The following is a 144,179-nucleotide window of genomic DNA, read 5'->3' on the forward strand; positions in this document are numbered from 1 at the left end:
CCCCCATGGCTGAGTCTGGCAGGGCCACGGGTTCAAAGACGTGCAAGCACCAGAATGTAGGTCAGCCATCGGTGCTGAGTTACCGATTAGAAACAGCTGTGTGTTTGTGGGCCATTCTCTCTGTCTGCTGAGGCCAGCAGCCATCACAGTTATAACTTCACTGTTCAAATGCCCCCCTGCTCTGAAACTCCTGCACTTCGTTCCACCTTCCACCCCTAAAAAATGATGAATAAGGGGATTGCAGCACTTTGGTTTTGGTCAGCTCTTATGAACCTGTGATTTCAATGCAAAGAAATGCTGTGAATCCTGCTCAACCCAGTCTCGCCTTGTACGTCTCTGAAACCCACAAATACGTTGAATCTGAGCATTTCTGAAACACTGCCACTCATTCTCAGTCCCTGTCCCAATGTTGTTAATTCAAACAAAAACTAATTGGTTATGTTTAGGTTTAAAACTACATGGTGAGGGTTTTGAAAAAGACTGTGTTTATCTGGAAAAAACAACATCTCCTGTACATCAGTTGTGGACACGGTTTAATTAAAGATTTGAAAAAAAAAACTTAGATTGTGACAATTTAGATACAAAAGTTAATGTAACTACAACAAACTTTTAAATGGTTGTTAAACACTCTTGATTTAATTCTGATGCGCTTATCTGACCTATTTTAGTAAACAAGCGAGAATCTGAGCTATAATTCCTCCACTTGGGTTTCAAATAAATTCAGACACAATCATGCAGGTTTTCCACAACCTCCTTTAGCTCAGACTCCAGCCCATACAAAGGATAGCTATCTAAAGCTCAAACTGGGACACTTTTGTATTTTGACAATATATACTGATTCTGAATTTTTTCTATTTTCATGTACGCTTTACACAGCGTCGCAACTTTATTTGAATTACAGTTGTCACTTAAAATTGACTTGAACACAGACCCCCGACTTTTTCCCTGCGCTGACTGTTTTACTACATCACCAGTCCAACAAAAAAAGGCTAAAAAAGTGCAGAAACATTTCATTTTAACGTATCTGTGGGTTGCAGCAATCAACAATGCCAAGATGTTTTTCTGTCCTGCTCGTCACTGCTGTCCTATGATACTGATCTCTGTGCATGCAGAAAAACAAAAAAGCGTTAGCATGTTTTTGTCTTTCCCAACATGCATGTTTCCTCTCTTGTTGCTGTTTCAGTTCCCTCATAAAAAACACCCCTGGAGGTTCATTGCCCTTCTTTTTCTCTGAGCCCTTAAAAACAGCCGGGCATATCTGTGGTTCTGCCTATTGTTTTCTGATGAAAACATTGCTCAACTGCAGAATGTGTTTCCCTCCTGCTGCACTGGACAATAGCTGATGTGTAACATGAATTAACCAGCGAGTGCCTAAACTGAGTCAAAGCTGTGGTGGTCCCGAAGGTGACACAAATACTAGCATGTCTGGATTAGCCCTCCTTGCCCTTTCAGCCTTGCCCCTCATTGCTACGGCTGTTTTTTACATACATATATACACACGCAGCACCTGGGGGTAATTACCTGTCACGGCCTATGGGGATGCCACCTGTCAGGGGCCCCAGCGTGCGCATGGAGTAAAGAAAGATGGCTTATTTTTGTAGCAAGGAGTGCCTGGCATATAAATCTTCACATTACACAAACACTCAGAGAGACCCCTCCCCAAAGGCAGAGAAAAAAACCACACAAGCAAGAAAACACACCACTTCAGTTGTGTGTGAGGAAAGAAGTGAAGCAGTGGAAGAGTACAGCAGGAAGAGAGCTGTGATGACTCCTCACAGTCCGGACCCTTTAACACCCCTCCCTACACTGCCAGCACAGCAGCGGATATGAGCCAAACCCTGTACCTTGCAGCTGTGGACCTAAAATGCCAGATGGGCAAAATAATGCACACAGACACCCAAACACACTCATCCACGTATAGCACACTCCCAGTGTAAGTGTGCGTGCAAGCAGACAAAGAGCATAAACAAAGGTTCACATGCAACCAGTCACAAAAACAAATGTCACACTGTATGTATGACCCTGGCAAGATGGTAGTAATTAAAGCGGAGTGTTGTCTCTGACATTTGTCCCTGCCGCGCCCTTTGACCACTTTTGAGTTAGCTGATGAAAAGCTTAAGCTAGACATTTCAGAAAAGCAGGTATTCCCTCGCATGTGCAACTAATTATTGGTGGGGCACGTGTGCATGTATGTTTTTCAAAAGCATATGGATGCTAACAGTTGCTAGCTAAGACACTTGCTAGCTAAGAGTTATACTCCAATCAATCTTTCTTAAAGACTATGAGCTACATGTTTTGTGAATGTATAAATTAGTGTTTTTGTGTTTGTGTTCACTGCTTCGCTTTGACTTGTTGTGAGGTTTTATATCTGTAGTTTCAAATGTAGTATATTTAGACATGAATTGGGCAAGAACATAGGAAGTGTAAGTTTAAAAGTGGATTATGCTGCAGAAGTTGTTCAAGACGTTTGACATGTTACTTGGATGGAAGGATCGATATCAAATTGTCTGGTAATGTCTGTATAAATGCTGGAGCCACGAGGCCATCACTGTATGTCGACTATAGCATGAAACACCCCATAAAACCAAATATTGTCATCTTTTGTTTTTTCTACAGATTTAACTATAGCGAGTGTTAGCTATAGATGTGTTGCTAGGCCTAGTACTTATGAACTTTAGACCGAGCCACACAAGATTCCAGTGTTAATGCTAATACAGGCTAATCTGCTGGCACCAGCTCAATATTTAATTCAAGGCCTTAAAAACTTTCTTTTCTTAAAGACTAAAAGTAGTTGACAAAGCCTCCATGACATCACCCATGACTTTGTAGACTACAGTTTTAGTTTTGCACAATATTTGGACAACTAGGGGGAGCAGAAGTTATCAGCTAAATGGTAAATGGAGTGCACTTATAGCGCTTTTATCCAAAGCGATTTACACTACCCACTACGCTCATACCGATGGCCGAGGCTACTAGGGCACACTGGTGTCACCATTGGGAATTCATTCCCACACCGATGAACGCAGCACTGGGAGCGATTTGGGGTTCAGTATCTTGCTCAAGGATACATGTAGGCTGCCATGGTCGGGGATCGAACCACCAACCTTCCGATCAATGTACGAACGCTCTACCAACTGAGCCACAGCCGCCCCATTAGCACTAGCTCTAGATAGCAAACTTAGTTAGCAAGGTGCATTTTTAATTCAAAATGAATAGCTGACTCTGTCTTTTAGTAGGTAACTGAACACTGAACAAAACATTTTAGGCAACCAAAATGTTACAATCAACTTTGATGAACTGAAAGCACACTGTGAAAGGGTCACATTTCTAAGACAAAAACACAGTGCGCCTTGGTAGCGGCAATCACAAGCTAGCCCCACCCGAAAAAAACAACCTGTTTATTGTCTGTTTATCTCTAAATGGGACAAAATGAACATCATGCAATATTGAAGTAGACTTGAAGCTAGCAACTGAGATCTTAAACACATTAGGGAAATGTTTACAGAGATAATTAATCAAGTGAAAGGAGGGTAATTTTCTCATAGACTTCGGGTCTGCAGGTTTGAAGCACTTCCATATTTGACACAGACATGAGAGATTCTCAACTTACTCTCAGCAAGCAAGCTAATTTTTAGAAATGTCAGTCCATGTTCTTTTACATTGTTAATCCAGTAAGCATTGGAATAATCAACATCCAAGTCCGCTTTGACTGTTCTCAGAAAGACTACAAAACTCTAAAGCCACCTTTCAGGCCTTTCAAGCCAACAGTGGGTGATGACTCCAAAGACAGATTTTGGGTGGGGTAACACTTCAACTGAATGCATGGAAATGCACAGTAAACAAGTCACAAAGGTTAAAAGCAATGGCACACTGGGGATTTGTATATCCAGACATCCTGACAAGGATTCTCAGTGGGATATCAAACTCGGGTCCAAAACCAGACAGGTCTTTTGGTTTTGTGCCTTGTTTCATTTTGAGACCGCTTTAATTTTCTGATATTCATGATACACATCCATTGGTGGGTGGTCTGTCACCACCCTTCTCCACTGCCCACCCACAAGAGAAGATAGGCCTGTTTGCATATTTATAGGGAGGATGTTTGTTGTTAGAGACCCGCTGTTTGAGTGTATGAATTAGCTTAAGTTCGCCAGTTGCCATGGTCACGGATATGGTTGTTTTATTTGAGCCCATTCAACCTCACATACACACATCCCTGCACCCCCCGCCCGCCACCACCCCCACCCCCCTTCCTTGACTTCCAGTGGCTGTATGGCTTTTTTTTTTAACGTGACGGGACTCACTAGTTAACCAACATAAACATTAAAATATAAAAGCTGAGTGAAGCAAAATCTGAAAATGACAGAATGTTTTTGTTAGCATCTGGTTTTCTTTGACAAATTTACCATGATTCTGGACTACATATCTGAAGGCAGCAGCCCTGTGCCCTCATGCTTTAACACCACGTGAGCTCTGGGTCCCATGGAGGACATATGCCACAACAACATGGTCCTTGTCATGCGACATCGAGGGGAAGGACCGAGAGACAGTCGTTCCACCACAGCACCCATGCCAACAAGGCAGAGGAACTGAGGAACCCAGGAACCTGGAGAGAGTCCAGGTGACTAGTGCCAGACGCAGAAAACATTTCCAGGTGCTTCTACATAAGCTACAAAAAATAGGTTGGACCACAAGACTGAAACGGAATAGGATAGACAAATAATTTGCCACCCTTCAGCTTCTTGCTGTGTGAACAGATGTCAGCTCTCCGGGTTGAACCACACCGATAGAGAAAGCAGGACAGATAAGGGGACACAGATGGGAGAATGCATTAAAGAAAGAGCAAGAAACAGTCTTTTAGCTGGGCTTTATGCACACATATAGACCCAGAACACACTGAGGCCAGGATGACAGGTCGGTGAAATTACCAACAGAGCTCCAAACATGCCGAATTAGCCATATGCATGCAATTATCAGAGCAAAAAATATGGTGCAAGAATAAGTGTTAGTCTCCAAAATCATGATATCAAAACAAAAGAATAGTGGGAAATGACAGCCAATAACATTACGGATGTATACAAATACTGCTTATACTCTTGGTTACCTAAAATGTTATTAAAATAATACAATATTTAGTAACTTCTGAGACTATGTTATCAAGTATTAACTTTATATTTTCTATCCTTGTATGCAGAGGCAAGCTGAAATAAAATTAGCCCCCCTTGGTGCCCCCTCTACCAGTCATAAGGTGACAGGTAGTTGCTTTATTAGTATCATGGGAGGATTACTGAACAGGCCTACCCGGTACAGACCCGGATCCTGGACTTGAACCACTGCATGAAGTGATGTTCCTCATCGCAAAGTGACCACAAACAGACACAAAACTACTACAAAGATATGAAAAACAACAACAAAGAAGCACAGTGACCAAAAAGAGATGCAAAACAACTATAAAGAGACATAAAGTGACCAAAAACAGACACAAAAGTATTACAAATAGATACAAAACAACAACAAAGAGGCAAAAAAATTGACCACAAAGAGGTGCAAGACATGTTCAAGGAGATGCAAATTGATCAGATGCAAAGCATCTAAAAAGCGATGCAAAACAACTACAGAGAGATGCAAAGCAATCACAAAGAGATGCAAAACAAATACAAATAGATGCAAAATGGCCTCCAAAAAGACACAAAATACACAAAGACAAACAAAATGACAACAAAAACATGCAAAGTAACCAGAAAGAGACACAAAATGGCTACAAAAAGATCCAAAATAACCACAAAGAGTCAGTCTGGGCCTCTTGCTTCTACAGTAAGGGGTGGTGAGCCTTTTTCATGTACTGTCTGTGTTCATTTGGATTATTGATAATATGTAGTTTAACCCTAACCCTGGTCCCCCCACTTAAAAGGTTTGTAAATCCAGCCATTACAAACAACCAAACTGTGGCACAAGAATATCTTCATCATAAGCTCGTCACAGATGCTGAGATAAGCACGGCTGTGGTAGATATGACTCAGACAACAGACACCATGTTGAAGCTGGCCTGTAAAAGCTGACAGGGTGAACATACTAAAGAAAAAAAGGCCTTCTGAAGCAACCAGACAAGTCCTCCCAAAACATTTCTAAATGCTGCTGCAAAACATAAACATTAAGATGAAGCACAATGATTGTGGAAGGAAAATGTCTAGACTGGATACAAGGATGTGTGTATGTGTGTGTGTGTGGGAGGAGTGCCCTATACATCTGAAATATTTGGCTGAAAGAAAGAAATGGAAGCCCACAGACTGAGGTTTGAAGCCTGGCAACATCAAAGGTTTCAGGCCAGGGTTGAGATGACTCTCAGGCTTAGATGTTTCATTATGTGACGCAAGCAGCCAGCTATACCATGAGAGCGCCCTGCCTTAAATCATAATAACATGATGCAAGAGTTCTGCAAATGTACAAGACTCTCTTTGTGTTTGAAGCATTTGTTCTCTGATGCAGAAAAACTTAAGAATTTTCACAATTGTCTTTGTACAATTACATTTTAACACTGTTTAACACTGCAAGGCAGATAGGTAAACACTGGATCATGCAATCACATGTTTGGGTTACGTTTGTCCATGCATGCGCAGTAGGTGCACAGACTCCACTCCTGTTGTGTACATGCCCCACCTCGCCCTTTAGGGACATTTCCAGACAGTTAATTCTTTGGCATTTCTCTTGAAGCTACGTCACCCTATGACACACAGGATGCTCCTGAAAATGCACGGGGGGAGGGATGGATGGTAGGACCTGTAATTTCTCAGATTGACTCAGTGTCTAATACGCAACCCATGTGGTGGATTGCATCAATCTAGAGCTGAATGGAAAACATAGTGAGGTGCAGGTGTGAAGTCACACAGGCAGGAGCATAATTAATCCAGCGAACGTGAGATGTTGCTAGCGGCCAATCAGAGCGTGCTCACGCTAATGCGACGTGACCTTTGTTCAGTATGGGCATGAACATTTCTGATGTTAGCCTTGTAATAGGCTTTGACTACATCAGCTCAGGGTGTTAGCATCTATTTCAACGCCCACAAGACCTCAATAACTGTATGGCTTGATTTGTATTTTTTTGAAAAAGCTTTTAACCCTTCAACAATGATCTGATCCTGGGTTTGCTTACAGCAAATGCAAAATGTGTCTTTTCTGCAGTTACACAGAGGCAAAGTGGCATTAAAAAGCCTAATCCTGATTATATGTGGAACCAAAATTGTATAGGCTGCTAGGAGGCCCATAGACCATTTTCTAATTAATAATAAAAATAAATAGATTCACAATGGGATTTTTTTTGTATTTTGAATGTAAATAAAGACCCAGACTGCATAAAAGCATCACAATAGAGCTTGTTTGTCAAAGAAAGTGACAGGGAGATTCCTAGAAAGAGGTCCAGGCTAAGCCCTGAATATCCTCTGATCCTAGAAACGCCCCTGCATACACCAGACCAGCGAGGGGCTGCTGAAACTGGATTATGCACCTTTTAATGTTTATTCATTTTATCTAGTATATATTTGTAATGTTTGTTTATTTACTGGCCCGTGGCATCCTGTCGTTTTCCAAAAGTGGTCACCATGTAGAGTAAGTTGAGTATCCCTGGCTGAAAGGACGAAGTGGAGGCTGTTTGCATATAGAAGGTTTGTACGTGAACAAACAATGTCAACAGGATAAACAACTCCATAATCCCTCCTCCCTTGTCTCTCATTAGCTTTCTTGAATAACAATAACGCTGGAGCCACATCGGCACAGCTGTGATTTTCCACATGCATGAATCCAACAGCGTCAGGGGTTAAGTTTATCTTACAATATGCACATTAAAGGCATGCAATTCCTTTCTTGTGACGGTGATTAGACTTTGACCTTAAGAGACGTTTAAAGAGGAGTCCACAAATAAATGACGCAAACTGTCTTGGCTCATCTGTCCTGGCTCTGGGGCTCCAGACTATTTATTGTTGTCTTTTAAGATTAAAAGACTTCAGAGTAACCAGACTATTTACTGTTGAAGGTTTCATGAGCCTTAAGCATGACTGTAAATGCAGTGAGACTGACAGAGACAGAGTCTCATGTAAAAAAAAAAAAAAAAAAAAAAAAAGAACCGCCCTCCAGCCACATATTGAAAGCATTTGGGTTATTTCCTGAGAACATCACTTTGATTGGGGGATTATCACATTGAGACTGCCCACTGCGACTCAGGAAGCAGAAAACACATGTTGCTGATATTTTGTTCCTCGGTCAGGCCTAAAAATGGAAATTGACTGAAACAGGAGAATGAAATGTTACACTTTCATTTCAAGAAAAGTATTCTTTTATATGATGGATTGCATGTGGCTGAGTTGCACATTAAAAAATATACTTTGTTAATCCTTTAAAAAAAAAAAAAAGACCATTTATTAATAGTCTCAGTGACTGCATGTGGAAGGCTTCTGCTGATTTGCAGCACAGGCCTCAGTGTGATGTGTATTAAATGTGACTCCAAACATTTTGCCCAATAATAAGCACGTAAACAAGGGAAAAGGGAAATGAGAGCAGCTAAAAAAGACCACAATGAAGAAGCCTGTAGTTTCAGTTGACTCTAAAATAATTCTATTTACAGTCAGCAAATATAATAGTGGAATATGGTGCAGAGTGGTATGCTTGCCTAAAACTAAAAACTATCATGCAGAACTTAACTAAAAATGCTCAACATTAAAATCATTATCAAGATCTACTCAGTTGATATTATCATCTAAATGTTCAATAATGATCCATAATGCTGCCATTTACTGCACAGACTTGGTCATTTCCAGCATAGACGTCGTCACCGAAGCCAGCTGGTTACCGGTGGGATGAACATGTTTGGCTAAGATGAAGTGATAGATGGAAGAAAACAAAGAAAGAGAGGAAAGAGTAGTCATTTGGCTGACAGGCCAGAGGCAATGAGCAATGCAAGGCCTGAGCCACTATGATCAGAGAGCATGTAGATGATAAGTCTATAAATAGAAACATGCAGCGGGAGGGACAAAGGCTATTTCCTTTCATATGATGTAAAAGGATGGTTGGATTTCAGTACCGTAACGAGCACTAAAGCATGACTTGTTATCATCATTGTGGCTCAATGACATAAAGCACACAAGCATTATGACTACTTTGACCAAATTATATTTAAATGACATATCACAAGGCTAGGTTGCTAAACATGTAGCACCAGTCAACTGTAAGAAATACTTTATGCATGCTGTAAACACTGCATGGATAGCACAACCATGATAATAGATACCGTGCAACTGATATTAAATTCAGGCAATGATCAGGCCTCTTTATGCCTGTGAAAAAACAAACCCCTGCATTTTTCACAAAAGAAAAGATCTTGTCAGGTTTTTTCTGAGTTTGCATACATACATACATTCACACGTCTATGTGACAGTTTCCATTTTAAAATATAGGGGAGAGCGAGGAGTATTGTAACAGAGCAGCAGTGATGTTTTAAATATCGAACACTCCCATTTCTTTTTTGAGCTCTTATAAATGGCATTTCTCTGTGAGCAGCATTATGGGTTTCATGACCCAAAAACTGATTTTCAAAGGGAGAAAAAACAACTTTTTTGTCAACATTATAGTTTTTGCTTGGCGTTCATTGTCTTGAAGATACAATTGTTTGATTTACATAACCCAAAGCATCAGTTTCTCTAGTTTATAATGCTAACTTCAAACCCACACACTAAAAAGCTATTGGTAATGTTGATAATTGTAACAGAAAATAAAATTGTCACTCTTTGCTATTTATCCAGTTTGTGCTACAAATCAACCCAGTAGTGGTGTGAGTTTGTATTTCACATTAACTCACACAACTCTTCACACTTTTATTTGCAGTAGACAAATATGAGAACTCTGTATCAAAGTTTGAGAGATCTACCACGAACAACCACTGAGTAAGGCGTAAACAAAAAGTGTTGGTCTCCCCTATTATAAATGTGATACTGAAATCCAAAACGTTCAAGTAGATTTGCATGAATTTGACAAAACCAGATGTTCTTTTGCAAGTCTTTTATAATCTGAATAAACAGAAGGTTTAGTTTTTCCCTTCATGTCTGCTTAATCAGCATTCATTAACCACACTAACCTCTTTTTAAATAGATGCCTGGCTAAAGTTATCGCTGTAACTGAGATGATTGTTAAACCATGTCAGTGAAAAATGACAGCAGCAAAAAAGCCATATCTCTAGTCCACTTCACTGAGAGATGAAACAGGACTTCTGAAACTATGCAGGGTGAATAAGTGCCAAAACCACAGAACATGCAAAAGACGATGAGTGTTTGCTTACATAAAAGGGTCAAGGTTTCTCACGGGGCGTATGCTCAAATGCACTGAATTCAAGTGAGGTCAGACGAATGCTCGCACAACAAAACCTGAAGAGAAGAACAACCCATGTGACTCCATAAACCTGAAACAAACTACAGATGTACAAAGTTCAGTGGCAGAGTGAATCAACGTCACTGCATATGTGGGCATATGATAAGAAGTGTGCAAGTTGTATAACGTCTCTTTAATGACCCCAGATATAGTTATGAGGTGTAACGAAAATGCTGCACCAGGCTTGACCGGAGAAAATGCAGTATAATAGTTGCACTGTGACTTGGTTACACTCTCACTATGACTGTACACCGGCTGCACTGTTTCAAAAAAGGATGTACTGAGGCTAATTTGGTCTCTTGTTTACTGCGAGGAACGTACATGCAGGCAGCACGGCAAACGGTATTCTCCTGTGAAAAGCTATCAAACCTCCTCATAAATAAATCATTGCATGAGTGACACAAAAAAGCAAAAAATATCTCCCCTATTCTGATCTGTGCGGTGCATTAAAACTGCACAGAAAGGAAACTCTTTAATGATCTCACTGGCAAGCAGCCTTGCCTCATAAGTAGGTATATTACGGGACAAACAAAAGATAGCTAACACAACACAGAAACCATCTGCACCATGGCAACAATGAATATGTGAATTACAAAAAAATAAACAGGTGTTACCACTCCATTCAGATAAAATTAAGTCATGCAAAACGAAGGCAGGCCAGATACAGGAAATAAAAGCTCTTGATACACAGAAATTCATACACAGTTTCATGTGCAGCTGAACGTGGTTTCTGCATGGCTTCAGCTGTGAGGAACAAATATAATCACATTTTCTGTAAATCATCCACAATCATCTGCTTCCTGAAAGTCTTGCACAATTATTTACCATTTTAACATTTACACTTGTGTGCCCCTGGCTGAAACAAGTGCAGTATAAAACAACCGCCCTGCAAATAATTACTTCATTATTAATATTTATAATGTTCTGTTTTAAAAGGTATTGATTCAACTTTGTGGTCATTTTGGCTGCAATTAGTAGTGCTGATGAATTGTGTTGGTGTTAAGAGTGAGAGGTGTTTTATTGTATTTTGTCCTGCCAAATTATATCTGTGAGGACAGACAAAATATTAAGAACACCTCTGAGTAAAAAGCATTAATTTAAGGTGGATGCAAATAAACTGGCAACTGCACAACAGAAGAGTGGACTTTAATCAGGCTCAGGTCACAAATTTGAACTTTAGATTTGACTTGACAAAATCAAAAAAGACTTGGACTTTAACACCAGTCACTTGTGACTTCACTTGACTTGAGCCTTCTGACTTGAAAATAAATGCTATGAAAGTGCAACGTCAGCACTATTCTGGGGGAGGGGGATTGAGTTCAGTTACACTTGTTTTAACAGATCAATACAAATTTAAAAATCATTTATGGTAAATTAAATATTAGTACTCTGTTTTTAAAATGGCATAATATTTGTAAGAGAGTGCATTATGACTTGTTTAGGACTCGAAACTCAATGGGATTTGAGACTCACTTCTGTCTTGAAAAACAACGACTTGGTCCCACCTCTGCTGTACAACATTAAGTCTTTTCCCAATGTTTTTTGCATGCAAACAGACTACGATGAAGTACATTTTTAGCATAGCATAGCAAATATATTTCCACTTGTGTTTCTGTGGCTGCTAGTGGCAGTCACGCACAGCTTTTACACATTTTCGGATTGTTTTTAATTAGCACATTTGCTTCACATAAGCTGACGGCGACAGGCTTAACCAGCAATTTGTGTCGTCTGAAATCTTGCAAACTATGATAAACTGTCTGCACTACAGGCCCCGTGAGGATCCTGCATGACACTTGTTACCAAGAAACTACTACAAAAACAATGCTTGCGGCTCTGGTCCTCAAGGGCCTTTTCCTCATCATTCACACTAAAAGTTACTTCCTTCATCATTCGTGATTTCTTCAGACTGTACGATCTGAGGCACAAACATCTGGCTGCAAGCAACATAAACTGCAACCCACTTTTATACTCTGCAGGAACTCCTGCTGAGACGTTCATAACTCTTCCTTTACTCCTGCAAAGTGACACTTTGCTCATGCCCACAATTCAGCTGCGAGAATACACACACAGCTGAGGTTTTCTGTGTGAAAACGAAACAATGTTAGGCTTTATTCTGTCGGGATCTTCCCTCTGAAATGAAGCACTACTGGATCTGAAGTCAGTTATAAATCTGATTACATTAGATCATTGATTCTGACGAATCAAACCGTGACTTTGCCTGTAACACCAATGACTTGTGACCTCACTGGGAGTGTCTTTCACCCTACCAAAGCCCATAAACTAAGAAAAAAAAAAAAATTTGTCATTAGTTGTCATTTAATTAACATTGGATACTGAATCAGCAGAAGGGAAGCGTCTTTTTTGGCACTGCAGACACGTAAACAGTCAACAGATAATTACTTTCGGATGTAAAGACTAAACAAAAAACAGATGACAACATGCAAAAATAACTAGCTCAAACATTAAACTGGTATCACAATTGTGTCTGGAATAACAACTTACTTTTTTCTCTCCTTTTAAACCAATTATCTCACATTTTCTTTCTTGATTATTTTTTAGTTTGGAAAACATCAGAAAATACTGAAAAAGGCCAACACAATTTTTCCACAGCCAAAGTTATTTATGGTTATAAATGTTTTTGCTGCAATAACAGTATATTTTGACATTTTTACTTGAAAAAATAATATTTTTTATATAACAGTCCCTTACTAAAATTGTGCTGGATTAATTTGTTGCCAGTCTACCAATTAATTAACCAATTGTTTCAGTGTAACTGTGTCACAGCAACATACCAAGATTTATCTGTAAGTAATAGGCCTAAAAAGTTTCAAAAGCTTTTATTACTTGTGCAAAGTCTGTTTAAAGTCTGAACATGGCTTTACAATTGGTGCATTGTGCATAATTATGGCTTGTTTAGGACTCAAAATACAAAGTTTAGGACTTGGACTTCAATTGAAACTTTATTATCAAACTTAAGATGCATTTGTGACTTGCAGACAACATTTCCCAGCGCCTGTGGTTGCATTGACAGAGAGAGTTCTCATTAATAGCCTACATGTATGCAGCCACCTGTATACAAGCTCAATGAGGTGGATAATATTTAGTTTTTTTTTCCAAGGAAAATGCATGTTTAACTTTACATTTTTGTGTGTTTTTCCCTCAAAAAACATGCATGACTTCAGGCTGCATTTTCAGATTCGCAAACCAATTGAGTTTCTGCAGGCTCATACAGGACTTTCATAATGACATGGACAGGAAGTGAACACAACACACAAACATGGTGGGTAACCCTGCCATGTCACACACTCTTGTGGGAAAAAAACTGAAGTGTATAAAAGACTTGTTGACTTGAATGCCAGTTGAATGTTGCTTATTTCACGGTCTATATCCAAAAAGCATACTTTGGAGAAGTTATCAAAATTGGCAACCAAAATAACAGACCAAGTTCAAGTATGACACACGCCCAGAATTCCTCTCAGCCAATCAGAGGCCGCTCCTCTTCGTGTCAAACCAATCAGCTGCGGAGGGGGCGGGCGACTCAGGCTGTTGCTAGGGTATGTCCCTGATGACTTTTGCGCTCTCTAGCCAATCAAATCGCAGCCCAGCGTTCCCAGCCCTCTTATTGGTTAGGATGTAACCGAAGAACCCGCCCATACGCTTTTCTCATTGGACAGCCGCTCGATCACTCACTGCCCTGAGTTTTAGTTTGGTGCTGTTGATACTGTAGTTTGGAGTCACCAAGACTCAGAACTGAATATAGCAGCGCTCGTACATCGCTCTGAAACAGTTTTTTAAACCCCCATTCCAATATTTTATGACTTGTACATTTGTGTAAATAGACATTTTCTATTTTTTATAACGAGACAACAACAAGATGGAACTTAATTCTCTTTTAATGCTACTGGAGGCTGCAGAGTACTTGGACAGAAGAGACAGAGGTATTTCAAGCTAAACAGACAAGTTGACAGGATTTCTATGCTTTTTTTTTGGTGAATGGAGCATTTGGGACTGGAGCTAGCTTCATCTTCTATCATAATGTAAAGTTTTAACGTGCCCTGCCATAGTGCAGGTATGATGTCACTTTACAGACAATGGGACGGTGGGTGCAAACTGCACCTAGCAGCCTATATGCTAGAAAAGAATAGCTCTAGTTTATTATTTAAAGTATGTCATGTATGTTTTAACAGTGTTTGCATTTTATCTAGCACAGCTCGTGTGCTATATATACTATGAATGCAGTATGTTTTTGCATTAGCTCTTTGGAAATGAGTAAACAAGAGTGACATTGAGAATATGAGCCAGTATCATAATGACAGATACACATAAATAGCTATGTAGCATTGGCTGTTTCATAATATAAACCTTGCTAAATGTTATTATTGACACATTTGGAAGCGATTGCATTCATGATCGAGCACGTTTTGTTCCTCTTGAAATGACTTAGCCTGTTAAGCTTTTATCGTGTTTCACCATTTCCCAGAATGAGTCACTGACAGCTTATGTTTTTAAATTATTCTTGCAGACACCACAATAACATTTTGCTTTTTGTTTTTCTCAATAGAGGCAGAACACGGTTATGCGTCTGTTTTACCGTACAGTAGCGACTTTTCCAGAAAGAAAACGAAAGCCTCGCCAATTTCCAGAAAAACTCAGAACAATAGGTAAATATGACTCTTGCTTTTTTTTTATTATGAATTTGTTTGCGCAAGTGGCCAGCTTATTGAAACACACATACACACATAGTGGAGCTGTTTTCATGCACACTGCCATCTCACTCTGCTGCTGGTGCTGCCTGGGCTGGGCTCTCTGTTTTGGTCTCTCCAATAAACACTGCCACGCGTACACTGTCAACTCTGCTGCTCCCACTCTCTCTCTGTTTCACACACACCTAAAAACCCTCCCCATGCTGAGAGAAAACACAGCCGACTTGCACATAACGTTTCGTTTCTGCACCCTGTCTCGCACGGCTATCATGCTTCCACCTGTGCCTATTTCTCATGTGGTTAGTGTGTTTTTGTATGTGTGTGTCTGATGTTAAATGAAAGTCCTTTAGCAAAGGGTCCCGTGCCAGGATCCCCCCAACACACACACACACACACACACACACACACACAGAACAGTTCAGGAAGGTTTTTGTTGTTGTTGCTGCATGAGACACCATATCAATTGCTTTTCATTCTCTCCGTATGAAACTCTCATTAACACGCATTCATCTCGAGTTTGACCTCATTCTTATGCTGTGTGACATAACGCAACTAGTAGCCTGCTAGTACTGCTGCATGGTCATAAAAGTACACAGAATAGCCTTACATGCTGTAAGTAAATACATTTAAGTTTCAGTTTCGGTTCTTTATCGCTTCGTCACTCTTTTCAGACCAGGTGGACAGCTGCTGATTAAAGGTCATTTAAACCTCAGCAGGTTAATATTTAATTCTCATGTTGAAAAATTAAAAGGCCTGTTCAGTAGGAAGTCACAGAACATGGCTGTTATTATAAGAAGCATTATTGATACACTTGAGCCTTATGATATTACTTCTTGTGATACTGTATGAATACTAAACATTGTATAGCTTTTTTAATAATTAATAGTTTATATGCACAGATTGCACAAAAAGTAGTGCTATGGTGTTGGACGTAAAACATGCAAATGTTTTGATAAAAACAAAAAATTCAACATTTTTAAACACATTTTTTATGCATATTTAGTGGTGGATACGTTATACTGAATTAGATTATGAATCGTAATATTTTACCTAGCTTTACAATATATTAAATTGTATCGTATCATCAGATTCTTGCTGACACATAACCTTAGTAATTAGTTTTCCCAATTCATTAAGGAAAAGTTTTGCATAAAAATATATCAAGAAATAGAAAAAAAAATGCCAAAATAACCTCAGATTGCATCTTTAAATCCCTTGTTTTATCCAACTATCAACCCAAAACCCAAAGATATTCAGCTTACTATCACTTATGGTTTAATCGATTCTCAAAAGGGTTCATGATTCATTTCCTATGAATCCTTTCAGCTCAAGCTGCTAACAACATGGTTGACACACCAGGTGGAACTTCACTATGTTGGTCAGAAAGAGGCTTTAAATTGATTGGCTCAATGTGGGGCACACCCTCATCAGGAATCCCTTTCCTCTTCACTTATGACCCTAATTATTTGGGGACTTTTCCCTCCAAGGCTACATGCTAATTTCTTTCTGGGTTATTAGGCCAGGTATGCAGCAGTGGGCTCTGGTCACCACATATCATTTATAGTAAATGTGCTTTTAGAGAATCTCTTCTGAAACATTTGCATGACGTGTCCAGTTCCCAACAGTAGCACATAATGTGGCGAAAAAAACGTTCCTATTGGCTAATATAAGTTTAGGGAAGCAGAGTGAGCCTTGTTTCCTCAATAGTGAGACAGAGTTACATCATAGCACGTAGAGCATGTTAACCTGTCAGTATTGTAGTTACACCTCTTTGTAAGGTGTGTGGTTTTGTTCATTTGAATAGTGATATTTGCCGTCACGAATGAGAAAGCAGTCTCTTCCACATTCCTTTGACGATCTCTGACGGAGTAAAACAATTGTGTATGTGTGTATGTGTGTGTGTGTGTCAGGGTGTGTATGGGGATGTGGCAGGTGGGTGTGGCAGCTAAAACAGACACCTACACACACACACTGAGACAAACACCAGCCCACCAGACTTCAAGCACCAGACCTGTTTTTCCCTCCTTCTTCTTGTGACGGCAATTCCCCAATTCCCTTTATTTTCTCCTGCAGGTTTATTTAGGCACCAACAGGATGCAGGGGGGCAGTGAAGTAAAAACATGTTTCATGTTTGAACTTAAACTGTATTTTCAGTGAAACAGAAGCCATTTGTTGTCTAAAAAGGCACAATGCTTTGCTTTGTAGAACCAAAAAAAAGTGTCGTTATAGCGTTTGATATCATGACCAAATCTGCAAATTAAAGAAGATCACATGTTTTGCAATGGTGCAATAACCAGGGCATGTGAAAAAAAAACAGTTGGGAGTCTATTTCTGCACACAGAAAGACGAAACCCTGGTGGAGTTTCCTTTTTTACTCACAGACTGTTGTTAAATCAAAACGCTACTGAAAAAAAAAAAAAAAAGGAAGACCTGGAATTTTTTCGCTGAGAGTTTCCCTGCCTCACCTCTCTGTCACACTAGATGTGAAATCAAAATATATAAATAGAGCAGATGACTTATTTTGTATCCTTGGATGCCTTCTTGTGAATGTGGGACACATACACAGGGCGCCCTGCATGAGCTTACATCCCATAAAAGGGGTGATATAAGACTAATATGTAGGCCTTTGATCATCAGGGCTCAGTTTACGACATCAGAGCACAGAGTCCTTTGCATGCCACACCATTCTTTTACATAACATGTAAAGGTGTGTGTTATTACAGGTCCGTGTGCATTCCCTTCCTCTGCAAGTTGCCGCCTGATTTCCTGGTCGTGCCCTGTGCTTTGACTGGGACGTTTCCCCTAATTTGTGCAAGTTTGAATAGCACAACAATCTCAATAATGGCATAAAGCTCTTTGTCCGCCTTTTTGATCAGGTTATAAGCAGTAACATCATCCTGCTCTCCTTATGGGAGGATTTTGTGCCACATTATCGCAGTTGCACGGTCAGCTGTAACCCCTTTTTGGTGCAGCAGGCAGTGTCCCTGTGCAGATGCCTCAGCCTCCTCGGCACAGCTGTGGGAACCACTGCCTCATGCGCACAAGGGCTCTCAAACAGCGGAAAATCTGAAAAGGCTTGTTGTCAGTCTGGCCCTTTGTTGATGCTGTTTTTGTTTTTATTGCCGTGGTATCCATGACGGCCTCATGAACAGAGGGCCTGTTTCAGATGGACTGCGGTGGCCTCGCTGCTCCCGGTTGCACATCGCGACGGGGGCTCTCCTCGGAATAGCCCACACGCGCGAGGAATTCTGCAGCGTCTCGGCCTCCAGACGTCTGAGTGTGTTTTTATCCTGTGTCCACGCTGCTTTTCAGCCAGCGTGCAGCGACAACAGCAGTGTGTGCATGCTGTTTGTATGTGTGTGAGAGCAGGCAGGAGGGGCCTCTGCCTCTCTCAGGGTCATTTTTGCCCTCTGCTGCACATTCTGACAGATCATGTCACGCAGACATAGAGATACAGATTTAAAAAACTAGACTCAATTTTTGCACACTTGTCAAGAATGTCTATATTCAGAATGCATGGTCAAGGCTTTACATTGCTTGCAAAAAGGGGAGCTAAGCAATGTACTGCTGTGGATGGGGGATGCTGCAAAATATATTTTAGTCACATTAGTTTAAGTGTATGCTATATTTAGGGTATTTTCACCACTTTACCGTGCAGTCAGACAGCCTTGTTTAAGTTTACACAGGGAGAACTGAAGCTGTTCTATGCTGCCGCCAAAGCCACCAGACTCCACTGACAAAAACAGTAATTTTACATCACAGAATGCAGGAGTTGCTAGTCTACTGCTGCCTCAATAATTTAGTTTGTTTGTGTTATTGTGTGACTTTGGTGAATCCAAACCAACCCACCAAAATGTACATTAAATGTACAAACATACGTGTTCTGCCTGCTTCTTGAAACTGTGGGCTTGCCGGCCGCCATATACAACTACCTCAAAACATCGAAACTACCTCTGCAAGGCCTTTTTTGCAGTATTATACTATTCTGTGTCTTCGTTAAAACTTGGTTCTAAAGCAACTTAAGCATTCAAAAGCCCTAAAGCCACCTGGAGGCAGAAAGAAACGCAAAAGCAGAGAAGAATCAACAGCCTTCTTTGACACATTTCTTTCCTCCTCCGCCTCTCAGATCTGCTGTTACTCTGCATTCTCTTCCATACTTCTTGCTTTCATCTGTCTTACAGTCAGATCAAAACATTTACCAACCAAGCCTTTCACCCCTGGATTATTCATCACATCGCATCATATTCATCATGATTTGAAGTGTAGTGTGTTTGAAGTATTTTGACAGAATTTTAGAACTTGCTGCCCTGACACTCTTCCTTTGTTTTCTGTCCTTTCAGATCGTCGCACAATGAGCTGGAGAAACACAGGTAAGGTGTTATCCGAGGCATTTGGCCTTTTTGCATCTCTCATGTTTGTATGATTTGCATGCACGCCCTTGCCAATCACCCTTGAATTCCTAAAATAAGTGAAGGGGATGCTGGCTGCAGGTAAAGATATTTCCCTCTCAGTCAGAAGCACCAGATCGGATCAGAGGTCATCTTCAAAGAGATTTAATCAATTAATTCCTCGTGTCTGAAAATGGATAATAAGCTGATTTCAAAGGGCAGCTTCACGTTGATTAAATCTGTCTCCATTTCACGGATGAAACTCGTTACCTTGTATGGAAAGGGAATCCTGTCAGTAATGTGATAATCCTGTCCAGACTGATGCCGTGAACGGAGGCAGGGTGAATCTGGCTCTCGGCTGTCATTTCTCCAAATTGAGAGGCCTACAGTCAGCACACACACACACAGTGATCCCACTGTACTACCCCCAGCATGCACCTCACTCCACCCTTTTCTTTTCCTCCCTTTGGGTTACGGCGCTCAGCTCATAATGATGTGATACCCTCGCTCATTAAAGGCACAGATGTCTGTTTTTGCTCTGTTTTGACTTCACCAGGAGGGGAAGTGACTTCACAGAACCAAAGGGGTTTCTTGTCAGGAAGCCCTCTTTGATACAACAAAGCCTTTAAGGAAGAGTGGTTGGTGGAAGAAGCAAAACTTTTTCTTTTTTTTGCATCACTTTTTTTTTTGCATCAAATTCATCAAACTGCCTGCCTGAGAGGATTTAGAAAACAGCTGATGTGACTACCAGCATGTGAGCAGGGGCTGAGATGGGTGTGTCAGGCTGTGTGTGTGTGTGTGTGTGTGTGTCACACACACGCTGAGGGATTGGGGTTTGCCAGTCACATGTCTGGGAGTGAGTAATGGATGTGTGTCGTGCAGCGAGAGACAAGTGCAGACATATTCCTCTCTGACCTGAGACGCAGAGAAGGCCCTGGCTGCTCACACTGCAGGTGTTGAGACACAACAGTTACCTCATGTCCGATGACGGGCGCGGTTCGTTACTAATGAAGTGACGTCCAGGCAAACGGACTATTGCAAATGCCAGTAAAGTGTTCTGTAATCAGTTTACTCACTTCCCTTGCTGTCACTATGGCCACAGGTTTCTAAAAAAAGTTTTTTTTTTGGACATCTTGTGCAGCCTTTTGACTTTAATAGTTAAATATGTCAGTCTTCGTACTTATACTGCAGTGTTTCAGCATGATGTAATAAGCTTAAATACTCTACAAGTCACACTGCATTGCACTTTATGACAAATGATGCATTAGTCTAAATTTAAAAGTACTTTGCTGCTGTTATCATTCTTTCCATCCATGAAAAATCTCCACGTACTTATTTGTAATAATAGGCCCCACAGCAGTGACGAGGTATCATTGTGATCCTTTGCAACATAATGCATCCTGATTCAATCCCTGTCTGGAACTGCAGCCTCAAATTACACAGTCATTACTCCAACATGCAGGTGTTAAAGGTTGAAGCTGTGACTCCAGGCTTTAGCACGGTCACCTACAGTATGTAGTGCATTACACCTGCTGTAGTGCTGATATAATTAATCAGTCAGTCAACAGAAAATGAATCATCTACAATTGTGATGCTCATCTCTTTATCGTCCAACAATGCCAAATAATTGCTGGTTTCAGCTGCTCAAAAGCAAGGATTTCTTGCAGATATCACATATATTGAACATGTTTTGGTTTTGGGCTATCAGCCTAAGAAAACAAGCACTTTTCAAGGCATCACTTTGTGCTCTTAGAATGTAAAATAGCCCCGTTTCTAGTTTTTCTTACACTTTAGAAACCAAACGATTAATTCATAAAAAAACAGGGTTCCAACACCTTTTTAAACATCCAATTAAAGGACTCTCCAGGCCAAATTTCCTCATATTCAAGGACTCAGCCTTAGCCTACGTTCACACATGTGACTGTCGCACTTTTTCAAGGCAGGTGGCATAAGAAACAATGACTCAGCCGCAGGAGACGCTCATGCAGACAGCGCGACATAGTCTGTAAATTAACGTTAAGTAAAAGAAATATCAAAAGAATTTCCATTTCTATTCTTGCACTATATATATATATATATATATATATATATATATATATATAAACTCAAGCACTTTCAATCAGCTTTGAAGTATTTCAGGGACCCATGAGAACTATGAAAAAATAATCAAGAGTCATTAGAAAGCCGTCAGTTCCAACCCAACTTTAATTGGTATGCGACTCAAAGGAGTGAATCTAACACTTCCAGTGTCCCCGGTTGATCTGTCTGCCTGATTCTGATTCATAAGAGAAACAAAAAGTCGTTCAGCTGTCCTGAACAACCAGTTTACTGAGTGTGCGACCAGTTTGGATAATCCACTCCGAGCTTGAGACTTGTTTAATCAGCAGTCCCAGTATCGCTTCCAAAGACTCGACCTCCCTCACGCCCTCAGACACCACTCCAGGGAGGTGCTGCTGTTTGAGCCTTGACTCACTGTCTTTGTTTGGTCATGTGTCGGTGTGTTTGGTTCACGTTGGCGCAGCACAGAGCCATCCTTGTACTGTATGTTCACGTGGCAGGCAAAGTGAGAGATAAATGTTTGAGACACCTGAGGCACTGACTGTGTGTTGTGAATAGATATACAAATGTGCTAAAAAATGGAGGTTATTTGAGGTTCCGTACCCAGCTCTACTTTCAAATAGATTTTAAGCCTGTGTCTAATGTGACCGTGGATGGATTATTGGAGGGGCCTACTGGGCACAGGCCCAGGGGCCGAAAGTGTCACGAAACCCCACTGGCTTTCACTTACAAAATGTCTCTCACACAGACAGCAAAAAGGAGATTCAAAATGAGCACAAAGAAACATAAAATGACTGCAGAGAGCAAAAAAACAACAAAAGATGTAAAACAGCTGTAAAGAGACACAAATGCACCACAAAGAGACTCACACGAACTAGAAAGGGGCAAAACAACCACAAAGAGACACAAAACAACTACAATGCGATGCAAAACAACTACAGATAGACGCAAAATGATCACACGGAGACATGTGACAATTACTAAGAGACAGAAAAACAACAAAAACAGGTGAAACCACTGTAAAGTCCCTGTTTTTTTGATCTTCTGTAGGAGACCAATGGTGCCTTTTGCATGTCTTTGCCCAGGGACCCATTGTCTCATAATCCGACCATTAATGTGACAGCTTCTGAATGTGTTTCTGCTTAATATTGTCTGTGGACATTAGGCTCACTGGCATGCTAGGTGTCTCTCTCACGAAACTGACTGCCGGTTTGGCTGCCGTTCAAGAGGCACCCTGCATATATTTGTGTCCTGCTATCAGAGTGAGACGTCTGGGTGGGTGCCAGCAGCGTCCCACAGGGTCGACCGTCCTGACCCAACCTGCTTATCTGCTGCAGCCCGAGTGCAGCCGTGACAGCTCTGTATAGACCGTCTTGAGGGTGACTCTGCTGCTTTTTGTTTTTTTTTCGCCTCCTGTCTCTCGTCATTGCATTGGCACAGGACGGAGCTGCAGAGCATCAGCTTGACATTTCCGTGAAACCAAACTCTGCTGTGCGGCCGGTCTCCGCTGGCATTGCTTCCTTCCCATTTCTGACTTCAACCGCTCTTGAGCACGCCTGTGACGACTTGTCAGTGCCACAAGTTTCCTTTTCTAGAAACGCCAATTAATTGCGAAACTACAGACGTTCAGTTTTCCCACATATCACCTGATTACAGGAAATCCAGTCACGTAAGGCCGGTATGATGCGGCATGTCTGGTATGTTTGTGCCGCTTCCCTCAATTGAAAAAAGGATTTACAGCTCTATTTTTATCGCTCCACATACAGACACGCCCGTGGCTGTCAGGTGCTCTCGGTTTCATTTCTGAGATCACTACGAATGATTCTCAAAAGCTTGCAGATTGATTTCAACAAACATAACTCACTTACTATGGATATCATACCGCAGATAATGCACAGCAACTGTGTGCCACCTATTGAACTTCACTCTAAATTTACATGCACTTCATGGACACAGGAGCAGGCACTCCGTTTGTCACGGTCTAATCTTCTCTCTAATTAAATTTACTCTCCCAGTGTCTTCTACTTCCAGCTGTGATGGATGACTTATTTGGCTTTGAGGAACTCTTTCCCTCGAGTGAGGCTCCTGTGTGTGTGTGTGAGCATGTGTGTGTCTATAGGCTGGGCAGCACTTCGCTGAGCTGTTTGAGTTATGGCGGCGTGTCGGTGGGAGGGAGAGCTGCCCCGCCACCCTGTTACTTCACCTCCTTGCCTTCTCCTCTTTTGCCTCCTTTTCTTCTCCAGAGACCGCATCTGGTTTTTCTGTTATCGTTTTCCTTTCGCTCTCCTATTTTCGCCCCCCTAAAAGCGCCTGAGTCAGCAGAAACCTGAAGCGGCAGCAAGGAGGAGAAAGGCAGAGCTGCCTCCTCACAGAGGGCCTTTATCACTCTTTACGTCCTCCTGCCAAAACTCATCCGTGCCCTTTTCTCCTCTTCTGCGGTATAAGTCTTCTTTTGTGACAGTGAGTTTATACGTGGAAGACGCCAGGCTTTGATGGGCCTGTTAATCCTGTTAATCTGCATTTTAACGTGGATTGTAAACCACACAGCCACTGTGAATACAGCTGGAGTTAAGGCCACGTTATGTCCACATCCTGTCTTTAAAAACAAATACATTTTCTTTTTAGGCAGCTATGTAAACAAAATGGAATGCTTCTTGATTCCTTCCAGTTTGGGTTCCAGTGTCGCGTTCACATGCTCACATGATCGCACGTGGCTTTTGTACTTAACTTCCTCAAATGTCACACTGTCAGTTACATTCCTTATGTGTGTGTGGTGACCTGGAGGCATTAGGAGTGCATGGGCAGCTAATAACCCAGAGTAATGAGCGATGTACTGTACATGGTCTAACCATTAAGGCACATGTAGACCATGTAGTAATTTGTTGCACCGTGTACTACATTTAACATGAAGTCAGTGACTGTTGGCCTGATGCTAGATTGAATTTGAAGTGTGCTTTTCGCACAAAATCCAATGGAATTTAATTAAACTTATCCTCCTAAAATGGTTCGTATGATGTCTTACACAAAGTAATATAAAGTTTTGCATGTTCAGGAACACAAATTATTGCTGCAGCACGGAACAGAAGTACTTGGTTAGGTTTTGGAAAATATTGCGTTTTTTGCTAAATTATGTATGTAAGTAAGGTGGCACGGGACACAAAATAGTGGTTTCCTCTAACCCATGGGTGGACTTTGTCGCTCTTTATACTACGTCACCTGACTACCTCCTTAGCCGCAGCCCTGCTCACCTGGCTCACAATTATTGATAAGTCTGATGATTATTTTCTTGATTAGCTGTTTTCCTGTAAAGTATCAGAAATAACGAAAAATGTCCGTCAAAATATTCCAGAGCAAGGTAACATTTGGCATTTTTTGTTGAAAATTAACTTGATTATCAAAACAGTTGCCCATTAATATTTCATTACTCATAATATCAGCTTTAATTGTATGCACTTTCTGATATAGATATAATTTGTGGTTAAAATAACAAGATGGGAATGTTTGTATTTGGCTCATCTAGATAATTAAATAACTTAAAAAATCAATTAGTATCATCCTGCAAATTCAGTACATTCACAATGAAATATAATATAAAGTAAGTCCTGCTATGGAGAAATATAGCCAGATATATACCCTGAACCCTAACCCACTTTGTTGGCATTAACAGTATTGAAACATATTTGAGGATTGACACATTTCTATCCTCTCCTGATGTATTTTGCCTGTAAGACAGACTGTTTGTCCAAACTCGTACACGTGGATGTAGCTGTGGGTCAGTCTGGGTTGTAACTGTTGGGAGGCTGGATGTGGACAAAGAATAAAAAACAGGCTGCAGCTGGAGGTCAGCAGCAGAGGTCACATGTGGAATTTCTCCACCCTGAGGTCAGAATGTGCTGAGACGCTCTCTGGCTCCTTAGGTCAAACCCGGCCACAATCGCATATATAATATCTGTGGTCAGATTTTTTTCACACCGACATGGAGAGTATGTGAACGCGACCACTGCAGCCCTACATTTAGGTGAGAACGTCCCTGTTCCCTCTCAGGTGTCGTTGCTGCAGGGTGCACCACATTTCTGTGTCAGTAAACTCGGTTCACAGCCGCAAAGCAGCTGATGCTCATAAAAACGACAGTGTAGGACGCACTTTAACAAGGTGTGTGCACAGCTTTGGGGTTTCAAGGGCAAGGAAAAAAAACCATTAAAGTAAGGAGTGAAACAGAGGAGAGAAGGGAGGAAAGTGAGTTGACTGAACCATTCATGGTTTGGTCCCAGGCAGTTGTCAGCCCGAGGAAGAGGAGGAGGCAGCAAAGACATTCTTGCGCGTTGCCGAAGGGAGGAATGGGAGGCAGCGTAGGATGTGGCTGCTTTGTGTGTGTGGAGCAGGCAGTCTGAAATTCAGGTCAGCAGAGTGAGCATACATACGCTGGAATGTAGAGTTAAGTAACAGAGGCTGTTTAAGGGGGGGGAGTCTGCGGGTGGATGGGGGTCACAAAACCAGCAGGCCGAGTATTACTAGAATGCTCTGCAGCCACATCTGCGTTGGGTGCTGTGAGTTTTTTTGGCAAGCAGAGAGTCACAAGCGAATATTTGCTTGAAAATGCATTGATAGGGTGGATTAGAGCAGCAGGCAGTCTCTCACTCATCAATGTTTTCTTCTGGCCTTTATACTCTTGTTTAGTTGCTTGTTGTTCTGCAACTGCAGCGTTGAACCTTTTTGGCTTTTGACTTCCTAAATGACTCCTTGTCATAGGTTGCATTCAGCCAATTGATTGTTCTTCCTTTGTTTTACTTAAAATGTATATATATATTATACTGTAATTCACAGCAGGTCTAGGTGTTATTAGGCCTTCTGTAAGTTTCTGATGTTACCACTATACTATATATAGGTAGAAAGGGCCACTACAGTGCATTTAGAGTCGTTACTTAGCTTCAAATTGTGCCCACCATGTTGATAAAAAAACAAGAAGTCTAATTTTCAGCTAAAAGGTAGAAATGATGAGAACTGGTTCAGTTTTTTAGGACTGTGAAAAATACAAAATTAAGAACTATGAATGTGAACTAGTGCATTTTAATCTGTGTGAACTGAACTTCGAGCTAGCTCTTGTGAAGTGTGAACGTGCCTAAGAATAAACACATGTACATTCAGACAGAATTAGAAATATTCATTGTTTTTTAAACATAAAAGCAAACATGTTCTAGTAGAGACCCAAAATACAACTATGACCCTGAAAATTAAAATAATATGCCCTCTCTCTCAACTGTGTGTAGTAGTAAAGTGTTTTCTTCTGTTTCTTATCTCACAACTCCTCAGATTTATCTTTGGTGGGCCCAGACCCTCAAGCAGGACCCCACCCCACTTCTCTACAACCTCCTTCCAGAAGTAAACAACTAAACTTTTACAGTAAACATGGAAGCAGGAGTCATCTCTCTTGCCACTAGATTCCTGTGTTGATCACTGACAAGGATTCATTATAAAACCAGAGCTCACTGCGTGTCAGGGGAATGTGTTTGTTGAGCTCGCTGAACTTGTCTCTGCTAGTCCAGCCAACATTTGCAGATGTACTTTTCGATGCACGCAGCGGAAGGCAATTAATGTCCAGGTCTGTCATTTGACATTGTGTTGAAATGATTCAGAGGTGCATGGCGAACTTGTTCTGTAGTCCGACCCCCTCTCTCTGTTTGCTCACACGCTCTCCTTTTTAAATTCTATTTGACATCTGTTTTTCTGTTAACACCAGTGTAAGCTGGCTGTGCTGAGGAAGGGATTTTGTAATGATCCGTGCTCGCACAGGGGATTGTTTCAGGACATGAAAAAAATCAAATGAATCTAATTACTAGGCATTCCCTAGCACGCCCAGTGGAAATTCCAGTTTGTTTTGTGGAAATACTACTACAACGAGAGAACAACAAACTGCCTAATTCTGCAGTTTCCTGTTGTTTAATCACCAGTAAAGCATGCAGAGCTCTTTCTTTACTGTCATTCCATGAGTAGCGAAGGCCCCTCCCTCTGCCTGCACTGTTGTTGTGGTGCGTTCAAGTTTCTGTTTGCTGCTTGCGTGTGAGAGCAGAGTCATGTGAGAGCGAGCTCCATGTTCCTGCCACCAGGAGAATGTGTTTATGGGGGACTTGTATCCGTCTGTCTCGCCTCGCAGTTGTCACTGCACACAGTGGGTGTGGCGTCCTCGACGGCAGAAAACAAATACAGCGCAACCCAGACGACTGACATTTCATACCAGGGTGATGAAAGCTTCTCGTGTCTCCCTGTGTGTCTCTCATCTCGCTGACGTGGGCAGCGTGGCCAACCACTCCGCCGGTTTCACATGAGCCGCCTCATTTTTCTACCCTCTTGTTTTTCAGAGACGGCACTCAGATCTCTGTTAAATGTAAACATGTTCAGGGCAGGGCTGCAGGGTGACAGGGAGACTGATGAAGGGCTGCTGAAAGGAGCAGTGTGTGTGTGTGTATGTGTGCTGTGTTTGTCGGCTGGGACCCTGGGTACTGGGTAGGGTCCCTCACTACCTCCGTCTGGCCTTGCTTCTCTCCAGGAACCTGCCAGCCAGATGTGGAGCCACTCCACTGGCAACCCCAAATTCCACCACCTCAATATGGTCATCCACACTCACGCAACACAGTCAACTCTCACTCCACATGACAGAGCCGCGCTCTAAACAAGGGGGCCAGATGCATACAAGTGTTTGCTTCAGAAAGGTTGTGGGGTATTTTTCTGTAACCTACTTAAAAGTTAAGAAGGCTTTAAAACAAGACCTTTGCTTCAAAATAATTTATTTAACATATGGAGGGTTTTTCGGTTGTCGATGAACAAACAATATATTGATTATTTATTTTATTTAAGATGTTTTTGGGCATTTTGTAGCTTTATTGACAGTAGAGATATTTAGAGTGAAAGGGGGAGACAGAGGGGAAAACATCGAGAAAAGGCACCGAGCCGTGCTCGAACCCGGGCCGCCTGCTTACAGGGGCCTCTGTTCAGTCTATTTTTTGTTGTTTTGGTCATCATTCATAACAATCATAGTAGAACTGGAAGAAAAAACAATAATTGGTAATACTTCCTGATTGCAGAAGAAAACATGTGTTCACTATGTCTATTACAGAAGGTCGGACTGTTGCCATTTTTCCAGATCTCAGAAATTAACCTGATGAGTGCAACGTTATTATTACTGATAAGAAAGATGAATTTGAATGATTCTCTAAGCCTTTAAAAACACAGTTTAGATCCCCTTTTTTGACGATGATGAATGATAAATCCCTACAGATTGATACATGAATTGATTGCATTATTGTTCCCGCTTAAAGGGGCCCAGACGAGGCGGCAAGTCCTTCATGCTGGTGTCTTGTGGGCTCAAGTCAAAACAACACCAGAGGTCTGGTATCGCATTTTCTTTTCTTTACACCCAACAGGGAACAAACTGAGTCAGCTCCGGCGGAGAGAGGAAACATTGCAGTGGTGTTGCCGATGACCTCTGACCTTGGTTTAGCGGCTTTGGCTCCTTGCCAGACAAGCCACTCAGTCCTGTGCGTATGGGTTGAGGAATGCGATGGGCTGCAGCGAGCTCATTAAACAGTGCAGTGAGTGAGGGGTGAAGGCCTGTTGTTTGCACGGGTGTGCCTTCTCAGGCCCTGCAGCTCTTTCTGTACCGATAGATCTCCAATCCCAGATCGCTTGATGGTCCTGGGACGCCGCTGTCACCAGGACTGTGTGTGAAACATTAAAATGTGCGTGTACAAACTGTGAAAACTGAGCACGGTCGCCAGACACGCACAGGCCGCTGTAGATACACTGCTCGCCTTTAAGTTGAGCTGCAAAATAAGATACTTCACGGTCGTTCTCCTTTCAAGGCCCAAAGTGTGAGCATCTGTGAGAAAGGCCCAGTCTGTACTCGGTAACCTTGGAGCGTAAGTCAGCAGTTTAAATAGCTTGTTCCAGTTTCGGCAGTGTGCAGCTTTCTGAGCAAAATTTCCTCTTTTTTTCTCCTCTGCCTTTGCTTTGTTTTGGCACGGAGCCCCTGATGGAGAGGGAAGAGGAGGGGGAGGGAAGGCCAGAGATCAGACACAAATCATCCCGTGGTACTCAACACGTGAGAACGGTCAGGTGGTCATTTCCCTGCAGACATGACTTCAGAGCAAATCAAATTGCAGATTTACTATTAAATCATCAGCTGCAGAGAAGTTGCAGGGTGCTTTGTTTTTGCACTTTTAGCTATTCAAATTTTTAGCAAAGTCAGGAAAAGCTTTGAGAGCTAAAATAATACTGTGACACCATAGAAACGCACAGTATTATTTTTATTTTTAGAAGTTTGCTTTAAAAACAACTACACTTTGAAATGCTTGGATATTAAAAACTCATCCCAGCAGTATTGAGTCCACTGAACATTATAAGCATGACTTGTTGACATGACATGTTTGAACTCACTGATAATGTTACATTGTGACATTAATCAGACACCATCCTATTTTCAAGTCAGACAAATTGGAAAATTTGTTGCTAACTGTCTGCTCTGGACACAACATTCATGCTCATCTGGTGCCACACTTTGTATGGCTGTTTGAGGCAATCTGATAAACATAGCGTGACCGGGGCTCGGCTGAGGAATAACAAACGTGAGTGTGTGAGGGAGGGAGGGTCCAAATCAACTGTGTGCTCTTAAAGAAAAATAGTGAGTGTGTGTCGCGGCAGGGGAACATGTGCTGCATGGAGGGAGTCAGGGACACACTGCCAGGTTAAACCAGGTCCTGTCTTATTGAAATGCATCAGAAACATTAATGTTTTCTCATAGGCGGAGTGACAATAAAGACGAATAAGAGGGAGATGTTTAATGCAGAGCTCATGACGAAGAGTGGATCAGCCCAGACTTGTTGAGACCTTAGTTGACACAAGTAAAAGAGATATTAAAGTGGATCGTTGTCAACAACCGAGGGAACACCAGTTTGACCTCAAATCAAAAGCTACAGTTGATGTTAGGATAAAAGTGGATTTCTCTTTAAATACTTGAACTTTTGTTTTGTTTGTCAGCTTTCACATTTGAAACTGGTGTCATATGTACCCATCAAGGCCTATTGCCCTCAAATGCTCATAAGATTTTCCAGTTTCCGGAGTTGGGAAGTTGAATTTAATTTAATTTCTTCCGATTTGTATTTTTATTGATCAAAGCTTCCGAACAACATGTTTAAAGCTGCTTCTAGTACATCAACGAACAAAGGAACAGATGAGGTGAGCCATAAAATATAATCTGAAAACTAACTTTTTTAGGATTATTCTAACAGCACGAGTTCAGCACTAATGCCCCATCTCGTGTGTGTGTGTGTGTGTGTGTGTGTGTGTGTGTGTGTGTGTCTAGGGCATATCTCGCTGACCGTTAGTCAGACTGACCTCAGATTTCGTATGTGGCTTGCGCATGGCACGAAGGTGTGCATCCTCGATTTTGAAGATTTTTGAATTCATTTTTCAAAATATCATTATTTACGTGTTGCGGCATTGCACATATACTTTGTATATAAACACTATGCAAGAGTATTACACCTCATTGTACATCCCACTTTCACACACAACCTCATTTGGCCAGAATTGAAAAACCTACTTAATCTCCCACTATACGAATACATACTTCCTACGGGCACTGCACTAGTGCATTTAATAACCTTTAACATTGTAACATTGCATATTCTTAAAGTTTAAATTGAATTCAACTGAAAAACAAATAAATTAACGCAAAGAATGAATACAAATATAATATGCACGCACATTAAAATACAATAAACATTTCATCTCAGTTTCATAATTTAAAGTACATTTCAATTAATCATGCAGCCCGATTGCTGACAGACAGAAAGCATAACCTTCTTTGCAAAGGTAATTATTCCATCTATTAAAGGAATAGTTTGACATTATAGATGAGCATTATATGTGAAAATAGACACTAGATTCACAGGGCCGGAATGGCTCAAACCAATCTGCACACATTCACGTGGTGAAAGTGCATCTGTGCAGATTTTTTTTCTCCTCTGCATGCCAGGTAAAATATGTGGTGAGCCTACAGGTGGGGCCTGTGATGAATAAGTCAGTAGAAACGGGTTTTCTTGGAGGGGGGGTGGGTGAGGCAGAAAATTCAGGGAACGCCTTGTTTTTGTTTTTCATTACAAGAGAGGGAGAGAGGGGGGAGTGGGTGCAAGATGGTGGCCCATTGGCTCAAGTTACCCTTTGGATGATGTGTGTGGAGCGCTGCCTAGTGCAGCTGAGCACACTGCACTCAAAGAGCCCTTTTTTAAACCCAAGAGAAAGTCACCCACTAGCTCGGACCCCGCTCCCTTCCAAAAAAACACTCACCCCTACCCCCACCCCCCTCCTCCACCGCCTCTGCTGCAGACCCCCAGCTCCTTCCTGCCTGCTTCCCCCTGGCCAGAGTCCAAGTGCTTCATGTGGCTCGACTGGGGCAGGTTGGAGGTGGACCCCCGCCCCTGTCCTCAGAAGACACTTGTTTTCCAGTGGGATGAGGGTGTGTTGGTGTTGGCAGGGTGGAGCAGTGGGGTGGAGGGGTTCAGCGGAAAGGGGGGAGGCGGAATTGCCCCCTGGGAGAAGAGGAAATAAAAGACGAGAGCACTTTCACACGCCCTTTTTTTTGGGAACGCCTGTATGCACCTGTAGAGAGGTAGACATGGTTTTAAAGGGCACTTTCACTAATCCTTTTTTATATATTTAAATATCCCCTGCATTAAGCAAATCCCGAAAAAAATGCAAGATGCAACTATCATTTAGGACTTTGAATTATTATGCTGAGACTCTCTTGTTGCCCACAGGCCGCCTCTGGCTGACCTCTGAATGAAACAGACGGGGCTAGTAAGAGGGTCTTACGTTATGTGAGAAACACAGCCGACGCCCTTCCTGAAAAAGAAAAAAAAAGACTGTGTGTGTAAAGAGTGTGTTCAGCCCCAGAGAGCTTCATTTCTCTGATTAGGTTTATTGTGGTTGCAGCGATGGCCAGTGGAGACCTTGTATTGTTGGAGTTTGTTTACCGTTCAGACAGAGTTAGCCAAAGGAACGAGAGAAAAGGGGGACGGCTAGCTCAGAACAAAGAAATGGTTCATGGACTAGCTTGACTAATGGAGGATTGAAAGGCCTTTATGAACAAATTTGAATGAACCAAGGACAGACAGGGGAGGTGATTTGCTGATAAAAAAAAACTTTCATAAAGCAGTCCTTCGAAGTAGTATACAATATCTGCACAAAGTCGGTCAGTGGCCACAAAGAGATTAACTCTGTCTTGTCGTCACTATCATTGAGTTAAATGTCCGAAAGCTGCAGCCAGTGAGCTGTTTACTTGTGGATCCAGGGTTGTTGTCCTGCAGGGCTTTGGCAGGGATGCAGGGTTTTCTGGGGCCACAGTTTGTGTCTTGAGTTCAACCCGACAGAGTGACCAGAACAGATGCAGAACTTCTCATGGCTGTCTTTGGTCTAAAAATGATTTTGGGGGGTTTGAAGAGTCTGCCACAGCTTTAGGGAGCAGAAGGGTTCCCATTTGATGGATCAGTGAAAGAAAAGGATTGGGAAAAAATGAAATAAGCAGCTGAAGTTGACAATGTTAATGCACCACTAGTGCAGCATGGTATTACAGTCAGTATCATAGCTGCGAGCATTGGGATTTAAAAATCAGAGAATTTCTGTGGAGGCCCTCCCTGTACCCCGACCACTGTGATTGCCATATGGTACATATATCACTTAAATTATGAAGTTTACATACATCTACAAACCTTATGATATTACATTACGTTTGGTATAAAAACTTTAAATAATGTAAAACCACTCAACACTTTATATACATGCAATTTCCTGCTCACTGGTCAAGTTATTCTATTATTTTTTGCAAGAAATAAATGGGCAAAATTCTCTCTCTGCAATTCACTGAAATAAATGTTAATTAATGGTTAAAAGTGGGATTATTGAGAATAATTATCCAGTTTGTATAATAAAAAATGCACACTAGTAATTAAATAGTACGGTAAAAGATAAAACAAAATTGACAACTATTTATTTCAACACAAAAAAAAATAGATTCAACCTGTTGCCAACCAACACATCACTATCTTCTCTTTCATCTTGTTTTTTAATGACTGGTGTCGTCACAAGATTTTATTTTGAAAGGTCTGGAATATATTGTATAGGAGATATATTTAAACTTGAGGAGAGTAGGAGTGAATGATAAAATACGAGACGAACAACGGAAACATGAGGGTCCGGTACAGCCTACAGCATGCTGCATTGAGGCATTCTGCATGTAGATTAGTAATAGTGAAAGTGTTTTTGTGAATACACAACCAAATTGAAGCCACCAGATTTAGTCACACAGGCACGCCAAACCCTACAGGGTCCCATAAATATAGTGCACTTTTTCTAAAAACAGGAAAGTCTCACAACCGAGAACTTGTTTGGCTCTTTGAATGTGTGTCACATGTGGGTGTACTGTAAAAACAGCACTTGTTGATGAGAAAGATGTAAATGTTGAGAAACTGATTGTATGATACGATACGATGTGAAAAAGTATTTAGTAATACTATATCAGTAAGTGACATTTCCTTTCTCATGCTGGGAGGATATGATTCAGGAATTTCAAAGTGGTTTGCTGGAGCCTCTGCAAGCTTTGAACATGTGGAAGCAGCGACACTCTGCACCCCTCGTCCCTTTGAACATGCAAATGTCTCACGGTCGATCCCAAAGTCACTGAAACCTTATACGATGTAGTAATCAGTCAGTGTTTCCCAGCGGAAGAGAGAAACATGACAGTGGCAGTATGTATAGGAGGAACAGTATTTGTTTCTGCCCTTCAGGGACGTGTGGATAAGCTCCTGTCAGTGTGTTTGTGTAGGTGCCTGCTTACTTTTCTGCTGGTGGATGCGTGCTGACTCACCCCCGTGCTTGTGTGTGTTTGCAGACGTGCCAAACTACGGCTGTACTTGGAGCAGTTGAAGAAGCTGGTGCCTTTGGGTCCAGACAGCACGAGACACACCACACTGAGCCTCCTGAAAAGGGCCAAGATGCACATCAAGGTACTTAAAAAAAAGACATCAAACTTTTTTTTGCATCTGTTTGATAAATTACCCTTTGTCCAACACATGACTGACAAGAATTTTGTTTATTATCAATCAAATATCAAACATCAAACATTGGCTGGCTACATTTGAATTTTAAATTTCTAAAATTTTAGTATACATTTCTTTCTCAGTTTCTCGAGTTGGAGAGTAATTATATGCATATATGCATCAGAAAACAGCATCAAAGAAGAAAAAGGCAACACCTGCACATTTACTCCATGCAACAAGAGTTTAATAAAAAAAAATGTTACTATTAAACTGTTATGGCATGTATTAAATGTGCAGGTGTTGCCTTTTCTTCATCTGTCTGTTTTAATCATTGTAAATAGAATATCTTTTATTTTTCAACTGGCAAAACAGTCAGTTAAAGACGTCACTGTGAGCTCTGGCGAGTTATCAGTGGCATTTCCTACTATTTTCAGACATTTTTAGACTGAACAAACAAGTGATTAATAAAAAAAAAAAATGTTGTTACAGCTGTAGTGTAGAGTAAAATAAGATGAAACTTGGCTCAACAACTCCAGCTTGTCTGAGGTTCCTTAAAAAGTGCAAAATAATTGAATTCATAAAAATGTCTTATCAAGTCTAGGCTTAGTTGCATCAGAAATATCCCCCCTCAAAATTCACTTACTTTAATATGGTTTGGTCTTCGGTCGCGTCTCAGTCCCATGGGTCCTCCCCAGGACACCTGCTCTAATGAAGTAACAAGATGAAGCAAATTGTAATTAAAGTAAAAATTACATCTTTAAATTAGAATTGTATAGTTTTTGAGCTGGACAGGCCTTTTTCTATGTGGCTTGTGCACCGATTTTAAATCTATGTGACTACGCAGAGGTACTCAGAATGCTGAGTATTTAACATTACTATTCATTTTGCATATATGCAGTGGTGGAATGTAACAAAGTATATTTGCTCAAGTGCCTAGGTACAATTTTGAGGTGATGTTACTTTACTTATTTCCATTTTATGTACCTTTATACTTCACTTTATACTTTACTACTTCACTCCATTTTTGAGGCAAATATTGTACTTTTTACTCCACTACATTCACATTTTTCAGGTTGAGATTCAACATAAAACATGATACATTTAAAGTAATTAGACTTTTTTTTTTATTAAACCTAGTAGTTAAGTAGCTAAAATGCTGCTACAAATAAACTAATAATATATTTAGAATATAAATAAAACAATCTGCGTGAGTCCATCCTGCATAACAAGTTACTTTTAATACTTTAAGTAAATTTTGATGCTGACACTTTTGTACTTTTACTTAAGTAAGTTTTGAACGCAGGACTTTTACTTGTAGTGGAGTAATACTGTGTTATTAGTACTTTTACTTAATTAAGAGATCTGATTACTTTTTCCACCACTGCATACATGTCTGTGATAGGCCAATAAAAAAAAAGTGTGCCTGAACCCTGTGAGCACCAAACTCATGCTCCACTGCTTCCTCGTCTTTGAGCTGTTTGGTTTTGCCTTCTTTAAGTGCTACATTGTTTTCTAATCTCTCAATCGTAGCAGTTCAGGGCCTGTCAGAAAAACATGCTCCCGGGACTGAAAGGAAAACAAACGAGTCAACAAAGTGGAATCTACAGGACATTTGGTGGCTGATCTTTAGATACGTGAAGGGAGATAATTGGACTTTCGGTTTGTTTAAGGCCAATTCCTCCTCCATGGTTCATTAACTGCTGCAGCTCACAGAAAGAAAGAAGGATACTTTTAAAAAAGTTTGCAGCAGTGACCGAGAAGGCCTTAAAACACTTGAGTGCCTGCAGATTATTATTAGATTCTGAACGTTTACATGCAGAGGATGAACTGTACATCCAAGTAAAGCTAAGGACACGCTGTACTGATCTTGCTGTTTACAAGCAGCAACACTGTGGTTGGTGGAAAATCCAGACGTAGCGAGTTTTAACCCTTCATTTCCTGTTTATCATGCATGTCCTCTCTGCTCAGACGACCTGCGCTAATTCTCGTCAGTGTTGTGTCTTTCTCGTATCACAGGGGGCCACATGTGTTCGACTCCACTTTGATTCACCACCGAAAACTTTCATATGCAAATACTGGCAAAATAGTATCCCAGGTTGAGTCAAACTTTTAGAGTTTATTTTGACTTTCTAACCTGCAGACCTCACAGAGATTTTTGGCCACTTCCTTACTGCTGTTGTTGAAATAATCTCTTTGGTAACTTTGGCAGCGCATTCACATTTTTGCCTGATAGCATCAGTTACAGCATTTGTATGATATGGCATGAACGCAACTTTCTTGCAAAGATACACTTAAGATTAATTATAAATATATTTTTTTAAAGGGTTAACCTTCAATTGCAACTTTAAAACACTCCTTAAAACCCTCTTGTTATGTTGCAGGTCAAATTGACACATTTCAAAGTTTAAAAATAGTTAAAAGTAGTTTAAAAAAATTTAAAATGTAAAATATAAAAAACAAAGTCATGTAATACCATTGTATTTTATATGTAGGTCTTTCCAATGTAACATGCATTTTTTTTAATGAAAAATTAGTGAATTATCATTATGAATGAATGAATGAATTATCACCATGACCTGTGAAAGGTAAAGAACACTGTTGCACTAAATATTGATTGAAATGGTTACTAATGGAGTTATTAATTAAATATAAACAATGTGAGAAATCAACATAACAGGAGGGTTAAATAAAGTTATTTAGTAGACTTAAAAAGATAATTAATAATAATAAATAATATTTTTTTGTGCTGAGATAAAGTATGAAAATACTGTTAAACAGACATTTTGCACAGTTCGACAAGACACTAAAAAATGTGATGTATATGTTTTTATGTTGCTATCAAATGCGTGTGCAATTTTATTTTATTTTTTTTCTAAGAAGACACATGGTATGTGGTGTCAGCACATTTTTAATGAAATATAAACCATGTTTATTAGGATTTTTTTAGTTTCTTACACTGTAGTATAATTAAACATGCCCTGGGTTATTGCTGTTCGTGAAAAAACGAGCATAACAGGTTAAAGTGAATGTGGTACCATTGTTTCCCTATACTGCATAGCCCCCAAAAGGTCTGAACTAATCTGTTTCTTCACAATAAGTTTCCCTCTTGCAAGGTAACGCAAAAAGTGTTACTTGGAAAAGTAAAAAAAAAAAGGCCAACATTTTTTTTCCCACAGTGACCTTAGGGGGATTACTGTATGAGTGGTGCAACAATAAAAGGAAGAAGAGAATAAAGTAAAAAGCTGAGAGTAAATATAGAGTTGTTTGTGTCTGGTGAACATTATCATTGATTCTTGGCCTTGGTGTGTCTCTGCAGAAGCTGGAGGAGCAGGACCGGAAGGCTTTAAACACCAAGGAGGCGCTGCAGAGAGAGCACCGCTACCTCAAACGCCGCCTGGAGCAGCTTTCTGTGTCCGGATCTGTGGAGCGCATCCGCACCGACAGCATGGGCTCCACAATCTCCACCGACTCTGAGCAAGGTACGCCGGCTTTCAGGAAGTCAACCAGCAACCCTATAACTCACTACAGAAGAATTTACATGCAGTTTAATTTTTAGAGAAAGTTAGGGACCTCCTCTTCCGCCGAAGGTATGGCTCGGACTGAGCTTAGCACACACACTGTATCCTCTGAAGCTGCAGTATATTCTGTTGGCTCAACACAACATAATTAATGCTTTCATCTACATTTAAACTCACTCAGCTGTTTGCATTCCTCACAGTCCGCTGATAAACTCCGAGCCACACTGTGATCCAAGTGAAAAGCCCCTCGTTGATTAGTCCCAGTCTTGTTTGCAGGAGATGCCCTCAGGGTCAAAGTTTAACACCTCGGAGTGCAGATAAATAAATGCAGCGCTCCTCTTTAGCTCATGGATGTGTGCAGGTTGTAGCAGCTTAGCCAATTTGTCACATTTCACGGAAATGTCAAAATGAGTACAAACAGTAATCTGCTGTTCTCTGAGGTCAGGGCCGTTTCCTCTGTCCAGTAGGATTAGAGGTCTCTGAGTTCGACCGTTTCTGTCACTTTCTGAAAAAGACTTTCTGACAATCACGTCCACCTCTGCAGCAGCTCACCAGCTGTGCAGAGGTGAGGAAGTTTGCAGGGTTTGAGCTTTTCTCATGCAACTCTATGATCTGCATTTAGGAGACTGTGTGCCATTCTCTCCATATTTAAACTATTAGTGGCTTTGTGATTCAGCTACACACACTTTTAATGTCACTTGTTTTTTTCAAGCATGACCCTAGTTTAAGAGGCACAATCTCCTGCTCCCCCGTGTCACAGACTCCCCTGAAATGCTCAGTTCGGACTGTTACAGTATGTTTGCTAATCCTGGATGAGGTAAACACACATGCAGTTGTTTATCAATAGATGAGGATTAACTGTGGGAGCACAAAGATCTGCCTGTTTGCCCAGAGTTAATGGCTGCCTAAATCCAGAGTTTAATCCACAGGCGCTGCAGGCTCCCTAATAAATATGCCCACAGTTGGGTGGAAATAAACAGTTTCCCCTCACTTGTTCTGTTTTTAAACGGTGCCAAATATAACCTTGTGTATTTTCTCTTTGCATGCAGAGGTGGACATCGAGGGCATGGAGTTCACTCCCGTCGAGGCGGACAGCGTGGACAGCATCAGCGACGGCGAGGAGGAGGAGGACCACTACAGCCTCCAGAGCAGCTCCAGCGACACCAGCTACACAGCCACACATTCCCACAGACTGCAGCCGCACCACTGTTAGACACCGTGCGGCCATCCACCTCCCAACCAGCTCCCCCGCCCACGCTTCCCTCCCCTCACCTTCCCCAGCCGTTCGCAATCGCCTACCTACATCAGACCGGTCCACAACGGCGGTGCACCCTCAACCTGATCCTCCTGTCCTGGCCCCGGCTCTCCAGGAAGCACATGGGGCTGAAATGCCACTCAAGCCTTCCTGACCACCCGCCCCCCCAACCCTGACCACTGACCCTACCTCACCCTACTGTATCCTGCCTGAACCTGCCCCTCCTCACACGCCCTGCCCTCCCACTGCCCTCACAACCCCCGACCATAAAGAGCAGAGCAGAGTTTGTGGTTTTAATGGGGACTTCTGTGGTGGACAGCTTTGACTTGTTAATCAGGGTCTTGTAAAGTAAGTGTGTGTGTGTGTGTGTGTGTGTGTGTGTGTGTGTGTGTGCGTGCGTGTGCGTGTGTGCGTGCAAGAGTGGAACAAGCGAGAAGGTTTAAGAGAAGTCAAAAATATAAGCTCCATGTCATCTCCATGACGTGATAAAAAAAAGTGCTGCAACAATTAGTTGACTAATCAAATGAGTCGACAGAAAAATAATTGCCAACTATTTTCATAATCGATTAATCATTTAGGTAATTTTTCATGCAAAAATGTCAGAAAATGCAGCTATTAGCCTCTCAAAATTTGGACATTTCCTGCTTTTCTTCTGTTTTACATCATATTAAACTTAATATATTTGGGTTTAAAACGAATGAGAAGCAGGGATTTACTTTTTTTGCCCCAACTATTTTCTGACATTTTATAGACCAAATGATGAATCCATTAATCGAAAAAAGAATTGGCAGTTGTGGTTCTGTAAAATAGGACGTCAACAAACTAATTCAAACCTTCTTTGTGGCCGATTTTTGGCCAGAGACAAACTGAAAAAGTGACCGAGCTGTAGCAGAGAAGAAAGAATGTATATAGCTGTACAGTTACCCTCAAGTCTCCCTCTGGTTGGGTTGCCTAACCACTACTCCACACTACTGACCACTACACTATACCACCCTATGGTGTGGATGGACTACTGTGTCAATAAAAAAAAGGAGTTGCCTCGAAACTCAAACTCTATTCCTTAAAGATTGATTCAAATCTTGTGATTCCTTCTCAGTAGCGAATTGATGTAGCAATAAATACGAGAGGCGCGTGCTTCCTCTGAGTGTTTAAATCATTCTGGTGGACCTTAAGGTGTCACGGGAGACTTTTCCCTTTTCCCTGTAAATGGCTAGTGTGAGCTCACAGAGAGCGGACCTGCAGAAAGAGGAGTCGTCCTCCTTTTTCTTTTTCACTAATGGATCCTTCTCTTTGCTTCACAAACATCATTTACACAGAATTCGCATTTCTCTACAGCTTTGTTACTTTTTCAAGCAGTGTTCATGTGTGTGTGGATGTTTTTGTTATTTATGATTAACAAGTCAAAGCTGTAAATGTGGAGAAAAAATATTAAAATAACAAAAAGGGCCAGCTCTAAGGATTTGTTTTGAATGGAATCCCTGAAAGGCAAGTGAGAGAAAAAAATCTGCTCTAAATAGTTTTCTCTTCTGTGTTTATGACTGAAAAAAAGTGGTGCCTGGATAATTTTCCATTTTTTCCATTATTTTTTTAAATTTGTGAAACAAGTGGGGAAAAAGTCAGATGATTTTTTTATGAAGTTTTAAAAAAAATGTTTTTAATCTTTTATCTGTGGAAAGAATGGTAGGTTATTATTAATATTATTTCTTTAATGGTTATTATTTTCACTATTATTATTATTATTATTATTATTATTTGCCAGGATAATTTTCCTTTCTTTTTTCTTTTTTCTTTAATAATTTCTCTGGCTGTTTGTTGTCTTAATACTACAATGTAGAAAAATTATCCTCACTAAAATCGGTTGTTTCACAGGTGATAAAAAAAACCACATATTTTTCACATCTTCTCAGGTCATAAACACAGCAGAGAAAACAATTAAGATCATATTCAGAAAATGGATCTCCAGAGTTTTTATTTCTTACTCTCCTCCGGGGCTTCCGTAGTTCTCTGTAGAGGCGTTCATTTTATCTAACTTAGCAGACTAATCAATTCAGTTAAGCTTTTAATTTCTATAAAAAGCCTAATAATCTTGTTTCCTCTCTGCTATCTGTTACTTATTTCTGGAGGTTTCTGGGCACTGCTGAAGACCAATGTAGATGGAAAAAAACTTTTTATTTCTAACTTGTCTGTAACTTATGCACAATAGTCACGTTTGATTGACGGAGGAGGCGCTTCTGTCGCTCTCTGACCATTTAATAATCATTAGTCTCTGGCAGTCTTTAGAGCTTGGCGTCCCAACACTTCAAACTAAAAAATATAAATAAAAAGGACCAGTCCACCATGGCGGGTCTGACCAAAAAAATAAAAAGACTCAAAAGAAAACAGAAAAAACTTGCATACAAAAGAAGCTATGTGTCACTAAAAGTGATATTAGCCAGTGTAGTCTATATTTCTTGTATTAAATTTTGTATTATATTTTCCTAAATGTTCTCTTGTAATGAAAAGACAAAAAAGAGTGAATATATCTATCTATATATAAATATATATATAAATATATGAGAGACAGACAGACGTGAGGTCAGGCTTGTTGAAGGGAGAGTGGGGGCAGGGGAGCTGATACACTGGCCCCTCTCCCTTGGGTGACTCTCCTGCTGTCATTCTGTGCCTTGGTGAGCCTTCGACCTCCCTCCTCCTCCTACACCTCCTCCTCCTCCTCTTCCTCCCACCTCCTCGCCCCCCCCGGTCCCTACTCAGGTCACACTCTCCTCCCCTTAATCTCATCCTCCTTCTTCTTCTCTGGCGGGGCTGAAAAAAAGCTTTGATTTCAACCCTTACCATGCCAAAACACTTCCAGGGGCACTTGAAGAGAAGACCTCATTATAAATACATTTGAAAAAAATAAAAGAAGCCCCTTTGGTCTCTACTGAGCAGCCGCTGTTGTCGTACACCCTGACCCTCTTGACGCCCGCTCGTCTGCCAGTGCCGCCTCTGTCACAGAAATTTTCAAAAAACCACACACTGGTAAACTCCCATGGCAGCTTCCAGTCGCCCCCGAAATGGTCAACATCGGGGCTCAAAACTTCTGGGCTTGAAGCGTGTTTATCTTTTTTTTTGTTTTTGTCATTTTACTATTATTGTATGTTGACTTTGTGTTTGTTCAATGGGAGTCACTGGGAGAGGAGCGATAGAATAATCCAATCGATGGCAGCTTAAAAGGTGTAATCCTCCGCGCTCCCGGTGGTCCGTCCCAAAAATAGTGTTACCCGTTGATCAGGGGACCTCTTGAGACACAGCAATATTACCATCTTGTGCTTTCTGAGGGAGGGTGGGCGGGCAGGGTTTTTAAGACAAGCAGGTGGTTTTGCTTTTGACTCTGTGGTGCATTTTTTTTTTATTTTATGACCAACTCTATATTTTGTTTTGATGAATTTGACCTCCTATCTGCACTCTCTCCATACACTGCAGGAGGGCAAACAAATAACTTAGAGTTCAAAGAAAAAAACTTTCTTGGAAACGCTGTTTTTTTTTTTGTTTTTTTCTATTTGTCATCAAGAGTTTACATTAATGTCAAAGGATTTGAACCTGACTGTTTGTATCAGAAATGTCCTTTTTCAGTTTGTTGGTCAAATGAACAACATTAGCAAACCACATTTATGGCGTAAAGTCATTCTCTTGCACAGAACCTCCCATCAGAAAAGTGACAGAGTGAATGGGACGAGGGCCAGATATGAGATTACAATTATTCAGTGGCATCATTGAAAAATGTACATAGCACAAACTCAGATTAAGTGGCTTTGAATGGAAGCCCATTTCTGCCGGGAAAAAGAAAAATGAGACAATGAAAAAAGATCCTCTCAAGTCCTTCTCAAAAACTTTCTCAAAATAATGAGAAACTTTCTCAACAAAAAAAAAAAAGAAGATATTTAGAGATTATTTTTGGGGAGGTTTATCACTATTTTGAGATACTTAGTCATCATTTTGAGAAGTCATGCTTTTTTGAAACCAAGTCATTATTCGAAGAAAGTTATTATAATAACTTTCAGAATCTTTTTTTCATCTATTTGGCAGAAAGGGGCTTCCACAGCAGCTCTGAGCAGCGGACTGGATGTGGTAACATTTTGCTTGAATGCTGGATGGATAGTGTTTATGGAAATTATTTTAATGGTGTGCCTTTGGAAAAAAAAAGTTATTTTCTTTAAAAAGCAGAGATTGTACTAATTAATGTTAAGCTGTTTAATCAGTCACAGTTGCTCTTATTTTTAAGCTGTCGGCGAGGCAACGAGAGATGTTCCGGGTTCTTTCTTCATTGCAAAAACATAAACATTTCTGTCAAGGAGCTGAAGGAGGCTCATTTCATTGAACTCCTGTTAAGATCAAAGCGTAATTTAAGAGTCATTATCAGAGCAAGCACAGACAAGGATTGAGATTTTCTTTCATGTTTCTGTTGCACAGAGATTTACTTCAGCGTGTTGGGTTTTTTCTGAGAGCACAAAAGCACAGTGGGATATTTGGGGAAGTCAGCAGGCGGAGACAGAAAAAGAGAGGGTGGGTGGGTATTGGGATGAAATCAGGGTGAAGCACAGACCGAGCGAGGACACAGAGAGCAGGGTCACAGCAGAGACGTCTGCAAGACACCCTCCTACCGCCGGAGCCTGCTGGTGCTTATATAAAACTGACACAAAGACTTCCATTAAAAATTATTCCTGCCAAATAAATAGTCACTTTTAAACCTTCCATGCTGAATGATTAGTAAGAGTTTCTTTATGTGATTCCAGACAAATAGCTTTAACTACTCGTAGGCTTTTAGGTCAGCTTCCAACTTTCCAGAAACCCCAGCCTTTATGTTCTTTTTTTTCTTATTATTTTGCATCTTTGTGTACTGGGTGATGCTCCAGAGTCAAATGGGTGTCACACCAATATTTGTGGTTCATCTTTCGAGGAGGGTGAGCTGGCTGGGACAGAGGTGGGGAGTTAGTTTTGGGCGGATATACTGTGCAGAGTAGGGAGAGTTCTGTGCCAGAGACCTGTGAATATGTTCCTTTTTAGCGGATGTGTAATATGCATTCAGAAGATGTTATATAAGTTCCTTTTTTTTTGTTTTGTGTGTGCGAGTGTGTGTATACGAGTACCTGGTGCTGGCTACATTTTAGCAAACACTTGAAGGTATTGTGTATTCTCTCATTGTAATATAATTAAAATGTTTTATACATAAAGTTGCTGCTGCCTTATCATTGCCTGGTGGATGATTTATAATACATAAAAAACACTGTGACAACCTTCAAATGCACAAAGCAGCAGCAGGAATATGCAGATAGGGACGTTCAGATGTTAACGGGCTTCCTGTTTGGTTTGTGCAGCTGTAAAAACTGATCTGTAATCTGGAATATTATCTTTTGTTCATCTTTTGCTTCAGTTGCAGCAGAGAAAAGTAAACGGATAAAATCAACAGAAAGGCCAAATTAAATCAATAACTTATCACATTTTATTTAAGCTTGTTTTGACAATGAGGTAACACAAGACAGAAACAAAACACTGGACTTTAGCTTGCAGGGTTGGTTGAAATGTTTTTGAATGAGTAACAAAAATATTCTTCCACTTAAAGTCCAAATGGTTTTACTTACCATTCTATCTGGTTTAAATACATCTACATGAATTCCATATCACGAATGCTTAATGCTAAATAATCCTTCATAATGCATCATATGAATATATAAGCAGTATCATTTTTAACTATAATTCAAGTCTAGGAACAAAAATCCAACAATTCCATCTAAAAAGGAATGCAGTCATGAACTCTTTACAATCATTTACAATCTTCATTCATACTTAAGCTTCATATCAACAGGCAGGTTGAAATTATCTCATCTAAAATATTTTCATGTACGCAGTCATACAGTAGAAGAATAATCACTTTACAGAGTAAATCTAAACACAGAAATGTGAAAACTTTTTTCCATAGAAGTCACTTTGGTTTGTTGCGATTATCAAAGCTTCACTTCGGGCTGTTCTAGCCGCTCCTAACTTGTAGCGTTTATACCAAAGGTTTTATTATTGTGCGCGATATTACAGCATGCATTATGTGCCAACAGTAGTGACACGTACTCAGGCGAGTTCACAAAAAAACTACACTTGCACAAAGAAGACAAAAAAGAAACAGTGTCATTTTCAAAACACCGACAAAGGATGAAGTGCACCGCTAACTGTGCTGGCAAGCAAGTACAGTTACATCTTGGTGCTTCTGTGCAATTTGAACATATTAAACTGGGTAATGTGCAGAAGATTTAATGCAAAATTGGCATCTCTCCATGCAAATGAGCCTCATTGCAAGAACAGCCCAATTCACAAAGATCAGTGCTAATAACCGCACACGGTTAAAGTATTAGCATCTTCAGAGAGATTGTATTTCCCAAGTACAGCTTTTCTCTGTAACCTTTACATTATTTGCCAGAAGTTTTGAGGAAAGCCTCTATTGCAAAGCTACACATTGATACTTTGCAACATTGGAAAATTGCAATCACATGCAAAGAAGGACAAATTGCACTCAAAACTTTAAGGGGGAGTTTGCAACACAATATAAATTCATGGTGCTATCAGTAGCCGCAATCCATTCTTTGTGAATTCGCCTGTCATGTGATGATGTGTTTGATAGCAGCAGAAGACTCAACCCCAGAAAATGACAAAGAAGAAATAATGAGGAAATCGACCGGAATAGGATATGGTTCACTGTTTATATACAGTTTATCCTCTTCATGCAAGCATCCAATCATAATCTTTGTCCTTCCTTGCTTAAGCTTAATTACAACTACACATTCACAGTGTTATGATTTGGTCTGATTCAGCTTGGACCAATAATTTAGTGCCAAACTGTTTGAGAAGAGTTTTATCATTTTGCATGAAAAATAAGCGAACTAAATTAAAATAACATTTAAAAAAACATATATAACATATATGGCAAGACATGAAACTGTGCATTTGTACCTGACGTAGTTACAGCATTCAAGTACGCTGCTGGTCACAATCTGAACGTTTCCACGAAGGCAATAATATGTTTCAGACAGAGGCTCAGGACCTGAGATTCAAACAAGACAGAAAGCTGAGAAAGAAAATGAGAACAGTCCAACCGTGGAGACGAGAGGCAGCTTCATACGGAGAACAAAGAGAGATCAGAGAGATCCCAGAAAACTTCAGTCCAGTCACAACGATCGAGATGATCAAAAGGCATTGTGTTGAGTTCATGTCGCCTGTGTTGAGTTCGTGTCACCTGTGCGCTGCTCCTCATACAGAACTGTCAGACGTACTGCTGCTGGGGTTTCTGTGGGGCGGAAGCAGCTGAAGCCAGGGTCTTGGCTGCCTCCTTGGCCTTCTCTGACGCCTCCTTCACTGTGTCCCTGAGCACCCACTGGGGCACCTCTCCTTTAGGAACAGAGAGCGAAACAACAGGACAGAATGAGGATAACAACAATAAGGTGTTTTCTTTAACCCATTGACGCCGGGAAAGCATTACCGCATTTCTACCATTAAAACCGGGATCGCTGTTGCGTCACTCTACCATTAAGGCCGGGACAGCGGATATGTCATTTTGTAGTATTTGTATTTTTTTCCACCTATTTTCGGTCTCTTGGCCAATGAAATGCACCAGAATCATGATCAGAATACATGCGGGAGTGTCGCAATGCAACATCGGACTTTCCCAGAACTTTTAAATCATGGTGGAAGACGACTATAGCGGAGGAGCTCAGCAGTAAGTGACGGAAGAGATCTGATGAAAACAGCGCCGATGATTTTATTGCTGATCCGGACTTTGAACCCTCGGAACCAATCGACCGGCATTTATGGATGAGGAATATGTTTTTAGACAACATATTTTCACCGAAGAACAGACAGATTTGTGGCCATCTGGAGATAATAATAATATTATTATTAATAATATATTAATATTAATAATAATAATAGGCTAATTGATTGTGATGATGATATAAGAAATCATGACTGTTTATGTCTTATGTTACTTTATGCGTCGTTGAGTACCCTGAAAAGTGCAATATATAAAATGTATTATTATTTATTATTATTATTATTATTATTATTTTTTTTTATTTTTTTTTTATTTTTTTATTATTACAGTAGGCTAATGAGAACTATGTCTTGTTCTTCCAGTGGTCATATCATGTTTGCATCTTGCTAATGGGCATGTATTAGTATTATGCATAGGATTTTTTATTCAGTCAAATGTAACATTTGCTGAGTTTGTTGATTTTTTAAAAAACTTTATTGAAGGTTTGGACAAATAAATAACTCAACTTCGGACAAATAAATAACTCAACTTCGTATGAAAGCCACAGGTATAAGCTCTCAAACACTTTTTGAATTTCATTTTTTATCTGCTACAGAGGCTGAAAAATCTATTATTTAGTAGGTGTTGAATTTCCAGAAAAACTTCAGGTTTTAGGGGGTCATTTGAAAATCGCCCATAGGTTTTCCAGGCGCTTTAGGCCTTAATGGGTTAACATTTATGCTACATCGCTGGCTTCATCGGGCTGGTAAAGTGATGCTTTTTGTTGTTCAGAAACAGGTGACTCTGGTGTGGGACAGCAAACATAAAACTGCTGGAAGTCAGGCATAAGTTAAAAAGTATTAATCCGTTTTCTCACAGGCTGCATTAGTGATGGAATTTAAAACATATGGTTGCTATTAAAAGGCTCGTCTTAAAACAAGCTGGAACTTGTTTTTGCGTTTTCCCGCAAATTAATTTATTCATTGATGCCATTGGCATGCATAAAAATAGAAAAATAAAAGAAGGGAGCCAGCTGGTCGGATTATTCCTGTGGTTGAACAAGTTTTTTTCATTCCTAACCTCTTTTGTTCCGGTCGCACTGGAAGGGGAAAATGATTCTTAGAGTCATCTGATATAAGAAGAATCTCTCAAATAATGTAGAAATCAGCTCATCCACACTGTAATAAAAGTGTACTTTCCATAGCAGATAATACTGAAATTTAAATTTAATTTTCATAGCTCATAAGAGTTTAATTTAAGGAGCTAATATCTAGTCATTTTCCATGGTTTTCTTGATATTAACCAAAATTATTATCAAGAAAACCATGGAAAATGTCTAGATATCAGCTCTTAAATTAAACTCTTATGAGCTATTGTTGTTGTTATCATTATATTTGTCCAAACAAATGTACCTTTAGTTGTACCAGGCATTAAAAAGAACAAGAAATTGAAGAAATCAAGGGGGTTCTAATTTTTCCATGACTGTATGCTATTAGGCCCAACTGAAGTTAAAGCTTTTTCAAATGGGGGACAAAACTAAAAAAAAGAAACAAATAGTTGGAATGTTTGTTGCCAATTTTGCGCTTTTATAAAACTTTCACAGCAAGTCTGACACTCATTTTGGCTATATGCACACAATGTGAATATTAAAAACCTCACACATTCAACGTTGTCTTTGTTTAGGCCAAATCGATATAATAATATATATCAACATTTATGTGAAGGTATGAACAGAATTATGACATTGACGTCCAAGAGAATCTATTGCAAAGTCTTTTTTTTTTATTGGCTGACTTGCTTATAAAATTGGCCTTCAAAATCTACAGAAATCACTGCGGGGGGGAAAAAAAGCTGCATGATGATATACGAAAGTTTCACAAGCTCACAGAGATAGCTGGGCTCGAATTTTTGAATTGACGTGTAATTTTATTTGCATGAATTATTCGCGTTCGGTATGAAAAAGGCCTTAAGACTCGAGTGCTTATTCAGACAACATGTCAAGTCTCCATCTCATTTATGTAAAGAGGTTAATGCCTGCAAGAGGCTTTACATAATGACATGCAAGATGGAAAGGTGACAAAACCTAAATGATTATGGTGTTCCTCTTGAAGTGAGCACACACGTTTGCTGGCTGTTACAATCTGCCTCACACTGCATTCAGCGCCGTGGGCTCCACAGTCAATTTATGCCTGACCTCACCGTGAACCCTCAAACTTAAGAGTACCCCGCGTGAAAACAACAAGCAGAATGACAGTACGGCAGAGCGGTTTCCCTGAAGCTTAAGAGACGGAAAGAGAACAGAGACGAGCTGCTTCCTTCTGACAAAGCAGCAGATATGTGTTTTTCCTGGGAGGGCTGCTGCATGCTGGCAAAGAGAGAAACCTCTTCACGTTTGGAGACTCGAAATAACTGGAGGGAGCGGCTCTCGGGAATTTACAGGGAGCAAATATGGAGAAAACTAAATGCTTTAGCTGCATACAAAGATCATTTTTTCTCTCTTTTAAACAAAAAGGTGCAAAGTGGATTTAATTAAAAAGGCGACATTGGAAAGAAATCACTGCATACCTCAATGTCATTATTCATTTTATTATCACCATGTGTGTTTTAGGAGGAGGTGATGTCAGCCCTTACTAACATTAAAGAGGTGACGTACTAGCAGCAGATTTCACTTGTAACTGTCACGCTGGTTTTAACAGGTTTCCTTTTCCTCACTAAAGTTGCTCTTGTGTATGTTTTATTCACTGACACAGTCTGGCTTGCCGCTGAAAGTGAAAGGCGTATGAAACCACCTTAAAAAAAAAATCCAAATCCACCCTTCAGGTACTTTCACAAAACCTCAGCATTCGCAAAGTCTAACTTTGGCTGTTAAATGAAAGTGTGAATGGTGTTTTAGGTGTCTCTGAAGGAAATGTCTGGAAAAAAACAGGCAACACTGTCTTACAAGAGAGACGGTACTGTGAAGTCTCAGGTGATTTCTCACACACTGATTTCCAAACAAGTAATTCATTGTATTACAGCACATAAAAAATACAAGTGGTCTAATGTGAGGCTATAAATAGGTTTATATAAAGTCTAATTATCACTCGAATGTGCGATTTTAGCAGTGGATACTGTTGTTAAAAATACACAGATTGTTAAAGTACATTCAGCTACATACACTTAATACTAAATTGGTGATCCTAGTTTATTTTACTTTTTTTTTTGCAAAGGGCTTTGTTAAAGTAGGCACTGTGGTTGTTTTGGCTTTCTCTCTGTAGTTCAGTATAACAGTCTAAGAGTATAAAGGTATAGGAGGAAGCTGGGTTTATTTATTGGTGTCATTTTCCCAAAAGGTACAGTAAGTGTATCAGGTAAATATTAGATTCCACATAAAGTATTTATGTGGCTATTGAATTACAAACTATATATACTCTCATCCAAGGGAAATATAATACTAGCAAGAATACAAAGAGTCTGTTAAAGTAAAAACCTCAAACATTGCAATTTAAGACAACTGGATTACTTGTAAGAGACATTAGTGAAACTTTAAGGTGCACAGTTTTGGATTTAGTAGCTTCTAGTGATGATTGCAACCAACTGTAAACCCCTCCGCTCACCCCTCCCTTTCCAAGCATGTAGAGAACCTATGGTGGCCTCCAGGTAATGTGAAAACACTTAAAGCAGGGGTGGCCAACCTGTGGCTCCAGAGCCTCATGTGACTCTTTAGGCCGCCTGCAGGGGCTCCCCGTGGCTGAGACAAAAAAAATTATATACATATTTTTACATTAAAATGTTCATTTATCAATGGTGTAGACCAAAAGCTATTTGTATTACTCAATTGTAAAATTGAATAGCCTTTTTACAGCATATTTTAAAAAAGTTTTGACATTTAAGTCAACTAAAATATGTTTTATAGCTTAAGAAAGTCTCCGACCCAGTGCCTTAACCTTTAAGTTTTGCTAACTTTGAGTTTAGTTTTCAGTTCCCCGATATACTAGTTTTTAAAATCATATTAATAAATGCTCAATATGACTATCAATAATGTTGGTAGGCTAATTTAGACTTATTAGGCTGTTTAATTTTCATTTTAGGCTCAATATAAGGTTTGCGGCTCCATTCCGCGATTTTCTCTTTTTTTTTTGGCCAACAGTGGCTCTTTAGTTAGTAAAGGTTGCCCACCCCTGACTCAAAGGCTCTATCTGGAGCGAGTGTTTAGTTTGTCCATTCTGGGCTACAGTACAAACAGGGCAGACTCTGTGAAAGAAGACCTGCTCCCTATGCAGACATAAAGGGGTCATTATAAACTAAATAAAACACAATGATCTTATCTTAAGTGGATTATACACTAATGAAAATTAATTCTGAATATTCTATTACATTCGTTGCCAACAGATCTCTGTAAATCATACACACTGGACCTTTAAGAGGTCTTAGGGCTTTGAGGAAAACTTTCCAAAAAAATCAGCAAACTGATTTCACAGTTTTGCATCAGCTTTGACTCTGGGCCTTTCTAGCACTCGATGGGAGCAGCAATGCTAATTAGCTGAATTAACTACATTTATTCACAGCTAGACATCAGAAGATGCTTGCTGAGCTAAATGTTGTATGTGGACCTAGGAGAGGAGGAATCTAATCTATCCAGGCAGAAAATAAAAACTTCAGCTGACAGTAGTTCGTCACACTGTATTCTGACCTATCAGAATTTTTTAGTTCAAAATAAACTGCAAGACAGCAAAACAACCAGATCAATGTGAAGTAGCAACACTAGAGGTCCTCTCTGTTCTGCAGCACTTATCATTGACTATACTGCCATACAATGGCAAACCGCAGTAACTGACACTGTTTTCAAAGTCACAACACCTAGTGATAACACATGATTTGTTCATTGTAATGTAATGTGACTTTGTTTTATCACTAAAGTGCAAAGCATGAGAACAAATGCAAAATTAAAAAGGAAACAAAGTTTAAAAAATATGTATTAAAATAATGCTTAATGAAGAGTATTCACCTATTCTTATTTAAAGGTGCAATGTGTAGTATGACCAGATGTTTTTTTGTTTAAAACATAAAAAAAAATTAACATTATCAACAGTGTGTGAAGAGGTATGCGTATTGAAAAAAAATGTGTATAGATATCTACTGAAATGAAACCCCTGGGCTGCCTGGGGGTCGTGTCAATCACATTTAAAAAAAAAAAAATAGGTACAGCCTTTGGTTAGAGGCACAGTAAACAAAAAGATGACTGAAGCTCTTTGTGACGTCCTGTTACCGGCAAGAAAACCACATTCAGCAGGAAAAAATAAGAGTACAAAAAGTAGCAAAACAAGAGTAAACAATGGTGTGGCTTTCCATTGCTGGCAACACCTCGACTAAAAATATGAGTATAGTTCAGCATATGATTGATGCTGAACTCACATTTCCTTTAATAGTGGTTAGAGAAATCTAACAATGGCTATTTAGCAGGAAAATAGTGAAACTAATGACAGCACAAACCGCACCAAAAAACATTCCAAATGGTGTCAATATATGGTTTTGATATGGATGACTCTTCCTACTACAGTCATGGAAAAAAAATATGACCATTGTTTTCTTTAATTTCTTGTTTATTTAATGCCTGGTACAACTAAAGGTACATTTGTTTGGATACATATAATGATAACAAAAATAGCTCTAGCCATTTTCCATGGTTTTCTTGATAACGATGTTGGTTATTATCAAGGAAATCATTGAAAATGGCTCGATATCAGCTCTTAAATTAAACTCTTATGAGCTATTTTTGTTGTTATCATTCTATTTGTCCAGGCATTAAAATGAACAATAAATTGAAGAAAACAAGGTTGGTCTAATTATTTTTTCCAAGACTGTATGTCGATGGGCATTACCGTTAGGAGATGAGGTCAGATTGGAAGTTTGGAAAAATCTCCATACAGTTTTAAGGACAGTGTAGGGTTCATTATGGATGTCTAACAGACACAATCTGGGTTGGAGGAGGTAATATGCTGCCCCCTATAAGAGGCCAGGTATTACACATTGCACCTTTAACGTTTTTCCAACATAGTTCAGCTAGATTATGATTAAAAAGTCAAAGTTTCGAGGTTAAAACCATGTAAAACAAACACTAAAATACTGATTATAGGGTTCAGTTTGTATCTCATACAAAGCTGACATTAGGGTGAACTAAACTATTCTACTTCTATACCAACACTAAATGAGCCTTTAAATCACTTTTACTCAGAGTTTCAGACTTTTCCAGACAAATACACACCGTATTATCTACGTATAGAACAAAAAAAATGGGAGTCACTACCTCAGCTACACGGGCTACTATGTGCGGCTCATATATGGCATCATGTGACAACCCTGGGCAAGGCCTGGGGTGGCAGATTGATGCCCCGCTGCTAACATACTTACCACAACGCTCAGCCTGATCCCAATCCCTGCATTGCCGTCAACAAAGGGACAGAATCACAACAATGGGAGATTGTCCTTTCAGACAACAATACGCTGCGTCAGCACAACACAAACCTCACTCATCAGTGTCCACTGCCAAATAATAAGTAATAAAGAATTGTTAGTTTCAGGCCTAGCTGATACTGTAGTTTTTAGACACTGCAACTAACTGTAACTTTAGAAACAGTGCTTTTAATAAACCTGAAGTTTTTTCACATTATCATGTTATCAGGTATCTGGTGTGTCTTTCATATAACGTGTTCCACCATTTTTCGTCATGCAGCACTGACTGTCTGAATTGTTTTGTTCTGCGTCTAAATTCAGAAGTCCAGGGTGTTTGTCACTGCTGTTGCCATGGTTTCATATCCCTCTGCAGTCACATGGTATTTCTAAGCAACAAGGACCATAAATTAACCTGTTTCTAAGACAAACACGAAGGGGTACAATTCTATGCATTGCTGACAACTTTACAATTTCAGACTAAATACTGTTTCAAACCTGGGAGGTTGAACGTGAACATTATGCCACTTTGAGCCACTTTCATTATTTTCCCCTTACTGGATTCATGAAACAGCATGAGGATGTTTATTCATGTATCCAAAGTATAGGAAACATACAGATTATGAGTATATAAAGCATGAGGATGTTTATTCATGCAGCCAACGTATAGGAAATATATAAATTAAACCATAAATAGCTAAAATAAATAGTGCACAATGTGTTGCAGTCTGATGTTATGAGGAAAAAAAGCTGCTTCTCGTACGAGTTTCTCCTCTCCAGAAATAGCAACAGTTAAAAATAACCTGTTTTGTTTCCCTCTTCTCCTTCCCTTGCACTTTTCCTCCCGTTTCTGCTGGTGCAGTGTACGTACCATGTATGTTAGACAGCGCATACTCCAGCCCCTTCATGGCCTTCACCTGGTTGCTCTTGAATCGGGCCAATCCGAACTCCTGGGAAAAGACAGAGCAGGAAATGACTTTACATGTGGGAGACTTCTAAAAAAACAACACTTAGCTAACAGTCTTACTCTCTCTTTTCCTCTGGGGATATCAAAGCAAGCCTGCCATCTTCCACATCTAATAATAACAAGTTAAGGTTGACATGTTTTTGGCACCGTTTCCACTTCTCCTATCAAATATCTTACTTCTTTTTTTTTGGCATTTGCACACAGGCTCCCACGCCTCCACTGCACAAACTATGACCTGCAAATCCAACTATGGCCTCGAAAATAGGATTCTACATGTTACCCTTAAGGATAAAAACACATGTAATTACATAAACGTACCAAGTCATGAAGCAATTTACATGTAGTAATCGCTTTGTATTCCCAATGTGTGTGACCTAACTTAAAAACTGAGGCCTTCCCTGACTTTATCAGTTGCCTCTAAAGTTTGTGTGACAGTGATTCACATCACATTTCCCACACCCACTCATTGGACGGCGTTTCGGCGCTGGGCTCTGCCCTCTCAGCTCGCCAACTGAGGGAATCCTAGTTAGTTTCTCTTCCTCTGCTTTCATGCAAAGCTGTCGTGAAGCATGCAGTTAACACTTGAAGAGTGGTCGTTTGAAGGCAACGATGTCTGACATATTTAGCTTATTCAGTGTCTCTGCAGGTTTCAACAAGTCAAATTTAAGACTTTTAAAGACTTTTTTTAAAACACCATAATGAATACAATTTAAGACCCATTTCGCATCAATACTGGCAAAAAAGTACAAAAGACATGAAGGAAAATCGGAGGCTCGAAATTACTTGACAAGTATATGAAGACATTTTAATGAAATTTTAAGAGAATTTTAGATATTTTAATTCTTAAATTCAAATTATTAGATTTTAGACATTTTAAGACTTTTTAAGACCCCGAGGATACCCTGTTATTACTGGTTAAAAAACAAGCTCAGTAGTAAACGGCACCTATATAATAAATGATGTGAGGCCATAAAGTTCAGTCTCCTGTATGTCACGTCACTGTTTTTGCAGTCGTTAATAACAAAGATTTCCTGATAATTCTGCATAGTAACATTTAACGTAAGCACATATATGCTTTTCTACAGCAGGATGGATAAAAGGGTCCTTTGCTTCCATCTTGCTACTTGTTGGAGCCATTTATTTCTTGTTTGTATTTAGTTGTCTTTTTAGTTCATTAATAGTAGCGAGTATTGTTTGAATATTCTAGATGTTTGTTTATTTTGATGACATTTTGTTTTGCTAGTTATTTGTTTAGTTTAATCATCATTATTGTTTAACATATGTAGTTGACATAGTATTTTTGTTTTTTATGGAAATTGGGTTAACACCGTGGGCGCCTGGTGTTATAAACAGGTGCATCTCAATAAATTAGAATATCACAGAAATGTTTATTTATGTCAATAATTCAATTCAAAACGTGGAAATAACACATTTTATAGATCATTACACACATAATGAAACATTTCATGTCTTAATTTATTTGATTTCTTCTAATTATAATGATTATGGTTTACATTTAATTAAGACCTAAAATTCAGTGTCTCCAAAAAATTAATATTACAAAAGAGCAATTTTAAAAAGTTTGTTTAACATGAAAATGTTGGCCTCTGAAAAGTATGTCCAGCTATATGCACTCACTACTTGGTTGGGACTATTTGACTTGAACTACTAGAAATGGACTTTTCCATGATATTCTAATTTATTGAGATGCACCTATAGGTGGGTAGGCAGAGGACCAGCATGCACCTGGGTAGGCCTATGGTTTTTTACCATCACAAAGAGAGGCAGCAGGAGCCATGTTTCTTTGTTCTCTTTGTTTGCCTGCTCGTAATGGATTAAATACATTTACATTTAGTCATTTAGCAGACGCTTTTATCCAAAGCGATTTACAGGAAGAGTAAAAACAAACAATCAAGGTATAGTGCAATAATAATTAGTGCATCAATAAACCTTGCAAAATAAACCTTTGGAGCTCACAACTATGCATGGACTTCAGCTTCTTTGCCTGTGTACACCACACGCCCATGGTGCATCAGTGGTAGTTTGATTAAGTTTGTTTTGATATGATTTTTGTTATTTTTCAGACAAAATTGCCACTGACACTATTAAATCTCTATGCTGATGAATTCATATTTGACTTATAGAAAGAACATAATAGAATATGATGAAAATGTACAAGGCATGGGAAACTACCGTCTGCACGAAGAAGGTAAAGGTACCTGAATGGGTCTGGAGAAACCGTAAACGTTTGAGGATATCCACGCCTCCCGTTTCAGCTGGGTGGTGGCCGGCTGCTCCTCGGAGTCTTGGAAAATACAACGCTCTTCAACCGACTGATGTGGGGGAAGAAAAAAGTGACAGCGAATTAAGGTAAAGGACAAAGTAGGGACAGGCGATATGGCCCTACAAGATTATCACAATATTTCAGAGTATTTTTGCGTTAACGATATTAAAAAAATATATAGAAAATGTTTTTTCAGTCTGTATAAATAAATAAAATCATACAACAAAATAAAAATCAATCATAAATCTAAATGTAGTGTAAATTGCAAATCTCAATAGTTGCCAAATACAAAAAAATTACTCTATTAGCAAATATAAAAAAATAACCATTGAGGAGGTCCGGGGGCCCCCCTGGGAGAAAATGTACATTTTACAGTACAATGTGATCAATCTCGTCCACTTTTTTTTTTTTTTTTTTTTTTTTTTTTAAAACAGTCAATAGGGCTTTCCACTAGGACATGGAGTAGCCAGGTTGAAAAATAGCTGGCTAGGGGGGTCTGGAGGCATTTCCCCCTGGTGATTTTTTTTTTTTTTATAAAAGCCCAAATTTGGTGCCTCTCACACATTCCAATGCCACTATTCCACTATCACATACACTGATCTTAATCATTGCCTATTTTAGGTAGGTGCTTGTTTTGAAGCGCAGCGGGCTGGGCAGCTCGATATATTCTGTGTGTGTGTGTGTGTGTGTGTGTGTGAATGCACGTGCATGAGGAGCACAGAGAGGTGGGTCGGGTGTTTGACTAACTGACAGGTGACAGACACTCTGCTGAGCAGACACAACGCAAAATAACTTTACATAATGAATAATGTAGATAAACTTTCAGTAGCTTGAAATGTGACGTTAGCGCAACACATGAGACTCTGGCGGGCCGCCACAATCTAGATAATTATTGGGAAATCCTTCCACCACTACGTCAAGAAGTAGGGAATGTTGCCAATATCATGATGTGCATTTTTTTTACCCATAAAAAAAAAATATACCGGTGAATGGTGAACCATACGATATGGCACACTTCTAGGACAAAGCTGTGGCACTAGATTTGTCATGCTTTGTTTTACGTACAGTTTCAACACATAGGGGCTTAAGAGCCGATTTATAATGACAACACATGCTAAATTAATTATATATCTGCATATTATCTATTATATCTGTAAATTATACTGTTTGATTTGGATTAATGTGGTCATAAACATCTGCCAGAATGCTTATCCATTTCTTGTATTAAGAAATGTCTCAATTTGTCTTGAAGCTGCAGAAGTTTCCTTCCTTAGGTTCTACAAAGAGAAAACACTATATTCTTTCAGACTCGTCTTGGCTATATTTGTCAATGCTTTGATCACACAATTTCTGTGATCATGACCAGTTACTTAGCTTAACCTCCAGTTGGGTTTCATGCTGCAGTAGATTAAAAACACGAGGAGCATAAATCCATCCTGCATTAGTATAGTGTACAGCAGTGAGAGTGTGAAAATAGCACACCTTAAAGCTGCATAATGTACGAGTCATGTCAAGGTCCTTCTTTCCTGGGAGATTACTACATCTGAACTGCATTCAAACGCTAGCCTCCTTTGAAGATCAGGCTGGTTGAATTAATATTCCCTCCTCCCCTCCGGAGTTAGTAGCTACACCTGACTTGAAGCTGCAGCCCTGGCCCAGAGTTCAGTCTTTTCAAGTCTGCCAATGTACGGATGAGTATTAAGCGAGGAGGAACTGCAACACTAATAAACAAGATCTTACTTTTTTTACTTAATTGTGCATTTTTAAGTGTATAAAATATAAAATGGGATTCTTGTACGAATTAGTATTTATTAGAATTTAACAAACTGCATAGCTGTTGATAGGGTCAGAGGTATGCACCTTTATTAAACTCTAACAGTGATGTCAGTAGTTGAAGCAAGGTGATAACTTTAACCACTGCAGACCAGCAGAACTATTTATTTTGGCCACTTGGGTGCAGTTGTGAACACAACACAAATATACTGTACGTAATCACATCATTAGTTGAATTAACAATCTTGTTAGCACAGTTGCTTATCTGAACATCTAACAATTATGGAACAACATTAGAATTAATCTGGAGTTGTATTTCTGACACTAATTCACTATTGTAGTACTTGTTTGGTGCTGAGCTGGTAGTGTACAATGGGTTTATGACAGCTTTCTGGCTGGAAACAAGTGAAAACAGCGCAGAGAGAATATGGGGGAGTGAATCAAAACAGTAAAGTTGCAGACCGGACAGATTTCATGAGCTGAGACTAAATTTAAAAGGTCAATATAGCGGAGTATAGCTGCTGATTAAGGTGATAATTCTCTGCAGTTTCATCAAGACGAGTTGCACCTTTCACATTATCATGTGACACATTATTATTTTAAAAGTACAGATGATAGCTGCCATAAGAAAATTCTCCAGTCAAGTGAATATCAGAGGTTTTTCTCAGTAATGTAGGCCAAGTGCACAAGGTCAGTGAGACATAGATAGATGAAAAGTTGACAATTATATCCATGCATTATTAACTGCTAAAAACGCTAAAAGCCTTAAACTAAAAAGAAACAAACCACAGAGAATCAGTCACCTCACCATTAGCGTTGTGTGGTTGAGGTTCCAGGTGTAGGTGGTCAGGCTCCTTTTGACAGGGTCCACGATGGAGTCCTCAATGATGTACACTGAGCGGGACATGCCGGAGGGGAAGACCCGCTCTGCCCAGCGAGGCAGCCGATTGGTCTTCATCAGGAGGCGTCTGGAGAGGAGCCGGTGGTCCGCAGTCACCTCCCGGTACACAACGTCCTCTGTGAGAACATGGGTGCTGATGGATAAAAAAAACCCACAAAGAGATATGGGTCATGTGTCAATTTGGATACAGCCTGTAGCTTTGAAGATACTCACTTGATTTGAGTTTGGAATATATCTTCACACATCATTTCAACTCCTCTTTCAACAGTGAAATAAAAGAAAATGTGTTTTCTCCGTCTCGGTGCGGCTGTTTGCGCACAAAATACCACAGTGATTTTTGTGAAATATTAAAAAGCAAATGATCCCTCAAGATGCAGTTAGTTCAAGTCATGATGAAACTTAAACAGATGGGCCACACACCTACAAACATGCTAAATTTAGTTTTACTTCTCTGTTGTGTTTTCTCAGTTCTCTCTTATCTTTTTAGTTGGAGGCTCACAAATGCAAAGCAATGCAACCAGGGTTCAGGGTTCTAAATTGTATAGAAGGATTGCATTGTGAAACAGCCCATAGTATTTATAATAACAATGGTTGCAATTTACTGCAGCGGGTGAAATATTACATTAAAATCAGTAACTAAAATCGATCTCATATCATATCTACATAAAGTTGAGAAAGCATGATTGTGTGTTGTTTTGGCCACTAAAAACTACAATATCTCATAGGCAATGACCCTCCCTCATAAAATACTGACCATGAAAATATGACAATACCTGAATGGGTTAGGGTACCTCTGCCAAAAAGCAGAGACAACATGGTCCCATGTACTCCAGATGTCTGCGTTACTACAGAAATATTTGACCATTCTTCCCTCGCTGATGTACAGGATGGCCCGAATCCAGAACCCTGAGGTTCCTTGCTGTGACTACACAAGACAATAAAAAGTTTGGTGCTGACTCCATCCAAAGTCTGGCACAGCCCTGCAAAGGAGAGTAGAAACAGAAATCAACCATTAGTAAACAGTACAAATAAAATGTACTAACAGATTGCATGGGCTTACAAATTTTAAGTATTACATTTTCAAATTGCACAATAAACAATAATATCCCTTTACTGTCAATCATTTTTTTGGATATTAAGGGGACATTCTTTCGATTTTGCTTAGTAATTGACTATATTAACTGGTCAAGATTTTGGGACACCTTTTATTATGGGAGCTATCTTCTTAGTATGTCTTGATAAATATGGCTCCTATCAAGAATTCATTTAGTGTATATCTTATTTGCTTATATCACAAAAACATATAACCTTGTTCATGTTTGTGTTTTAATTTATAACGCACAATATAACTGTTCCTACATTGTTATCTGTTATGTTAAATAGGTAGAGTTAAAAGATCTTTCAACTTATGGCAAATGACAATAACATGTATACATCCTTTGCACAATATTTTCACAACAAACACTGTAGCAGACTTCCATTTTTTTCAACAGCAACTAAAACAAATGCTACCTGAGTGGTAACTAGCTTGCGTGTTTGTTATCGTGTGTACGTGTTACCTCGTTTTTTTAGCTTTACATAGCAGCATTACACAGTTGCTGAGGTTATGGCTTGATCTTAGCTCGGTAGCTTATCTAACATACTGCTAACAGTTCCTTGGACATCAGACAAGAGTTAGCTAACGTTAGCTTCTTAAAATGCACTCAACCCCTGTGTAAAACACCCATTGTCCTCAGTGGTCAAAAAGGACCCCATGACATAAGACTGGTTTTAGGATATGTAGAAAAAACTCTCTTTTTTTCACCTTTTAAGGTAACTCATGACCAAAAAATGATATTTAATTTTCATATTTTTTTCATTATTATTGGTAATAAAACCTGAATTTTTTTAAATAGTTAGTGAAATAATAATTCCTTGATGGGAATGCACAGAGTAGGTTATGTCAACTTTTTTTTTTTTTTTTTGAACAATTTGTTTATTGAAATTTCAAAACAAATTCCAACATTTCAGCGTCAGTACAAATGACAATGGGTGTTAACCCCCCCACCCCACCCCCCCTCCCTCCCCATGGACAAGACTGGGAAGAAACAGGTAGAACAGTAATGAGTATAATAACAAAAATATCCAAATAAATAAAATAGGATACTGTAAGATTTAAAAAAAAAAAAAAAAAAAAAAAGTTATAACAAATAAATAAATAAATACATATCATAGTAGTAGTAATAGTAATAATAACAATAATAATAATAATAATAATAATAGTAATGGGATGATAATAAGAAAGTGAGAATGGTAACAACACCAGCAATGAAAGTAATGATAAAAAAATATATAAATATATATTTATAAAATAAATAAAAAGATTAACAAAAATAAGGTACCAGTAAAACAAACAAACAAAACAAAAAACATAGAAGGTGCACTATGAATGCAAAACAAAACAGGATGTGCAGAGTTTGGTACAAGAGACAGACAAAGCAGCAGGCCTGGGTAAGATTATATCATTCTCAAACAGTGTTACGTTATGTCAACTTTTAATGAAACTAGAAACTAGAAGGGTTAAAGAGACTTTAGTTTGATATCTAGCAGTGATAGTGAGACTCAGTGACACGGTCGATATATTGATTCATTTGGAGCTCGTTCATAAAGACAGTCGGTGTTTAGGATTTGACAGCTAGCTCATCACAACAATAATTCAATCAAGGTTATTTAAGTTTATCTTACGTTAGCTTTGATGCTAACTGGATAGTAACTGAAGTTTCAACCGCTCCTGGCTATCAATAACAAGATAAATCTTACCTGTAGTCACTGCTACTGAAATATTGGTTCAATAAATATCCATAGAGGGCCGTCTGTTGTGCATTTAGCCCACGAATAAGCTACCTTTAGCTAATTGCATCCATTATCTTACATGTGACAGGCAGTTAGCGGTCGGGAAAGCCCTCTCTTCTTCTACGTTTTAATGGCGGGCTACAAACCAGCGTCGATGGTGCATGTCGCCACCTTCGGTACCGGAGTGTACAGTAGCTCTCCATTTACTTTTTTAAATACTCTTTATTTTAATGATTTAATACTCAATTATTGTCCTGGTGGGATTATAAACAGGAAACATGCCATCCCAAATATTATTTTTTTAATAAAGATGTTGCCCTTGCTTTTTTGCCTCTGATCACCGTGTATGAAAAGTACGTTTTCTCATACGCCATCAAATGTAGACAAACTGAACGATTACGAACACACACACACACACACACACACACACACACACACACATATATATATCTATATCTCTCTCTATATATATATATCTATATATCTCTCTCTCTCTCTCTCTCTCTATATATATATATATATATATATATATATATATATTATACTTTTATTTATTTATTATTTATTTACATATATGTTATATATTATTTTATTTATTTATTATTTATTTACATATATATTATATATTATTTTATTTATTTATTATTTATTTACATATATATTACATATTATAATTTTATTTATTTATTATTTATTTACATATATATATATGTGGTTACGAACGTTTCCTTTTAAAAAAAAAAAGAAAAAACAAAGGTCTATGATGTCATCTGTAACGTCATGCGATTGCCTCGCAACCCAAAAGCGAGTTTTTAAATAGACCCCATTACATTTATGTGAGGTAGTTTTGTGACAATGCCTTGCCACGGTAACAGATATGCCCATCGCCCCGCTCGCAGACGCAGGAGGCCTGCAAAGTCCACTGCTGTCCGCAGGCGCAGGCGCACCGTCCGACGCAGGCGTTAGTCAGTTTAAAAAACATGACTAAGCGTACATTAAAATCGCAGAGCACTCAATACTAGACAGCAGGGCCGGTTCTAGGCAGGCATATATGAGGGGGCAGTCAGAAATGTGAAGGGGGCATCATGTGGACACATCATGCAACAGCACTTTTTTTCCTGTGCTTATAGTAACGATGATTTCTTCATTGAAAGGGGTCTATGTGTCCAACCCCAACCTGGAGAAGTGGATTGCACTTTGTCAGCCCTCTACCTTCACACCTGTCCAGGTATCCCACCTGAAGACTAAGCTCCTGCTGGTTTAGCTCTTAAGGTCACTGAGGCACGCAAACCCACTGACCACAATAAATTGGCAATCCCTCAGGGGGGAAACTGAAAAATAAAAATAAAATAAATGAATAAAATAAAACATCCTTCATCCAGATTCAACCAACAATTGTGTATCGTATGTCCCTTTTTCTGAGGATTTTCCGTAATTGCAGATAATTTTGTCAAATTGTAATGTATATTAATTTTGTGAGTATATTCTGTATATATGTCTATGGCCCACACCGGAGCAGGTTAACTTTCGAGCTGTTCGTGCGTGCGTCACTTTTGTCATGTCCGTGCGGAAAGTTTAGACTTCATTTTTTTTATGTTACAGTCTAGTTTAGACATTTTTTTCTCACAATATGACGAGGCATGAATTTATATACCTATTTCAGTCAATCTGTTGTTTAAATCATGCAACTTTGGTTTTGGAGTGAACCCTTTATTTGAAAGCTAAACATGTATAATTTAAGAAAAGTGTGCAAAAGTTTTTTAGCAGTCCTTTATTAATTCATTTTGTTGTAGCTGTTAAGACAAAAAAAAAACATTGGGCTAAATCCAATCTAAACCAGGACCTTCTGCTGCTGCTGTGGTAAAATGTATACTAACATCATTCTCTAGTTTCTTTATCTCCAATTTAATTTATTACATTGTTTGTCAAAGAGTAGCTGATTATGTAGTTGCCAATAATTATTTAATGTCTCAGTGTCATCATTGCTTGCTGCAGTCACCCATGGGTTGACTTGACAAATCTCCTGCAGAGCCACTAACAGGCTACTAACAATGACTAGTGAACTAACATTGGGCCTGTTGCTGGCTGCTCTTAGAAATGCATACACTCCTCATAACCCTTTTTGTTTCCGCCATCTAGTGGATACAATTTGGCATGAACACCAAATATATTTAATTGTTGATAAAGGTTATTGATGCAAACGTATTTATGCTGTTCAATGACGTGTGACTAACATCGGTGCAATATTGTAGGCTATGCCATGATTATGCCAAACTAAACTTTAAACTAAAGCAGGGAAGTTGTTATCAAACCTAACTTCAGTTTTAATCTGACACTCAAGTCTAAATCAATCAGACTTTATTTGTATAGCACTTTTCACACAAGAGAGGTGCAATACAAAGAGCTTTAGATAAAAAAGGAGAAAATGATAATAAAAAGATGAAACATAGAAACAAGCAAACACCCTCCACCTTCATCCCACCCATCCTATTAAAAACAAAGCACAAACTGAGGAAGCACCATCTCAACATGGAGCAGTGAGGAAACACTGGAGGCAGGTTAAAAATATATTTTTTTATATATTATATATAAATAAAATAACCTATATAAAAAAAGATAAAAAATATTAAATAAAGAAATAGACCAAAAATGTGGTTTGAGTTGATAAAATCATTTAGCTGATTTAAAAACAAGCTTCTCTAAAATGTTGCTTAAAAATGACAAGTTTGACGCTGGTCTGTAATTACTAATAACCGAGGAATCTAGATTGTCTCTCTTCGGCAGAGGCTTGACTATGGCAGTCTTTAGGCTAGTTGGGACGGTACCCGTCTGAAGAGAATATATGACAATTGTGAGCAACTGTTCTAAAATACTAAAAACATTTTTTTAAAAGGCCGTGGGAATCGGATCTAAAATACACATTGAGGTTTTTAACTGGGATAAAACCTTACCAAGCTTTTCAGCATCAACCAGGACAAAGTTCTCCAGCATTTCCTCATATAAAAAGGATCTTGGGAGTTTTTATTCGAAGACTGAAACTGACCTAGATCCAATCTAATTGTATCTATTTTGTTTGTGAAGTGGACTGCAAATTCTTCACAACTGATGTTTGTAGGCAAGGTGCTCGGCTTCATAAAAACAGGATTGGTTAAACGTTCAATGGTTGAAAAAAAAAAGGAATTTAGGTGATTGTTGTCGGATATCAATTTTGAAAAGTGTGCTTGTCTTGCGTGTTTAATTTCCCTGTTAGAGATTGACAATTGTTCACGTAATATTTCATAGTTTATCATAAGTTTGTTCTTTCTCCAATTTATTTCTGCTTTGCGGCAGTTTCTCTTTAGTTGTTTAATTCTCTCATTTTTTCCATGGAGGTATTGTTTGGAGTTTACCTTTCTTAATCTTAGGAGAGCCAACTTGTCAATTGCAAGCCTTAGTTAACTGTTAAAACTTTCTACAATAAAATCACAAGATGAAGGTAAAATATCTGCTGTGGTTTTGCTTAAAACATCAATAAAATTTGCAGCCACTTCAGAGTTAAGATGGTGCTTCCTCACAGTTTGCTCTCTAAAGTCCTGCTGAATAAAACCAGTGATGGTTTAAAAAAAAACAAAAAAAAGGACAAATGGTCAGATATCCTTACATTGACAGAGGTCACACTTGCAGATAGTCCATATGTTATGACAAGATCTAAAGTGTGACCTGTGTTGCGAGTTGGCTGGTTAAAATTCATACAATGCAGCATGTTCATAAAATCCAACGTAAAAGAGTCTGATTGAATGTCCACATGTAAATTAAAATCGCCTTAAACAAGAATACGGTCGTATTTGGTGTGGATGATTGATAAAAGTTTTGAGAAATCTGGCACAAATGAGCAACGTTTGGGTGGCCTGTAAACTGTCATGCATAGTATCGGAGGGCTGCCAAAAAAGATGGAATTATATTCAAAAGTTGTGTAGTTACCAAATGTTATGTCATTGAGAAAATGATTGTGGCAAAATAGATTCTGTACCACCACCTCTTGTTTTTCCTGTGTGCATATGTAAAATTGTAGCCAGGTGGAGATGCTTCAGTGTTGCTGGTCCATCAGTGCCAAGCCATGTCTCAGTTAAAAACATAATTCCATTATCTAAAATAAGGTCATTTAAAAAAAAAAAAAAAAAAAAAAAAGTCTTGTTCTGAAGAGATCTAAAATTTAAAAGTGCCATGTTCAAAGATACATGTGGAGTGGCTGTAGGTGATGGAGTAGTGGATGGTGGTTTATGTGTGTCATTCATTGAGAAATTAAGTCATTTGATACAAAGTCATGAGAATTCAAATTTGGGATTTGTTTTATCACTTGAATGCCCAACAGGGTATTTCTTATGATGTCAAACATTTTGTTACGAGTGTCAGTGAAAGCAGCACTGATTCCATTGAGCACACACCAGGTGGTTGATTTATTGTGCCCCAACTTCAGGTAATGATGTCCCTACTAATTGAAGAGGTTGGAGGTAGACAGAGTAATGACACTGTACAACTTTGTTGCTAACTGGGTGATGTAATGGCTACAATTGACAGCAGTTTAAGAGTAGCTAAAGGTTTTTTTTTGGCCACATTTGCAAAGTTAAAAGGAAACCTTGCATAGTTTCCTGCCATGTTGACCCGCCAGGAGTATGCTGAAATAGCACCACCTGCAAACAATTGGCTATTGTGTTCTCTTCCAATGCATGCACAAAACTGACCCACTAAAACTGATCTGTAGCATGACTCAAGGCAAGAACCTCCTTGTGGAATTCAAGTTTCGAGTTAGTAAGGTCTCGGTCCTTGGGCAATGCAAAACTATGAGGGTGGTCAGTTTGATGCAAATAAAGTAGACTTCCATCACAAATTAGTACAAAATTACATTTATTTTTTTAAAGATAGTCCTAGGACAAGTTTTGACAAGTCCAGGTCAAGCAGTTTTCAAAGGCATCTTCTGAAAAAGAAGTCAGGAGTCATTAATGCTGTAATTTAAGTGGCAGAAAGCAGAACAAAAAGGCATAACATACGCCATAACATTAGCAGGAACTTACCCTTCAGTTCGAGCCTTTTATTCTTTTACTTCCATAGTGGTGATGTTTGCCACTCTGGGGCGGGGCCACCGCACGGAAGCCGGGCACCTGGGGCGGGGCCACCGCACGGAAGCCGGGCACCTGGGGCGGGGCCACCGCACGGAAGCCGGGCACCTGGGGCGGGGCCACCGCACGGAAGCCGGGCACCTGGGGCGGGGCCACCGCACGGAAGCCGGGCACCTGGGGCGGGGCCACCGCACGGAAGCCGGGAACCTGCGGCGGGGCCACCGCACGGAAGCCGGGAACCTGCGGCGGGGACACCGCACGGAAGCCGGGAACCTGCGGCGGGGACACCGCACGGAAGCCGGGAACCTGCGGCGGGGACACCGCACGGAAGCCGGGAACCTGCGGCGGGGACACCGCACGGAAGCCGGGAACCTGCGGCGGGGACACCGCACGGAAGCCGGGAACCTGCGGCGGGGACACCGCACGGAAGCCGGGAACCTGCGGCGGGGACACCGCACGGAAGCCGGGAACCTGCGGCGGGGCCACCGCACGGAAGCCGGGAACCTGCGGCGGGGCCACCGCACGGAAGCCGGGAACCTGCGGCGGGGCCACCGCACGGAAGCCGGGAACCTGCGGCGGGGCCACCGCACGGAAGCTGGGAACCTGCGGCGCGGCAACCTTGACCTGCTGGGGCACCTGGCGTTTGTAGCTTGTGTCCCAAATGCCAGGAGCAGAGCCATATTTGAAAGCTGGTGATAAAGTACCACACAAGAAGGTCAACCCATCAATCACTTCTTTAAAAAAAATAAATAAAATAAAATAAAAAAAGACAAGGTCAATGAATGGAACATGTTGCAAGAGTGTAGTTCTTAAAGTCATTCAACTCAATTAAACTTTAACTTGCATCTTGTGTTGTGCAATTGTAACTTGCAGTCTTACATTTGGTGCTTGCTTGAAGCTCTTCAATAAGCAGCAACCATAGCAGCACCAAACTAAAGAAGAAAGTCATGGTTAAACAAGAATCTCAGTCATTTTTAACAGTTTAAATGTATTTGTTGAGAAAAGAGAGAACCACGTCAAAGTTACCGTAGAACAAGTCCCATAGCTTCAACCAGACGTCAGCTCTAATGCAAATTGATAAAATTCCTCTAGCTTCCTTCCATGCTGCTGCAGTGGTTGCAAACCTGCATTTTAATTATTATGACTGGTTCTAACAGCCAATCACAGCTCTCTGTTCCTGAACGCTTAATTGAAAACAGGTGGAAGTAATGGGGCTGGGTTCATCTCCAAAACAAGATATTTTATTTGGGTAATATAAATTTGCAGAATGTCTTACATAGTGAAATACTAAAAAGCCCTCAGATCACATTAGCAAGGTGAGTTAAATGATATCTAATTCAATTTAATGTGGAATAGACCTGAAATTGATTGTAACATGCTCAAATTGATTGACTGACTGATGACTATAACTGCACTTAAACACAAGCCCGATTCTGATAATATTCATGAGCATTTAAAAAAAGGTACATTTTCTTTTTTTTTTTAAATTAACATTTACATAAAAACCTAACCAAACTTCACTGTTTTAATCTGACACTAATCTGACATTGCACTTCAGTGTTACTCTCAGAATGATTCAATAAGTTTCTATTTGTATTACAATATTTCCTGACCCACGTTTTAAGCCATTTCTTCCCCTTGATGACTACATAACTTGAAGATGCTGTTGCTGGTTCAAGATATTTGAATGGAAAAATGGGCTCTGTGGTGGGGGTGGGTAGCCACAACTCTCCTCTTTACATACAAGCCTGCTTTATGATGATAAAATGCAGTTTCAGGCAGAAACCACATCTTTGCCAACTGCATTTTAATATTTCTGCATACTGAAGTCCCAACAGCCTGTGAATTGCATAAATCGGATATGACTCAAAAGCTGAGACTCTTGTGAATTAAATGACTTTTATTAATATTTGATGATGTTAGTCCCTGAAGTAGCCATTACATTGCAGTGAAAGCACGTTTGAAACTTTACCTCACTGTATAAAATGAGCTGCTGTGATCTATGGGATAACCATAGCCTCATGAAACTTTACAACCACAAACTAGAGACCTAGAGCCTTCAGAAAATGCATTGCTTTCATAGGTGCTCGTCATGCAACCACAAAAAATTTTCAAATCTAAAAAATGTTTTTGAAACCAAATCATAGCATGTTTTTTTAATGTGTTCCAAAGGTCTTGGTGTATTTATGTAATATTCTGGAGGGGCTTTTGACATTTCTTCCATTCTGGAAATAATAAAATAAGTAAAAAAAGTAAATAAAAAAGTCTAATTCTGTTTCTGTTCAGATCACCACCACAGCTTTGTTAGCACTTATCATTATACTACTCAACATAGCTTTATTTTAAGCTATCTGCATTCATATTTTTCATTTTTCATTCAAACTACTACTATTTATATTCAGACCTTTTGCTTCTGTTATTACTGCTCCGACAAGTGAATTTCAGCAGTGTGGGATCAATAAAGTATTATCTTGTCTAATCTTATATTTGTATTGAACTTTTATATATATTTCACTCATACAGATAATTAACAATCAAAACAATAACATCCATAAAATAAACAGTCACAACATGACACATTTAAACAAATGTGACAAATAAAAACACTCAACTACACACGTCAAAACAGCAGTTTCAAGTTGATTGTTCATTTTAACGTTTAAGAAACTCTATTAAAGGTTTCCAAACAGCCTAAGACTCTGCAGTCCTTCCTCTGGTTATATATGTCAGTCTTTCCAACACAATACAAGATGGCATCTCCTTTATCCACACATGTATCGAGGGCACATCCATTTTTCCCCCCAAAACAGAGCAATCATCCTCCTGGCCTGCAGGAATCCGAAATCAATTAAAGTTGACATTTGACCATTTATTGTTTTGGATTAAGAAATCTTCCAACTTAAAAGCTGTAAAAACTTTGAATTTATGTACACTTTATGTTTTTTTTGTATGAGAGCTTGCCTATGTATTGTTGAGACCCCCTGACGGCGTTTTGTATTGTTGGTGTATTGTCTTGAAGAAAGAAGAAGAAGAAAAATGACATTGAAACCACAGACCATGTCTTCTTCTCATGTGATGAGACACAAACATTCTGGGTCAACATTCACAGTTGGATTAAACAAAAAATCATATTATTTCCAGCCGCTATTTCTAGAGACGATATCACTTTCATATTATTTCCAGCTGCTATTTCTAGAGACGATATCACTTTCATATTATTTCCAGCTGCTATTTCTAGAGACGATGTCACTTTCAGTATGCTTTTGCAAAAAAAAAAAAAAAAAAAGATGAACTATGCTGCAACGTTATCCGTTGTTTAGCAAAATTTTTCATCCACAAGAATAGAGTTATGAAATCATTCCCCAAATTTATTGTCTTCATGAATGAATTCAAATTGTACTTAAAATCTCTAAAAATTCTAACAATAACAAAGGCACAAAAATTATATGATATCTTGAAAAAAATTCCCACTGAAATGAACACTTAAAACTAATTCGAATCCCCCTTATTGAAAACAACATTTAGACTATTCTATATGTATTTTATCTATTTATTTTTGTATTTGATTTCAACTGCTATGAATGTACAATATTGATGTTATTATAAGTTTTACTGTTAATTGATGTTTAAACATGCAAGAGATGTTTATTTTTGTAATGTTCAATAAAGCATTGATGATGAAGAAGAAGAAGAAGAAGAAGAAGAGCAACATAATTGTCTTCCGGTCCGGTAGGTTTTTTTTTTTTTTTTTTTTTTTTAAATAAACTTTATTAAGGCAGTTGGGTGGGGTGTAATACAAAAAAATACATCAGAACGTCGCCAGGGGGTTTCAATAAATCATAAAGAGGTTGTCATACAAAAATATTATAAAAATTACAAATATTCAGAGTTTTAGCAGCTTTCAAATTAGTAGAGTCTTTAATAGAATTAATATACTGCTTGGTTTCACTTATAAATATAGAAAAGAGGGGATTTTTTTTGTGTATCGAGATTTATGTATGTGATATTTTGCCAATAGTATAATTAGATTTATAATGTAATATTGATTTTTTTTTTGTGTATGGGAAGTCAGTGAAACCAAACAGTATATTTTCAAAACAAAGGGACAAATTAGGTTCAATTGAAAAAAAAAGGAAGTTACAAATATCTTTCCAGAACTTAGACGAAAAAGGGCAAGACCAAAATAAATGAAAAATACTTTCAGGGTGCCCTCCGGTCCGGTAGGTGTCGCAGTAGAATTTGTCGAACTCCTCTAACCGTTTCCGCTTATTTTCTCGCAAAGGGAAGTGTCCTCCATTATGTCATTGTAGGTCTGTTTGGGTTGATTATCAAGAAACAAGCAATGCCTGGGTACACACCAGACGAAAAGCTTCGCTTAGACCAGCTTACGAAGCTCCGGAGACAATGGCTGAAGGACCAGGAGCTCAGCCCGAGGGAGCCCGTGCTGCCAGCTGAAAAACCGGGGCCCGTCGCCAGGTTCTGGACTCGCTTTCTGCAGCCCAAGAGCCTTTGGAGGATTTACGTGAGTCTCCATACACGGCTACCGCTAGCAAGCTAGCAAAACAATCACCGAGGATATCTACACGTACATAGATTATCACTGAAAAAACGGAACGGTTTACATAGTATATCTACTCTCAGTTTAACCCTATAAAGCCAAGTGTATCATATTAGATACAGTTATTTTTGAGACCTGTACATCATCAAAAACCTGATGTATACATGTGTTGAAGATAAACAAACTGAACAACAAATTGCACAAAAATACCAGATGTAGCAAAAATGATATGCAGGTTCCACGAATGGATCAGTCATTGCTGCATTAAAAAACTTCATATCAGCAGATGTATGATGTTGCGTTATATGGAAAAAATATGTATTTTGCATGTTTGAGGAAAAAGGAAAAGTCAAAGTCTTAATAGGTTAAATATGTTAGGGTTTATATGTTTTTGTTAGTTCGAGAAAAACAAACTGTGAGCAACAAATTGCACAAAAAGACCTGATGTATCAAATATGATACAAATTAGAATTCATATATGCAATTTATTTATTTCTTAAAATTCGTCAGCAGGTAAATAAGCACTCAGTTTTTACAAAAATTGAATTTTCTGGCAATTATTTCATGGTTCAGGCTTTATAGGGTTAAAGAAAACTAACGTATTTAGCCACAATTCAGGGAAGTGCGGCATTGCAGATGTGTCCGATTTGGGATACAGTCTCTATACATTTATTCATCACTTGACTTCATTGTATAGGTATTATCCAGTGACTTCATATCATACAAAAGTTTATTTATGTCAATAATTCAATACAAAAAGTAGAAATAACACATTATATAGATCCATTACATACAGAATGAAACATTTGATGTCTTAATTTATTTAATTTCTTCTATTTATAATGATTATGGCTTACATTTAATGAAGACCTAAAACTCAGTATCTCAAAAAGTAAATATTACAAAAGACCAATTTTAAAAAGTATGTTAAATATGGAAATGTTGGCCTCTGAAAAGTATGTCTAGCTATATGCACTTAATACTTGGTTGGGGGTATTTGACTTGAACTACTGGAATTTAAACTTTTCCATGATATTCTAATGTATTGAGATGCACCTTAATATGCAGGGTTTATATGGGTGCTGGAAATCTTTGAAAAAACTTTAACGAAATGTTTTCAGGGTTTGAAAAGTGGTTGAAAGTACTGTGGTTATAGGCTAGGGTTCTTACTTAAAAACAGCTGACACATTTTGACACATGAACCTTTTTTAAAATGTTTTCATTTTCTGTAGAACGCTGTCAAAGAGATATAATTTTATGTGTAATCTAATTTAATGTGAAAAGTGAAGTAATAGATGAAATAATAGTATACTTTATGTACTGTATAAAATATGTAATTTACCTCACCTTTATTCCATTTTTAGATTGAGCTTTTGACCTTGATAATTATAGTTGAAAGCTCATTTTGATGATACATTTTTGATTCAGAGTTGAAATTGTGACACCCCCCCACTGGATTGTACATTTGAGACTTCTCTGAGTTGCTTGTGCCCACTTTGTTTCAGCATATATCAAAGCCAAAAAAGCAATATATATTCTGATACACTTATCCCTTCTTAATCACAACAAACATTTTATTTGTGAGGGTTTTTTTGTACTGCTGTATATTGTATACTAGTGAAAGAGTAAGCTTGAGCCTATGTTGAAATATCAATTTTCTGTTTGGAGCAGTCAGAATAAACACTGATTTATAATGTACTGCTCTTCTATTTATACTAACTTGATCCTAATGTTTATTTTCTTACAGACCCACAAAGCTGTCACAGGCGGAGTTAGCACAATACTATCACTGTTGGTGCCAATGTGGGTCATCCACTACACTGTTAAATACCACGTTGCTGTAAGTCGTCGTAAATGTTAAATATTATTTCCTATTACATGACATGTACAATTGTGATATCTGGTGAACAGGACTCTGTGCAATGGAATTTGTGTGAATGCTGAAGTTTCTGAACAGCCTCAGATTGTTTGCTTTTTTTCTTTTTCTTTTCCTATTTTTAAGTGCAAGTGTTCTTTCAGTAGTATACAAGTATGGTAACATGCAAAGAAGGCAGGAGCACTTTAGAGTGACTGATATGTAGCATTGACTTTATTCCATGTTCTTAAATTTCTTCTGTATTTAAAATACAAGGGAACCAGACATCACTACGTACAGTACATCACACTTAATTAATGCAGTTGTCTGCATACTAAATAACAATGTCCTCTTCCTCCTTATTCTCTACAGCCAAAGCCATATGGCATTGTGTCTACTAAACCAAGGCTGTACCCTGTAAGTATGAGTCACTGTACCCCCTATAGTCACTATAATCATTATTTGTATTTTTTTTGCATGCAGCCAGATATAAGCTTGATTTACCAACCATAGTAAAATCCGATTATACTCGAGCCTGATTCCATACTGACAATTAACTAGAATGGCTACTCTCTAAGTTGTCTTAATGATTTTTTTGTCCTTGTTTTTGTGTTAAGGGTGACACCATTGTGGAAACGGGTGAAGTTCTTCCTGATCTTCCCGAGAGCCATGGCCATCACTGAAGTTGAAATATTTAAATAATCTTCTGTTGTAAAAACTGTTTATATGCCAATAAAATACTACAGAGTAAGTTGTGAATATGTGTGATTTGAAAATAACTGTTAATAGTGACATTACAATGGTGACCAGTAGTGGATGTTTGTGATGCTTCCACAAGTGAGAGGCTGTACAATTTCTTATAAAAAATGTATCCAGTTCACTGCCAGACCACACTGGTTCAAAGAGAACTTTGTAAACTCAACCTTAGAGTGGCATTTGATTGCCATAAACGAATAGATTTCATTTGAAAGGAGGAAATTACTCTGCATTATTTTATGGACGATTGGAAAGTTGGGGTGAAAATTAAGAAAGTGATGTTAGTCTTTAGATTTATACCAAGTCTGTTCCTGCATCAGGTAACTAAAGATACACTGGATTTTTAGATAGCAAGCACGGACCAATGAACATATAATGTAGTTTTTTAATTTACTGAGAGTAACCATCCTGAAGCAGGTGACTAAAGCATGGAAACAATCAAATACACCAAAATTAAGAGCATGGGTATAAACAGCAGAACAAAGTTTAGAGATGGAAAGACTAACTTTTAGAAATGGGGAACAAATACATATTTGGAATAAGTTATACTGTAAAGAAAGGCTGGTAAAAACAGTGGAAATATTTAATGTAGTTTGTCCGATTGTCAAACTTTGAAATTGAGGAAAATATGTGACGTTTACTTTAATATGACTCCGTATTGTTTTATATTTCTATTTGCTGGACTGATAACTTGTTAACGTAGGGTAAATAATAGTGTAAGCATTGTGACTGTAACAAGGGCTAAATGTCTTTTATTCTGTCAACCAACGGCCGGAAATGTGCTTCATGCGGTCCAGTGCGTACCGTACACTGTATAATAGTTATTACTAAAGATATAAAGACGAAGTAATTTAAATGTGTTTCTATTGCGCTTTGATTGCGTGTGTATAAACCACAGATTGTATAAATTCGTATAAATCATAGTTTTTTTCGAAATGCAAGAACTTTTATTCTGAAGGGCGGAAGTGGCTTGTAGTAGCTTGAATTAGAAAACTACTTCCGGTAGGATATGTGATATTTCAGGCAGTTGGTCTTATCAAGAGTTTTTATTGAATGACAACAATGTAGAAATGATTGGCTTTCGACAAGACGGAGAGGGCTTATCATTTGCCTACCGCATACATCTCTGAGGGAGCCAAAAGTAAATATTAACGTTGCACAACTTTTCTTGAATGTCTTAACTAGCCGTAGACGTCCTAGCATACCCAGCTAACGCTAACTAGCTGTAATATCCTAGCCTACTTAGTTAGCATGCTAACTTTAGCTAACCAAGTTCATCAGTTCGTGAGCTGATGTTCGCTGTATCGCTCAGTTGTAGCGCCAATGTACATTTGATACAATCGTTTGTGTAAATGTTGTGGTTATTAATATTATATCAGCACTTGAATGCGACACATTTCCATCTGTTTACCGACACAGCCGTTCCTCCCTTTCTCCGAGCGGGGCATTTTACAAACTGACGGCGTTAGCCTAACCTGCTAAGCTAACTATAGCTAACCGAAAACAACAACGCAGTCGAAGGACAAAAACGACTGTCGATTTAATCGTGGATTTATTCTGACGTGTTCTTGTCAGTGGTGGTGTGTCTATCGAGAATAGCCATATATGACAAAGGCTTTATATATCGTCACACTGTTAAAATAATCGCCTAAGTCATTTTTTTGTCAAAATTGTTTTTTTTATTTGCCTAAATCATCTCCTCACGACGCCGGCCACCTATGGTTAAAAATCCCGTACATTCTCAATTGATCAGATCATGTGATTTTACCCCTTTAAGATAATGGCCTATGTCAAGTGTGTGACTTAAGCGAATTTATTATGCCTAAGTCAAAATAAAATGTGATTAAGGGAATTTTTGGAACATGCTTTTGTGACTTAAGCAAGATATGGAAACACTTTATTTTGAAGGTGTCTGCATAAGAGTGACATGAGCGTGTCATAAACATGACATGGGATGTGTCATGAACATTAATGACACTTTGAAGTAACATTAATGCTCATGATACTTGTCATGTCATGTTTCTGACAGGCTTGTGTGACTCTTATGTAGACACCTTCAAAATAAAGTGTTACCATATCTTGCTTAAGTCAAAAAGGATGTAACAAAGGATGGCTATTGTCATAGTAATAACACTGTGTGTAAATTATGTAACTTAAGAGAAATAAATGACAATTTTTTTTAACATGCCTTTGTGACTCAAGCAAGATATGGTAACACTTTATTTTTGACTTATTTACATAAGAGTCACAAAAGCCTGTCAGAAACATGACATGACAAGTATCATGAGCATTAATGTTACTTCAAAGTGTCATTAATGTTCATGACACATCCCATGTCATGTATTCAATGACACGCTCATGTCACTCTTTTGTAGACACCTTCAAAATAAAGTGTAACCATATCTTGCTTAAGTCTCAAAGGCATGTTCAAAAAATTGCCTATGTCATTTCTTTGTCTGAAGTTACATAATTTACACACAGTGTCATTACCATGCCAATAGCCATCCTTTGTTACATAATTTTTGAGTGAAAAGATCAATAAATGTCATATGTTACACTTTTGGTGAAGTTTTTTGTGTTTCCTGCAAAACTTGAAAAAATGAGTTAGGCGATTATTTTAACAGGGTGATGATATACACCGCAAATTGATCCGATGTAACGTTAGGACCGTGGTTGTAGTTGTAGTTTCATAGACTGTCATAACGTTATTACAACATACTAGCTATCCGGGTTCACATGAGTTCAGCACCCATATCTGTTATATAGTCTGCCCTGTTTCTTATTATAAGACATGTATGTTATTATAGCAACATTTTGCTAGAGAGTGAAGGAAAGTTTGTGGTACAATGGCAAATTGCTTATTTATAGATAGAGTAGGAACTTGGTCGGTTATTGAATGCATGTAAGGTCACTATGTAGACACACATTGTCCTAGACAGTCATGTTCTTGTTTTAACAAACTAAAATGATGACATGAAAGTAAAGATCTAAATACTAACTAGAGAGTATCTTTTACTGTTATAACAAGAATGATTAAGAATACCTGGTAAAGGACACGTAACAGTAGCTGCATGTCATAATCCTCTGCATTGATTTATGGTTGAATGTGATGCATATTGTATATGTGAAGGAACTGCCTGAACTTTTCTTTTTCTTTTCATGATACAGCATGTGCAACTAAATGTAGTACATTAGATAATATTCTTCTTGCAGGTCTCGGTGTAGAAACCTTCCAGCTGCCTAATGAATCTGATGTGTCAAATTTACTTGAAATGCATTATTGTGAATGAAAAGGGAAGCATTTTGTGCAATTGTAATGTTAATTGTAAAATTCAAGTCAAGTTTACCGGTCTAAATTTATACTTAATTGCACAGTACAGCATTTGTTATAAAAGATGTCTAATCTTATGTTTCCTATCATGTCAGATCATGTCAGCAATCAAGATTGCCCTGCAGCAGAGCCAGAAGAAGGGCAGAAGGAAAACCTCTGAAGCAATGTCTGCAGAGGTGTCGCCAGACTCCAAGTGTCCCATCTGCTTGGACATGTTTAACAACATTTCTTACTTGGACCTGTGCCTGCACAAGTTCTGTTTCCGCTGTATTCACGAGTGGTCCAAGAACAAAGCAGAGTGCCCTCTGTGCAAACAGCCATTTAATTCAATCTATCACAGTATAAAATCAGAGCAAGACTTTAAGAAATATGACCTGCAACCGGTGGATAATGGCTCTTTTGGGACTTTTGGTGGAGTGCGGTTTAGATACCGCACAACTCTTACTGGAGTCCATCGACAGATGCGGGGAAGGACCTCTCCACCTCCTGACAATGGAGTCATGTTTGAAGCCCCAGCAAACCCTCCCCAACTGCCACAGGACCGCTACATACGACGGATGATGATGAGGTTGGCAGCCAAGAGGAGAGCTGCGAGTGAAGGCAGGGCAGTGAACAGTGTCAGAGAACAGGAAATGGTAAACTTCAGGAGAGAACTGTACCGACGGGGAGTGAGGGTTCGGAATGTCCGGGATGGTGGTCGCTCCAGAGACACCTCGGCTGAGTTTTTTCGAAGAAATCCTGCCTGCCTACATAGACTGATCCCTTGGCTAAAAAGAGAACTTGTTGTGCTGTATGGGGCCCATGGCTCTTTGGTCAACATAGTTCAACACATCATTATGTCACGCATTACACGTTATGATATGGAGGATGGAGCGATTCAGGACGAGCTTAGGCCATTCCTCCAGGGGCGCACAGAGCACTTTCTGCATGAGTTCCTCTGCTTTGCAAAATCTCCCTTTAATATGGAGGCCTATGACCAGCATGCTGTCTATGACTGTCCAGCCCCTTCCTCAAATGAAGACAGCAACTCCAATTCGTCTGTTATAGCGATCTCAGAGGATGAAGAGGACTCTGTGGAGTTGGACCCCCCTGGAGACTCCACATCCACTCTGAGCCACTCTGCCTGGGATGATGAGACACCTGGGCCATCGTATTCTACAACAGCAGAGCAAAGTAGGGTAAAGTGTCTATCAGTCCTCGATGCAGACTCGGACAGCAGTTCAGAGGAAGAGACACTTGCGTTTGGGGCCTCTCCGCAGCCAATTAGTCCTCAAAACCAGACAGACATGACTCAGGGTGAAGTTAACAATGAAGGATGTCTGTCTTCTGACAGTGACGACTGTGTCATCATAAGTTTTGTTAAGCCAACAGCAGAGAGGACTCCTGAGCTAGTTCAGCTATCGTCTGACTCTGATGAGTCTGCCAGTGAAGATATTAAAGCAGTGCCTCTTCTACCTCAACACATCCGCTTCTCAAGTTTGAGTCCTGTAGCTTCACAGAGTAGTGATCCAAGTAGGGATGGACAGGCAGATTCAAAAGAAAGATGTAGCTCTCCAACATCGAGCAGACACAAGACATCCAGTAAGTCAGACAGAAAGAACACAGATGGAAGATTTTACAGTAACAATAGATCTATGGAGAGGCACGAGAGGGAAAAAGACAGTCGGAGAAAGTGGAGGTCAAGAAGTACAGATCGCAGGCACTCCAGCCAGAGCCCATTGAACTCCCATAACAGTGTCAGCACTCTATCTCGAGGAAAAGGTTATTCTTACTCCAGTGGCAGAGACTACTTAGAATGTGACAGTAATTATAAAAGGAGGGGCAGTGATCACAGCTACCAGTCATATAGACATTACAGCCAAGAGAGAAATGACAGTGGGATGCACTACACAGAAAAGCGGTCCTACTATTACAGTAGCCGCAAGTACTCTGATAGGCGCTCTCGCTCCAGGAGCCGCAGCAGGGACTCGCGGAGACGGGACAGGAGGCATTCTCGTTCTAGGACTTATTCCAGCAGTTGCTCCCCTTCAACAAAAAGGAGATCTCACAGCAACAAGCCTGGTGGAAAGAGGAAATACAAGACAAGACATTTGGAGGAAGCATCCAAAAATGCACTTTCCAACTCAAATGCTGAAGGTGACTCCCCCGTGTTAACAACAAAACACAAGAAAAAGAGCAAAGAGAAGCGTCGTAAAAAATCCAAAGACCGGTCGAGAAAGACCAGCAGGAGCCTCAGCGTGGAGCTCATCAATGAGGAAAACTCTCATGAGCAGAGCAGGCGTCACCATAAAAAGAAGAAGAAACACAAGAAGAAAAGTAAAAGGCACAAGAGTACTGAACGCACAGAGAAGCACTCACCCACTGTCATTACCATTGATAGTGACAGCGATTCTTTTGCTAACAACGGTGTCACCCAGGCCAGCAGCACTAACATGGACAACCCCATTGACGGTACCACAGATGACCCAGTTCACCCCGCTCTTCTGGACTCTTTGGAGTAGTTATATGGAGGTTCATATTCCTGTTTTGTGTTGTGGGAACGTATTGATTGATCCTCAGCAGCTAATGCCTGCCTGCAGTATTTTCAAAACCATGTTCAATATGTAAGAGGTCATCAGACCATGAAGGGTATGCTGAGTACACATATCTGTTTAGTTAGAGTGCTGCAGGGATGACGTATTTCTGTACGCCAACCCAGAAATTGGCATCACTGTGGTCCCCCTGACAAAAAGCCAATGGGATTCTGGCTTATTGCTGAAAATAAACTGGTCGATGTGATGACAAACTCTGCGGTCTCATCTATCCACTTGATAGCAACCGTCTTTTTAAAGACATGTTAAAGCTCAAAGTTCAAAAGGTGAAAATCACTTCAGCTTGTTTTAACCACCTCTAACCGAAAAAAAACATTCAAAAAACAAATTGACCTAGAGACAAGGGAACCACAAGTGTGAAACTGCAAACTCATTTCAGTATTCAAGGAGTCATTCCTGCAGCTCTCTATGCCACCACAAGTGTTTTCGCCTGTGACAGTTCATTGGACGCTGGCCTACATGACAACAATCTCATTTCATGTGCATAGTGCCACTATGAACATGGCTGATGGGGATGATATTAGAAGTCGCACATCTTTTTTAAGTGACAATTCTTATTCAGGAAAATAATTTTCTTTATGGATTTACTTTATTTCTAAGGTGCTCTCAGGGATAATATTGATCACAGTGATTTTCTTTTTTTTTTTCGGGTCATCATACATCAGCTATATTCCTAAGGCAAAACAATTTCTAATTGCTACACTTGGAGTAGTACTTATTATCCACGGATGATGTTTTGATTTCAAAGTGGGCTCTTTTGTATTGAATTTTATTTAAAATAAATTGTGATGAGCAACTGTGTGTTGTTTGTTTTCTTTTTATTTCATGTTGGGGTAGTTTAACTATATTGACCTATTGTTTGGTTCATATTCATAATAGCTGGGTCATACATATGCCAGCTGTCTAAAACTTTATCTGACTAAGTTGTGTGTTTTGTAAAAAGCTACAATGATGTAGTCAAAGATACCTGTTACATATAAGGCTTTACAAACATTTCAATTTGCCATAATAATTTAAGGTTGGTGCTTCAACTAATTGCAAACAGATCATGTAAAGTGATCATTCAAGTCCTTAGTAGATTTATGATTTCATAGAACTAGAGATTGAGTGAAAAATGTGCCATGACAACATTTTACAAAACTATATCCAAGATAAGAGGATTATGAAGTGTATATGTTGGGGGAGTAACCAACCCCCTTAACTTTTTTTCATCCTGTGTTGTAGTAGCTTCGAACAAGATCAAAGGTTTAAAAGAATTTGGACATAAGAGGTGAAAATAGGAAATGTAACCAAGCTGACAATTACTGTAATGTGCTTTGAATAGATTTGTAGCCTCACAAGTAAGAGTCAAAGCTATCTGATTTCTGTACCTCTTAAAATAAACCTACAGCTGACAGTTGAGTTCACTTCCATAAGATAGAACTTTTGCCCTCTGATTTTTCATATATCTTTATATTTATTTCAAATATGGGATGGATGTAAAAACCTTTATGAAATTCTAAAAGTATTAATTAAATAATCATGGACATTTAATTGGGCTCTGACAAATTGCTCAGGGAAACATCTGAGTGTGTGAAAAGACATTTCACTTTCTGAATTGCCAATGCCACATGCAGTTAGGTAATAAGGACAGAGTAAGCAGCTATTAACGTTTAATAATGGTGATATAAATAATACTCGATTAAGCTGAAAAATTATTACATTTATTACCCAGCTACAGAAATACAAACAACTAACTGATTATAGGAAGTTTCAAGCATCCATTGGACTTACGTTTTGAAAAAATGAAGAAATGCTAGATTAGGATAAATTCATTTTTGCTTGGAAAACAACAGAACAACAAAGTAAATAAATATGAGGGATAGTGACAAGACCACTTTGTCACACTGTTAAAATAATCGCCTAAGTCATTTTTTGTCAAAATTTTTTTTTTTTTTTTTGCCTAAATCATCTCCTCATGACGCCGGCCACCTATAAATCGCCTACATCCTCAGTTGATCAGGTCATGTGATTTTACCCCTTTAAGATAATGGCCTATGTCAAGTGTGTGACTTAAGCGGATTTATTATGCCTAAGTCAAAATAAAATGTGACTTAGGCAATTTTTTGAACATGCCTTTGTGACTTAAGCAAGATATGGTAGCACTTTATTCTGAAGGTGTCCAAAAAAGAGTGACATGAGCGTGTCATGAACATTAATGACACTTTGAACTAACATTAATGCTCATGATACTTGTCATGTCATGTTTCTGACAGGCTTTTGTGACTCTTATCTCGTAAATAAGTCAAAAATAAAGTGTTACCATATCTTGCTTAAGTCACAAAGGCATGTTAAATTTTTTTTTCATTTATTTCTCTCTAAGTTACATAATTTACACACAGTGTTATTGCTATGATAATAGCCATTCTTTGTTACATCCTTTTTGAGTGAAATGATCAATAAATGTCATATATAACACTTTTGGTGAAGTTTTTTGTGTTTCCTGTAGAAACGAGTTAGGCGATTATTTTAACAGGGTGACGATTTGTTATTTAAAACGTTGGTTTACTGCCGTGCTTTTATTTTGAAGGCAAACAAACTTAACAGGAAGAGAATGTTCTGATGTCCGTTGTATTAACGGTTGTAGCTATAATAGGTTTTCATCACAACTTCTTCACAAATCTTCACTTTTACAGACAAGAACACTTTCCTCATGGCTTCCACGTTGTCCATTAAGGTAATAACCTAAAATGTAACGTCACGTTGAAAGTGTTACTAGGTGAACATTGTGCGTTTGAACACAGTGACAGATAAATCAATGAACTGAGCTAGGTAAGTTAACATTAACGTTATTTCACGACAGATGCAGTACTATGACACAAGCTCTTAACGAGCTCTTAGCTTCGTATTGGATCAGCAAAGGTGTACTTGTAGTCTGCGGTGTTTAAAATAAAGCACCATGCCTGAATAATACAAGCTAACATTTGCATGCTAACTGCAAGTGGTCTTGTTAAGGCAGCTAGCATTTAAGGTGAACCCTCTTAGGTGGCACGTGGTTAAGCAGCGTGTCACCTGTCAGCAGGTAGAAGTAGTGGCGGAATGAAAGTACAACTGCTGCGTTAATAAGTACGATAAGTTTGAGGTGGTTGCATTTTACTTGAGTCCATTCTTCCTTCCTTTCTTTACTCCTTTTACTTTCATAACTTTAATGCTTTACCTCCCTTGTTTCGACAGTATACTCACTTACTGAATAAAATTACATGGTACATTTTGGAATAAGTAATTAATATTGGATTTTTTTTTGCCGATATCCGATATGGCGATTTTTTGCCAAATACCGATACCGATATTTTTTCCCACACAACTAATTGCAGAGATCTTCATCTCTCTTCTGTAGTGGAATTAGCACACAGTATTGTGGAGCATACTCTTATCACATTTGTTATGTAATATTAATTCCTTGTGCAAAATAAGAAAAATACTTGATGCTTAGAACTGCATACTTATTTTTGACAATTGCTTTCAAATAAAATACAAAAAGAGGAAGAGGAAAAAATGCAACAAAGAGGTGATGTGCAAACAATAAAAAATTCAGAACATATGACAGACATAGGCACAGAGGTTGTGCATTTAATCAAGTAAGCAGCACTCCATTATTTAATCGGTTTATTATATTGGCGTGTTGGCCGATGTCCCTATAAGTAACCTAATCCATTGTGTAACTCGTTTTTTAAATTCTATCTGAATAATAATAATTTAAAAAATCTTAATCCACTGAAGATATTACAGCTTATATTAAAACAATTGTTACAGCCACAAAAATGACTTAACAAATATTAAATATTGGAGGACTTAGGTGGATCTATTGGAAGCAATAGAAAATAATATGTTTATTTGTGTTTTCATTATTATCAATATGAAACTTAGAATTGCGGTTTTGTTGGGATGCTTTCTTAAACAGAACAGATCGATCATATTCAGAAATAGTGTATTTATAGATGTTTGTTGGTTACAGTCTGCAACCTCACTGCTAGATGCCATTAAGTGCCACACACTGCTCCTTTAGTTCACATTTTCAATGCAGGACTTTTACTTGCAACATCATTTTTAGTGTGGTATTAGTCCTTTTACATAAGTAAATAATCTGGGTACTTCCTCCTCAAAGCAGTAATATCACATTACATTACAAGTACTATCAACAAAATACACTGCAGAACAACAACCTCCTTTTGTTGTAATTTTGAAGTATAAATATTAATGCATCATAGCCTGGGTATACCCATACTGCCTTGCACGCTCGATTTCATTTCGAACCTGCATGCAGTCTGGCAACTAAGGCTGTTTCTCAGCCCTGTTTTAGGGATCCAATCACAGAAGGGACGGCAAGACGATGACCCGTACTACTCGACAGACGGAAGCTTGTAGTTTTGTAGTTTTCTTACAGATCCAACATGGCTGCAGCAGACGCGAAACTCTCTTTCGATCTAGCTGTATTGTAAAAGAAGAACAACGTTTGACTTTACAGTCCTGTTTTACCACGGAAAAGGATGTTTTAGCCTTGCTTCCGACAGGATTTGGCAAAAGCCTAATCTACCAACTAGCCCCGCTACCGCTCGCTGCTATAACGCCGGTGATCTCGCTACGAGCCGGGGGACAGCGGAGCCGCCCAGAGACCCGCAGCAGCTCGTCTATTGCCCATAAAATCAGTGGATGTGTGTGGCTGAATGACATGAGTGGGAAATAAGGCGTAAAAATAAATAATCTTGCAGAAAGCGAGAACTGGAGAAGCAAAGCAGCAAGAAACACTCTCTCACAGACACACACACACACACACACACACACACACACCAACACTGCTGGTAGACTGTGAGCAGCCAGAGTCAGAACATGCTGCAGAAAAACGTTGCAGAAGCAGACTTGAGCATTTTAGTCTCAAAGTAGAGATGGGCTAGTCTGGCTACGTAAACACTATTTATATACAGTCTATATGTAAACATCAATTTCTGTCGCTCTACATAGGTTATCTGGTATAACTGATACGATTGGCTAATTTGTACAGACACTTTTGATAGACATTCGTAGCGGCCAATAAACGGCTCTGGAGGATCGTAAACCACGCCTCCTCTACGGAAAAATGAATTGCTGGTGTCCAGACTATCATCATTTGTGATATAGTCTGGCGTTAGCCAGGCTAAATGCATTAATTAATGTGAATCATTTTTTAAAATGTTGTAGCTGGTTTGAGATGGAACCATTTTTAAACAATTTAACATACTGTTATAATAGTTTAATCCATGACGATATATCATATTTCAGAATCTGATCATATGTTGTTATATAATACATCAATAAGTAGCTAATACAGCTCTTAGATAAAAATAGACTAAAAACGTACAATATTTGCCTCTGAATACTAGTTATGTTGGAGTAGAATTAAAATTTAGTATGTAAATGGAAGTTTTTTGGTCAGATGCTGATTCTCATCTGGTTTTGTGTGATGGCTTTCTTATTTTTGTTTAGATTGGAATAATTGGTGGTTCAGGCCTTGATGATCCAGACATCTTGGAGGGAAGGACTGAGCGTTATGTCGACACACCTTATGGAAAGGTTAGTTGTGTATGTGTAATGTTAAATAGAGCAGTGTGTGAAAACAAGCTTTACTAACGTACTGGCTTCTTTTGGTTGTAAATGATTTCTTACGATAGTGTATTTTTGTGTAATTGGATTATCCTTCTCTTGTTCAACAGCCATCCGATGCTCTGATACTGGGGAAGATAAAAAACGTGGAATGTGTGCTCCTTGCAAGGTAAGAGCAGTGGTTTAATCTAAAATGTGAACTATGTAAATATGTTCTCTATTAGCACCATCTAGTGGACATGATTTTGTACTGCACCTCCTGAATGTTTCCTCCCATTTACTGTAATTCATGTATGTTAAATCCAAGTAAGTTTCGGACAACGCTGCTTTTCTCCCTCCTTTAGACATGGGAGACAACACACTATAATGCCGTCTAATGTGAACTACCAGGCCAACATCTGGGCTCTGAGAGAAGAGGGCTGCACACATCTGTTGGTTACCACGGCCTGTGGTTCACTCCGAGAGGAGATCCAGCCAGGAGACATTGTCATCATAGATCAGTTCATTGACAGGTGAGTTGGACGACAACATTAGCTTATGGATAAGATATTTTATTCTTTTCACTACATACACTTAGGATGGATTGAAAACAAATTGTATTAATTGTATTCTTAATTTATTTTTTAAAGTAATTGTCCTCTATTTTCATATTGAGAAAAATACTTTTAGCTGAGTGTGTTTATCTTGATTTCTGTTGCTCATCAGACAGAACATGAGAAAAATGGTTTTGTTTAGGTGGGGCTAAAAACTGGTCTTCATGAGGTAGAGCTGGGCTTTGGAACTCCATACCTTTTTGAGGTTTTAACCCTAATTACCCAGTATCAAGAATTATCAAAATGTCTCCTGTCAAACAATACCGGCATTCATTCCTTCGTATACCCAGATCTAGAAGGAAAATAAGTAAGGTATTATTTGAATGGTTTTGCTTGCTGCCACTCGTCAAAAGCAGTGTACAGAGTGGGCGGTTCAACGTGTAACGTCTTCTTCCATTCACAGGATGGGAATCAAATATCACATTTAGGGAACTGGTATAATAACCTTTTTTAAACGATTTCCAGCCCCTTCATGAGAGGAAGTTATTGTTTAAAGTGGTTCAAAGCGAAAACATAAAGTCGTTGGAAGAGCTCCACATTACAGGCTGCAAAAAAAAAAGCATTTATAATTGGCACACAGCTTGTGTGTGTGTGTGTGTGTGGGGAATACAAGCTATGTGATATTAAAGCACAGACATGAGTGGAGACAGAAGTTTTCCCAGTTGGTCTTTGTAAGCATAGGAGCCTCTATCACAGTATGTACAGCGTGAACAGGCTCAGAAAAGTATATTTGGATTTGCCACACTTGCCAGCTGCAAACCAAAACCTGCAACCGAAACCAGGCAATGCAGCTCACACCATGTCCAAATGTGTAAAGCAGCATTTCACCACTTTAACCAGACAGTCACACGGTGTGCCCCAATATGAAGTGAATAAAGTGGCTCCATTGTTTTCTGATGTTTTTATGGACAAAAGCCCTATAAATAACGGTTGTATTATCCGTTCTAATCTGTTGCTTTAAATAGTTTGACCTTGTGTCAAATGTCAGGGGGTGGTTGTCATCCTGTACAGGAGGAGTGTTGCACAACAAGTCAGGTCAATTTTGTTTATACAGTTGACATTCAAACATCTTCTCACACATCTCACTGACAGGATTCATGTTACTGTGTGACAGAAATGTCCAGATGACTGAGTAAGAGAGGAGGAAAGACCTGACTCACCATATTTGACACATTTGTCAAAGCCATTATTTACTACGATGACATTCAGTGGGAAGAACTGCTAATCACTGCCTGATGTTTTGTTGGACTCAAGTGTCAGCATTTTTAATTCTCACTGAAGCCCTGAGCAATATCTGTCAGCACTGACTGTAATGTTCCTCATGTGGAAACAGTTGACATCAATATATTTACAGAGATATTTTTGTAAAAAGTCAGCCCTTCCTGTCCGTCTCATGTTTCACTTTCTCTCAGTTGTGAGAATTTCAGCCTTTAGTTCCTATTCATTCAGTTTACAGAGCTAATACCTCACTGTCATGTTTGTGTGGCTGCCATGCTGAGCTCTTGTTCACATGAAGATGTACCCTCCTTCCCTCATCTTTGAGTTGACTTTAATTTTTATATTATTAAGAGTTTATATCGGCATTGATTGGCAGTGCTGTTATAGTTACTGATTTTGGTGCGATTTAACCACAAGTCATTCAGACTGACTTATTGCTGTTTATTTAGATGTGAAATAAATACCCATATACATTTGATCAATGTTTGCAGTTGCAACAAATCCCTAAGATAATGTTGTATTTCTGGTTTTTAATCAGTAGAAATCCCTGCACATTCTTCCTTAGAGTCAAACATTCTTAGTGGAAAACCTGAGAATGTCTTTCTGTTGCACTGACATGGGAAAGTCTGCTCTCTCAGCAGTTCCTGACCTCCAGGCATACACACATATACTTCATGTATAACACCAAGCCAGAGTGTTGCGTTCTCTCTGTTAGCTGATTGCACAAATTCCATTATATAACCTAATATGTGCAGTGAGAGATGCAGTATAAGCAGGGTGAATTTGGTACCAGTGAGGTTGGCATACAGCTGGCTTTGAGCTAAGTAGTAAACAACCTTCCCACAGTGTGTCAGTGTGTTCCCTTGCACACTTGAATAAGACTGCATCACGTTGCTTGTGGTTTTGCTTGCCCCTGTTCGTGAATAGCTGGACGAGCCGCATTAAGCACAGACAAGATCTATTTATCACAAATGAGGAAGTTGCTTGTTGGGACTTGTTCAGACTTGTCCTGCAGCATGTGACGGCATGTTTTTAAAGGCCTCATTTTATTGATTCCACAATTGTTATGTCAACACTCTGCTCCAAACCAAACACTTAGTTCCTGCTGCTGGCTTTGTCGAATGTTAAACATTACTGTCTCACATGGACCTAAAAAGCTTTTTGCACTGAGTTTCCTCCTTGTTCGACCCTTCATTTTAATTCTATTGTTTAGCTGATCTGTTTTTCATGCCACCTTCAATATTTTAAATCATACCATGGTCCGGGTGGGAACTCTATTCTTGTTGGCTGCAGGGTGTCTGTTAATGATGGTCAACTAAGTAGTTTCATACAGTCTTTTCATCATTGTAAATGAATATGAATATATATAACACACAAGCTGCAAGAAGTATCCTTCCCTTTGTACCACATAAGCGATCATCTCAAATCAGTCAGCAGCTGTTTTCATTTGTCTGTGAAAATGTTGATATTATTTTTACTTCGTCAACTGGATACAATGATACTGACTTTGAATCTTGCTGTCATAATGTTAGCTTTCTGTCTGATGGCTCAACCAAAGGGTTCTTTGAGGTGAACAGACTAGAAATATCTTTCATTCCATTCTCAAGCTGTATCTAAGGTTCATCCTGTTTACTGACGTAGTGAACAATGTTTTCCTTGCATAAGAACCTTTTGATGTTTGTCACTTTTTACAAACTGAAATGGGGTTTATACTTGTTTAAAATCTGAATAGTGCATTGATTTCCTGAACTTGTGGTGAATGTGGTGTGGTGGGTTTGTGTTGCAGAATATATCTAATGCTTATTGTGCTATAGCTCATTTTTGCTTTTTAGGAATAATTTGAATATTTGATCCTTTTAAACTGTGGGAGCCATTCTTTGCAACATTGTTCATAGAATTGCATTGCTAACAAAATGCCAGGCCAAGGTAACTTAATTTCTAATGCATAAACAGACATTGTACTGTGCTTGTGGTTTATCCCACACCCTGCTGCAGGGTGGAGCTGATGGCAGCTGGCTCAAACTATTTAGGCAATGACTTTAATCTTCACATGCCAGAGTTGTGAGTAAGAGATAGGGTTCATTCATGAATCAGCACTACAGTGGAGTCTGTCTTCTTTATTATCCCATTACATCACAATCTATATATGATATAACTGAATAGAATACAAAATAAGATGAGGGGTTACAGGGACACTCCCCAGTCCCAGATGTTAAGTGAGTCAGTCTCCCTGCACAGTCAGGCACCATGCCCAGTGGAACCCCACTGACTCAGCTTAGCTGATCGGTTAATGCTCATTAAGTCCTTGATAGTGGTGAAAAGACAGCACATAACACGTTGAATAGTTTAATGGTGGAAACCTCTTTGATAAACTTGTAGTTCATCACTAAACCCGTGGCTGCTTTAGAAAACCTCAAACAGGCAAACTGTTATTTAGGTTATGATTGTGACACGTAACTTTTCAAATAACTTGATTCATAATATTACCAGTGTTTATGTTGACCATGTTTCTCAGAATTGTTTCGTCCACTCGAGCATTGCTGAACATATTTGCTCTTTTACGGCTTTGGTATGTTGATGTCTGTTTCTGTCTTTTCAGATGCATTTTTCAACTTTCATTTTCATTAATAATTTTTATTCATCAATAAGATATAATGGTTAGGAAATATTTATTTCTTAATTGGCATACATTTATTTGCAAAACAAGTGTATCCAAGTTATTTTATACTGATTTGGTTAAATGGACACAACTGAAGTTTAACAGCATCTGTAAGTTGCCTTGATGCACACATTCAGTACTGTTTCATGTTCTGTTTTGCCAGGACCACCAAGAGGGCTCAGACGCTGTATGATGGGCAGCCCACCAGTCCTTCAGGAGTGTGTCACATCCCCATGGCTGAGCCTTTCTGCAACAGAACCAGAGAGGTAAGTCCTCAATAACCTGTACATACATACATACATATATACATATATATATATATATATATATATATATATATGTATGTATGTGTGTGTATATATATATGTGTGTGTGTGTGTGTGTGTGTGTGTGTATATATATATATGTGTGTGTAGCTTCCTTTACTCCTAGTCATGACAAAGGTATGCATCATTTGGGCTTAATTTTGTGAGAAATTGTACGTATTTTCTGTCTTAACTTGTGCCTCATGCATTTTTTTTTTCTCACTATGTAAGTTATAATTCTTTTTTTTTTTGTTGCTTTTGTACTTTCATAATGATGCTAAGTATTGTAAATTATTCGAAAAATAAATACAAGAACCAGCAGTGAGATTTATGCTGTTCTGCAGGTTGAATTTTCTATTTGTTTACATTAAAGACATTTTTTTTTAACATCTGTGGAGGTATTTGAATGAAGCCTTGAAAGTCTGTCATCAAATTTCACAACATCAGTTTCCTGTTAATACAGGTGCTTGCCTCTCTTTGTGTGTGTTAAGCTTGAGAGCAATCTGTTTTTTCAACACAGTGAAAAATATTGTTTGTGAAGGGCTAAATGCCAAGAAATGTAGAATGAAGATGAATATTTTGTGAGATAAAAACATTTAAGATGTGATTATTTATTTATGTTCTCAATAAATTTTGACTTTTGGACACTTTGGAATCTTTTAAATGTTTTAAACTGAATGAAAAGTTGTGCAAAGAAAGTGAAAGAAAAAATAAAAGCTGTGCAGCATTTGAATGTTGTTCTAAAATAACTATTTACAGAAAATGGAAGGTCCACAAAAAGACATCTTGTGATTTTAAAACAAATATCTGCTGATCTGCAACAGACTGAAGCAGCATGTTTATTTCTTCAACACTACAGTTTAGAGAATAAATACAGCAGCTCAATGCAGGCGTTTACTAACTCTCGGTCCTGGTGCAGGTTCTGGTGGAGGTGGCGCGGAGCCTGGGGGTCAAATGTCATGTGCGAGGGACTATGCTGAGTATCGAGGGCCCCCGCTTCTCCTCGCGGGCCGAGAGCCTGATGTTCCGCCAGTGGGGCGCTGACGTCATCAATATGACCACTGTGCCAGAGGTGGTCCTCGCCAAGGAGGCCGGCTTGTGCTATGCCAGCATCGCCATGGCAACAGACTATGACTGTTGGAAGGAGCACGAGGAGGCGGTGAGTGGCAGGCTGGAGGTCCTAACAGCCGTTTTTATTACTTTGATGTCTCTTCTGTCCTCGTCTTTGCCTCGTGAGTCACTATCAGCAAAGCGGGATGCACAGTTGGTGCACTTTGGATGACATCACATCCTTCCTATTGTGTTTGTCTCTACAGCCAGCAGTGACACACCTGATATATTACATGCACATTAAATTATATTTGCTTTTAGCTGTATTAGATCTCTTTAGTTACAAACTTTATCAAATTTGCATTCAGTTTATCACCACTGGTGAAACTTTTGAATAAAGGCCATGAGCCTGTTCCTTGCAGGCTCATAAAATTTGATAAATATTTAGCATGTTATTATTTATGTACTGTGTATGCCATCAGAACTTTTCATCTGCTTTTATTATTTCATACTATGTACCTTTTTTTGGCAATCAAAGTGGACTATTTGTTCACTATGATTATAATATGAGCCTGAGCTTGACAAAATAATAATCAGATGAATATTATTGTAAGCAAATGAGTAAAATAATAAACAGTTGTGCATTGGGAACAGTGTGAACAGTCTGTACGTGTGTTTTAAATTGTATCTATTTTAAGATGGTGATGCACACAGATCCATCTGCACTAATGCTAGTTTTCTTGCTAAACATTATAAACGTCATTTCTGTGTATTACAACCAACAACATCTGGCATTCTCTTCTTGAAGGATAAACTTAGAAAAGGGAAGTTTATCCTAGCCTTCTCAACTCTCTTCTCCTGCCCAGTAAAACCACATCTTTGTCTTGGTCTCCTGGGGTGGAGAGGCTTAGTGGATGCTTGGTTTTCCCTTTTTACTCCCAAGGGAACACTACCTAATTCATTCTGATGGTTCATGAAACTAATGCATGATATGAACACAAATATTCTCTTAACCGTTTCATCTTTAGGTCATAGCATCCTAAAATTTGAGGCATCTGTTAATTCTAGTCTTAACTTTATTCAATGTGAATGTCATTCCCCCTGCGGATTTCCTAGATTCCTCAATTTATTGCAAACTCTCTTTGGCATTTCAACCTCCTTATTTACCACATTCTTTAATCATCTCTAAACTATGAACAACATTGGCCCCGCCACTTTAGAAAAGGGATTTCCAAAGTGAGGTCCAGGCACGCCTGAGGGTCTATGACACACAACCATCAGCTCTGCAAAACAATTTCTTACAATATATAGTTGCGCAATTCAAATACACAGGTGCAGACCACTTGTGCAATTGTGCAATAAGCACAATCATTTGCTCTTTGCTAAAAGTGCGATGATTGCGACACACATAACCAAGGTAATTATTATTATTATAACATAACATAACCAAGGTAATTATTATAATAATTATAATTATATAATAATTACTATAATTATTATAGAGAGAATGTCAGATGGTCATGGTTATAAAAAGATGTACCAAACTGAAAGTCTATTTACTATGACATATATAGGATATCTTATTTATTTTATCTGCATTAATTAACTTTGCTTTAATTCAAAACAGTACACTGATCGATTTTTCTTGCATATTAAAAATTCATTTGCATTTAAAGTCTTCTTTTTCACTGAAGCGGATAAGAGGTATTGGTGCCATGGAATCCTCATTCAGCAACCTTGGGCTGTGGTAGACTCGTAAAAAGGCCAGGGCTGATCTGTTACAGTCATTCATGGACACTCATGGTTGCCGAGCCCGCGACTCCTCCCACTTCCAACTTTGCAATTATATTGGAAAACACTGCACAAAACAAGATCATTGTTTGTTGTGTGGGTGCAAGAAGATTGACCGAAAAAGTATAAATAATCATGCAACACACTTTTCTTCACAGTTTCTTTGACTACTGTGCTTGTAACAAAAGGTCTACTGTAAACCACAGTGATCAGTGTTTCCTTGTAGCAGGAAACATGTTTGTATGCATTAAAATCCTCCTCGGTTTTTGCCACAGAGCACACTCCTTTTTGATAACTTTAAATTGATATAACTAGGCACATATTGTTTGGGTACACATGCAGTGTCTTACAAATTTCATTTAAAATAACAAACAAAACCAGTTTACTCTTTCAGGGAAAAGGCAAACTTTTTTTTAGTAATAGCTGTTTCACTTTAAAGACACTCTGTCTGAAGTTGAACTTTTCTGCCTTCCTCCTGGAGCTGATTTGCAGAAGACTGTTAAATTCTAGGTGGGAACAAAAGAACACGTCTTAGCCTTTTAATTATGATAAAGAGTTTTAAATGCGTCATATACAATTTTGACCCTCTCCTGCTGTATTTAAAGTGATCTGTTTCATTCACGAGTCAGCTTTTTCAAAACCAACATTATTATTATTTAGGGGGAAAAGTTCTTAGACCAGATAGTTGAGAATCATACATCATACAAATACCAAATATATTCCACAAAAAGATTTTCGCCATATGTGCTCCGTAATGTGTGGCTTCTTGTGGCTTCCGAGTGACCTTCTCTCTGTCACACGCTCTGTATTATGCAGTTGATATACTGCGTGTGGGCGAGTTTTGGCTTATTTGTCACTGATCCAGCCAAACTCACAACTCCACTTCCGAGTTCCTGCAGCTGACCTCTTCCCCCTCCTGTAGCAGCTCACCACATCCTTCCGCCCCCCCCCTCCACTCTCCGCCATGCTCCCTCCCAGCCACATACTACCTCCTGGCCTCCCACACCATGCACACACCCCCCCCCACCCCCCACCCTCCCTCAGACAGCTTGCCTGCCAGCCTCCGGTCGAAGCCATGCCAGAGGAGGTTGAGAGAGGAGGTTGAGTCACACTGAGTCATCAGCTTCACTGTCTTCATCCTGGCAAACACCACAAAAACATGAACCTAGTCATTGAATGTGACCTGAAAACAAAGCGCTCAAGTGAGGGGGTTAATTAAGGTTGCAGGAGATAACACGAGAACAGGACGGAAGTAATGTGGTAACTTACTGTACTACTCACTGTACGTCTGTCTGAGTACTGTTAATAATATTATTATGGAATTTCATGCATGCAGATGTACTTAAACATTTATCTTGACTGTGTGACTGAAGCCCAAGTTGCTTTTCGTGACACAGCAGATAAATTAGCATGCATGGTGCACTATTTTGATTTTCATCCCCCCTTTTCATGTAGCAGTGATAGTCAGGTAAATATTGCAATGACTGCCAGTGTCATGGACATGGCAGGTGAAATTGAGACTAAAGTGTATCATTCAAACCACGCAATGAGTCATCGGAATACAGGGCACAGCTTTCTACAAAAAAAACCCCAATATACTGATCTTTAATCTGCACTGGTGTGAATTTTTTTGTTTACTTATGGTTATTTCTGTGGCTGACTCACAGGTCCTGTTGTGATTTAAATAAGCTCACCTTGCTGTCATAGATAGAGCTTGAACTTTGAGATCCGTGCAGTAAAAATGTGCTTTTACTAAATTGAAATAAGGTTCTATTTCTAAGTCGGGTATTGCATTTTTTTTTGTGCTCTCCATTTAAATACTTAAGATAAATGCTGTGTTAAATGTGTAGGCACATCTGATATTTTAATATTACAACATCAGTTCTGATTTTACAAGATAGAATCGTCCTTCCTACATGTCTTGCTACCACAAATGTCCATTGAAATTTGCTGATACAATACAATGTAATTCACAGTGCAGACATCAGTAAGGAAACATGCAAACATACGCTTTAGGGAAATGCTAAGTGACTGTAATACGGAAGTGAAATTTGCGTTTCTGTGAGTAATTCTTGTCTCAAGTCTGTTGTTTTTTTCTCCGTGGTCCTACTGTAGGTCTGTGTTGACAACGTACTGAAGACGATGAAGGAAAACGCCAACAAAGCCAGCAGTATCCTGCTGACTGCAATACCTCAGATTAGTCAGATGGACTGGGCTCAGACAATAAAGACCTTGAAAGTAAGTTGTCAACATTATGATGATTCATTTCCATTCACTAAGTCTTCAGAGAGCTTGTGAAAGAGGGTCTGTTTATCTTTCAGCGGGCTATCTTGAACTGACATCTCATTTATATGGTCTCCTCTCTCACTGAGCCTCCCCTTAAACTGTTTAAATAGAATGATCAAACCATCTGGAGCATCACCACTCTCAAAACACTACCAATTCATCCGGGTGATTATTACCACAAGGCCCAAGTGCAGTGGTGGAGTGTAACTAAGTACATTTACTCAAGTACTGTACTTGAGTACAATTTTGAGGTACTTTGAGTATTTTCACATGTGTAACTTTATACTTGTATTTCAAGGCAAGGCAAGGCAAGTTTATTTGTATAGCACAATTCAACACAAGGTAATTCAAAGTGCTTTACATTCACATTAAGATAGCAAGACGCAATTGAAAACAGTAAAAACAGTCAATTAAAACAGGGAAATAGAAATAAAAATACAAATAAGATAAAATAAGATACAGCAGGATAAGAAAATAGATAAAATAATAAAAAGCACAAGTCAAACATTGCATAGTTAAAAAGTAAGGCCAGTAGAGTACAGCAGATACGTTTTAAAGTAGGCTGCAGTAAACAATAGTGTTTTTAGTCCTGATTTAAAGGAGCTGAGCGTTTGGGCAGACCTCAGATCTACAGCTAGTTTGTTCCACAGGTGAGTACACTACATGTTAGGGGCAAATATTGCAATTTTTACTCTACCACATTTAGCTAGTCACTTTTCATGAAAAGATATACCGTGAAAAAACATGATCAATTTAAAAAGATTACACATATTTATACATGAAACCACATAAAAGTGTACTAAGCTGTTAAAATGAGCCCTATCTTGACTAAAATGGTGCTTACATAAATGCATCAATATTGATACAATAATATATAGCTGGAATATATATATATATATATATATATATATATATATATATATATATATATATATAACAATCTGAGTGGGCCCATTGGAGTACTTAACTTTTGATACTTTAAGTACATTTTAATGATGATACTTTTGTACTTTTACTTAAGTAAGTTTTGAATGCAGGACTTTAACTTGTAGTGGAGTCATTTCACAGTGTGGTATTAGTACTTTTACTGAAGTAAGGGATCTGGTTTACTTCTTCCAGCACTTCCCACGTGTGATAAGTGAGCAACGATGCCTCCATCTGTGAGGCTGACTCAGACGCTGTCATTGTGCTGTGTTGCACCCTTTGGAAAATAAAACTCAGCTGATTTGACTTTGGATAAAAATCTTGATTTGAAAATGCTGAACATGAACGAAAAAACCCCCGGCATATCTCTAATACATAATGCAGTTTAATTTAATATCATAGGTGGTCAAGATATTAAATTTGTAATTATGAGTGCACATGTATTAAAGTAATTGCACTTCAGAACATCACATGGGTGTTTTTAAAGTGGATACGTACTTTTGCAAAAACTTTTTAACATGCTTGAAATAGTCTTAGCTTGCAGCAGGTAAGTACTTAAATTTCCATTTTCCTCATTGTTTATTGGAAAAAAAATTACACTTACACAAGACAACTTAAAAAAAACAAAGGGCCTCATTCACCAAAGTTTCTTTACTAAAACACAATTACACAGATTTCGCAAAGTTTTTGACTTTAACAAAGTTTTCTTAGTTGTTTTTCGGTAAGAACAGAATATAGACACACTAAAGAGTGCATTTAAGTGCTGACATGTAAATAATTTGACAATACATTTTATAAATTAAACAGCACCCTTACCACTTTAATTCACATTAACTCATGTTGATTGAGAATACTTCACAGTCATACATAAAGTTAGAATAATTTTGTTTTCAGACATAATCCTCTGTTAATTGTGGTTTAATTTTCATTGTGATATGTTTGGAAGAGATTGATTAATAAAGTTTTGAGAAGATGTACAATTTACCTGTCAAGAATAAATCACATTGTCACATGGAAAGAAGTAAAAAGAATTTTACAACTTTAATTATTTATAGTGCAGGTATGGATAGAGAGAAAAGGTGTGGGGAGAGAGAGGTGATAACATGCAGTAGTTGTGATTGAGCCCGTACTGCTGCAGCATGAACTCTGCCTCAGTATATGAGACACACACTGCACTAGGTGAACTGCCATGGCGCCCAGTAGGCTTGTTTTTTGTGTTATTTTATGTCCACTACTAAATATGGACTTCAACTTTTTCTGTGTATCTGTGTGCACACATCCCTAATAATCTTATGCCCTTTTATAGGGAAGGACTCTGTATTTACTTATAGTAATTAGTGTCAACTGGCACACCCTTGCAAGTTATGAGTAGAATGTTCATATCCATGTTCTTATAATCATGAATCCCAGTTATGCAGTTTAAGTACACCATCATGAATCTGACGTACTTTTCTCCACCAGCCACCAGTCGAATGCTGGGAAAAATATGCTTGCGGCTGCTAGATTTGCCTGACTCACCAACATAAGACAATGGCGTTTTATTGAGCGGCTGGTAGATTTTGGAAATCACCGACCACAGGCACAGGTGTACAAATAAAGTTAATTTCCAAAGCTTTCTTAAGAACAGAGTTTAAAAAAAACACTTGGTGAAATTGGTGAATGAGACCCAGAGTTTTAATCATTTTCCCTCTTTTTCTCTCCAAATGAAATGAACATATTGTATATCTGTTTTGAGACGTACATGAGGAAAAAGCTGTTGTGGTTCTTCTGTTACAGTCGATGGCACATTTAGCTAGTCACTTTTCATGAAAAGATATACCATGAAAAAACATGATCAATTTAAAAAGATTACACATTTATAAATGAAACCACATAAAAGTGTACTAAGTTGTTAAAATGAGCCCTATCTTGACTAAAACGCTGCTTACATAAATGCATCAATATTGATACAATTATATATAGCTGGAATATTTATATACATATATATATATATATATATATATATATATATATATATATATAACAATCTGAGTGGGTCCATTCGAGTACTTAACTATTGATACTTTAAGTACATGGTGAATGAGACCCAGAGTTTTAATCATTTTCCCTCTTTTTCTCTCCAAATGAAATGAACATATTGTATATCTGTTTTGAGACGTACATGAGGAAAAAGCTGTTGTGGTTCTTCTGTTACAGTCGATGGCACAATCTTCAGTAATGTTACCGAAACATTAAGTGTGCAGAAAACAATTAGAGAAGGATCCCAGACTCCTCACCACATCCTCATCGCCACGGACATCAGACTCAATTCCACCTTTGGATTTGTCATCAGTGAATCACAAGAAAGTGCCTCACATAAATAATGCATGTGCTCTCTCTTCGGCTGGAATTTCAGTGTTTATTCTCAACTCAAAATACACCTACAATCCCCCCCACCCATCCCCTTCATACTCAATCACAGGTCAGTGTTTTTCTCTGGAACACTCATTGGTATCGTTACATGTTTTGGTACAAAGCATCTCAAAAGATAACAAAGATTTTAAGTCTTCTAAAGATTCTACTAGATGTTATTTTTTGTGGATTTATATTTTTTGTGGTCTGTGAACATTTAAAATGTATATACTTGCCTGTAAACCATTGGTGTCTTTATTGCTGTTCAATGCAGGATTAAAAATGCTTTGCAAGTGTAGCACATGAGTACTTAGTTACAGCCTTAGTTACAACAAATGTAATACTTTTAAATCCAATGTATCAGATCAAGTAAAATATTTTAAAATGCCTGAATACACTTCAGCATTCTTCTGTCTTGTTATTAATAAGGGGAATGATTCTATCTTTGATTTGCAGGTCACATTTTTTATATTTTTTCGAATTCCTTCATCTTTATTTGCTCTTCATTACTGTTTTATATGTTTCATGAATCAAAACCCAACAGCACCTAATTTGTATATAGTATTGGATCTGCACTGCACACGCAAACTGACAGTATTTGAAGTACTGTTGAGACACTGACATAATGTTAGATGACTGACATTTTTGCACAATGTCATGTTCCCCTTCCTTCTCTGTATTTGCTGCATCTGAATGTCCTCACATTGCACAGTAGCTAAATGTACTTGATACCTTGTATTTCCTCTTTGATGGCTTAGCTCTACAATATGAATGCAAAATTCAGCATAAATTGGCTCAATAAAAACTTTGGAGATTTGAAGTTTTGAAGTCATGCTTTAAAATTGTTAGTAAATCTTAAAGTAACTTGAACTGATTATGTATGTTATCATTTGCTGTTACAGGGACAGTTAGCTGCCTATATGTATGTATGTATGTATATATTCATATATATATATATATATATATATATATATATATATATGTAATATATATATACATATATATATGTAATATATATAAATATATATGCATATATATGAGCAAAACATTTTGAAAGGCTTTGGTATATATATATATATATATATATATATATATATATATATATATATATATATATATATATATATATATATATATATATTACACCCAGCAACTCACGCCTAAACAATCAAGATTGATAATGAGAATTTTTTTTTGAGTGGACTGTCCCTTTTAAGATTCAAGTTTTTTTTTTCCCGTTTTACTTTAATGGCATGCCCCGACAATATACAGTGTGTAAATCTCCTTAGTCAATACTTTAAAAAAAAGAAAAGGAAAAAAAAAAGTCTAGTGTACACAACAGAAAAAGTAAAAAATTATAAATTAAAATTATATCGCTGTAATATCCCCTTGAATTGAGAGTTCAGATTTTAATTTCTGGCCTTGAAAGTAATTTTGCCAACAATCTAAAAACAACCTCCAACCTTTTGTTTGATATGAACATAATTTATTGTTGAGAAAAACAGTTTGCAACAATGTTAAATTATAATGAAGTATACTGAACCTACGTTCGCCTAACGTTTCGAGGGACAAAGCGGTGTTATTTATGCCCACTGTGACTTCTCTCTGTGTTATAAAGCCTAAAATCATACAAAAAACTGCAGGCTCAAACTCAAACAGGCTGTTTCTCGCCAAAACGTGGATGCATAGCTTCTTTTATGAGTCATGTTTATGAATTAACATTATTGGTTCTCCTTTTTTCCTGTTTCTCTTCCTTTTGTAGTTCAAGCCATCAATGCATTTCACCATAACTCCTAATGGTGCAACTATAACCTGACGCCCTTAACTTTAAACATAATTATTCTACACAAAAGTATAATTTACTGGTGCTTTAAGTCAACATACTTAAATCAAATATAGCCTGTAGAGTACAAAACGTAAATAAATAAATGATTGTATTAGCATTGATCCTATTATCGTGTTTTAGTCTCCTGAGGCCAGAGCTAATGACATGATCATGAGCTTGTCGCCTGTATCTGATCTCTCCCTCTCTGTGTCAATATTAAAACCTGTTTAGCAAAAGCAACTCTAAGGAACTCTAAGTCGCTAACGTTAAAATGTTCGCCCAGGGGTGTTATTAATGCTCGTTCGGCCTTGCCAATTCAAACAACGTTTAACTCCCAACTGAATAAATAGGAAATTAGGCAAATAGGCTAACCATCGATTGTGTTTTTTCTTCTTCTTCAAATTATATGGTACCTTTTAAATGTACTTAGCTTCTACCGTTTCAAATCTGCTTCATGCCTGAGAACACTTTGAATATTTTTTTATTAAAGTGCGTCATTTGTACAAACAGGAAGTAGGACACCAAGTGTCTGCAGAATAAAGACAATGCTTACAGAAAAGTGCATCAGTTAGACACTAATGTTCGATGTGCAAAACATTTTGAAAGGCTTTGGTTAAATATATGACATGGAAAAATATTCAAGATACAGTAACCATTATAGGCCATGGTTTATGATAAATCCCACCAATAATCCTATTAAAAAAAAAAACAATTTACTGGATCAATATTAATATAACTGTACATTATATAAAGTGATATCGCTTGTACAGTAGGCTAAAAGGAATGTCGTCACCTTCCTAAAATAATGGCATAAAGTCATTTTTTCCCTAAAATTATTTTTGTGATGATAATGCTGGCCTGCTGAAAAATGCTGAAAAACCTAAAAAAAAATGACTTGGGCCATTATTTTTATTATTAGTGTCGACATGACAAATTATACACCACAACATACTGTACTGTATTAATGTCGCTGTAAACTGAAACCCCTGAATAGCCTGGCTTTATATATTTCTAACAATTTTATGTTATTTGTCATAACAGCGACCCTGCGCCTCTCGTTAACTCCGATTTCGTTAAAAAAAAAAACGATGCCTCTCAGCGGAAAATATGAGATAAATAAATAAATGTTTTACAGCAAAACAGTCACTGCTTAGTTTGGGCTGCAGGGCCTGTCAGGCCCAGTTCCTCATAGTCCCCGTTTAAAAAAATCACAGTGAGAAGTCTTACAGCGACTGCAGAAAATCGACCACTTTTTTATGACCGTTTTCTTTGGCCAAGTCGATAGGCAGATTGTTTTTATTGTCCCTGGCGTGCGGATCAGCCTCAGAGTGCACCAGCAGCCTCACAGTGTCCAGAAAGCCCGTCCTGGCTGCATCATGCAGCGGGGTGGTCCCGGTGATACGGTCCGCCAAGTTGGGATCCGCTCCGTGGTTCAATAACACCTGAGCCACCGACGTGCTGCCCATCATCATCACCTTCATGAGAATATAACCGGCAGTTAGAATCTAATTTGATTTGATTGCGCCAATAAAAACATAAACAGGATCAATTTAAAGCATCCATTTATATCCCAACTATAAGAGCAGCAAGAATCAGATTATGGAGTTTTACCTGCAATTTAATGAAATCACACTACCCAAATAACTTCTTAATTTCCAGCCACATATTTTATCAATCAGATTTGGAAATGTACGTGGCAAATGAAATGCAAGGACCTGGCCATTAAGAGCTTTGTGAACTGAAGTTCGAGATAATAGGCTACTCGTAAGAAGACTTATTATAGTAGCCTATACAATCAAATTTATCTGAACTCATGTCTGAATGGAAATGGGTATAATGAGCCACTGAAAGCACATTTAACGCACCAAAACAATGCAGCAAGATAATGAAATCCCGTCTGTGTTGATCTGTGCTGCAGCCTTTTAGCAACGCTCTATTAATTTAGTTTCGTTTTCTTTCATCTGAAAGAGAAAATATATTCTGGTAATACTGGTTGGCTATGAGAGGTTTTATTCAGCTCGTTTGCTGCTGTAAAAGCATAGGCTATTTGAGACATTAAGAGGAAGGCCCTAACCCTAAACCCAAGTCCCACGTAGATTAGATTTATTTAAATTGGAATTAGGAAGTGAGTTATGAAGAGCTGTGCGTTGTTATAATAAAAATATGTTGTACTTTTAAAGCTCTACAGGCTTCTAAGCTAGTCCTCAACTACACACGAGTTAAACGTATGGTTTTAAGCCGAATTAAAAACAATGCAGTGCGAAAAGTAATAATACAAAGTATAAAGATATTCAGTATGACGGTTGTAACTCGTGCAGAAACTAAAATGCTCGATACAAACATAGTTTTATTAAGCTAGATGATTAATTATGCCACTTTACCTCGATAGGAAAGCTGGGTAGTGTTTTAGTTGATAGCGTTGATCACAAAACGCGCCTGCTGCGAGTCATTTTGCGGAGTTCAGTAGGCTAAATAAATACAATGTTTTTAATACACCGGTTGGAAAGTTATCTCCAAATGGAAATAGCGGTTGCCATTTAAAGAGGTTTCACGGAAACACTTTAAAGTGCAACAAAATATATTGTCTTTTTATCGAGTGATAATAACGCGCCTCTGGTGACACTGACCTGCAGAGCGGTTCGTCCAAAACAGTTCACGCCGTTAACTTGAGCTCCTGCCCGCAGGAGATCCTCCACATCTGCCGTGTTTCCATTCGCTGCGGCTGTCGTCAGAGCATCCTCCATGTCCAGTGAAATCTGCAGCGATTATGTCCGCGAAAGTGTCACTTTGTCGTTTTGACAGGTAAGTTAGTCCGATGGTGACTATTTGAGGGACAACAACGGCTCCAAAACACACCAGAAAACGCGGGTCGAATAAATTACGGCTCGGTGTTGATGTCTGGCGTGCTGGTCTTCAACCGTGCCCGGCTCGTCAGCTGATCCGGTCCGCAGGTTGTCTCGGTCGGATGAGTAAACCGTGCATCCCCTGCCCAGAGAGATCGCTCCGTCGGTGTATGCCTGGACAAGCCTGGTGTTTTGAATGGGTGACGTCACTGTTTGTTGCTGCAGTGGCGCGATCTTGCGCATGCGCATGTTTTGACAGCAGACGCAGCTCTTTTTTCTCTTCTGCTCCTCTTTGATCCGACGGTTAGATGATGGGAAACCAACTCCTATCGACAAAATGTTACAAACTCTCAACAAAATTAGTTTCTTTATTTAATAATCTCACCTATTAACCATTTAATAAAGCTCGAAAGCTTTAAGTGATATAGTGTAATTTGTCAGGAAACTGTAACTTGGATGTTCTAATTTACATTATTTTCCTTTTCTAACTTGAATGCAACCTTAAAGAGGAACTACACCCATTTTCAAAATTCATACATTTTATTTTCATGGTCTTAGACAGCCCAAAATGTAAGTAAACTTTAACAACTCTCACAAATCCAAAAACTAGAGTGCTAAAACTCAAATTTGTAAGTATAAAGTGTGGAACTGCTCCACAGATAATGGCACTGACAGCACCCAGGGGAATGTTCTGGGCATATGAATACGTTTTCTGTTTCTAAACTAAGAACACTGCAATGGATTTAAACCATAGCATTTTTATTATTTTTTTATGAATCAGCTCTGGACCTCACAATTTGGAGACTTACTTCCCTGATTTCTGGCATTTAGAGTGACAAATATTGATTAAACTCTCATAGGCCATAAAGGTAACATCATGTAATTCTTAATTGATGTGGAATCCCCTTTAAACAAGCATTTGAGCCCAAAGATTATAGTGTGATTAACATATATCATATCTTTAATATTCAACTTGTTTTGCGTTCATAGATACCAAATAACTGATTGTGCTCCTTTTAGCTTCTGAGATGCAGCCATTTTCTTCTTATTAAATATTTAATCTTTGGGCCCATGGGACTACGTTTTTTTTAATCACCCATTGTGTTCAAAGATCAAGAAAAACTCCCTTTTCAGATTTTGATGTTTTTACACTTGGATTCAGGAATGCCCAGACAACCAGACAAGAAATTAAAAAATTCAGTTGCGGGCACAAATGTATTTGGCATAAACATGGGAACTGAACTTACTCCCATCAGCTCATTAATATCACATAATGTGATCAAAATCCCCAAAACAGCTTGGGGTGTGTTTGTAAAGTCAATGCAGTGTGACAATATGGAGGTCAATAGGTTTTTTTTTTAAATGTTTTTTACATTTTTTTCAAAATTACAAGATAGTATGACAACAGAAAGCATGTAGTGCAAAATGGATGAAGACCCCAAACAGGAGGAGTGTCACTAAAGTCTCTGCAATGGCTTGTTTAATTTGCTGGGGGTGGCTCAGGGACAAGATTAATCTACTGGGGCCCTATTAATGGTTATTTGGACTATAAACAGCAAAGCATAAAAACAAATAAAACACAACAAAAAATAAACAAAACTCAAGAGCCAAACAAACAGATCAATTCTAGGGGCATGTTTTTTTCCCCCAGTTATGGCAGTGACACATGACTTAGGTTGGTAAATTTAAATGATACGTCCATGCACTTAAAGGCTTTTAAGCCACAAAAACAGTTGAGGTCCCCAGGGGTCACATATGAAATAGACCAAGCTACAACCTGATTGACCAAAAAATACATGGGGCCAGTTAGAGCGAGTTTACCAGATAAGACAGGGTTATTTCTGTTACTGTGACTATAAAGCAAATTCAACTAGTTTCCTATCTTAAGTTACTATCATAACTGAATTTGAACTATTGTATTTGCTTGATGGAACTAACTAAAATTAATCAGAATAACTTTAATAAGTCTTATTATGTAAACTATATTTAAGGAACAGGCCCCTCATAATCATACTTTTGCTTTTCTATTTTTGTGAATGTTAATATGATATTTTATATTATTTTCTGGAGACAGCGCTGTTATATTCTGACCAATCAAAAGTCTGGAATACAAGTGTGGGCGGGGTTTGACCTTTTGACCGTTGCGTGTAGTTTGTGTGTGGTGTGCCTCGCTGTCGTTAAGCGATTTAAGGAGTTGTTCAGAAATATTCCGACTTTTATTCGAATTAGCAAGGCAGCTACTAAGTTATACAATTAACATGTCAAAGCAAATAAGGTGCAGCTGACGAAAAAAAGTGACGAGGGATAAGGTAATCTTAAATTGAACTAGTTTACATGAAGCTAAAACAACAGGGATGAAGTGTTAGCATCACGACCACAGCAACTCTGTATTTTCACCTGTTCTTCCATCATGGACGTACTTCACAGTTGCTCCCAAGATAATTTGCTGAATATGAATTCACTCCTAAGTGTCACTGCCAAACTCCCTGTGATATCTCGCAGTGTGGAGAGACGATTTTCCACAACAAACAGGATTAAAACGCGTCTCCGGTCATCAATGAGCAACACTCGTCTTTCCAACTTGATTTATCTGGATGATAATGAGGTCATCGCCATATTCAACTCCAAGCAACACCGCCTGGGCCACCCACGGTAAGATATAAGGCTACCGAATCACACTTGATTGCTGTAACGTGATTATTTATAACTATGCTAGGTGTTGGTGTTACGGGGTTAAGCTAATCTACTTGCATGATATGCATGATCACCCTGTAAAAATAATCGCCTTACTCATTTTTTCAAGTTTTGCAGGAAACACAAAAAAACAAAAGTGCAACATATGACATTTTTTGATCATTTCACTTAAAAAGGATGTAACAAAGGATGGCTATTGGCATAGTAATAACACTGTGTGTAAATTATGTAACTTAAGAGAAATAAATGACTTAGGCAATTTTTTGAACATGCCTTTGTGACTTAAGCAAGATATGGTAACACTTTATTTTGAAGGTGTCTACATAAGAGTCACACAAGCCTGTCAGAAACATGACATGACAAGTATCATGAGCATTAATGTTACTTCAAAGTGTCACTAATGTTCATGACACATCTTATGTCATGTTTATGAAAGGCTTGTGTGACTCTTATGTAGACACCTTCAAAATAAAGTGCTACCATATCTTGCTTAAGTCACGAAGGCATGTTCGATAAATTGCCTAAGTCCCATTTTATTTTGATTTAGGCATAATAAATCCGCTTAATTCACACACTTGACATAGGCCATTATCTTAAAGGGGTAAAATCACATGATCTGATCAACTGATGAAGTAGGCGATTTTACCATAGGTGGCCGGAGTCATGAGGAGATGATTTCGGAAAAAAAATCATCAGACAATCAGACAACATGCTCGATGGTGTTTATTTTAATTTTCCTTTGGCTTTAGAGTTGAGACGTACTTGTCAGTCAAATGCATGTCACAGTCGATGATTAACCCTCATGATCTGGTATATAATATAGCACATTTTCTAAAAAAAAAAAAAAAAAAAAAAAAGGCATAGTATAAGGAAGCATACAATTTAAGTACTTCTAAGTGAGTATGTGTGTGGTGAAGCCCCATGATCTTGTATAAATATTGATAAGTAATATAAATATATAAGTTAATTTTACTTTTGATAACAATTCTGCAAGTTTGATTTTGTTGGGTTCATACTGTCCAGTTGTATTTTTAATAGTTGATCATCTGTTTTGTATATAAAAATTGTAATCTTCAAATTAATTATAGCTGTCAAATGAATAAAGTGGGGTAAAAAGTATGCACATTTTCTGTCTGCATACTTTTTATATGGTAGCATAAAATGTAAGTACTCCTAAGTGAGTATGTGTGTGATGAAGCCTCATGATCTGGTATAAATATTGAAGAGTAAAAGAAATAATTAAGTTTATTTTTCTTCTTTTTTTTGTTGTCACCTCAGAACATTTTGAATAGCAGGATGATAATGGAAAATGGAGACTTAGAAAAACAAACCAGAATACCGGATGGATTGTACATGGTGTAATAAAGCACCCTGATCATGATCGCTGAGCTTTAGTGGTTGGAGCTCTTGTGGGCCTCTGGAGCTCTGGGACTCCAAGGCAGGTATATGGTTTGCTCTGTTAGTAATCCAAACTCTCTACCGGCTCTTAAATACCTAAAATATAAAACAATACCTGTGCCAAACTGAAACAAGCTAAAATAAAAGTGTGTTAGTTTTTGCAGAGCAGACAAAAATAGATTTTATAACAGGTTACTGATATGACAGCTGATTTGTGTTCACAGAGTAGTGGACCAAATGCATCATTTAATTAGAGGCCATTCACAAAATGACTGGGATGCCTCCATGATTGAAAAGACAGCAGCTATTGTGTGTAAAACAGCAGTTTCTACATCTGTTAATGTATGAGAAATGTAGAAACAAAGGTAGCAATTGTGTGTGCCTTAACAATTGAAACTGTCAAGTCATTCATAAGTCATTATGAAACTATAATGCTTCTCCATTGTTTAACCTGCTTAACCACTGCCATGAATTCTTTTGAATGATTTCCAATAATTACACGTGATGTAGAGACAACCACACAAACACGTTGTGCTAGGCGTTTCGCTAGGAATGTGACCTATAATTGATTAGTAAATGAAATGTGTGTTGTGTGAGGTGAGGATGGATAGATTGTTGGTCATAGATGGAATGATGGTTGCTAGCCACACCACTGTTTCAAAATAAAATACATCACTTTAGATTGAAGGAGGGATGGAGCTGGGTTTAGAACGTTGTCATAACAAAGTGTACTGAGACAAAAAAATGCTCATCAACCTTTAGTTTCCTAGTGTGACACACCCACACAAGTATCACTATTGGAATGTTGATTATTCAGCAGACTTGTGGGCAGCTGAGTAGTTTCTGATTTAATTAGTGGTATGAATGTCGAGCAATGCTACATTCCAAGTGACACGTGTTGGCACAAATTAAAATAATGATCTTTTAAGTTTAAGTTGTCACTTCAGCAGGTTATCAGCCACCAATTAATCACTTATGCCTTAATTACTCCAAGTAGTCAGGGCAATAAAATATGTATCTCCTCTAGATGTGGAATTACAACCTAGTTTTTACACCAAATATCAAATTCACTATTTAATAATTCAATTTTTATTTTTATTTTTTACCAGTGGTGGAATCAGTATTCACATCATAAGCTTACATAACATAATTCAAAACACAGTGTAGAAATACTCTAGATCAATTAAATAATTTCAAATATAATTTTAAAAAAATGCCATTTAAAGTTATATATAAAAAAATAAAAGTATATATACTTTGTTAATGATATTTAAATTTTTTTTTAATTATGCAGCAGCAATTTGTATTATTATTATTATTATTATTATTATTATTATTATTATTATTATTCATACTTCATACTGTATTCCAAGTTATAATATTTATATTAATTGATCATCTGTTTTGTATATAAAAAATATCATCTTCAATTTAATTGTAGCTGTCAAATAAATGTAGTGGGGCAATAAAATATACAAACTTCCTTGAAAAATTTAAGAAAGTCATAGTATAAAGTAGCACAAAATTTAAGTGTTGTGTGTGTTGACTTGATGTAACACCAGTTGTCTGCAGCTCTAGCAGTGTTTGGTCGTATACAGTACTTGGAAGTGGGCTCGGCAATAATGGAGTGTGGTTTTGTGTGTCAATAGCCTTAATTCTTAGTTTATCTGTATAAATGTGAGCAGACCTGTGTGGAATGTATGTTCGTCTCAGGGTTTGCAGCCTGTAGTGATGGAGGTTTGAGTGTGGGTGGAGGTGTGTTGGCCTGGAAGTCCCCCTGGGTGCGCGCGCATGTGTGTCTGCGAATTTCTGTGTATGTGTATGTGTTTGGTGTGGAAAAAGAAAAGGGCACTGTCAATGATTACAGACGTTATGGCATATGCCTTTTATGTTTTGTTTAAAGTATGGAAAATAAACAGATCACTGTTTTACGCAGTGAAAGAAAGGGACTTTGAAGGGGACAATTAAAGCTTGCTTTTAATAACAAGGCCATCATCAAACATGTCGTACTCAGCGGTTTTTCTTTTGGGCTTGACTGTATGACATCAGTTCATTTGGAACGTTCTTTGGTCAGAAAAAATGCTTTAGTCCTCCTCTTCATAGCTAAATTTAGCAGCTTAGTTTGAAAAAGCGTGGTCAGTAGTGATGTGGGCATCATTGTAATCTGTCAAAGCTTTAATATGGTGTTACTCACAGAACCTCCTCAGAGTTACATACCTCAGACGGCTGCTTGGTATTTTGATGTTATTGCATGTGGCTTCTTAAAATGAATGAATTCAACTTCTACCCTGAATTGGTATTTCCGTTTTTGTTATTTTTTATTACTTATCATTCACACTTCATTCTCGAGCCATGCTTGGCATACTAACACTGCAGCCCAGTCCAAACCACTGTCCTCTGCAGCCGAGAAGGGGAATACCTATGCTCTGATTCCTGACGAATGAAATCACCTCCTGCTGACTGTTCATTTGAAATCCCCCTTCTACTACTCGTGTTAAATGGTTTTATTGTACTGCCCTTTTGATTGCCGATATATTTAGCACTTGGCATTTCACATTAATACTTGAATTACATGCATTCACACTAAATTTGGACATGGTTAAAATTTGCCAGATTTTACAACATGATACATTCAACTCTAACATGCTTTTTTTCTCCTTCTGTTTACTCTTTGTCTGTCATTTATTTTCCACATCAAAGAGTGGGCTTGTGCACACAGAAAACTTTCATTCATGTTGAACACATTTAGTAGTTAATGTCAAATAGTAAGATTAAATGCTATTTTCAGCCTCTTCATTATCAGCCAGATGTAAACAAAAATATGTGAAGTATGTCAATAACTTCATACTTGGGCTTTTGCCCCCATCCAGTTGTATCAGCAGACACTGTGATGCTATTTTTCTAATGTCTTTGTGGAGACACACGTTTATTGATAGCCTCTCATTGCTGGTTTGCAATTCGACACAATATGTGGTATTTCACAATGCTGTTATAAGTAGAGGCTCTACCCTGCTTACACACTGGACTTTGACTTTTTTTTATTACATCTGCCTGATGTCATTTGTGTCTTAACTGACACTTACCAGATAATTAAAAAGATTATTACTTTACTGCTTTTAAACTTGTGGTGTAACATCAGTTAACCCTCTGAACACTACAACCCACCACCGGGAATGAAAGGCATGTTTTCTTTGTAAAAAAAATCACATTACAACATTTATCATAACCAGGAACTGTAAAAACTGAAATTATTATCAGATTTTCAAATTTCCGACGGTCCTTGAACGAATCATGTGTGGCAAACACTTTTGCTAGGAAAAATGATCGAATCTAAACCTAAAATAGTGGTAGTGCTGCTCGTCACTTTATTCTACACATGTAATTTAAAAATCTCGTCAAAAAGAAACCATTTGCACTAACCACATTCTATAAAAAGCATTAAATTCTGTGCTTCTCAGCGCAACTAGGAAGCCACGAATGACTCGGCTGAGACCAGCAGTCACATGACAGAAATTCGGCAAAACTTCAACTGAACTGCAGGCTGTAACAACTTATCGAATAAATTTATCTTGTGTTTATTCTTTTTTTAAATGATTTATGGCTTTTTAGCTGTGTTAGACTGCACAAAAAGACATTTGTGACTTCTCCCTACTAAACTACTGTTTCCATTGAGGTGCAGGATTTGCATAATGCAGTGAAAAATGAGACCACAGTGAGCAAATGTGAGTTGTTTTTTTTTTTTTAAATGCCCTGAAACCGCTTGGGGTGCACAGGGTGAAATTGCACAACATTTCAATGAAGTTCTCTGTTAAGGTTCGGTTTGACTCATGTCCCGATAAGACCTTCACACTGGTCTAGTCCTTCCTGCACTATTTGCAGACTGCACATTACATCAAAGGCACATCACAAACCACGACTTAGGTTAAACACACACAATCCAGTGTACTGTATTGCCGATAAAGCCTTTGTTATGATGGCATTTTTGCTTTGAAGTCCCCCCCCCCCAACACTTTCCAAAGGGAAGGCTTTGTTTCATACTCAAGTTAACTTTTTAAGACGCACATAATCGATCTATTCATTCAGTCATAATACGCAGTGAGCCTTAAATACTTCCTTCTTTACTCATCTTGTGCATTTGCCAAAATACAGCTGATAGCACTATGCTGAGCCAGAATTTATTTGTTTATTGAATATCTTTCTCAATAATTTATATTTTAAAGCAGTGTTGTGATTCTCAATCATCTAATTTTTTTTAATTAGGAAGAAATCAATTTATCTATGAGGAAATGGCCTCACAAATGTAGTTCAGTGAGTGCTTTGTCTTACTTTTTCGAAGTGAATTTGACCTTGGCATGGCGTCTTGAAACCCAACTGGACTGTGTTTGATCGCTTGGCAAAAGTGACGGTAACATTTTACAATAACCAACTAAATAATGTTTATAGATGGTTTATAAACCAATTATTAACATTAACAAAGTGCTATACATATTTAATCTTAAAAAAATTTCAACCAATTTCTTAAAGTTATATGAATCATTTAAAAAATCATTGATATACTTAATATGGTGTTAAAAATGTTAAAATGAGTGCAACTAAAACTATTAATAAACTATTAATTATAATTTAATTGTTTGTTCATGGTAAAGTAACTATAAACTTACATTAATTTACCATCTATTTGCCGTTTATAAATGATGCAGTTAGTTAAACATTAATAAATTATGTATTTACAATTCTAAATGGCCTATATACGGTTTATAAATGATGATTAAACATTAACAAACTATCTGTTTACCATTTATAAATGATGGTTATTGTAAAGTGTTACCAAAGTGACACATTTCTACCAGATACTGGATCACGGAGTGCTCATACTGTCATGTTAAAGATAATTTACAAGCTGAAGCGACCTCCTTATATTTAATAGTCACATCACAGTGTGTATTAGATTAAAAGGCCTCCTGGCAAATCAGTCTCTAACCAGACTGGGCTCATTCTGCGAAACAACTTCCAAATAAAATGTGGTTATCTACCCGGCAGTGTGCTATTTTCTGTTTGTGATGCATTTCATTCTAATTTAGGCTGTTCAAATCTAAATAGGAGATTCCTCCCAAGGTTTAGTTTTTTGTCACAAGACAATTTAGAGCAACGCTTGCATACTTTATGGCAAATTAGATTGAAAATTCAGTGTATGTTGATGGTAAATGGCAGTGACACATTTAATATCCACTGAAGGTTGGTGCAATTATTGTTGTATTTTAATATATGTTTTCCTGCTTCTATTGCAGTGTTCATTTAGGCACCAAATGCCAAGCACGGTGGAAAGGTTATGTGTTGTCTTGGTACTGATGCTGAATCATACTCTTGTGGTAAAAGTGGTGTCACATTTTTCTGTAAACACCATTTTAACATATTCTCAATTTGATGTAGGACAATGGTGTGATACAGTCCTTAGTGGAAATGTGTTTTCACTCCTGGCGAGAGCCTGTTATTGTTTTTTACGAAATCTGATGCCGTCATTTGAAATGGTTTCTGGTCTTGTTCTCTTAAAGGGATATTTCACCCAAACATATATGAGTTACTCACCATGTTTTACCTTGAATTCTTGAAGGAAACTCTTTAAGGGATTTAAGTAAATGGTGTCAGCGTTAAACAATAGCAAAACAATATTTTACTTTGTTTACAAACTCTCAAACAACTCATGCAGTAAACGCCCCCGCATACTGGGGCGTTTACCGTATAATACATATACATATATTCCGTCGTATGTTCACTACTTTCCAAATAATAGAACCTTACAATTTCAATCACTTGCTCATCAACTGTCTCATGCTTCTCAACACAAGTGTTTGAGAAGCTGAGTACAACTGTATAAATGAGACTTATATTATACTGCACGAGTTGTGTGAGACTTTGTAAGCAGATGTTTTTTTTTTATAGTTTTACTGTTGTCAAACTTGCCCCCATTCACTTCACTTCATCAAGGATTTTCTCCAATTTAAGATTCTTCGTTTGACATGGAGGAATGCAAGTAAAACATTTTTTTTTTTTAAAGAATTCAAAGTAACCCTGACTAATTAATATACAAATTGTCATTTTGGGAGCGAAGTAGTCCTTTAAGTATGAAAAATGAATTGACAGTTTCATGCAAATATTCATTTATAGTCTTAATATCCATATAGTATGTAGTGTTTGCTTGTCAAACACAGTAAGCACAGTAAACCTCAGTGTTTCAGATTTTGTCTGGTGAACTAGACACCACGGAGAGTAGCTGCTGAGTGTAATGTGTGCCACCCTTGGTCCCATTTCATCACAAACACACATCAATAAGCTGTTTGTGAGTGTGTCAGAGGCATATAAGGCCACAGATTTTCTAGGACGCGGCTGCAGACAGAGAGCAGAGCGTGGAGGGAGGGAGAGAGGGAGGGACGGAGGGAGGGAGGTAGCTGAGAGCACTCAGGCTTTTCTTCCACTGCTGTTTTTGTGTTGTGCCAGTCACATGCACACGGAGCAGCCACCGCCCACATATGACTGTCTCGAGCCACTGGGCCACCTCGACACTCATGCTGAAACAGATAGACACATGGAAAGAATGAGACCGAAAAATAAAAACAAGAAGTGTCTGGGGTCAAAGGTCTGACACATGTTAATATTGAGCAAGTTTTAGTTCCTTTATTCTGTCTGGAGATATTAAAACGCGCTGCATAGTCATTTTACAGCTATTTATTTTTCCAGGATGTGGACAGGATGAAAACACACTGGGTAATAAAAGCAGCGTTTGAGTACTTCCAAGGTTGGATAATGATTAACACGGAGGTGACATCATTCCACCTTATTATGACAGTGATTACAGGCAGCACCTTATATCATATGCTTACACAAACAAAACCACCAGCTTTATGGCATGTTTATGAGCTAATGGGAGCACTTTGTTTCGTTTTTTTCACATTTTGTCAGTGTAAATGCATCCGGCTATTTTCATTTTTCGTATTTTTTATATTTGTGATGATACAACCAGACTGACGGACTCTGACAGGGCGTTAGAGCTTTGGCCTTGTTTTAGTGCAGGTTGTTAAGCAGGACAGCTTAACATTAGTTTCACTTTGTTACCAGAAGACATTGATATTACATGATACTGACTTTTTAAAAACAGATATGCAACACAGTGAGGTTAAAAACAGACTTTATCCATGTTGAACAGCTTGCAGCAGTTTGAATAGGCCTTTTCTTCCACTGATGTACCTTGAGGTTTTTCAGTACTGTTACATCAGATCAGCTCTTCCCCTCAATGAGTTCCGGCCAAAGCTAGTTATGTCCGCTCTCAGAGGTGTGTGGGTGGCCAACATGCCTTCATGCTCGGTTAAGAAGCAGCATAATTGAAATGTCTGACTTTAATATCACAGGAATGATTAGTTAGAACATTCCTAGATGGCTGCAAGTACGTGGTTGATATTTTGGGTGTTTTCTGACACAATTCAAACCCTCACACCTTATTAGAGATAAAAAAGAACAACCAGTGTGTTTTATTATTTACAGAACAGAGCATGGAGAGAAGATAAAATGCTGGGATCCAGCAGAAGTGTATGCACAGCATTGAGGGTGCGGTCAGTCGTCTCTCCTCTTTAGTTTTTCTTACCGACAGAATTGGGAGTCTGCTCTCACACTGATGGATTATGAGGTTGGTGAAGTAAAGAATCAAAGTTTCCGTTTTCTCCATACTGTGAATCCCGTCCACATAAAATCAGCCGCCTCCAGAGAAATCCAGTTCTGCTCATACTGCCTGCTTCCTGTGTGTTTGCCATTGGTTGAGTGCATGCGGGGGCGTTCACTGAGTGGATTTGAGACGATTACTCAGAGGAGATACAGTGTGGTGCGATCCGGATGAACCATCACCCGAAAAACAATATTGTATACAGAGGAAATGATGCCGGAAGATTAAAAAAGGGCCTGACCAAGGTCTTAAGGTCGTCACGATATCCGATTTTTTTTTAACTTTAATACAATACTAGTATGAAGAAAGATACTTTTGATACCACAGCAAGAAGAAAAGAAAGGCCTAGGCACACAAAATCAGATATTTTTTCTTTTTTTTTAAAACCAGCACACAATTCTTGCACAACGAATTAGCAATATTCAACAAGCTACACACTGTAGTTGAGTCACAGGAAGAACATGAGGCCGATAAATCAGGAAGAAAGAATATTCAAGTTAATCTCTTCAGTTTACTTCCGACAGCCTGCAGATATTTTTGCCGGCCTCTTAAAATAATCTGTTTTAAAGCTACTGGTAAGATATTGGCATCATCTGACACTAAAAGATCTTATTCCATTGGTGTCATGATATCTTGGCAGGCATCAGTGAAATAACACTCAGGAATGCTAATTTTTTTGTGCAGGAAAACCTGACATGGCCATTTTTTAAAGGATCCCTTGACTTTAATAAATCTGAATGAAAATGGGTTCTATGGGTTCCCATGAGTCTCCCCTCCTTTTTGAGAGTGCCCACTTTATGACAAACCATGAAGACTTTCTCATGCAGTATAAATGTGTTATTTTCGCCCATTGTGTTTGAACATTTCTGCATATTTGGGTCCCGGAATTGCATAAATTGTAACCTCCAAGATAATCACAAGCTCATGAAACTTTACAACAACAAACTAGAGACCTAGAGCATTCAGAAGATGATTTCCTAGGTATAAAGAAAATGGATATTGAATAATTCTTTATTGTAAAACGGTGGAGAAACTCCCTCAATCGTCAAAGTTTTTGAAACCAAATCACAGCATGGATCTTCCTATGGTGTTCCCCAATGTCTTGGTGTCTAGATGTGATATTGTGAAAGATTTTTTTGACCATTTTGATCAATTCTTGATCTGTGTAACAAATGGTATCAACCCAAAACTTGCTGAAACATCTTATGAGATATATTTGAGCATGGGAATGGACTTCATATACTCCAACCCCTTATACACTTAAATCATTTTATTAAATAGTTTAATAAATACATTTATTACAGATTAAATACTAAAACTTAACACACAGTGCTGAGCTCCATCTCAAAATAATCTTGAGGTTCCCAGTTTCAGATGGTGTTCACCACTTCTGTGTGACATCTACTGTTGACCTGCTATCTCCCCCTAAATATCCCCTGTTCACTTACACCCAAATCTCTTAAAAAAATGGGGAGGAACGCTAAGGGGTGAATGTTGTATCGTTACATCTGAAAACCCATTTGTATGTAAAGTTAATCATAATGATGATAAAAATAAATACTTAACTGAACAGAAAACGAAACGTACCAGCCTTATCAGAATAACATCACATGATAAGCCAATATTGAGTCCAATGGTCATCTATGAAATGATGATTTGACAAATCATGAGTTTTATTCTGCGAACTCATCTTTAATGACCGACCTTTGCCTTTTGATAAGACTTTAATTGGTATAAAATGTCCTTACCTGGCAGTCATTACATTTTAAATGGCAGTTATCTTTATGTTTATTACTTTTCCATCACCTTCACCTTTACTCGCTTTGCCTTAACTAATACATTTTTTTTTAAAAGCTCTGCTCTACTGTAGTTGAATTTGTGGCTTATTTATCATTTGACCACCAGGGGGCACAATTGATTCTAAATAAAACCAAGGCCATCTGATTGATATGTAGTGAAATGTTGCTTTTTTTCCCACTTGTGTGGATATACTTACAGTTTTGTGATAAATATAGGTATGGTTAAGGACTAATTATGATGTTTTATGAAGACATTTACATCATAGAATAATCTGCAGCTGAGTATATTTTTGAGTAAAACTGACAAATTGCACTTGGCAGAAGGTTTGCGATATAAAGGCTTTTAAAAAAATTGAACACGATTATCTGACTGTAAGCTATTAAGATTCTTTTTACATTTGCATCTCTCAGCACTGCCTCTTCACTTGTTATGTCTCAGTGAATAAAGAAGTTATTTCCTATCACAATGAACTGCTGCCAATGAGCAGCGATCAAGAGAAATGTGAGATTATTGGGACCAAATGTTGGATGTTGAAGTCAGCAGAGAGGAGATAGAGGCTGTGGCCGTGCAGTTTTGAGCTGCTCTCAGACACAGATAATGTGTGTAGTCACCCCCCCCACCACCACCCCCACCACTCCTCTCTGCCTCCCACATCAACACCATCCCTCCGGGCAATATGAGACGTCTGGGAGAGCAGAGGGGTGAAACTGGAGAGATGGCGCAGTCACTGGCCCATGTAATAGAACGATAGACGAGTGTGCTGGCGTGGACATGCACACACACATGCGCACACACAAACATAAACATGCACACTGACATTTGCAAGTTACATGTGAATATGCTGAGAGGTTTGATTTGGGAGTGTTTAGACAGAGTGTTTAGGAATCAGCAGTCCGGCATTAATCCTAGCAGCAATTGCATTTTTTTCTTTTAGTGCTTCTTACAGTACTTTGTGTGGTTTGCCATGCATAATTAAATTTTAGGGTTAATTTCGTTCTCATAAAATAACTTTTCAGACTGCAAAGTGCTTGTAAAGATCAAACGAACGATAAAAGCGTTACTGTTTAGACTGCAACTAATGACTTTATTTTGATCACTTGATTTTTTAAAAATAATTAATCTAGTCTAGAAAACATTAAAACATTTTTTGAATTGTTTCCTAGATCCCCAGATGTCATCTGACAACAGTCCAAAATCCAAAGATTTTCAATGTCGAGAAAAGGAGGAAATTCTCACGTTCAAGAAGCTGGAACCAGGAAATGTGTCCAATATTTGCTGGACAAATGACTTCATTGATTTATCAATTATCAGAATTGTTGGCATTTGAAACATCACCATGACACACAAATATTCATCCATAAGCAAGAAATCTTAGAACTAGGGCCATAACAACAAAATAAAGTTGTAATATATATTTTTCTCAATCAATTCTGTAGCTGAACTGCGTCACCTCAATATTTACCTCATTGGGACGACACTTTACATTCTGATCCTTGCTATAAGAACAAAGCAGGAGTGAACAATAGAGATGCTGTTTGGCTAACATGGAGTATGGAGTAGACAAAAATAGTGACCTAAGTGCATGGTTTTGGACTGTGGGAAGAAGCTGGAGTACCTGGTGAGAACCCACGCTGACACAAGAGAACATGCAAACTCCACGCAGAAGAGCCACAGGTCGGAGTCGCACCGGCGACCCTCTTGTGAGGCCAGAGTGCTAACCACTACACCACCGTGTAGCCCATATAAACTATTTATTTATTGAATTATCAGAACCCATGTTCTTTCGTGATATATATCCTTATCTAGACATGAAATTTCCTGTATCAGGATAGAAGATTTTATTTTATTTTATTATTATTATTATTATTATTATTTATATATAGACACACCTGCCCCCCTTTTTCAGTGGCAATTCATATCTGCTGCTTTAGCTAATAGTGCTTTGCTCCTAGACATTGTCCAAAAAATAAAACGTTTCACATAAGGTAAAAGTAGAAAATGTACACTTCTCAGCACAGCTAGCATTCGTTCCTCGCCTATTGTAAAAAGATGCCATATATTAATGGCGACTTCATTACTTGTGGTACTTCCCTGGATTCCCCCTTTAACGGATGTCTGGGCACACTTCCTCTTCTGTTCACCGGTCCTTGTTAACAGTCCGATAAGCAACTGAGTCAATACTTTTTGTCTGTGTTTTAGGTCCAGACAACATTTTGGCTAATCTATGTAAATGTATATGAAGATAGACAAATAATTACAGAAAACAGTAAAATCACTGTCAGATGATAGCCGATGGGATCTGAGATTTTACCTTGGCCAATATGTTCCACCTCATTTGCTCTCCACATGTACTGTTTACCTGTAGTCAACAGAAGCCTGTTCAAACGTGTTTGGTCAATGCTAATCGGACTGTGAACAGAAACTCTTCCGATACCAAAATCTTGGGGGGGATTAAAAAAACAAGAAAAAATGTCATTGCTGACTAGAATTGAAACTATAGGCAAGAACTAAGGCAATTAAGGTAAGCACATTATACTAAAAGTTATCTAATATAAATAGCCCTTTTGGTCTGAGACACTCTGTAATGTCATCTTTATAACATATTTATTCAGTTTTTTTTCTAACATCTTTGTCTAAATTAGATAGATGATTTAGCAAAATCTTTTTGTCTGAGGGAGTGTTTCAGGTGTTGAAGAAGTGTTTCTGGAAAGTATACATCTACTGAAGTTTTTTTTAAAATTTTGTTCATCTTTTCAATATGAAAAATACAACACTTGTGATGCATGAAAAAAGTATGCCTGTATGGTATACAATTTCTATGTACATACTAAAACTAATTTCAGCATACCATGACCTTTTATGGAAATAAATATATATATATATAATATATGAACACACATCTGTAGTTTTGCAGACAGGCTGCTTAAAGCTGCACAAACATGTATTACATGGGGCTTGTAAATGCAGGGAGAGAACACTTCCCTGCCCCCAGGATGGTAATTTCTCTGTGTTTACAAGTTGCCCAGCAGCTTTAAGCAGCTTCCTGTCATGTGATCTAACTGTCTCCAAGAGGTCTGGACCAAACACCTGTCGTCAGGAAGCAGGCAGCAACGGCAGCATTACCATAGCAAACATGTAAACACAAGCATGAGCGCGGGCAGACGGACATACAAGTACAAAGACACTGTGGTCTTTATGTGTCTCTGTCTGCCTCATAAAACATGGTGAAATTAAGAGTTCTTTAATCTTCTCCAAACCAGGATCTAATTTGTTACCATTAAAGTAACCAAAGTTTCAGTTTTAAAATGATATGAATCAGATGGCCAACGGTGCAACATTCACATGACGATAATGAACAAATGCCACATTGTCTGGCAGCGCATGTGACAGCGAGTCTGCACACAGTCTGAGAAGCAAACAATCACACGAGAAATCCCTCTTGCAGACGGTGAAGAATATGTCATAAATCATTGTTAACTCCTAATTCGATCCCTATTCATTCCACAACTGTCCACCTGATGATGAGGCCGCTAGATGGCACTGTGCCAACAGCAATTTCCTCCTCTCAGAGCACACTGACCTTATTCCCTATCTATCTAATTACACATTAGACCTGTAATATGCCATTCCACATCCGTGGGTCTCAGATGAATGGTTTCCCCCTCCCTTCCTCTTCTCTTCTCATCTCTCTCTCCTCCTATCCTTCCCTTTTTTCTCCCCCATCTTCACACTGTTCCGGCCAGCTTCCCTCAATTACTGTCACGGGCAGGCCACAACATCGGGGGAGGCTCTGCGTGCAGATTGGAGGGTGGGTTGGGAGAGCAGGGAAGGAGGAGGAGATGTATATGGATGTGATGAGAGGAGGAGACAGTTTGTGACATACCAGCGCACGGTATATGTTTACAGGTGTGTTTGTATGTGTGTGGGCATGCGTGGCTGTTTCCGTGTCTGTGTGTTTGTGTGATATGCCCATGGGGCAATTGCTTGCCACACACCATGGCTGTTGTAGCGACGGCACTGTGACAACAACAGTTTGACATTTGTGAAGGATAAACATATTCCACTTAGAATGAAGCTATTGCCCTTCACTAGTTGTGGTGGAAAAATAAAAAATAAAAAAGCTGAAGAATATAATGACACCAGCTGCAATGATTGGAGGCATCAGGCTGTATGTTTAGCTGTATTCCCGGTGCTGCATACGGTGTCAAAATCAGGTGGACACCCATTTGTTTAAGGTATGTTTATATGATGCAATACACAGATGGATACTTAAAGTTTAACATATGGTTCTAAGATGATGCATAGTGCAAAGTTTTGGAGTCTTACTATTGTATTTTAGTTTTCCTTTTCCTCTTTTTCTTTACAATTTTTGCCATACAATTTACATTTACATTTGTCTACTTAAAGGGACAGTTCACCCCCAAATATTTTTTTTCCCTCTTTCCTGTCGTGCTGTTTATCCATCTAGATTATTTTGGTGTGATTTGCAGAGTGTTGGAGATATCAGCTGTATACATGTCCGCCCTCTTTTGAATAAAATGGAACTATATGGCACTCCGCTTGTGGTGCAGAAAAGCGCCAAAGAAAACAGATTTTAAAAACTCAACAGCAGTGTCTCTTTCACTTTCTTTTTTTTTTCTAGGAATCCTGACCTTGTTACTCAAGACTATCCACATACCTTGATGTGAGCACTTTTTATGCAGGAACCATACATACCATACCAAAGAAAATAGTTTTTAATGTTAGGGTGAACAACTGTCCCTTCAAACGTATACTAAATTTTCCAAAACTCGTACAAAAATAATCTTTCTCAATCATTTTTAAGACCTGCTAGAAGTAGGGGTGTGACGATGCACTCAGCTCACAAGAAGAGACACGATATTGGGTTCACGAGAACGAGACGAGACGAGATTTTTAGAAAACTACAATGACACAATACAGTAGTGTTCAAAATAATAGCAGTCCAATGTGACTAACCAGAGTAATCCAGTTTTTTAGTATATTTTGTATTGCTACATGGCAAACAAGGTACCAGTAGGTGCAGTAGATTCTCAGAAAACCAACAAGACCCAGCATTCATGATATGCACACTCATAAGGCTGTGCAATTGGGCAATTAGTTGAAAGGGGGTGTTAAAAAAAATAGCAGTGTTGTATTCAATCAGTGAGGTCATCAATTTTGTGAAAAAACAGGTGTGAATCAGGTGGCCTCTATTTAAGGATGAAGCCAGCACTTGTTGATCATGCATTTCTCATTGAAAGCCTGAGGAAAATGGGTCGTTCAAGACATTGTTCAGAAGAACAGCGTACTTTGGTTAAAAAGTTGATTGGAGAGGGGAAAACTTGCCACTTAACAATTATAGGCTGTTCAGCTAAAATGATCTCCAATGCTTTAAAATGGAGAGCAAAACCAGAGACACGTGGCAGAAAATGGAAAACAACCATCAAAATGGATGGAAGAATAAGCAGAATGGTAAAGGCTCAGCCAATGATCAGCTCCAGGATGATCAGAGACAGTCTGGAGTTACCTGTAAGTGCTGTGACAGTTAGAAGACGTCTGTGTGAAGCTAATCTATTTACAAGAATCCCCCTTTAAAAAAAGGCATGTGCAGAAGAGGTTACAATTTGCCAAAGAACACATCAACTGGCCTAAAGAGAAATGGAGGAACATTTTGTGGACTGATGAGAGTAAAATTGTTGTTTTTGGGTCCAAGGGCCGCAGACAGTTTGTGAGACGAGCCCCAAACTCTGAATTGAAGCCACAGCACACAGTGAAGACAGTGAAGCATGGTGGTGCTAGCATCATGATATGGGCATGTTTCTCCTACTATGGTGTTGGGCCTATTTATCTCATACCAGGGATCATGGATCAGTTTGCATATGTCAAAATACTTGAAGAGGTCATGTTGCCTTATGCTGAAGAGGACATGCCCTTGAAATGGGTGTTTCAACAAGACCATGACCCCAAACACACTAGTAAACCAGCAAAATCTTGGTTCCAAACCAACAACATTGATGTTATGGAGTGGACCTTAATCCAATTGAGAACTTGTGGGGTGACATCAAAAAAGCTGTTTCTGAAGCGAAACCAAGAAATGTAAATTAATTGTGGAATGTTGTTAAAGAATCTTGGAGTGGAATAACAGCTGAAAGGTGCCACAAGTTGGTTGACTCCATGCCACACAGATGTGAAGCAATTATAAAAAACTGTGGTCATACAACTAAATATAATATTAGTTTAGTGATTCACAGGATTGATAAATCCTAGAAACAAAAAAGTTTGTACAAAATAGTTTTGAGTTTGTAAAGTCAACGGCAGACACTGCTATTTTTTTTGAACACCCCCCTTTCAGCTAATTGCCCAATTGCACAGCCTTAAGAGCTGTATATCACGAATGCTGGGTCTTGTTGGTTTTCTGAGAATCTACTGCACCTACTGGTACCTTGTTTGCCATGTAGCAATAAAAAATATACTAAAAACCTGGATTAATCTGGTTAGTCGCATTGGGCTGCTATTATTTTGAACACTACTGTATATGACTGGATCATGTTTTATTATAACTCTTTACATGCATGATGTAGGCATGAGCTTTTAATTAACTTCTTCTTCCAGAAATTGAAACTAAAACTAAAATTTATAAAAGTTAAAATAAAATAAAATAAAATATTTCTCTCTCTTTTTTAAGTGCAAACAATACCATGATTCCTTTAGGGGGAAGAGTGGCCACCGGGAAAGTCTCAGGCCACGCCCTCTCAAATGTCCGCTTACTCTGCGTGTCTCCATTACAAAAAAGGCCCCCAGAGGGATTTACGAGACTCCGGAGGTGATGTATGGTTTTCCATCGTCGCGTAATCGTTTATTGACAGTTTCGACCGTGATCACATAAGCGATGGATTAAACACAGGAGAAGCAACTGTGGCCACCTTCGCTAACTGTGCACAACATCAGCAGCTGATCATTAACAAAGCAGCATGGCTAATTATGCACAGCATCTCCGCTGATCATAAACATAGTGATCATGAATTAACCGGCATCGCTAACTGTGCACAGAGTGTCCGGTGCTTGTTGTAAACAAACAGAGATCGCTAAGTGAACAACTCCTGCAGCAGCAGCACATACACACTATACTGCTACAGAGCTAACTGTTAGCCTATTAGCAATTTGCAGACTCCGGCTCTGCACCTGGGAGAGACTTCGATTCGTTCTTACTCTTCATAACGAGCCCCTGCGACGTCATTCTGGCTGTTTGCTGCCTCCCCTCCTTCTCCTCCTCTTCTTCTTTTCCTTTTACTGCCCCCACAGGTCACAAATAGAAGCTTGGATAGCTCACAAATCTTACAAGACAAATTTTTAACGCACTGAGAAATATCGTCAAGTTTAATCACGTGAGATCTCGTGGCACAAGATCTTGTCACACCCCTAGATAGAAGTGTATTGCGGTGTCTGTATCTGAGACTTGGCTCTCTGCAAGTATTTTGAAAGTTCCAGATGTTTCTCTGTGTCACCCTTTGGTCACATAGCTGTGAAAGCAGCAGAGACGGCACCTAAAAAAGCGCAAATATATGGCAAGGTGAAACACCAAGTGAACAAAGCTCGTTCCAAAACGGTAGGGAGATTGTGCGTTCACTTTCATTACGCTGGGACCGAGAGGTCAAATATGAATGTTACAATTCCTGCATAGTGTGCCTTTAGACACAATTCCAAGGCTCTGTTTCAACTCACCTGCCAAATGTACATTGACATCACATTGTAAATGACATCATCAAGCATTGCAATTTCTTTACTAGTTATTTAGAAAGGCACATCTCAAATGTCAGGATCATGAGATGTAATACTTTGACTTTTAAGTTTTTAGACCATCAATTAATATTTTATCCCAAAATATGTCCCTTTAATCTTATAAAGGATGCAAAAATTCCTGAAAATACTAGACATGCACAATCCTCTTGTCGGCACAGAAGAAGACAGGAAAGATGCGCAGAGAGAGGTGTGATGCAACAAAGGTGCCCTGTTGGATACAAACCAGTGATTCTGCAGATACATGGCATGCATCCCAGATCACTTTTCCACCATGATGTCCCCATCAATTTATTGTATACATATACACATACACAGCATATTTATTTGGTTATTTGTTCATATTTGTTGGTGTATTGACATTAATGACCATCATGATGCGTATTTTGTGCAGCTGTCTATATTCACTGAGCATGTGCAGGGACAGATCCAGTGCACTGTTTCCTGTAGGACTTTTTTCAGAACTGGTGGTAAAGCGCATGATTTTTTATTCTGCGGCACTGGAACATATTTAGTGCATTGGCTGACAGGAGAAGGGCTTTAGACACATATTTGTACACAGTACTAGATATCAAATTACATTTAAAAAATGCTTCAAGACGTCCTGTCTCTCCTCCTCCTCTCTCTGCCCTATTTTTTCCTCTTTCCTCATACTCCTGTCCTCGTCTCACCTCTCTTTTCATACTTTCTGGTCTGACCTGTACTACCGGTCTCCCTGTCTAATAATAGAATACTTAAAGTTAAGAACTTGATCAAGCAACCTACCAGAATGGGGAAAAAAAAGACATCTTCATCATGACCATCATCAGCTGCTTGTTTCCTTATCAACTAGTTCACCAAACTCTTCTTATAATTCTAAAAAAATATGATTTAACTAACAAGCTTAGTGTATAGAGATTTGGGGAAAATGTGCATTATGCAGGTGTGTGAACATTGGCCAAAAATGACAAATATTCATTAAAAAAGAAATACACAAGTTGAAATATATTTGCATTTCTGTTGGATGTTTCATGAACGTGTGAAATAAAATGGTGGTAATTATTGATGTCTCTAATATTAGTTAATTGCTGAAGTAACAAACACTATTAGCTGTTGTCACATTACAAACAAAGTTGATTTTGCTAATCGAAACATAACGGAAAACATCATGTTGTAGAAAACACACCATATAGGCATAGGCCTCATGTTGTATTCATTGATAAACTGTGAATTTTATCTGATAGTTGCCACTGACATTTTCACCCTGGGACCACCCTGAACACAAGCCACGCTCCGTGTCATCTCTACATCTTAACTTAATCGTAATCGGTAGCTGGACCAGTAGCAGAACTTTATTTGCTGCCAGCTGTGCTTTTAAAACAACTAATGCACCTTACTGCTTAATGATGGCAATGCCTGGGAATGTTTGGTTCATACAGTGGTAGAAAAGTAATCAGATCCTTTACTCAAGTAAAAGTACTAATACCACACTGTGAAATTACCCCACTACAAGTAAAAGTCCAGCATTAAAAAAATACTTAAGTAAAAGTACGAAAGCAAAAGCAGCAAAATGTACTTAAAGTATCAAAAGTAAAAATACTTGTTATGCAGAATGAACCCACTCAGATTGTTATATATATTCCAAATATATTATTGGATTATAATTATTATTGATGCATTAATGTAAGCAATCTTCTCAAGGTAGGGCTCATTTTAACTTCTTGATATACCGTCATGAGGTTTAATTTAAGATATTGTGTAATCGCTTTAAATTGATCATGTTTTTATGTTAAAGATCGACCTAAAAGGGAAATACTCAAGTAAAGTACAAGTACCTCAAAATTGTACTCCAGTACTTGAGTATATGTACTTACCACCAGAGGGTTCATGTCCTTGCTCGTCCCTGACTCTGGCTGCTTACAATAGATAGCAAGTTTATTGCCGTTGTGTAGATTTTTATATAGCAGTGCCACTGCAACATGTCCGATGCATATAGGGGAACCACTACAGGGGTTTCCAGAGTCAAACATGGGATTGTAAGTAACAAAAGAGGGTTGTTTTCCCAATAAGTAAATGTATTTTACATTGATATAAAAGTAAATTTATATTAGTTCTGTTCTGGATACCAACACCTGAGATGATTGCCTACCTTTGCCGTGTGTGTGTGTGTGTGCGCGCGCGCGTGTGTGTGTGTGTGTGTGTGTGTGTGTGTGTGTGTGTGTGTGTGTGTGTGTGTAAATGTCTCTTAAAGGTCTACAGGTCAGGCAATAATTCTCCCATTCCTCAGATATCTTCATTATAAACTCAGGCAGGCTGGCTTCATTAAGAAGCCTGTTCACGCCTCCTACCCCTGCAAAATACTTCATACATAAAATCCCTAATTTCCTGTCTGGGTGAGTGTAAGTAATTGAATCATTTGACACAGAAGAAAGATAAGTATCGTTCAGATGGAGGTGTTTTCTGCGAGGCTGTGGCCACAGATTTGAATGTGTACCTACTGTGTGGTGTGAGGTTGGGGCTAATGTTTATGTTTGGACCTGATATGTGTGTTGTTGTACTTTTACAATTAAAATATGGTCCTAAGTCTTGTTCCCTGTTAGAGGGTATTTAGTGAACTTTATCCACCAAATAAAGATGCCTTGTTGTATGTGGTTTAGACTGTGAATCAAGGGTTTTTCCTACCTTTTATAAGCCGTTTTAAGCGACATCAACGCCGAGTGGATGTGAAATCAATGTGTAAAGCATTAAAACTAACTAAATGATTTTTTCAGATCTAATGGTTATAGTTGATTCCCTGTGGTCTTCTTTTTAGCGAGATTTATTTAAGCTTTTTGGGTGTTTATTTATTAGATGTTCTACAGTAGCTTTTCCAACTTTTTTACACAGAAGTGATAATATTAATGGTTCAAAATTACACTTTTTTTGAACTGAAGAATGTATTATTATTAGTGTAATGTATAATTATTAGGGGAGGACTCCCAAACCCCCTTGCCAAATACATGCACTCAAGTCTCAAGCCACAGTGAGGAAAAATGCTGGAATCTGTCTGAGAAAATGTGTTTTTTTAAAATGGGATTTTAGTCCTAAATTTACTAAAGTGACTTGAATTTATATATAAAGGGGCAGGGTGATTTTAATAAAGTTTAATAAATCTTCAGACTTTCTGCTACCAGCCGTTAAAAAAAAGTCCCTTTTGTCTGGAGTGAGACATTGTATCTGTGGTGATGTTTACTCCCAAATAGGCTTCAGGAAATCTTTGATTATCCCTTTTGAAAGGTTTATTTGTCTTCGTAATGTAAGAGCTGGCCAAAGTGAGACAGCACAGTGAGCTGCTAAGTAGGACCGCAGTCTGTCGGCCACTGAGCTGCTCCATCAGAACAGCTGGGGGTTAAGTGCCTTGCTGGAAGGCAAAATGCTGGGACTGTATTTGCAGACACTTTCTCATTCTCATCACATTGCCCAGATTTTCCACAACCAGTCCAGGTACTTAAACTGGTGACATAATGGATCCGAGCCCATTTGTCTTTAAGCTTTCACGCTACCGGCGTGGCATAGCTTCAGTTGCCCTTATGCAAATACAGCATGACTGCATACATGAGACCTCTTCATTAAGTCATAATCATGCTCTGTGAGAAATGCAAAAAAGTCATTATCCACCTGCAGTTCAGGCGAAGAAGAATATTTGGTGATGATTTCATTGTAACCGTGTAACCCTTTTACCGTCGGTGATGAGATGAATGTTTTTTTTTTTTTTTTTTCAAATTTAACATCTTATAACGACAGCTTTTTGCCAGACTAGCTCTAGTTTGGTCCTTTTACCGAAAATCATTCCTGTACTCTCAACACTAATGTCCTTTTTTACCTCGGTCCCTCTAAACTGCTGCTGCTGCAGAAAAGGGGTTGGAAAGGGCCTTTTAGGGCTACAGGGGAGGGGGTGAAAGGGTGAAGAGTGGGGTGAATCTGTGGTGCATTGTGGCGGCACATTAATTGAATGGGCTTGGGTCCTGAATCCCTAATTAGGGACAATGGCTGTGACATGGACAGCGTGGAAGCAGAGAGCTCTTCTGAGAGGTAAGTGGGGAGTTGAAGGACAGCCACGGGAAAGCACCTCACACTCCTCTCATACGGCATCCTCCAAAAGCCTTAAGAGACTATTGTGTGAGTGTACGAGCGCGCGCACGCACGCACACACACACACACACACACACACACACACACATACAAATGAAAGGGAGGCGGGGTGGAGTAGAAGCGAGATGGCGCTCCAGCAGCCTCTCGTCTCTTCCTTCTTCCAGCTCATTGACTGATGTCACAGGGAGAGACTGAGAGGGGGGAGCTGCACCATTGGGGGGATAAAAAAAGGAGTGACGTGAGAGTGCAACCCACGTCAAGGGAAGAAAATAAACACCTTGCTAAGAGCATCAGGCTGCGCTTCAGTGTTTATGTGTGTATTTTTGCAGTTATATATACACAACATGAAATTGGTCTGTGTTTATGTGAGTGTCACATCATCTGTTGATGTGAAATAGCGCCATATTGCTCCATATTGCAACTTAACAAGTTTGCTCTGTGTCTTTGTGAAGGACTGACAGTTAAATGCTGGCTCAATTACACTAATTGATTTAAAACACCAATTTGAAAGCATTTTTTATTATACTGGACATCTTTGGTCAGTTTGAGTTGGAAACATCAGTGTATGTGTAAGTGTTGTAGAAATCTGATAACAAGGCGGCTGTGGCTAAGTTAGAAGAGTGGTCGCCAACTGACTGTCATGGATTAAACCAACAAACGAATAGATGATCTTGTAAAAGATGTCTTGTAATACAGCACAGTAGGGAGTACTGTCAGTCAGAGGTGGAGGAGCTAAAGAGTGCTGACACGGCCAATCTGAGCGCTTTTAAATCCATTAACTCAAACTTTTTAATTTTTTTTTATTGTGCAATAATACAATACAGTGATATGGACAGACAGGAAGTGAACATCTAACAACGACAATAATGGTACCCCTGTGTATGTGTGTGTGTGTGTGTGTGCGCATGCGTGTTTCAGTTATAGATCTAGCAGTCAAGTATTAATATATGAAATATTATGTATCATTATTAGGCAGAGAAAGCGGTACTACTAACAATAAAGGTTAAACAAACAAAAACAAACAAAAACAGCATGATGATGTGCTTTCTTTGCGAGGATAATGGGAAGAATGATAGCAGCAAAGACAATTACAATAATTACAATAATAATAATAATAATACTAGTATCAATACTAGAAACAACAATGAGTAGCAAAATGAAGAAGGGGTATTTCTGTATATTCATTAATTTGTCCCTTCATTCATTCGTCCATTCATTCATTATTATTATTACTATTTTCCATCATTGTTATTAACCCTATAAAGCCTGAACCATGAAATAATTGCCAGAAAATTATTATTTTTTTAAAACCGAGTGCTTATTAACTTGCTGACGAATTTTAAAAAATAAATAAATTGCATATATGAATTCTAATTTGTATCATATTTGATACATCAGGTCTTTTTGTGCAATTTGTTGCTCACAGTTTGTTTTTCTTGAACTAACAAAAACATCAAACAACAACATTTTTAACTTTTCCTTTTTCCTCAAACATGCAAAATACATATTTTTTCCATATAACACAACATCATACATCTGCTGATATGAAGTTTTTTAATGCAGCAATGACTGATCCACTCGTGGAACCTGCATATCATTTTTGCTACATCTGGTATTTTTGTGCAATTTGTTGCTCAGTTTGTTTATCTTCAACACATGTATGCATCAGGTTTTTGATGATGTAGAGGTCTCAAAAATTACTGTATCTAATATGATACACTTGGCTTTATAGGGTTAAATATAGGATGCCTTGGAGCCCTACCTACCCATGGGGGACCAGCCCGCAGCTCGGGCTTTATTCATTATCTCAAACTTTGATGAATTTCAAAAATCTTTAGAAGCTCTCACTTCCAAAATAAATTACATTGAAAACCAGACAAGGAGGAATAACATCCTCATCGATGGCATCAAAGATGAGAAAACTGAAACCGGGCATGACACTGCAGTTAAAGCTAAGAATTTCCTTGCTGATCACTTTAAGATGGATTCTAAACTAATCGAGGTGGAAAGAGCGCACCGAAATGGCACCTTCCAACTAGATGGAAGACCCAGGACCAAGACTGTCAAACTCCTTCGATTCAAAGACAAAGAATAAATCATTAAAAGGGCCAAGTGTCTGAAGGGCACAAAGTTCTTTATTAATGAGGACTTCTCTGAGAGGTTGCGCTCCAAAAAGAAGGAGCAACTGCCACGGCTTAAGGAGGAACGAATGAAAGGCAACATTGCTTATCTAAAGTATGACCAGCTGATTGTCCATGCTCCCTCATCCAACCCTACCACAAGTAAGGCAACACCTAATGCTTGAGTCTTCTATAGTCAGTTTTAGGTTTATGACCTAGCAGACTAAAGTGCTACTTGTTTTTTATTTTCTTTTGTCACACTCTGAATGAGTTTTAATTTATGTAGACCTGAAGGACTTTTGTGCTGAGCATGTTTTCCACCCTTTTGACTTAAACGGATCTGATGGTTATACTGACTCTACTAATCCAGATTAAAAATGGTCCTGAATTTACCAGCAACGTGTCTACCACTTCTAAATATTATAATGCCCAACAATTTAAAAGTTTATATGAGGGTTTCTCTAATTCATCTTTTTCTACTTGTCATTTGAATGCTCGCAGTCTTCCCTAAAAATTATGATGACTTTACTAATTATTTATCTTCAGCCTACATTTCTGTGTTAGAGAAGATCTGGTCCATGAATTTAAAAATATTAATTTTGAAGCCCTTTTCATAGAAATTACCTTTTGTTCATTTTTCAGTGAAACTATGTTTTCTACTAGGGGACTTTAATCTTGATTTATTCAAAGGTGAGGCTCGGACTTCAGACTTTCTTAATATTTTGTTTTCCAGTTCTTTTTATCCTCTTATTAACAAGCCAACAAGAGTGACTAAATCATCTGCCACCCTAATTGACAATATCTTTACTAACTCTGTGAATAATCCAACTAAATCAGGCATCCTTTTCACTGATATCTCAGATCATTTTCCCATTTTTCATTTTTCGACTTGCCCTGTTGGTACAGATTCCTGCACTGAACGTCAATTATTAAATTGGCAAAATACTGAACGGTTTAAAAAGTTGATTGATGACATTTCATGGAAAAATGTTTACAATTTTACAGATGCTGAGTCTGCTTATCAGACTTTTATGACAACCTTTAATTCGGCATTTCACTTATGCTTTCCACTGGTACAATTAAAAAAGAAACTTGCTGAAATAAACAAAAAACCTTGGTATACTTCCAGCCTCCATGAATCCTCAACAACCAAAAATAAGTTATACAAGAGGTTTCTTACCAATCCTACACCTATAATCATTTAATTCGGATAGCCAAAAAAATATACTCCATTAACAAATTTAAAGAATATTCCACTGATATTAGGTCTACTTGGAAGGTTATCAATCAACTTATGAACAAACAAAAGTCTTCTGCTCCTCATCCTTCAGAGTTCAATGAGGGTGGTGTAACATTTACTGATCCATATGTAATTTCTTGTGAATTTAATAATTTTTTTGCTCAAGTGGGTTCCTCTTTGTCAAAGAACATCAAACATTCAAACAGAAACCCATTGGATTACATAAAGGGTAATTCCCCCCCCCCCCCCCCCCCCCTTTTACAGTTTGTAAATTCGGAGGTGATGAAAATTATTTGCAAACTGAAACCATCTGCTCCGGGCCATGACGATATTTGTGCCTTGTTGATTAAATCTGTGTCTTCATCTATTGTAGAACCATTAACATATATTTTTAATCTATCGTTGCAGACGGGATGTGTGCCTAAGGATTCAAAAATTGCTAAAGTTATCCCCCTTCATAAAACTGGGGATACAAGATAATTTAATAATTATCGACCAATTTCTATTTTACCATGTTTTTCCAAAATTTTAGAAAAACTGGTACAAAAAAGAATGTTATCTCATCTAAACAAACAGCATTTTACACGAGCACCAATATGATTTCCGGGAAAATCACTTTACAGATAAAGCCCTCTTACAGCTGGTAGAAAAAAATCTATACAGCCATAAATAACAATAAATACGCTTTGGTTTTTTTTTCTTTAGATTTATCGAAAGCCTTTGATTCTGTTGACCACACTATTTTACTTTCCAAGTTACATTGTTATGGTTTCCATGATTATTCATATATTGGTCAATTATGTTTCAAATCAAGAACAATTTGTTTATGTTAATGGTTGTACTTCGTCCAGAGCCCAGTTAACATATGGTGTCCCTCAGGGTTCCATACTTGGTCCGTTGTTGTTCCTTGTTTACCTGAATGACCTTGCAACTGTTTCTTCCACTATGCTACCAATGCTTTTTGCTGGTGATACTAATTTGATTTTGATTCACAGTCACTTTGATTATTTAATTAGTGAAGCCAATTCTGGCATTATTACATTTTCTGAATGGTTCCAGATAAATAAGTTACCTCTAATTTTTATTATATTTACAGGAAAAAAAATAATATTGTAAATCCAGTGCTAAGATCACTATTGGGGATTACGGAGATATTACCCAGGTTTCCTCTACCAAATTTTGATGGGTATTTATTGATGAGAGGCTGTCATGGTCGGAGCATATTAAACTTGTCAATAACAAAGTATTGAAATCTATTGGTATCATCAGAAAAATGTGTGGTTTCATATCTCAGCATGCTTTAAATAAACTGTATTATAGTTTAATTTATCCACATCTCAGTTATTGTAATATTGTTTGGGCCAGCACTTATCCTTCTAATTTACAGAAATTATTAATCACACAAAGAAATGTGTTAGATTAGCCACCTTCTCTAATTATTTGTCTCCATTTGCCGCTCTGTTTACGAAACTTCATATATTGTCAGTCTACGATGTTAATATGCTTAAATCATGCATATTTATTTATAAATATAATCATCTTTCCCACTTGCTGCCCAAATCTTTTCATGAATTCTTTACAGTTAACTCAGGTCCATTCTTACAACACCAGACACACTGATAAACTTCATCTTCCTTTTTGTCGCACTACACATACTCCGTTTTCTTTTGCTTCCAGAGGCTCCATACTTTGGAATTCTCATATTCATGTAAATAAATGATCTTCATCCCTCAATAATTTTAAGTTAAGACTGAAAGCTTACCTGTTAAATCAAGACTCCTAATAGTTTCTTTTCCTGTATAGTTGTCATTTGATGATTATCTCTTATACATGCTCATACACTCATACACTCAAATACAATTATTTTACGTTTATACACACCCATGTTTTTATTTCTGACTTTTTTGTGTGTTTTCTATAAAATGGCACTTGTATTGCTTTCTTTTTTGTTGTGTTTTGTTGTTGCTTTCTCTCGTTGCTGTTGTTGATTTATTTTAGAATTTTTGTATATTTCTTGGGGAGGTACATTTTATAGGCCCATATAGGGTTTTTTAAATGGTAAAATGGACCTGCACTTATATAGCGATTTTCTAGTCGCTTTGCGACCACTCAAGTCACTTTACACTACAGACTGCGCTCATTCACCCATTCACACACACATTCATACTGGTGGCAGAGGCTACCCTAAACGGTGCCACCTGCCACCATTGGGAATTCATTCACACACCGATGAACGCAGCATCGGGAGCAATTTGGGGTTCAGTATCTTGCTCAAGGATACTTCAACATGTAGACTGCCATGGTCAGGGATCGAACCACCAACCTTCCGATAGATGGACGACCCGCTCTACCAACCGAGCCACATCCGCCCTGTTTTTAACCTCTCCCGCACTTACTATTCTTGTTTCATTTCTGTTTTTTGTAATTGTCTTTTCTTATGGTGCAAATAAATAAATAAATAAATTGGAAGGTCGCTGGTTCGATCCCTGCCGACATGTCAAAGTTTCCTTGGGCAAGATACTGACCCTAAATTGCTCCCGATGATGCGTTCATCTGTGTGTGTGATTAAATTCCTAATGCTGACAGGTGGCACTATGAAGGGTAGCCTCGGCTACCAGTATGAATGTGTATGTGTGTGTGTGTGTGTGTGTGAATGAGCGCTGTGTAGTGTTAAAGTGATTTTGAGTGGTCGCTAAGACTAGAAAAGAGCTATACAAATGCAATCCATTTACCATATAATATAAAAAAGACACTGTGGCAGAAAGCAACAATCAACTGTTTCCTTTCTCTTCAAACAAAAACGTATGCCTTCAGATTAGTTGGAAAAGCCTTAGGTTAAAGGCCCATCCACACCGGTATTTTTATAAGATGTTTTTTCCCCTCCTTTGTTCTAAAAAAATAAATAAAACATACCTCACAAGCACTGCTTCAAACAAATATCCGTCCAAATGAAAACGCAAAAACACAATTGTGATGTAACTCTAAATCAAAAGCCATGTTGACCAAACAGAACCAGGAAACAACTATAAACTATTACCTGAAGGCTACCTGGCCGCATTGCAGCATTGATCGCTTCATAGCCCATTTTGATGCCTTTATTAGTATTCAGTATAGTTGAAGGTTAACTGTACATTTCTTTGTAAACATGTAAAATGTCCTGTTAGCACGACTATAAACAGCACTGCTTCAGCTGCCATTGCACTAAATGTTGCCTCATTTGTGATATCTCACAAATTGCAGAAGTCTGTTTTCCATGTCTACACGTCAACAACAGAGTTTCTGATAGGCCTGGGTGATAAGGCAAAAAATAAAATCACTTCATATCGTCCGATCTCGATTATTATCATGATTTTTTTATATTGTTTTTAAACTGCCAGTTTTAAAGCATCTGTACTGAAAACTAAAGAAATGAGATATTAGTTCAATATTTTATTAACATACGTAGTAAATCACAAAGCAAGTTAAATAAGATAAGACATATACAAATATAAAAACAATTTTTACTCAACTGTAGAACAAATGTAGAAAAATATAAAAAAAACCCACAGTGCACTACTTGACAGTCTGTAATTTTTCATATTTCTCACGCTCTTGTATATGTATCATAGCCATTCCGGTGCTCTTGAATGCACCATACCCGTGTGTGAATTGCCGTGCTGTGAATGTTAGTTTTCTCTCGATACAGCGGCGGATAGATTGTAATTTCCTTTGCTCTTTCCCAACAATCACCTGTACCTCCCTGGTTTATTGCTCCAAGTCATGGCTGTCTATTTCGCTGCCCTCAGGTCTGCGTTTAGCTCCATTCAGTCTTTCTGTTTACTTCTCCGAGAAATTACAACCAGAGCAGGAAAAGGTTGACTCTGATTGGCTGTTGTCACGCACATTTGCGACATGTTTGATCGAGTAAATATGCTCACAGCTGAACACCGTAATCAACCAGAAATTTATCGCGATCATATAATCGCCCAGGCCTAGCTTCTAAACATCTTCACCCAGGAAGGAATTTTTAAAAAAGTAAAATTTTCAGTGACTTAAAACGCAGTTTGCCTTTTCCAAGCCCAGCTGAAACTATTGATCACGTTGGATTTATACTTGAGACTACAAGTTATATCTATGCTGTTCATTCATTTCATTTATAATAGAAATAAATTGTGTTAATCAATCAATTTTATTTGACATATGAAATGTTAGAGGGTACAATGATAGGAAAATGCAGTCCCGTCAATTCCTTCAATTTTTGTCATTATTCATGTAGTGATGTCCCCCTTCAGGACACCTCCTCCTTGTTCTTGTCAGAGTACTTTGCTCTGTCAGATCGGCCCACAGAAAAGGAGACACCTGCTTGTTTGAAAAAAAGGAGACTTAAGTTCCTGACATCCTGTCAGAAACTGGTTTGGGTATGAACTCTGGTACTCTACACTACAGCAGGATGTTTGGCGGAGAAGAGAGTTTAACTCGTCCCCAAGCCTGATCTTTAACTCCTCCACGCCCCCTCTGTGCCTCCTCTTGTCCATTTTGTCCATGTGGTTGGGATCGTAGCGGGTGCACAACTTCTCCATCTTTTCCTCTGTGTTTACTCTGATATTTTCATTTGAAGCCTTGTTTGACATGATAGCACATCGGCAGGAGGGGAGTGGAGAGCTGTTGTATTTATTTATGATGGCAAGATTTCCCTTTTTACATTCTCTGCTTACTTTGAAACTTCACGCATGTAAACTTTAGATTTCATCATACTTTAGAAAACAAGCCCACGCAACTCGTTCTATTTTTATCAAATGTCAGCATGTATGTTCAGTCATTGAATGGAAAAGGCAAGTGATGTTACTTGAGTTAGTGTTAGTTGGAGCTAAAGACTACAAGTTAAGTAACAAATAATAATAATATTGGGTTCTGGAGTTAGAAACAAGTAAGCTGACCAGAACTCTTTAGCCTCTGCTTGAGACTGTTAGACATTAACCAGCTTAACACATCTAAATCTCCAACCACACTGTTTGCAATTTAATTGCATCGTAGGTAATCTAGGCAGCAGGTTTTGACAAGGAAGAAAACGCTGAATAAAAATGATGATATTCAGTGCTCCACCTAAATATCAGATTCTCAAGATAGTTGGGGTTATCATGAACAGAAATCCAACTGATATTTTAGCCATGAAGGAAAGGTTTTAAGTTGAAGATGTATTATTATTTGATGGTATTTTGACTTTGGAGCAAAATAAACAAAAAACAGCACAGTAGCATAACATCAAATGTTACAATTGTATTTCATAATGTCTGTACAGGGCACCATGCCTGATTTCAGCCGAACTCCAGTTTTAAATTCATATACAACCCCAATTTCCCTCCCAAATAGTAATCTTAAACATAAATAAAAGAGAATTAAATAATTTACTAACCCTTCGCAGCATTTTTCAATTGAAAAAGGTGCAAAGACAGCATGTTTTTCACGTTTTCGTGGCTTAGCGGAGCGCTCAGTTGGAGAAAGAGGATTTCAACAAATAGCAAATTTAAACTTGACTTTTAGAAGAAGTGACAAAAATAAACACCAGCGAGCGGTGAGTGACATTTTAGTTTTAGTTTTCATGGCGTAGGCTCTGCTCAGTGGGATGCAAAGCAACAGCTATGGACAACTCTGCTGATAATGATCATACAATCACATGAATGCAACTACATTAAATTTTAACTTGCACACACAAATTGCATATTGTGAGCGAGCATGTGAGTCTGGAGCTCTCTGGTCCTGCCGGCATGATTTAGATCCTTCATTTGGAACTTTTACCTTTAATCTGATTATTCACAATAAACAGTTTATTCGTGTGCATGAGAAGAGAAGTGAGGCTGAGAGTAAAGTGTTGAGAACTGAGACAACAATGTCCGCTGTGTGTTGTAATAAATGTGAGACATGACGGGGTTTACAAACCACTGGGGAAAATCAAACGTTGGCCAGAACCAATTCATGATTCCCAGCAGCTAATGTCTGCAGTCCTCCAGGTGTGGTGTAACAAGAGGCTGTAGAGCAGCAGCGGCAGAGAGGATCTAGGTCTGTGTGAGCATATTTGTGTCCTACAGAGAGACACAGCTGGATTCTCCAGGCCAAAGGTGTCAGCCAACCAGCCAGCCAGTCAGCCAGCTCGCCCTCCCCTCCTTCACTGTTCTCGCTCTCCCTCCCTCCCTCTCCCTCCCCTCCCCTCCCCACCCTCCTACGGGCCTCATTATGAGAGGGAGAAAGCTCACGGATACCCTCTCCTCCCCCAACTCCCACTGCACCATGGTCGTGGAGAGAGACAGAGAGAGGTGGAGGAAAAAAAAAAAAAGAGTCAGGTGCTAAATGTGAACGTGGATTAGTTTCTATGCCAACGGCTGGAGGACGCACTCACGCAGCCAGCCAGCCAGCCAGCCAGCCAGGGTCCCTGCAAGACACTTGTTTTTGTCCCTCTTGTTTTCTCTCCTCGCCTGCCCTCCCCTCCCCTCTCCTCCATGCTCTCTCTATCAGTAGGGGAGATAAGGCTGGGCCCTGTGCCTGGTATTAAACCTTATCTCTCCAGCTGGGGCTAAGGCCTGCTGGATTTGGCTACACAGGCGCTCCAGTTCAACTCAAACATGCCTTGTTTTAATGGCCACCCATTAGCATCACTCGCTGCCTGGAGGCTTGACGCGCTCTAAAATGTTTTTTATGTTTACGTCCTGCGCATGCTGTGGCAGCTTACCAAGTCTTAAAACATATATTATCTCTCTCTGAGCTTTTATTTGCGTGCAGATAAATGTTTAAATTAATTGATGACTTTTTCCTATTCTGTTCACACTGCCTTTCCATTGGAGCTACAAACACCGTTTCCTTTGTGTGATATTTCCTCCTGATGCTGCTGTCCCTCTCTGCAAGGGTTGAGAGAGAAGGAGAGAGGCTGGGTGAGTAGGTGGGAGGGAGGGAGCGTGGGGAGCGACAGACAGGAAGGAGAAGATAGACAGAAAAGAGGGAGACGGGAGGAAAGAAAGCAGGAGAAGGAGACAGAGGAAAGGAGATGGGAGGGGAGGAAGGTGCACACACATACACTCAGGCAGGCAGGCAGGGAAGCAAGCAGGAAGGGGTTAAGGTGAAAACAATAACAAGGGGAGCGGGGAGCGTGCGTCTGTGTGCGGCTCCCTGGAAGTGTCAGGCTCTCTGTTCATTGACAGTGTCGTGCACCCGCCGCCCTGAGAGCGCCGGCAGCCTCACAAAGACAGACAGCTCGAATTAATCCCACGGGGGGAGTGCGTGACAGTTTGGCAGAGCGGAGAATTGAAAGGGAGGAGGATGCCGAGAATGGGGAAGGCGCGAGCATTTGTCAAATCATAATTAAATGATGAATCACTATTCCGTTATTAACGATATGCCCACCCGAACCTTCCTTGTTACAAAAAAAAAAAAAAGAAGATGGAAATGGAGAAATGAACGACCACCGGCACTGTGGCCACTGAAAAATACAAGATTTGTTTCCCGCTCCCCTTATTTTACAGGCTTGTGGTTGGACATAAAGCACTAGTTTGTTTTTAATGGTTTCCAGTCTTTTCTATACACACAATCAAGCCGGTTTGAAAACATATTATTAGAAGAAATATCTTAAATGCCTTCTAAATCGTACAGAAATAACAAATACTGTGGTTAGATTTTATGTTAAATTTCTAAATGCATAAGGGAAATGACACTGATCTACAACTTAAACTATTATTTTCGAGTGGAATTGTGCCTACTCACACAGTGTGGGCCTATTGTGCCAGTAAGGCTGTATATTCAGTTAACCGCGTCTATATTTCTTATTATTTTGTTGTCAATCTAAGCGTCCACGTTGGTTTGTGCATGTCTGTAAAGGAGAGGCAATAAAATACAATCCAGGAAGTTCAGTTCAGTTTCACTTATTCATCACTGAGGTGCACCGTGGTTTCAACATAATGAGAAAGCATATTACAACTCTGAAAGTTATTACAGCGACAATCATGTTATCCCCCATCTTGTCAATCATGTGTTAAATAGTTTATTATGACATTGACTGAGTAATCTACCTGGAAGGTGTGCTGGCGCATGCTTGCTCTGTGCTTGATCGTGCATTTCTTTGCTGAAGCCCTCTGAGTTGGGAACCCTGCTGTGCCATTGAGTGACCTCATTAAAATGAATGAAGGGGCTGTGGGATTTTTTAAAACTTGGCTTTTAATGGAACATCTTGTTAATCAATGTGACGATTAGCTTATAAAACAGCTTTCTTTGATACAAGCAACTCATTACTCCAGTAGCAAATCACTATGAGCATGACTTTTTTGGAACTGTCAAGTTTTATTACAAATTCAAACTGCCATGTGAAAAATTTAACCAAAATGAATTGGCAAAAAAACAACAAAAAAAGAACAAAATTCACATTACATGCTGTAAGTTTAACAAACCATTGATTTCTGGTTTTGCTGGGTAAGTATGAACTTGAAGTGGTTTAAATTTTATTAATTTGTCATTATGACACGTATAAACTGAACCACTAGTGTCTGAGAGGAGGTGTGCAATTTACTGATGAGCCAAGGCCGGCAGCTTGAATGAGTGCTGTGCCCTCTGAATAAAGTACATTAGAAACCCTCCAACCAAAAATCATTGAAACTAGCAGATCAACAGCCACAGTAAGGTTTCTATTAGTGTGACTCTCTTGGACTGTGTGCAGTCCAGACTAAGCGAAAATGCGAGCAAACCCATTCACTGTAATGGGGTTAGGCTTTGGCGTTCGGCAGGGGAAACAGAGAGAAACGGCAACAGTCTGACGCCACGCTGCAGTGGCCAAACCTGCCTTGGGTCGGGGGGCTTTGCTACTGTTTAATACAGGAACAGTTCCTCATCTTTTCTTGTCCAGCAGTTGCGAAATGAATGAAGTTGCCTTTATGTGCAGTTGAAAATGTTAAGTTATAAAATCGCTCTGATGGAAAATGATAATTGTAAAATATAAAGCCCTATTTGTGCTACATTGGGGGGTTAAAGTTAACAACACAAGGTCACACAACAGACCATTTAGTAGAACCTCACACACCTTTGCACAACCCTGCAGCTAGGGATGGGTACCGAATTCGGTACTTTTATAGGTACCGACCGAATTCCGTCGGTACTACCGAGTACCGATTCATGTAAAATCAAACAGTACCATGTTTCGGTACCTAAACAGCGTTAACTTTAAACTGATCATTGATTTCAACCTGTTTTCATTTGACATCTTTGATTAACAAGCGTGCTGACGATCGCACTATTGTAATTTTTTTATTTACCTCCTCGTCTGGTCCTGTCTGCTCACCGCGGCTACTAGCTGCTGCCCTTGTCCACCCCGGCGCAGAGAGGAAAAGCCCGGCTCTAGGCCAGCTAGCCGCCAGCTGCTATCTCTCCAATGTCTCTACCCGGGCTTGGCCTTCGTCTGCCTCGAGATTGGACCTTCCTTACTCCGTTTACTGTCTCCATTCTTCTGTAGACCAGTCATTAACAGCTAGCAGCTAGCTGCTGCATCTCTGGTCCTCCACTAATACTCCGCTCTTCAACTCAGGAATATTACCTGCCACTTTACTCCAAACTGCCTCGCTGACATTGAATCCCTCGGACTACTGCGTCATCCTCGATATGTGCACAGAGCAGCCCGACTCGTTATATTGTTTTAATATAAATAAGTTATAAGTTGTTTTGATATAAGTTTATATTTTGAGAAATAAATATGTTGAATTGAAAAATTGAGATTTTATTATTAAACAAATTAACATTTATTACCACATAAACAAACGCAAAAGTACCGAAAATTGGTACCGTTGAGTACCGATACCGATTCCCAGGTACCGGGTGTCGGTACCGTATCGGTTCAAATGTGAAAAGTACCCATCCCTACCTGCAGCTAATTGCCACACCGCCTTATCTCATGTGAACATGTCCTTATACCCACAACCACAGCTGACTTGTTTTCTTAGGTAGAGCGCGGTATTGTAGCCAAAATCTTCTATCCCGATATAGGTCATGTCATATCTCCACCATGTATCACCATGTATAATAACTGTATCCCACATCTGACACCATTTGGCACTTATATCCTTAATCAGACACATCTGCAATGCCGCACTATCCGGTGTTTCACTGTTATTTCGAATAAAATCGCCAGTCTAGGTATAATTGATTCATACATATTTAACAATCTATGTGTGAATTTTTTTTTATGTAGATGGAGTTTAATTACAATATGAAAGAAACTCTGATGAAAGAAAGCAGTAAAAACGCTTGCGACGATATTAAAGGGTAGCATCAACATCTGAATGTTTACTGTTCTGTACTGTATTTTATTGTGAAGGACGGAAGTACGGTCCGGTTGTATTGATAATGGTGATATTTATTTGGCTTATCCAGAAACATTCAATTTCCCAAAATCAGCAGCCCCCATTGTTTTACAGCGAGACATCCAAGTGTCCGGCGTTAGCGTCCTTTTGCTGACTCTGGTAAACCCAAGCCTAAAGTACATGGTAAAAACAATAAATGGTTTGAAAGACAAGAAGTTAGACTCTAGTTTCACAACACTTAATAAATCGAAACATAACATGATCATTTATACTAGTAGTTAATGTGGGATACAGTGACGCTACAACAGTGTAGCATGTTTTCTGGTAATTTTATAAATGTGGAATAACTACATGTTAAAGCCCAGTTTTGTATGCTCTTGTGTGAATAATACAAAATCGCAATCTTGGAAAGATATTCCCACAGCATATTTCACACAAGAGTTAGTATTTGATTGTTATTATCAATTTGGAAATCCCAATTGCCTTGATCTTTACAGGAAAGAGGATACAATTTCATATTGAATTATTGCCCAGCCCTATCCTAAGGTCAGTTATGGAGGGCTGTTCAGCCTGCCTGGACATCTGGGCTTTATTGATTGCATTTACAAACAAACATGCATGCATAGGTGGGCACCTTACATTCTATATTATATACGTATACATACGTATATATATATATTTATATATATATATATATATATATATGAAGGTCATCTCTTTCATCTTGATTCACAGCCACACACATCTCCAGTTTTTCTTTTTTTTAATAAGTGTAAGTTTAATAAGTAAAAGTGGAATGGAAAAGTGAGAGCAATCTGGTTCAGGAAAAGTTAATAACACTAAATTGTCAGGACGAATGCACCAGAAATTGTTAGAGATGGCAAATAAAATGTTCGTGACCAACTTGGAATATGGATCAGTATTAATTAGTTCTGTCCAG

General features: G+C 38.6%; 7 protein-coding genes across 10 annotated transcripts; 4 read left to right on the forward strand and 3 right to left on the reverse strand.

Annotated features, from left to right (window-relative positions):
• The first annotated feature begins 14,118 nt into the window (after nucleotides 1-14,118).
• On the forward strand, nucleotides 14,119-44,643 carry mxd4 (MAX dimerization protein 4). Of its 2 annotated transcripts, XM_059341128.1 has the most exons (7): nucleotides 14,119-14,345; nucleotides 14,969-15,068; nucleotides 19,451-19,480; nucleotides 26,867-26,935; nucleotides 34,497-34,611; nucleotides 37,961-38,123; nucleotides 39,212-44,643. In XM_059341128.1, the coding sequence occupies exons 1-7, from the start codon at nucleotides 14,282-14,284 to the stop codon at nucleotides 39,373-39,375; spliced, it is 705 nt and encodes a 234-aa protein (XP_059197111.1). In that variant the 5' UTR covers nucleotides 14,119-14,281; the 3' UTR covers nucleotides 39,376-44,643. The 2 variants fall into 2 exon arrangements, with proteins under 2 accessions (XP_059197111.1, XP_059197118.1); XM_059341135.1 differs by lacking the exon at nucleotides 26,867-26,935.
• Nucleotides 44,644-44,873: 230 nt separating this feature from the next.
• LOC131977718 (PRELI domain-containing protein 1, mitochondrial-like) lies at nucleotides 44,874-62,504 on the reverse strand. The gene is made up of 6 exons (XM_059341145.1): nucleotides 62,342-62,504; nucleotides 60,316-60,522; nucleotides 59,450-59,675; nucleotides 56,804-56,917; nucleotides 54,489-54,567; nucleotides 44,874-46,827 (listed from the first exon to the last, which is right to left on the reverse strand). The coding sequence occupies exons 2-6, from the start codon at nucleotides 60,405-60,407 to the stop codon at nucleotides 46,703-46,705; spliced, it is 636 nt and encodes a 211-aa protein (XP_059197128.1). The 5' UTR covers nucleotides 60,408-60,522; nucleotides 62,342-62,504; the 3' UTR covers nucleotides 44,874-46,702.
• A 4,737-nt stretch (nucleotides 62,505-67,241) lies between these two features.
• On the reverse strand, nucleotides 67,242-68,603 carry LOC131971440 (formin-2-like). Of its 2 annotated transcripts, none has more exons than XM_059332896.1 (4): nucleotides 68,497-68,603; nucleotides 68,350-68,402; nucleotides 67,426-68,159; nucleotides 67,242-67,325 (listed from the first exon to the last, which is right to left on the reverse strand). In XM_059332896.1, exons 1-3 carry the CDS (start codon nucleotides 68,511-68,513, stop codon nucleotides 67,429-67,431), a joined length of 801 nt encoding a protein of 266 aa, XP_059188879.1. In that variant the 5' UTR covers nucleotides 68,514-68,603; the 3' UTR covers nucleotides 67,242-67,325; nucleotides 67,426-67,428. The 2 variants fall into 2 exon arrangements, with proteins under 2 accessions (XP_059188879.1, XP_059188870.1); XM_059332887.1 differs by having other exon boundaries at nucleotides 67,242-67,328.
• A 3,118-nt stretch (nucleotides 68,604-71,721) lies between these two features.
• ndufb6 (NADH:ubiquinone oxidoreductase subunit B) lies at nucleotides 71,722-74,634 on the forward strand. Its single transcript, XM_059341168.1, has 4 exons — nucleotides 71,722-71,992; nucleotides 73,776-73,868; nucleotides 74,256-74,300; nucleotides 74,501-74,634. The coding sequence occupies exons 1-4, from the start codon at nucleotides 71,813-71,815 to the stop codon at nucleotides 74,564-74,566; spliced, it is 384 nt and encodes a 127-aa protein (XP_059197151.1). The 5' UTR covers nucleotides 71,722-71,812; the 3' UTR covers nucleotides 74,567-74,634.
• Nucleotides 74,635-74,789: 155 nt separating this feature from the next.
• toporsa (topoisomerase I binding, arginine/serine-rich a) lies at nucleotides 74,790-81,357 on the forward strand. Its single transcript, XM_059341156.1, has 2 exons — nucleotides 74,790-75,780; nucleotides 78,066-81,357. The coding sequence occupies exon 2, from the start codon at nucleotides 78,069-78,071 to the stop codon at nucleotides 80,469-80,471; it is 2,403 nt and encodes an 800-aa protein (XP_059197139.1). The 5' UTR covers nucleotides 74,790-75,780; nucleotides 78,066-78,068; the 3' UTR covers nucleotides 80,472-81,357.
• A 1,780-nt stretch (nucleotides 81,358-83,137) lies between these two features.
• Nucleotides 83,138-100,214, forward strand: mtap (methylthioadenosine phosphorylase). Of its 2 annotated transcripts, none has more exons than XM_059341182.1 (8): nucleotides 83,138-83,277; nucleotides 86,061-86,147; nucleotides 86,288-86,346; nucleotides 86,522-86,689; nucleotides 90,811-90,913; nucleotides 91,872-92,111; nucleotides 95,909-96,031; nucleotides 99,200-100,214. In XM_059341182.1, exons 1-8 carry the CDS (start codon nucleotides 83,254-83,256, stop codon nucleotides 99,236-99,238), a joined length of 843 nt encoding a protein of 280 aa, XP_059197165.1. In that variant the 5' UTR covers nucleotides 83,138-83,253; the 3' UTR covers nucleotides 99,239-100,214. The 2 variants fall into 2 exon arrangements, with proteins under 2 accessions (XP_059197165.1, XP_059197159.1); XM_059341176.1 differs by lacking the exon at nucleotides 99,200-100,214 and adding an exon at nucleotides 97,199-97,813.
• A 1,468-nt stretch (nucleotides 100,215-101,682) lies between these two features.
• Nucleotides 101,683-104,236, reverse strand: cdkn2a/b (cyclin-dependent kinase inhibitor 2A/B (p15, inhibits CDK4)). The gene is made up of 2 exons (XM_059357551.1): nucleotides 103,847-104,236; nucleotides 101,683-102,694 (listed from the first exon to the last, which is right to left on the reverse strand). Exons 1-2 carry the CDS (start codon nucleotides 103,961-103,963, stop codon nucleotides 102,443-102,445), a joined length of 369 nt encoding a protein of 122 aa, XP_059213534.1. The 5' UTR covers nucleotides 103,964-104,236; the 3' UTR covers nucleotides 101,683-102,442.
• Between the last annotated feature and the right edge of the window lie 39,943 nt (nucleotides 104,237-144,179).

This window comes from Centropristis striata, chromosome 1 (genome assembly GCF_030273125.1).
Source record: "Centropristis striata isolate RG_2023a ecotype Rhode Island chromosome 1, C.striata_1.0, whole genome shotgun sequence".
Lineage (NCBI taxonomy): Eukaryota > Metazoa > Chordata > Actinopteri > Perciformes > Serranidae > Centropristis > Centropristis striata.

What these genes read in the sequence shown, in the direction of transcription:
- ndufb6 (XM_059341168.1), top strand. Translation starts at nt 71,813, where the DNA reads ATGCCTGGGTACACACCAGACGAAAAGCTTCGCTTAGACCAGCTTACG. An exon ending in AGAGCCTTTGGAGGATTTAC is followed by an intron (nt 71,993 to 73,775) that starts GTGAGTCTCCAT and finishes ATTTTCTTACAG; the next exon opens with ACCCACAAAGCTGTCACAGG. An exon ending in CTAAACCAAGGCTGTACCCT is followed by an intron (nt 74,301 to 74,500) that starts GTAAGTATGAGT and finishes TTTTGTGTTAAG; the next exon opens with GGTGACACCATTGTGGAAAC.
- cdkn2a/b (XM_059357551.1), bottom strand. Translation starts at nt 103,963, where the DNA reads ATGGAGGATGCTCTGACGACAGCCGCAGCGAATGGAAACACGGCAGAT. An exon ending in TTGGACGAACCGCTCTGCAG is followed by an intron (nt 102,695 to 103,846) that starts GTCAGTGTCACC and finishes ATTCTCATGAAG; the next exon opens with GTGATGATGATGGGCAGCAC.
- LOC131971440 (XM_059332896.1), bottom strand. An exon ending in GCTTCAAGCAAGCACCAAAT is followed by an intron (nt 68,160 to 68,349) that starts GTAAGACTGCAA and finishes CTTTATCACCAG; the next exon opens with CTTTCAAATATGGCTCTGCT.
- LOC131977718 (XM_059341145.1), bottom strand. Translation starts at nt 60,407, where the DNA reads ATGGTCAAATATTTCTGTAGTAACGCAGACATCTGGAGTACATGGGAC. An exon ending in AGGTACCCTAACCCATTCAG is followed by an intron (nt 59,676 to 60,315) that starts GTATTGTCATAT and finishes TTTATCCATCAG; the next exon opens with CACCCATGTTCTCACAGAGG. An exon ending in GTTTCTCCAGACCCATTCAG is followed by an intron (nt 54,568 to 56,803) that starts GTACCTTTACCT and finishes GTCTTTTCCCAG; the next exon opens with GAGTTCGGATTGGCCCGATT.
- mxd4 (XM_059341128.1), top strand. Translation starts at nt 14,282, where the DNA reads ATGGAACTTAATTCTCTTTTAATGCTACTGGAGGCTGCAGAGTACTTG. An exon ending in AGAAAAACTCAGAACAATAG is followed by an intron (nt 15,069 to 19,450) that starts GTAAATATGACT and finishes CTGTCCTTTCAG; the next exon opens with ATCGTCGCACAATGAGCTGG. An exon ending in TCTACAACCTCCTTCCAGAA is followed by an intron (nt 26,936 to 34,496) that starts GTAAACAACTAA and finishes GTGTGTTTGCAG; the next exon opens with ACGTGCCAAACTACGGCTGT.
- toporsa (XM_059341156.1), top strand. Translation starts at nt 78,069, where the DNA reads ATGTCAGCAATCAAGATTGCCCTGCAGCAGAGCCAGAAGAAGGGCAGA.
- mtap (XM_059341176.1), top strand. Translation starts at nt 83,254, where the DNA reads ATGGCTTCCACGTTGTCCATTAAG. An exon ending in TCTGCAACAGAACCAGAGAG is followed by an intron (nt 90,914 to 91,871) that starts GTAAGTCCTCAA and finishes GTCCTGGTGCAG; the next exon opens with GTTCTGGTGGAGGTGGCGCG. An exon ending in AGACAATAAAGACCTTGAAA is followed by an intron (nt 96,032 to 97,198) that starts GTAAGTTGTCAA and finishes TACTTCTTCCAG; the next exon opens with CACTTCCCACGTGTGATAAG.